Source organism: Cheilinus undulatus, linkage group 17, assembly GCF_018320785.1.
Source record: "Cheilinus undulatus linkage group 17, ASM1832078v1, whole genome shotgun sequence".
Lineage (NCBI taxonomy): Eukaryota > Metazoa > Chordata > Actinopteri > Labriformes > Labridae > Cheilinus > Cheilinus undulatus.
In genome coordinates, this window is record NC_054881.1 from 24224589 (window position 1) to 24368767 (window position 144179).

General features: G+C 39.3%; 1 protein-coding gene across 1 annotated transcript; it reads left to right on the plus strand.

Annotated features, from left to right (window-relative positions):
* Positions 1 to 6144: 6144 nt before the first annotated feature.
* On the plus strand, positions 6145 to 91548 carry si:dkey-112m2.1 (transmembrane protein 132C). Its single transcript, XM_041811168.1, has 9 exons — positions 6145 to 6205; positions 6290 to 7217; positions 34606 to 34749; positions 66156 to 66345; positions 75860 to 76003; positions 79302 to 79510; positions 84330 to 84639; positions 89770 to 89961; positions 90475 to 91548. Exons 1-9 carry the CDS (start codon positions 6145 to 6147, stop codon positions 91546 to 91548), a joined length of 3252 nt encoding a protein of 1083 aa, XP_041667102.1.
* Positions 91549 to 144179: the final 52631 nt, after the last annotated feature.

Consider the following 144179-nt stretch of genomic DNA (forward strand, 5'->3'; position numbering starts at 1 on the left):
AGAACACACATTTCAGTCAGGCATTTCAACAGACATCCCAGATAGTTGTGGTCAGCTATATACTAGGATTCAACCTAGTCCTGTTTTTTTATATATCTAGTAGTTTGTCACAGTGGCTCTGTCATGACAGCCACCTTAACAGACACAATTTACTTATTGTTGTATAAAGCAGTATAATTCTGAGAACTGTTTCTGAAAACTCCAGTTCCATTGCTGTATTTCATTTTTGCTGCACTTTTTGCTGCATACATGTGATGGACCAGGATTATTCTGTCATCAGTTGCACGTTCATTTTCCCAAGCTCAGCCCCATTTAACACGTAACCTTCCATCCCTCCCCCGCAGTGTTGCGGACCCGACAGGCCTTTGCAGGATGAGTACAGATATGCACACTTCTTGCTGTGCCAACTTCTCTGGCTCAGCCTACTTCTTGATTTGAATTGAGGACTCTGTTCATTAAAAACGTACTCAAAGAGGTGTTTTTACTGAAAAATAAACTATAATTTTGGTCTTATTGATGAATATCTCATAATAAGGGAGAAAAGCTGTCAAAAATGCCCTCATGCTGGTTTGGGGTTGCATACTGTGCATTTAAAGAGTTTAAAAAATTGGTAATTCACCGGTTTTTGTACAGAAAAAGGTTATTTTCTTTTACAGTCAAGCTTTAAAATTGCATGCTTGCAATGTTTGAATGAGTTGTGAACACACTTCTAAGTACGTAAACCAAGATAGTTTTGAGCTTTTAGCTTAACTTGCTGTTTTTATACCGTTCATTTGTAGACATTAAGCCTCCCTACGCTTTTCTCTGCCCACAACACTTTTTTTTTGTATCCATCTTTTATAAGGTTTTGAAACTTTCTGACTTAGCCAATGCCACCTGTTCCTACAAAGAGCAAATGTTGAACAAAAGAAAATACCACAGCCATATCAGGTCTTCATTTAGGATTTCAGAAGCCTTTTTTTAAAATCAGCATTAGACAAAGAACACAATGTTTTACTTCAAATCTGCTTTCTATGAGATTAAAATGTTCCAGTAATATTTAGAATGTTATTTAAGATATAGATTTTTGTATTTGAAACTATTTGAAACTGCATTTCAAATACTTTGTTTTATTTTTGTAGGTGTATCGCACAATCCAGTGCATAAACCACATTTTCAGACCTTTTTTTTTTTTTTTTTCCTCATCTAAGATGTTGGCCATGGCTTATACACCAGTATTAATCCCTGATTTTTATCACTGATTATTATAAACTTTGGTTTAACTGCACCGAATGAGCTGGAATATATACTGACACAAACTACACACTTGTTAGGTCATTTGAGCTAGTAGATACAATGACAACCGTGATAATAGTCGGTACAAACAGAGCAAAACAGCTGCAAAGAAACTGCATGTTGTGGACTTTGTCCAAGAAAATGGAAATTGTCATGCTGGAGGATGATTTTAAACTTTTTTGGGGGGGCGGGGTTCAAAAACAGTCTGTGGCTTTTAATCCAGGGCAACAGATTGTGGAAAGAAAAAGAGAGCGAGAGAGTCAATGGGAAAAGTGCGGCGTGCTGCACTCAGTCTTAGCTTAGATCAGTTTGATTTTTGCTTTATGATGTAAAGACAGTCAGATCAGACGGGAACATTCAGCTCTAACTCCTGCCGTTCCTTCTTTGTTTTGTCAGTTTTTGTCATGTCATAAAGAAACATTAATCCAGTAGTGAAATCACGCGTGACTCTCAGCAGGTGCAGTATAAGTTACTGTGGATGAGATCAATGAGGGCCCAAAACACCTCATTATCAGCTTTAGATGCACCTTTAAACAGGTAGCTCGGTGGTGGAGCGTATGTCCTGGGCTGCAGTGCCGAGTCAAACCAAGTCGAGCCAAGCTGCTCAAAGTAATGGAAAGCTCCATAAGTGACCAGTTGATTCTTCATCAGCTGATCTCAGAGGATGTTCATGGTTTTAGCGGGAAATAACTTAACAGTCTTGTAAGCCTGCAATTTAAAAAAAACAAAACAAACAAAAAAAAGTTAATTCCAAGACAAACAGAAAGCCTATTTATAAAGTTTCAGGGTAATAATGAAATGGTATTGTTTTCACTACTCCTGGTAATTCTTGCAGCAGTATTTAGGATCACATAAAAGCCAAAACCTGAAGTAAGTGGATAAGAGTAATAGGCCTTAGATTAAACCTTTTAAAACACAGTGGCTGAAAATGACAGATGATACAGGATTCTTAACATCTATAAATGAGTCATTTTTTGAAAGACAGGGGTACTGTAGTTTAAGATTGTACCATTTATTGGATATTTAAAATGCAGAAGAAGAATGAATCGATCCTTATGGTTATGAGCGTAATCAAATTTGGTAATTTTGGATGTGCCTGAATAAAGTATAGTAGCCAAATGTCTCCCAGTCCATAGGTGTCGTGCACCAGTTAATGTTTTAGGAGAAAAGTAAAAGTGGCGGATAGGAATGAGCTTTACCAGACTCTGCTCGTTAGCAGGATATATTCATATCTTATTTGTGTCACTTGAAAGGATTTTTGGAAAAATGTAGAACTTGTCAGAATTTTCCTGTGAGATTGTTGGAGACTAAAATAGAACTGTTTGGGGTAAATAATAAATAAACAGATGGATGAAACAGATTTTGATTTTACAGAAAAAGCCTACTCAGTGACCCCTTGCGGTTGTGTTGTTTCACAGCAATTTTCTGTGTGCTTTCATCTTTACAAGAACAAATTTAAACCAAATCATAGAATAATATGTTATAATCATGCACATTGACTCTTGTTAACTTTGCCATTTTTCCATTATAACCACCTCTTATTTCTCCTTCACATCCCCTCACTGTTTTCTACCTCTCACCACCATCACTTCTCTCTCTTTAGACTTCACTGAAGTTAATCTGTTTGATTAATTTCTGATGCCAAGCCAGCATAATATGTTTGATCAGGGAGCAGTAATGTGATGCACATATGGTAGAGGATTAAGATGAAGAGAAGGAGGAGGGATACAGATGAAGGGATTATATTTCCTGGGTGAAGTTTTACTTCAGTCACCTGGTATCAGATCAGCTGATTCCAGGAAACTGTTTGATTGGAAAGGAACACATGACTGTCTTGGGTACACAGATGCTTTAAAAACATATGGAGAGTTAATTTAAAGTTGCGTGTTATATGGATTCCATTGAAAATACTCAAAATGCTTTTTGATATAGAGTCTTGTGCTTCCATGGACCCACTTGCACAGTATTCATAAATATAACATCAAGACATTAAACTTGAATCAAACCTATGTCTAATAATTTATCTACATGCTTGATATGTGATCAGACTGCCAGAGCAGTGTCCTGATGGATTGGCATTGCCCAGAAACCCTCTATAAGAGTTTAAAGCCAAGATTTAGCACTGGGGAGAAGGTCTCTGCACAGATCAATCCCTTTTTCATTCACAGAAACATTCCTGTAAGTGTGATTTACACATCTAGTAGCTGCAGACGTGAAGTCCAAGAGCAGCTCAGGGCTATAAATCAAAACTGATCATTTTCTTTGGTTGTGATGACATGTGAGAAGGTATCTCTTCTGAACCTTAAATTAATACTTGCATGATTTTTCTGGGCAGTAATGAGGTATTTAGTTTAATCAGTGTCACATGAGGGAGAACTAGGACAGTGTGTCATGTCCCCAAGAGAAACAGAGACAGGAAAATCCTCTCGCTGTACTGTGAACATGATCCAACAGCTGCTGAGCATCTGTTCTCCACATGACATTGCTCTGTTTTGTCGTTTTTTTAAAGTAAACATCCTTTCCATGGTCAAAACCGCACACCAGCAGGCTCTCAGTGTGAACCGACTCAGTGGAGGTCTTTCGTATTCTTCCCCACCAGGAGGGCAGTGGGGGATAAAAATGCTGTTTAACTTTCGATTCTAAAGAACTTAATAAATGTGCACAACATAAGAAAAAGGTAGTTAATTTTTCAGACCATTTCATTGCTAGTTTTATTATTAGTTTCTGATATCAGGGCTCAACATTTGAGTTTTAATGCCCTTATAAGAGGTTAAAAAAACAACACATAAATGAATAGCATAATATATAATATGTAATATAATTTAAATGCACATGAACACATGGATTTTAGAAAAGGGTATAATATTTTTGATTAATGAAGAATGTCATTGAACTGTCACCAAAAAGTAAACCCTTTGAAATGATCCTGCTTAGTTGGTCATCAGATGTGATCAGATCTGCATCACAAGTATAGACAAACACAATGTGATTAACCTAATGCCACACAAACAACACAATTATTTTAAGTCTATATTGAACACAGCCATTAAACATTCACAGTGCTGCAGGAAAACACAAGTGTACCTTGTATTTAATAGCTGGTTGAACCTCCTTTGGCAGCAATAACCTCAACCAAGCATTTCTGGTAGTTGCTGATCAGACCTGCACAACATTTACGAAGAACTTTGGACCATTCTTCCTGACAGAACTGCTTCAGCTCACCCAGATTCTGAGGCTGTCTGATGTGAACGCCTCTCTTGAGGTGGATCTATTGGATTCAGGTCTGGGCGCTGACTGGGCCACTCCAAATGCAATAGTAGCTTTACTTCAAGTTTTAGGGTCATTGTGCTACCGCATCACCCAACTTTTTCTGAGCTTCAGCTAGCGGACAGCCATCCTGAAATTGTCCTGTAGGATATCTTTAAGCAGTCCTAAACCATGACGCTTCCTCCACCGTACTTCACTGTTTGGATGATGTTCTCATTTTGGTATGTGGCACTCTTTATACTCCATACATAGTGCTATGTGTTCTTCCCAGACACTTCAACCTTAGTTTCTTTAGTCCACATAACATTTCCCCTGCAGTGTTGTGGAGTAAACTTCAGGCACGCAGTGGTGTTTTTTTTTTTGGAAAGCGGATGATTCCTCAGTGGTGTCCTGCCATGGACACTGTGCTTGTTCAATGTTTCGTGTATGGTTTACTCATGAACAGTGATGCTGACTTGTTCCAATAATTCTTTTAAGCCTTTAGCTGTTACTCCTGGGTTCTTTTTTACCTCTCTGAGAATGTGTTGTGCCCTTAGAATAAACCTGGTTGGGCGCCCACTTCTAGGTAGAGTACCCACGGTACAGGATGGACTTTTGAGATGACTTTGTAACTTATCTATACTTTTAACTCACACACAGGTCAAATCACATAAACAATTAATGCAGAAAACTACATAATTTCAAAGGGTTCACATCCTTTTTGTCGCCACTGTGTACAAAGACAAGACAGGACGTTGTAACAGGGCCTGAGCAGAGCACTTGAATTTAAACCTGTAGTTGTTGTTCTCTACTTCTGCATATCTGCCCTTCTGCCTTCAAAAGGAGTTAGCATTGTTAATGTCTCTGACCCTCTCTGGTTTCACATCTAGAGGCTTTTTAAAAGGAAGAAGTTGAGGAGAGGGATAAGAAGCTGGCGGCTCTGCTGTTCATGCTACTGAAGCTAACTTTTCTTCTTTGTGTGTTTTGTTGTGCCTGCCTCTGCCTCTTCTTTGTTAACTGTTGTCAAACATTTAGGAGTGATCTGGATCTGTCATCTTTTGTTTCTCCATTCATATGTATTTGTCATGTGACTACATGCACCGAACTGTGACCCCCAAACCATGATGGTTTGGGACCAACACAAATAACATTAGACCCTTACTCACCAGTGAAATTTTACTGTAAAGATGACTCTTTCCAGTTAGAAACAGTAAGTGCAAATTTTATGAAAAATGTAAATGGATGCCTTAAGGTTGTTTAGTCCGCCATTTTTTTCAATCCAATAATCCTGGGTGATATGGACCAAAAATAATGTTGTTCCATTTTAGTTAAATTCCAATACTGTAATCTTAATAGTTTTTTTCTGCAAAGAAATCACCAAACAAAATCAGTCCTAAGTCCAATCCAAATGGGCCAGATGTCAAATGTCATACGGCCAGCTGCACACATCAACTTGAGCATGACATAAAAATAATCTACCAGTTGATAAAACACATAATAACTTAAGACAAAAAACATGACAATTCCCTGTTTACTCTTAACATTGCATCTGTTTTGCCTCAGCCCTAATTCTGCTCTTTTATTTAATATGTGAATCAGTATTTGTTAACAAGGGATCAGATGATGACTCTCTCAGAAAAGTACAAGTACCATGGGACATGGCAGTTATTGACCCAACATGACTGTACGTATTTAAACCTACTTGTTAAACTAAGGTTGACTGTTATGAACTCTTTTTTCTTCTTTTTTCTTTCTCCCTCTGTGTCAGTGGTGGATGGGAAGGTGATCCTGGAAGGCCTGCAGAGATATGGCCCCACACCAATCTATCTGCCTGTCAGCTACAGGATCCTCAATGCTGAGTCGGCATTCTTCCTACAGGAGGCCAATCAGGACATAATGAGAAACTCCAGCCTGCAGGCTCGCACAGAGTCCTTCTTCATCCACCAGGCCCGACAGATGCCCTTTATCAACGCCAGCTACGGGCCACTGTCTGTCCAGCAGCCCGTTCCTCTGGAGCTGCTGCAGACCCTGCCAGGGCCGTTCAACACGCCGTCCCTCCCTTCATCCTCAGAGCCGACATCTGCATCATTATCGTCACCTCTTTTTACTTTTAACTGGAAGGTGCACACCTACATCATCAGTGAGAGGATTTACCCCAGCTGGCCAAAGGTTCAGGTGTTGTTCTACATCGCAGGGAGGGACTGGGATGACTACAGCGCCATCCACAAGCTGCCCTGTGTCAGGATGTTTGCATTTCATGAGACTCAGGAAGTTCGAGGAACATGTAGGCTGAAAGGTGAGCTTGGGATTTGTGTAGCGGAGCTGGAGCCCCTGGCAAGCTGGTTCAGTCCACCCACCGTCAGGCCAGGCAGGCAGAGGGTCACGGAGCAGGCCCAGGGCACAAAGGTGGAGCTCTACTACATGGTTCAAACCACTGACAGCGGAGACTGCAGCTCAGAGGATTCCAGAAAGAGCACCACCGTCCGCACTGATGAGCAGAGGCCGATGGGATATTTTGCAGGTCACACGCCTATGCAGCGCATTGGGAGTGTCCGGCTGTTTCAGCCGCTGTCTGAGCTAAAGCTCGACAATAACTTTGTGGTGATGGCACCATCCAAACCAATCCGTCAGAGAGAAACCCTCTCTGCTTTTCTGGCTCTGTCCACACTTTCTTCAGTGCAAATTTTCACTCTCAGGTGAGTCAGCCTCCTCCTGACACAAAAGTTTACTCTCCTGTTTAACATTTTCTCTTATTTTAATAATTATTCAACCTAAACTTAGTGAGTATAGTCAAAGTTGTATGTCTGCACTTTCAGTGAAACAGCATTAATTCCAAGCAACCGTACAATGACGTATTGTCTTATCTTAATGATGAAATCTACAAATCTCACAGTGCATTAATGCACACTCCTGCGCCATGTATGACTCAAATGTTGAAAGACTGAAAGATTTCCTCAAGAAATTCTTTGTCATCTATTTCCTGAATCTTTTAAGATTATGCATGCAGAAACACTTTTGCTGAGTGGAGCAGGATGGTAGAAATGTGAGCATTACTATTAATGTCATGCATTTATACTCCTTCAACTCATTTAATGTCACAATCAATTACTGTGGCAACCTAGGTGACTGCCACAATGCTAGTGCACCTCAGCATCAATGCAGAATCATCATCTTTGGATCATGATACACTGTCATCTATGTGACCCAATCACAGGTGATCAAACCTCAGCCTGTACCTTAGGGTGCTTTCACACTAGGGGCCCCGTCCCGGATCCCAGTGCACTTGAGCCCAAAGTCCAGTTCGTTTTGTTAGTGTGAATGCAAACGAACCATGCCTGGGCACCGTGCCCAGGGCCAACGTGGGGAGGTGGTCTCAGGCACAATTCAAGTGGACTCTGGCTAGGTTCAGATGAGATGTGAATGCAACCATGCCCGGATACAGGACAGAGCACCATATCAGCTTTGTGATGTACTTGTTAAAGCTAAACTTTTTTCTAAAGTGCGGCACTTCACATTTTTCCTCAATAAAGGGCGGAAATCATCAGAATCCAGTCAATAAATGGTCTGTTGTGACTCACCTTACGGATGAACACAAGTTGGAGTCAGTGAGAGGAGGTGCAAAGGCAATAAAAGCCTCCTGTCAACTCAAAAACCGCTGTATTTGCGTAGCGCGAGCCAATTTAATCCTCTGAGCTGCACGTAGATGTGCAGATATAAAGAGCAAAGTTGCTGGCATCTTAAAAAGTGATTTTAAATCATTCACGGCTGCAGGATGGACTTTAAGCTGGGTCAAAACAAAAACAGTCTTTGCTTAGGTCATGACCCCAGTGGTTGCCATGATAGCTTCTTCTTCTTTCTCCTCCTTGGCGGTGTTGCAAACCAGCTAGGTGCATACCGCCACCTGCTGTTTCAGACTGACCGGGCCTAATGTGAAAGCGCCTCTAGTCACCCACAGATCAGTGCTCTTTAACCAGATCTGTCTAGACAATTTCTCAGCTGCATCTGTGATGTTGGTAATGGCTCTTTGTCTTCCCTTGTAATGCTGAGTGACATGAAAGCCCTCCATTAAATTAAATATCTTATCATCTTTTGTATCTTCATAATAAAAAACACAAGAATGAGCACACTATGGGGTAGATCCATTAAGGTTTTTTACACTGAGATGACAGCCCAAACTTTAGCGTGAGATGTTGCACCCGCTAGTAGCTCTGCTTTTGCAACTAATCTTCTCAGGGAAGTTCAGTCAAGATATGCAGGCGCTAAAACACCCTCCGCCCAGCAAACTTAGAGCGTGTTTTGCCATTTCAAACTCCCGTGACCCCGAACGGGATAAGCAGTATATAGCAAAAAAAATGCAGACACTGAGAAGATGTATTCAGTGAAGATGTATTTTGGGGCTAGGAGGAAATGTCTGATTTTGGGGCAAAGTGGAGGAGACAAAACAATTCTTTCACTGACGTTGTTCAGTGGGATCACTTTGGGATCCATGCAGTTGTTGATTGTAGGAAGAGCAGAATGTGAACAAAGGAAAATGTTTCAGGAATCACTGAGAAAAATCTAAATCAAATTTGGTCACTACTACAAAGTAGATGGAATAATCTGGCAGTGAGTGGAGGTTAAACCAGGGTTCTTGTGCTGAAGGATATGGGCTGATGAGCAGCTGGTGTTTGATCTAGCCAGGTGCTTGACTGCAGAAATCATGCCCTCATGAGAGACATAGGACATGGGCTCACAAACACTAGAGGGGACCAAATGGGAACAAGAATACAGGAAATACTAAAGGATTACAACCAGGTCCTTTTCACAGTTTCACAGTTTTTATAGTTGTTTTTTTTTTTTACATATTTTAATACAACATGTTTAATATAGTAAAACCATGGATTCAGATTTAGTCTAAGTGGGAAGAAAAGTGCATATTATGACCTTTATTTTATCACACATAACTAAAGTACTCAAACATTTTTTTCCATAGCCCTCCAAAGTGACAGGAACTGTAAAAGAACAAAAAATGTTCAAGAGGTTTAGAGTTTAACACCTTCAAGACTGCATATTTTACTGTCTGAAAGGATATTTTCAGCTCAATGCTGTTTATGAAGATTATTTTTATGTACTGAACTTGAGTTGCCCATCTCAGGAAAAATTTAATGTGATATGTTTCCACAAAACAACACAAACTTTTCACTAATCATTGAGCTTTGTCTCATTCAAGTTACCATCAGTTACTTTAATTGCTCCATGTAGTGTGATTTCAGTGACGGTGTGATGAATATACATTTTAGCAGTCTGCTTTGACGCCTGAGATCTAAATCCCATCAGATGAAACGGTTAGTATCCTTAAAGTGAGGCTGTGACAGAGCGCTTTGGCAATTTATCAACTCTGGCTGAGCAGGAAATCTGCCAAAAAGCCTAGTTGCTTTTTCTCCTACTCCAGTGATGATGAACTCCTGTGAAGTATTAGTGCTCACAGTGTGTGTTTATCACACGTCAGCAAGTGTGTAAACGGGGACTGTTTCTCCTTTAAGATCTTTTTGCACCAGTGATGTACCCCCCTGAGCCATTCTCAGGCTCCTAGGTTTTTCTTTCTGTTGTGACTGTATGAAGTTTAAAATCAGACCAGAATGCCTCACTAGCAGCTAAAAGATGAACATTTGAAAATACCTAAATCCATTGCAAGCATATTATGCAATTAAACATTCTTCATCAGCTTTGCTGGGTTTTGCTTTTTATCTTTCAGGAGTGCTTTTTATCCCCTTTGTCTAATTTGATGGATGTCTTTATGAAAATACACTTTGATTGTTTAAAGTCTTTAAGATGTTGCTGTAAAAGTCTGAACACTGGAGAAGGGGGGTAGAGTTTGTTTTTGAGATGCTTTATTGGATGCCAAGGCTTGACTTGGCTCTCCTGCTGAGTGTGTTTGCATTTTGTCTCACGCTGTTTGCCTTTGCTGTGGAGTGTGTGTGATTCAAGTGAGCATACTGTAGGAGTCAGTCTGATGTGTTTCTCACAGCAGCTGAGGCAGCATTAACTATTTATGTTCTCTAGTTTTACCTCCCTCTTCTCACCATTAGCCTCTCCAGCACTCCCACTTTTCCCTTCTCCTCCGTGACTATTAGCCAAATTATCATTAAAATCCAAGTTAGACTTACCACATGCTACCTGAAAGGGAAACCATAACATATGCTCCTGTAGAACAGTGGTTCCCAACCTTTTTTCCTTAGTGCCCCTCCTACTCATATCTAAGAAAGCTAAGCCCCCGCATGACCCACTTGGAAAAAAAAAAAAAAAAAAAACACTAATTTTAATTGTTTCCATTGACAAAATCCCACCACTGTAGGCCCACATCTGCTTGTTCTTGACAACAGAGCTATCTATAAACAATCCATTATTTGGACAGTGAGTTAGGGCCATTCTAAAAGAAAGTTTATTTTCAAGAACAAAATTAAAATTCTCAAGTTCAAAAGGTCAGTAATTATGAGAAAAAAATTAACTTTTTTAATTTTTACTTTAAAAGACCCAAAACTTAGAATTTTTGAGACTATAAAGTTGAAAATCCAAATACTGTGTCAGTTTGATTTTTTATTAATTTTTTACTTTACATGATTTTAAAAAGTTGACATTTTGAGTTTTAGGTGTCAACAGTTAAGGCTTTTTAAACTTGGAAATTTCTAGTTTTTTTCTAAAAATCTGAGTTTGATTTCATTGAAATATATGATTTTATAATCTAAACAATTTTGACTTTTTTGCACAAATATTGACAGATTCTCTTCATTTTTCATATTTGAGGTTGGCCAGATTACATTATCTTTGAATCATAGTTTAAGAAAATCATACCGTATTATACATCTTATTTTGTCGTCAGAGCAGACAGGGTCCCGCATCCCCCCTGAGATCCTTGGTGCCACATCAGGGGAGCCCCGACCCTAGGTTGGGAACCACTGCTGTAGAAGAAAAAGTTTGTAAGGTATCAATCTTGTTTTAAGAAAGAAACCTAGTTTATTTGTGTTCTCAGCCAAAAATACCCCAATACCCACAATCTTTGAGTGTAACAGCATCAACATCTTGGATTGGTTGGGTTACCGTGGAAATATGTACCGAGCCAGCGAATGAAAGATAACAGTACATGTCACAGCAGTTTGATGCAATAAATGCTCAAACTGTGACATATTACAATATTATTATTTCAACTCACTATGATAAATGTAAGTGTAGAAAACAGGTAATTATTTGGTTTGAAAGCTTGAAAGCTGTCATTAACAATGAATAAAATTAATTGCAATGGATTGTGGGATAAGTAGTTCCTTCCCTCTTGTAAATGAAATGTGTACACTGTCCTGTACCTTTGCCTTTTTTCTCAGTTTTTGAGTGCAGTTTTTTTTTTTCAGAATCAAATATTTCATAGTCATTAGTTCTCAGGTAACTGGTTAGCTTGGTTCATGCAATAACAATGTTGTAATAAGGATTTTACAAAATGTCTATTGAGGATTTAAATGGCAAATTTCACTTGCACAACCAGCTGCCAGTTGTGTGTGTTGTGTATGTGAGAGAGAGAGATGGTGAGCGGTTTTGTCACTGAGTTCAACCTTCAACCTCCCTGTGTGAGACTTTAAAGGAACATCCATTTTCACTAATTGCCCTCTGTCACAACTTTATTCGACAGAGTGAGCATTCTGGTTGACACAATGGTCAGACCCTACACTGTCAGCACATAAAACGCACAATTTGAGCTGACATTCCCCTACAGCTGTTATAGCATTGGCTTGTAACGCTGTATCCCAGGCCTGTCTTGGCTGGGACACTCTTGAAAATGTGATTCTTAATCTCAGTGAAGTTTTCCCAAATAAAGAGATTTTAAATAAATAATGACACAACAGAACTGTTGGTATAGCTCTGGACAAGGTACAGTAATGCCTGACGACACACTGATCACAGGCCCAGGATCACAGGACCTCACCTATTCAGAAAAATCTCTGTCCTCTTCTCGTTGATTTGGTACTTGAACTTGTTCTGGGGGAAATAAGTGCAGCATATACATATTTTTTCAGCCGACATTGTTCAGCTCTATAATCCAGCTTCCTTATCTCACTTCTTCAACAACACAAGCTCAGGAGCTGTTCTACTGTAATCAAGACTAACCTGATGTAACTAGATAGAATGAATTTGCAGGCAGCAGGATGAATACACTGTCATTCTTCACACAGTGTAATTCACATGAATAAATATGTTGATATTTGCAGTGCACACAGTATACTCTCTCTCACATTCACACATCCATGCATGGAGGTGCTGTTTGCTAACTGTAAAGTCACGCTGTGTTTGTCATGCTAAAGGCTCCCTGTGGAATCAGTAATCTCTGCTCGCTGCCTCATTAGCCATGAAGAGAGAGGTGTAACAGGTTGGAAAATGCTTTTCCAGCTTCTCCTTATTTAACATGCAGATGAAAAAGTTTCCTCCTGAACACATTAACCAGCTTTTTAAAAGATAAATTTCCCTTGCTGTATTGTAATTTTGACTAAATAGTCTAACATATTTCCACAGATCCCCATGGGGCATTATTACTGATGAATGCAAATTAATTTCTAATTTGAGAGAGTGTGAAGGTAGCAGTATGAGATTTATGCAGTCTCCAGGAGTTGTTTTTGTTATTCACAGATTTAAAAGGTGAAGGGGGCAGTGGATTTAGAGGAGACCTTCGTGTGAGCTGATTGTGATCCTCAACATAGTTCAAGTCAACAGGTCAGGTGTTGGGGCAGCTCTTGGGCAGTGCTTGCTGAAATATCAGCAGGGGAAAAGGTTGAAATTAAGATCTCTGTGTAAAGCCTTATCTTGACCACTCTCCACCATGAGCCACTTCTTTAAAGGTCACAGCAGATAGGTTTTTCTTTTCCATTTCTGTACTCATCTGTACTTTTTTCTTGTATTTTATCTCCTGCTCTGTCTTTGATTCCTTTCTGTGCTTGTATTTTTGACCTTTGAGTCTTTCTCTGTACCTTTCTCATACCTCTACTGTCAGACTGAACTTGGCACTTCCCTGCTCTTGAAGCTGAAAAAATTGCAGAGAGCACATTTGTTTTATTAGTCTCTTGCCTCCAATTAAAATAAATTCTTAATGTTTGGTTCAAATTCTCCTCACCCTCTTCTGCTCTTCTTTACCCATCTCTCTCTGTTTGCTCTCCAGTGTTTACTTTGAAAGCCCAGACTTTCCTCGTCCCCTCATTAATTAGTAATTAGTGATGTGCAGCCTGGGGAGACTGTTCACTTGTTAGATCTGCTCTCTATTGGGCCCAGGATCACAAAGCAATCACCAGCTGCTCGCAGTGAATTGATGAATACATTTGACACTGGAGACCCAGAATGCATTTCTCTGCCACATCCCTGCAGCCTTTTTTTTTTTTTTAATTTCTCGTCTCTCGGTCTGTCTATCTGCCTTTGGAAAGGCTGCATGTCCCCAAGGGATTTGTATGATCCTTCAGCTGGTTGAGGGTTGCATGAATGCAGCCCAGCATTCAGAGTGACACATGCCTCCAGGACTTTGAATATCGACAGGGTCAGAGAGGCTGCTTCTCTTTCCCTCTCCGGGTGCTTTGAATGTGTGAAAAACTTGTTTTTGTACAGGTAGCAGAGAGAAATGAAAGAGCCGGAGCTTGTTTTTAAAAGAATGATGCTTCTTATCTGCCCTTGTGTGAATATTGCTCAAGTGTTTGGGGCAGATAAAGAAGTGTTTCTATTCCTATGTACATTTTTTCAGCAAGTAGCACGGCTTTGGTTCTAGTAAAACTACAAACCTCTTAGACGGTGGTTCTCAACTGGTGGGTCTGGACCCAAAGTGGGTCACGGGGTTGTTTTAATAGGTCGCGAACTGACTCCTGGGAACAAAAAGCAAAATATCTAAAAGTCTTAGGCTGATGTGTCTCTGTACTTCTTTTTAGAGTCAAATTTTGTTTTTTTTCTTGAGATCTTGACTTTGGTATCATGTTATCTTGGATGGCAATATCCTCCAAAAATATGTTTTCTTATGATAATAAGCTTTAAAAAAAACACACCAAAATTTACATGATAAAAGCAAATCAGACTGAAATTAAATGTTTGTATGCACACCCTCCTTAAGTTTTGCCTTTTCCTTTGTTCAGTTGGATGTTTAATTCCATAAAGGGAGTGGTGGTGGGTCCTATGGCTGGACCAGTTGAGAACCACTACTCTAAGACCACCGTTGTCATATAAGACAAGATTAGGCACAGACTATAACAAAGTTAAATAACTTTCTGAACCATAAATCAGAGCCACTTACTGCTTTTTCCTCTGGAAGCCCTCCATTACACTGTTCTGTTGACTATCCATGCCTTCGTAACCCTTGTGAAAGCTTATCTAACGGGCCTGGAACTTGGCTGATTTCCTGGAGCATTTGAAGATGAAATCCACACCAGTAACTCTGATATTGAATAACTTTTTATCCATTTTTAACATCAATTTTTAGATCAATCAGGAATACAAATTGAGCAGTGACTGGGCCTTCTAGACACAGGTGTCTTTATACTACAATCACTTGAGACACATTCACTGCACTCAGGTGATCCCAATCATACTACTATAACTGGAGAGCTGTCTTTCTGTCTGAATGTCTTGATTTGCAAACCTCCCTGTTGCTCCAATTGTCATTCATTACTCTCAGAGGATTTCTTGGGTATACTAGTTTGAAAGTGGAACCATGACAAAATCATAATTATGTGTAAATTTTCTATAAAATCCCAAATTACATTGCCGTTTTTTTGCTCCAGTTTGCTCCCCCTCACATCCCTATCCACCAATACGGCTGACGTGCTGACGTATGGTGAGAGTAGTGCGTCACTCCCTGTTTCTACTACTAATCACTACTGTTTTACAGCTGTTGTGCGTTTAGGCATACATAGTTAACTACAAGCACCCTCGCTGTTTAGCTGCTTCTCTCTTAGCCTCCCTTCCCTCTTTTACCACAACTTAGCCTAGCTTAGCCTCCCCTTCTCTGTCTGCCTCTGCCTCTCCTGCTTGGTGTGCCAGAAGCTCAGCTTTTCCCCATCCTTCTTTACCAATAACGGTACATGCATAAGAAGTATTTTATTTGTTTCACCCCACTGAATCCTAACCTTTAGCTAGCCCCTGTAGCCTGTGACAACCAACCTAGCAAAAAGTGGCATTTATTTTTTCAGTTCAGGTCTTTAAAAAGTCTTAGAAAGTCTTAAATTTGATGTGTAGAAGTATGTATGAGCCCTGAGTGTTGAGGACCACAGCCTTAGCACATGGGCATCTGCTCTACCGTCTGAGCTCCCTACTTTTGCAATGTTGCAAGCATTGAGGCAGTCAGTCTGTGGCACTGCTGAGGTGTTGTGGAAGCCCATGACAGTCACCTTCAGCTTAGTTGTTTTACTGGTTCTGGTTTCTCTCATCTTCAGGCAAGTTTGCTGCTCAATCAAATCTAGTAACACCAAGTAGGCTAATGTAACCTAAAACCAACCACAGGTCTTTCATTACTTTTCACAGGAATTAAGCTGAGGGATAATGTTAAAAAAAAATGCCCTAGTTTCACCCACAATCCTTTTGTAGAACAAAATGAACTGATTTTGATTAATAACATCAATGTGCGAAGCTTCAGCTGATACTGGCTTTTACTGATGACTACACAAACACTCAATCTAACTCATCCAGTGATCAAATAAGAATTCAGCTCGTGCTGCTCTTTTTATTAAAGTCTTTTTTCAGACTGCATGTTGTATGTAAAACCAAGAGTTAAAAAAAAACAACCCTCTACAGCATCTTGATCCTGTAAGACTCCACTCAGACACTAACAGTGACAGTACTGTTCAGTGTTTCATACATTTCAAAGCACTTTGTCAACTTTGGGAGAGACAGCACTGTTAGTGAAAAAAATCCCCTTCTGCTCCTCTAGAAATGTTGCTCTTTCATGTGTATGGCTTTCTCTTTCCCAGAACGGTTCACCTTTCCTTTATAGAGGCAGAAATACAGAATATGAGGTGGTGACAAAAAAAAAGTCAAACAAAGAAGTGAGAAGTAAGATCAAGAAGAAAAAAAAAGAAAGGGACAAGCTGGCAGGGTCTGGACTTGTGTGGAGCATCATTAGACTGATCTGGTGTTCAGCTTGGAGCTTGGAGCAGAGATTTTGGCTGCGTTTTAAGCTGTGAAGTAGTTCTGGTCAGTCAGGCTTTAGCTGGTTGGGAGGTCAGCCAATGATCTGCAGATATAAGCTGCTACTTTGGATGTAAGCCTTATTTATCCTGCAGGCAACCACCACTGAGGATAAGCCGTGATCTGCACAGGGGAAAGTGTTGAGGAAGAGATGCTAGGGACAGTTTGTGCTGGTCCATATGTTCATAGTCAGATCATTTTACTACATTTTTATGGACTTGCAAAAAGTTGCATTGAATATCATCAAAGTGACAACTAAAGCAACACAGAAACAAATGTATTAAAAAAAAACAACAACCAAAAAACAGGAAGTATATTGTGACAGAGATGTGACTGATTGATAGGCTAAACTCAGTCTTGGTGTTGCAAGTGTCAGTGATGGGAAGTAAAACTGGAACACTTTAATTTCAATTTATGAGCTATTTAGATAGATAGAAATGTATGATGAATATGTAAAACAGAGTGCAAAGTGGACATACAAAAAGAAAGAAAATAATGCTCTCAAACAAAATGAAAAAAAAATAAATAAATAAATCAGTGCTGTACAAATGTCACGTGCAACAATTTGATTGACATATCCAAAATAGAGTGGGAGGAAGTACGCATTATTTAATCCCACCCCTTCTCCATAATTCACTAATTTGCTTCTATCAAAAATAGTAATTCAACACATTTACCACATTAAGTGTCAATGTGTGGTCTCTTTTTGAAAGAAGCCACTGTTTAATGTTCTTTTATTACATCAAGCTTCTCTCGCATTCATCATCTCCACTCGACTTCATGAGTTCTGGTATTTTTTCCCTCTGCAGGGACCCTGACATTTATAAAGACACCATTTCCACCATTGACTTTCAAATAGAGTTTTCAGTCCTGGTTGAAATACTCATAAATGATAGAAATAGTTTAGCTTTTCTGAAGATTACAAAAATGTATGAGGTAGGGTTTGGTGATCTGGAAAAAACATATCACGACTTTTTATGGCCAGATCACAATGTTGATTTTAACATAACTCTTTATTCATTCTGATTTTTTACCACCAGGTAAAAGGGAGATCTGGAGGGTTTCTTACAAATATTTTATGCATCTAATATTTTTTTATCACTCTGCATTTATCACAATAAAACAAAAATTTTAGTGCCAGCGCTAAAATCCATTTTAGTGTTTATCAGGCCCACATTTAAACAGCAATATTTCTTTTAAAACATGGGCTGTAGGCAGAATTCATACTGCTGTAGCGTCGATCAGTATGCAATATTATATGAAAGTTACATACGCTTTGTTTGTAGATCAGTGGGAACTACAAAAGAGTAAACTGAAACATTAAAAAAAATGATTTATTTGTGATACATGGTCCTGCAGAGATGGCTTTATTTTATATTAGCATAATCCTGATTTCTATTTATAAAAGGGTTGGGGAATCATTTATTAACAGTGACACTAGTGTGACATATATGCCTGCTGCACTCTGAAGGAGAGAAAGAGAGATACAGGATCATGGCGAACACGTCTTATCTGTAGATCATGCAATTATGCTACAACATTTTTTTTTAAACAACTGACATCACTGCATACATACTCTGGTTTACAAAGTTTCACTCATGATTCTGTTCATTCATCAGGTTCAGTCTTGTGTAAGAGGTAGAGAGAAGTTCAATAATGAAGACTGCGGTGTTAAATGCATTTTCTCTGTCTCTCACCTGTCTGACTCTCGGGATGCCATCTCATGAAATAATCCAAACGTTTACAAATTTTGTGTGGATGTTCCCTACCCCCAGACAGTTTAGAAAACCTCAACGTAGTTCCACATGAGCCAATTAGAGCTCTTTTTAAGGACATAACCTTAAGTTTCAGTTTGATTTTCTCAATCCCTGCTCTGCAAAGCAGAAGGGGAGGGGTGAGTGAACATAGATCTTTTCAAGTAGAATCTGATTCTCTTCATTTCTCAGCTTTAGCAGATCACCAATACTTTCTATCTCTTCATGATCTCAGATCGTCATATCACACACCCCTAATGTGAATTGCAATAAGACTCTTGGTGGGTTTAAAATAACATAAGTAGTTATGGCTGCATAGATATTGTTGTCTTAATCTTCTTTTCAAAACATTTTCTTTGCCATTTCTTTACATGCTAATGTAAATGAATGTCACAGATAGACAGAGAGCAGAGGAGAGAGACAGCAACTCCTGATCCTGATCTGAAGACTGATGTCAGCCTCACAGACCTGCACCAACGCTGACACCTATAAACTGACCTAAATATGAAAAGAAAAGAAAATACAGGGAGCAGAGCCACTGCAGACACTTCTTATAGTTTATTGATAATAATTCAGAGGAAATATTTAATTCCAGGCAGGCCCTAAATGTTTCTTATGTGGAGCTTTTAAATTAAAAAGATAATGTTAATAATTTTGCAGTTTTGAATGTCTAGTATCGATGTTGTTTGATTTTAGATAGTAACTTATTTAAATTCAAAATTCTGGTATTGTCAGAGCCTATGTTTTCCAGCAGTCTTTTCTGCTTTTACATTTGTTATTAAAAAAGCTCAACCTTTTCATGATTTTCCTTCACAGAGTAATACACTAGAATTAGTATCAGCTTGCAAAAGCCGTCATATTTTTATGAATAAAGCTGAACCAAACCAATCCCCATGAGGATTCTGCTGATGATGTTAAGATTTTCCAAGACAAAAAAAAAAATCTCTTTGACTGTGTGTGCCAGAGAATGAATGACAGTTTTGTGCCCCTTATTTTCAACTCTTAATAAAAAGAAAAGTGTCCTCACTCTGCAGTGACACTCCCTTTGTGTTTTGCACAGCGTTCTATCATTATTTGTGTCAAGAACTTTAGGTTCAGATAACGTTGCACAAACTCCCTTTAGTGCACAGAGCAAATAAACTTTTACTCTGCCCATTTGTGTTTTTTGCAAGTATAAAATGTCTTGTCAAGTACCAGTTTTCTCCCTGTGCACTTTAAAGTCTTGTGTTCTCTGGCCTACATTATTGGAGACGGGAGTAGACCTGGCACTGTCACTCTACTTTCCTCAGTACAGACGAGATGTTTTTGGCCTCCAAGGATTCACTCTGATTATTTGTGTCACTTTGCTGACATACAAAGTGTGAAACTGGAAGCAGAAAGCAGAACTAAATGCTGTTTTACTTTCTTTTTTGGGGGGGTTTCCAAAAAACTTAAACATATTTGGCAGTAGGGTTTTGAGTGATTTGCTAAGAGCCACAAAGTACTACTCAGCAAACCCAAGAGCTTGTTTTGTGAGATTATAAACAAAACCCATGGTCAAATGATGACTTGACTTGTACTGGACTGTTTCTGGTATATGAAAGTTCTTTACAGATGTTGTTCAACGTTTGGCCAGAAAAACAGGACCCTTAGAAGTGACTTTTAGTTGTGATCCATACGGTGGTCATAACTTTCACCATAACTTTGATGTCTTTAGCTCTATTTTGTTGGAAAAAAAAAAAAAAATCTCACAGTTTGTCACATAAAGATGTTTTTAAGCCTGAATGACCATCTGTACTTGGTCCCTCTTTCATGGCTTGTCTCCTGGTTACCAGTGTTGGTGACTGAGGAACAGACGCAGCATTGTCAGTCCTAGACACTCACTGCAGACAAGCTGTGTTGTTGCTCAAGGGAGTTGTGCAGATGCACTGACACAGTAGAATTGTCTATAAAGGGATCAGTTTAAACATCCAGTGTTAGTGGAGGAGTTGGTGGCTGTGTAAAGTGGAAGCAGCAGGAGAGATGATTGATGGTTACCTGTTAGAGCACCAGCAAACACCCATTCTCAGTATTAGCAGACCTTGCAATATTATAAACTTAGCACAAAAAGGAAGGAAAATTTGTGTTTGGTAGATCATTTCTTTCTTTAAACAATGCTTCTTTACAATAAAACTTATACTGTTAGAAAACCTGTTTATTTGCCTTTTAATTGGTGCCACATTTGTAAGGATCATGGGTTTGTGGGATGAGCAGCAGAGTTGAGTATGTGGGTTGCACCCATGAAAAGTGTACCAAGTCTTCTCTGCCAATGCCAAACAGCTTATTCTGCCATTGACTCTTGTTTGGTGGATTGGATGATTGAAGTTTGAAGAAACAAGAAATATTGTCAATTTAATATTTCATCCATTTAATAAGGAAGTAGTTACTGAAATAATACCAACTCATGTGAAATACTTTAAACAGTAACACAAGACATGATGAGGCGGGTTTTAAAATGTTCCATCCCAATTCTAAACATTTTCCTGTGAAGTGTATAGTGGTGTTGTTATCTGCCCAGCACCTGGCCTCGGGTTACATTTTGGGGTTTTCTAATCATGCTGCTGTGTTTGGGACATTTCTGTGTCAGTCATTATGAGGTGGTGTGGCGCTCACAGCTTTCTATTTGCAGACACAGCTGCTAGAAATAAACAGGATGAGCAGCTTGGCACAAAAAGTGAAAGGCCTGGATTACCACAAAAATACTGCCCTCCTTAAAAAACACATAAAAACTGCCAACAGGTGACAGTCACAGTATGAGCAGATGATTCTCCCCTGGCACAGAGATGATTTCCCAAAATAACACTGAATAAAGTTCGCACTGTTTTAATGAACAGAATAAAGGAACCACATATTGAGGCATGCATTTGTCTTTGCTGCCATGAAGTTCACACTCAGCTTTCTTATAAGCCCTGGATTTCACCCTGCTTTTCTTTATAGTGATGTAAGTTCTGCTTTTTCAAAGTGCAAAATAAGCCACAGCAGCCTCTCTTAGCACTTTAAACAGATGATGAAACACTGTTGTGGGGGTCAAATTGTCTTACAAGGTTGTTAAATAAGTAAACGAAATAATGTTTTTCAGACTGTCTTTTGTGTTATAACATTGCCCAATAATTTGCAGACTTTTTCAGACTTTGTATTTTTTATCCAAACACTTACTTAAGCATATAGCTAATGTGCAATCAATCAATCAATCAATCAATCAATAAATAAATAAATAAATAAAATATCAGTAGCTTCAAGAGCTGCCACACTGGTGAATTTTCATACCAGGACCTCCACAAATCAGGCATTTCTCTGACTTGATTCAAGTAACATGAAAAACCTGAGCTGACCCAAATATGTTGCTTGCAGTTCAACTGCTTCTACTAAGGGAAAGGACATGATGGTTGTTTATATAGGCACACAGTGAAGAAGGGGCTTTGATTATTCTGAATAAGTACTGAGGCTATCTTTGCAAAACCTCTAAAATGTCTTTCTGTCCAAATCTTCATGAAAGTCAATTATTCAGTCTCCAAATCATCCCTCCATCTGCTCTGTGATTACCTCTTTTTTTCCCCTCTGGGTCTCCATCTCATTCTTCAAGTTCCTCATTTTCTCTTTCAGATGCAGTCTTTTGCACGCACATACAGATATCAAACCCTGACATATGACTCTGGTCTTTTCTCTGTCTCCTGCATGTTGTGGAGCCTGATTTTAGTGACTTTTCAGCTGTGCTCACTGGTGCACATAATGAAGTTCACATGGGGCTAATGTACTGGTTGACATGGTGACTTTTCACTGATCAGGCCTGAATTGATTTACCTGCAATTTCAGCTCTGCATTTCCCAGTAATTTTCACCTGTCAGAGGCAGAGGAGGCTGTGAAGGATTTTCAGACCAGTTCTTTCTGACCCTGCAGGATTGCTTAGATTGTTTGTGTGCAAAATCTTCAGGCCAAGAATGAAAATTAAATGATTGACAACATTAAAATTATTAAGTGACTATTCTGTAACAGTTTTAAGGTCAAGTATGGTCTGTTCCTTAGTAAAACTCATCACAGTATGTTTAAGCTTCCTAAGTTTTAAAATCCCCCCTTTGTGAAGAGTTACGCGGATTAATTTTCCCCAACTTAAAAAAAAAAAAAAAAAAAAAAGAACTTCAGTTCCTGGACTATCTCTGAAGAGTTTTCTTAACATGCTCTCTGGCATCCTTTGTGTCACATCTCCACTCCAGCACTTACTGTTCTGTTTTCCCACATCTCAAAACAAATGTCACAACACCTCCAAACAAAATGCCACATGACACTGAGACTGGAGACTACCGGGATGAGAGCTATCTCAGCTCACTCACACCAGCAGGAAGCATTTAATCGATTAAATCAGCTTCTGTGGTCCCAGATGTCAAGACAGCTGAATGACAAACTGAAACACCTGCAGTCACATGACTACAAGTCTGCAGGCTCCCCCTGTCAGTCGATGAATCAATCATTTATAGATGAAGTCAAAGGAGAACAGGACAATCAGTCCCTACTCAAAAACCCTGGTTCCCCATTTCCATTAATGCAGCTCTCTTTATTGTTTTTATCCTCAGTGTGCCACAGCCCTGTGTGTTCATACAATTTATGGTCTAATTAGAGGCCATAATGAATAGTCAGCCATTTGTAACCACAGTGATTAAATTGTTTTAGTGATTGTCAAAGATTAATTGTTTCAGTAATGAATTTAGATTGATGTCTTTTGCATACAAATTCTAGTCATGTTGTTTTGTTCTTCCTTTCTTTGATGCACATGCTGAAATACTTTTTCCAAAAGTAAAGCTTATTTTCTGTCAAAATGAAACAATAATTAGGAAATTAAAAATAAGTGAAGTTCCAACAGTTGAAGAATCAGAGTATAATTATGTGTCATTGATTGAAGACGTCCCACCAGTGCTCCTTTGATATTTTCAACAAAAATCTTCATTGTCTTTTCTCATGTTTATGTTTGCAACAGCACAACATGAAAATGTGGTTAAAGAAAGACTCTACATTCATTTTAAGAGCTCTTAAACACTGCATGCTTAAGAGTTATTGCTAAAATAATATGCTTACATGTTGAAAAGGACAATTATTACATTGTAATAGTCATTATTATTACATTCTGTTTGAAAATGTAATTATTACTAGGGCCGGACCAATATGGATTTTTTGGGGGCCAATATTAAGGAATAAAAAAGTCTAATAACTGATATATTGGCTGATTAAATTTTTACGAAAATTTTGTGGCTTATTCATAAATAAAACAAAGAGCTGCTTCTGATCCCTTGAATATAGTTCAAACACATGTTACAAAAATATTAATTGAGGACAGAACATTTTACTATTTGCAAATATGTTTGTTGACAAAAATAACTATCATGAATAAAATGCAATGCAAAAGTACAGTAACCTCTGGGAAATAAAATTACAAAATAAAATGGCACGTCTATAAATGAATTTACACATGCATTATTCACAATGCCCCTTCCATCTCAGTAAAACTAAACTTTTAAAATGTTGACTTCAGAAAGCTGATAACCCATATGTATGCATCTTCTTGAAGCAGTAGTGGGTGTTATTATGAGGATCTTCATAGTGAGGAGTCTGTAATATTTTCCCAACCCCACTCACATGCACCAGAGGGTCAAAATATTAGGAACACCTCTTACAACAACAGCAACTTTCACTATAACGTCAGTCGTAAACAGCAAGAACAATGAATCATCTTTCTGGCAGTGTCAGCATTTACAAAGTCATGCATTTACTGAATTAGAATTCCTGGCTGTTATTGCTGTGCATATTTGCTCAGATGTGTCTAATGAAGTGGTCAGTGCATTTATTTACAAATGATGAATTTGTTATTTTCTGTATCATGAATCAAACTTCGACCAGAAGCTCCACTTTAACTCTGTTGCTGGTCATATCTCGTGTTATGAGCAGCAATGCGCTGCCTGAGTGAGCAAAATACTACGGTGAGGCTTTGCACCATCATATTCATTTTGTCATTACTGACTCCGCTGCATGTTATAGCTAGCTAATGTTCAGCTAGGTTATCTTAACTTTAGCTTGCTAACATAAACAGATAAACATGACTGACACAATGAGAATAAAAACAACGCATAGTTCCTGCTCTTTATTAGTGAAAGTACAGGTGTAAACATGTGTACATCAGCAAATTTTTGGCTGTTTAATGTTTATTTTTAATAGGCTTTAATCACCTGATTAAATCGGCTGGCCGATTAGTCGGTCAGACCCTAATTATTACCATGTTCAGAGTCTCTTTAGCCTTTTCGTGTCATTGTTATAAAACTTTTAGGGCCTTTATTATAATGTGAAGCATGCTTTCTAAAGGGCACTAAGAGGTCTGGGGTATGCGCATCGCAGTTTGCTTTCTACATGGTGCACAACCTGTGCACAAAGTCAGGCCCAGAATACAAAGAGGTGGATTCAGTTGCTTGATTATACAAAACGATTTTAAAAAAAGTAGGCTATTGTCTAAAATTTGAATACAAAACAGAATGCAGTGATGTGCAAATCCTTTTCTACCCATATTGAAGTAAACATAACCCAAATACAAGATATTTAACATTCAAAATAATAGTTTTTCTTGAATACAAATGGATTCTGAGTCCATTAATAATAGTATGACTTAGTGAAAGAGTGCATAAACTAGACTGACCAGCATGCAGTCCCTTTGAAAATGTATGGCACCCTATGAGGTGCAAAATACGATAAGGGAAACCCCACACTGTTCAGCAACTTCAGATTTACATCAAGCAAGAATGGGAAAGTCTTCTGTCCCCAAATGCTTGCACAGTGTTTTATCAAATTCAGAATGTGGGTACATTTCCAACAAAAAACACTAAAGTTTATCACTTTGAAAATCAGATATCTTTTCTTTGTGTAGTATTCAACTGAATATATGTAGGTTGAAAAGGATTTGAAAAACACTGTTTTACACAAGGTCCCAACCTTTATGAATATGTGGTTTATTCATAGGTGTTTTTTTAAAAGTAACATGAACAAACAAAACAGAGCATCCCCTCTCATTCCTCTTAAGAGCCAGGCACCCCTGCAGGTGGGCACGTTGGTATTTCACAGGGCCCATTTTAGGATTCATACTTAAATAGTCTGAACTCCAGAAAGCTCCTTGAACTTCTTTCATTGTGCCATTGAACAGAAAACCTACACATAAATACTGTATGAAGTAAACTGAGGGTCAGAATGAAGTTATTTTTCACTGAAGCATTCTTACAACATCAGAAATGATCAAAAACATGATATAAACATTTCTGTATTATGCACAAAAGCATAACCTGATGACTTATAACAATCTCTGTACGCTCAGACAGGCTGAAACAGGATCTGTTGTTATTATCTTCTGTTTATTTTTTAGGGGCTTTTGTTGGTCTTCCTGTAGATTTGTTCTTACATTAGGTATTTACTTTATCTTAAATCTGTTTCAGAATTTGGCCTCCATCTTTTTCAGGATGATGCTGTGCACTGACTCAAGGCATCTTTGTTAATCAGTGTAACCTTTCCTACATCAGGTTTACCAACTTGCCCTGTTCTATCACATTACATCCTGAGATTACACTACTTGGCTCTCTTCTGCATGCATCCAAATATTGGATAAGTCTTGGATCATCCATCCAGTCCAGCAAATCCAGCACTGATTCTCATTTTTATCCTCTGGAAACAACTCTATATGTCAAATAGATTTCAGTGGAAGCAGTGTCTGCATGTGTTTGCCCTAACCCCTGTTTAAATGGCTAGGCTTCCATTCAAATGGCTGCCAAGGGGATCAAGCTGCTGTCTGCCACAACATGACCTCATTTCCTCAGCTAATCTACAGAAGCAGCATAGTAAGTTCCTGAAATCCAGCATTAGAGCAAATGAAAAACTGGAAGTACAGTGTTTGGCAAACATTTATGCAATTATGAAAATAAAAAGGAAAGCCAACGTGACATATATTTCATATTTGTGTTAATCTGAAATCCCGTGCAAACTCCACAAATCCCGTGACACAAATGATGGTCCAAATATCCTACATCCAGAGCCAGATTTGTGATGTTCTTGAGTTTTACATGTTGAGTCTTTAATCGTGAGGAGAGTCGGGCTGTGATTTACTGGAGGTGACTCGCTTTTGGCCATAGTGGATGTTGCGCTGTCACACCCCTCAGTGTCATCATCCTGGCGCCCTGCTTTTAAATCAGTTTACACACAAGCACAGCTCCGTCAATACCCACCCACATGCAGCCTGATTCTTCATTCAGAGAAAGATGTTTTCTTTGTTCTCTTTGACTTTTGACTATTTCATGCTTTTTGAAATTTGCTGAAATTTAATGCAACACAGGGAGAAAATGAGACTGTGGGGCAGGTTTAAAGGAAGTCGCTGACTGCTTTGAGCAGTAGGCTTTAATAAATTAAACTATTATTTACTGTAATTTTTTTCCTGCTTCATTTTCACCCACTGATTACCATTTAAAAATAAATCATAATTTAATTATACCTCTTAACTCCTCTATGATTGCTTATATTTGAGTGCTTCCTGGCTCCAAAAGCTGCTATACATTATGCAGAAATGTTATTCACATTAGTATTATTTCATTCTGTTACTGTTATTTTCACACTCTGAGGCATTTGTAAAAAACGTAATGATGTAAGGATTCATTAGCCTGGCTGAAGTAAGATTGTTTTTCTTTTTCAAGCCTTCATATGAAATCAAAACTCTGTTACAGCCACTGCAGAGGTTGCCCTTTCTTTACAGCCTGTGCCGTTTTGACTGAATTCTGTTTCTTATGACTTTCTGCCACTAATAACCAAGGCTAGTGGCATTGTGTTTCCGGGTCATCCGTCTGGGCCGTTCTTGTGAATGTGAAGTCTCAAGGCATCTTTGAAGAGTTTTGTTTCAACTCTACAAAAGTATAAAGTATAAAATAATTACATTTTGGAAGTCAAAGGTCAAGGTCATTGGGCCATGTTCTAAATATTATGTAAGATATGAGGCCCAGTGTATTAGAATTTAAAGTGTAAGTGAACCCCCAGCTAAGAGCTAACTCAGCCCACTTCAAGATTAAAAAAACAGTCGGAACTGTTGTGTTATGGTGATAACCTAATCCTGGCTTCATCCACTGATCCCAAGCGAGGCTGTACAGCTACTTAGTCGCACTGTTCACCGTAGTGACGGAACAAAGAGGAGTCGGATAGGAGCAGGGGAGGTGGTTTATGCGTCTATGTGCGTGATGATTGGTGCAGGGATAGTTTAACAGTATACAAACACTGTTCACTGGACTTAGAGGCCATTTCTGTTAAATGCCATCAATTTTCTCTACCAAAAGAGCTAACAGCGGTGCTAATCACGGCTGTATACATACCACCTGATGCTAACATTACCTCAGCTCTCTCACTACTCTCAGACACTATACACAAACTACAGAAGGCTCACCCGGACAGTGCACACATCATTGCTGGCGACTTTAATCAGGCAAACTTAAAGTCTGCCCTGCCTAAATTTTACCAGCATGTAAAGTGTCCAACCAGGGAGGGAAACACATTAGACCATGTTTACACTAACATTAAACATGCATACAGAGCCAAACAGCTTCCACACTTACTCCAGTCAGACCACCTCTCTCTGCTCCTTACCCCTGCATACACTCCCCAGAAAAGAAGTATGGCCCCAGTGACAAAGACCATCACCACCTGGCCTGAGGATGCACTCTTCCAACTCCAGGACTGCTTCGAACACACTGACTGGAGTATATTTGAATATCAGGACCTGACTGTGTTCACAGAGGCTGTGCTAAAATACAGCACATTCTGCATGGAGAATGTCACTGTAGTGAAACATCTCTGGGTGTTTCCAAATCAGAAACCCTGGATGACCAGCGAGGTTAAGTCATTCCTCAGATGCCGCAACATCGCCTTCAGGTCTGGTGACAAAGAACTGTAAAGTGCTGCTAGAGCTGACCTGAAAAGGGGCATCAGGAAAGCCAAGTCGGACTACAAGAGGGTACTAGAAGACCACCTCTCTGACAACAATCCTTGACAGGTGTGGCAGGGGAACCAGCAGCTGGGGACGGACCAGCACAGCTGTGGACTTGAGCGCTGCACTGGTGGAAGAGCTGAACATGCTCTTTGCACACTTTGAGTCTACAGTCCAGCAGCCTCCGGCTGCACTGCCCTTGCCCCAGTCAGCCCCTAGCTACAATCCACAGACTGTGCAGGCACAGGACGTGGCACGAATGCTTGGCAGAGTGAACCCCAGGAAAGCAGCTGGACCGGACAGTGTTCCTGGGAAGGAACTCAGGGCCTGTGCAAACCAGCTCTACCAGGTTTTCTCCACAATCCTCAATCTCTCCCTGTCACAAGCCACCATCCCAACCTGTCTGAAGACCCCCGCCATCATCCCTGTGCCCAAAAAAATCACCCATAGTCTGCCTAAACGACTACCGTCCAGTGGCCCTTACACCTGTCATCACTAAGTGCCTGGAACAGCTGGTCCTAGGACACATCAGAGACTTCCTCCCTCCCTCCTTCGATCCCCACAAGTTTGCTTATAAAGCGAACAGATCGACTGAGGACTCCATGTTCATCATCCTCCACACCGTGCTGAGCTGTCTGGAACACAGAGACACCTATGCCAGGGTGCTCTTTTTGGACTTAAGCTCAGCCTTTAATACAATCATTTCAGACATACTTGTCAGCAAACTGTCTGATCTGGGACTCCATCCTCTCACCTGTTCCTGGATCAAGGACTTTCTTACAAACAGACCACAGACAGTAAAACCTTGACCCCACCTGTCTTCCGCCTGCACACTGAGCACGGGCTCCCACAGGGATGTGTGTTAAGTCCATTGCTCTTCACCCTCTACTCCGCCGACTGCAGACCTGTCCACACCAGCAGTGCAATAGCAAAGTTTGCAATAGCAAAGATTACTGTTTCACACATCCATCTGGAAAACCACTCATACACAGCGTTGGGAAAGGGCAGAGGCTTTGAAAAAAAACTTGAAGGGTGATTGGATAAACGTTCTGTCACACCTTTACAGCCAATCAGAGCAACAAAACACTTGACCTAGCCGCTACTAAGGAGTAAATCTATAGAGAACTTCATAACATGAACCATGGTGACTGTAGACATGTCAGTACACAACTTTTGTCATTTTTTAAAAGAAAACAACTCAATGCTGTTATTTTTTCTTCCTTTAACAAAGAAATGTTGTCATGTTCTGATAAAACTGGCGCTTTAGCAGCATCCATGCTAATATGTTCTGCCATATCTGCACCGGCCTCTTGTTGCTGATTGGTCCTGTCACTTTCTAACCGGGCCCAAACGGCTCAAACAGGATTTTTGAAAGATGGATTCGCCAGTGAGAAACAAGGAAACGGGTGTATTCATCTGCTTTGCAAGATTACTGTAACTGTAAAGGGCAAGTAAATTATCTTTAAATATATTACGCCCATATCACCCAAGCCTGCTATTTCTTACCTTTAAAAGCTAGAAAAACTGCCCTGGTTTTTGAATTTAACTCGTTTTCCTTCAGCAAGCTCAGGGGCTTCTCTGAATTTAACTGGGACTCATTTCTCAAAGCTCCTACCTGAATGATGCCTCTTGTCATGGATTTGTTCCTGTCATGAGGCTATGCTGGCTCATATTTTGAATCTTGGCTTATAAGAAGTCTCTCCCCAGTTATTTCTTCTTTTTTAAGGCACATGTTTGTTCCTAGACTTTGGGTCTAAGCTTCACATGTCGGCCACCTAGCTGTTTTTCTGTCTTCTTTAAAAAAAGACTGAAAAAGGCTTGGTGAGCTCTGGCTTTGTTGAATATGAATGACACAGAAATTCCACTTAAAGAAAAAAGACTCCTCTCCTCTCTGAGTGAAAAGCATTCATGCTGAGATTTCCTTGAATCGTACTTTAACGAGCTCTAATGTCTCCACTATTAAAAAGCCCTCAATACAATCCACTTACAAATAAAATGACTTAGTAGCACTTAGTCCTTTTTCCTGTGATCGTCTTTGTTCTCAGATAGATGACAGGCTTTTAACCTCTTATAGCACCAGCTACCTTCAAGCCCCACCATTCACCATCTGATTTGGATCCTACAGATATCAATCCATGAGATGAGGGGGTAGGAAATGTCGTCAAGAAATGATGCTGACTTTTAAGGGTAAAGTGACAGAGTAAGTGAAAAGCTTGTAGATTATTTTGAGTACTACAGTTCTTACAGCTTAGGGTCAGGTTAATATTTAGGAGAAGTCAATGTTGAGTTCATGCTTTAGGGTTTGTGGAAGGACTATGTAGTTAAAAAAGTGTAGAAAGAAAGAGGAATATTCAGTCTATAAAAATGTAAACAGCAAACTGTCTTTTCAAAACAAAAAATCCTAATTGCTCCATTAAAAGCAATAAATTTATGTACAGTGCTGTGAAAAAGAGCACACAGGGTCAGATAGGTTTGGATACCCCACTAAGGTTAGGTGGAGACAGTGCATGGAGGAAAAAATACTAGCAGTAGGTTTGCTGTGCTCAAACAGACTAAAAATGCTCGAAGAAAGGGAGAAGCCACCAGGGCAATCTTCAGGCACACTCGCTTGAGTCAAGGATTTGGGTAAAAAGCCTTTAGTGTTTCAGGGCATATCTAATAAAAGTTAAAAATCACAAGGAAAGCTGACCGGTTTGGACCGCACAGGGTCTTCATCAGGGCATGAACCAAGCCATTACCAAGACTAAAAATGCTTTTAGGATGAAATAAAATGTTCTGACATTTTTGGACATTTTGAATCAATTTAGAAGTTTAGAAATTCATATTTGCATTTCTGACCTCAATCAGTTTTTTCCAATACCTCTACTCCTTTTAATCTTCAGTTCTCTGGCAAGTTAAAGAAACTGCACCCCACTAGCTTATTAAACCAGTGATGGAGGCAGCATGTCTCATAGACAACCAATAGAGACAGACAGAAAGGTAATGAGACATGAGAGTGAGACAAAAGGCGGGGTAGTAAAAACACAGCATAGTACCTAGGTGGAGATTAACTTTGCCTAGTTAGCCTCTTTTATCTGATTGGGCTCATCTTGTTCTGCATTTGCTGCATTGCCATGCTCCAACAATTCTGACTATGAGTGATAACAAGAAGAACAGCGTCAGACTCATTAAAGAGATTAGCGCTTGCTTCATCTCAGTGTGCCTGTGTGCGCTCAGCCCTAAAAACACTCCACAGACAACTATTCCTCTGCTAATTGACTGAGAGCAGCTCCCTGTTTCACCTCCCTCATTTATTGAACCTGCTCCCAGCCTGCTTCACCTGTCAGCTACTATCTACTTTAATTTTGCCATGAAATGAGCCGGGCTATTTTGGTTCTGAGTAAAAGTATTACAGAAGGATGGAGTATAAATAAAGCAGCTTGAGTGTTTATTCAGTAACTGGATTCATCTGCAGTTGTTTTAGAGATAAAGGACACTAGCAGACTAAACAAGCTCAGTGTGGTATTTGCAGTTTCTCTGTCCATAATTTAATTCTGATATATTGTCTTCTCAAAATTAATTGGGGAACCATTTTCAACCATGAGTTATTTGTTTCCCATTCATCTGACAAACCACCTGAGAAATGTACCCTCTGGGGGGGGGGTTTAGTCTTTCATTGGCTGTAAATGTTACAGAGGGGTGAGTTAATGAAGCTGGTTGAAGGCTGTGCATGAACGTGCTGTGTTCCTTCTGTGTTACTGCTTCCCTCCATCTGGCGTTACCTTTGCAGGAGCCTTCCTCTGATGTCAGAACTGAAAGTGGTTTCATTTGTTCCTGAGCTGATATCAGAGCGATTGTTCTCACTTGCTTTTATCTTCAGCAGCCCACTCTCTGCCAGTGTGTAAACTTTTTTACCAGGTATAGACACAGAACAATGTGTGTGTTTGCTCATGAAGATATTAAGTGACGAATGATGTGCTATCAGTTTGGTGGCAATAAAGGGAAACATTTTTTCGCCTTTTGTTTCCCATGTTTCCTCATCTTCAAAAGGGTTACATTTCCTTAGAAATGGCCATTTAAGAGTCGAGAAAAATACTTCTATCTTGTACTGTGACTTCTCTTCAGCTTCTCTCCTCTCCCGAATGATTGTGCCAAACCTTAGCCTTTCCTTTTCTGCTCTTTGTAACATAGTCCCACTCATACACAGCCTCCCTTAATGCCAAGCCCATTTTTCCCTTTAAATAGGGATCAAGGTTTTTATTCTAATGTGTCTTTTCTATTGCATGTGATTTCAGAGACTGTCCCTCAGAGACAACTTTAAGACACCACGAATGGCATTGCTGAGTTGTTACACACTGTGGAGGAATATATGGATAAAAGCTTCTGTATGTTATTTCTTTGAGCTACCACAAAGCTCTGTTCCTCTTAACATTAGGCCGTGGGATATTTTACGTGATCCTGTATCTCCTGACTGTATAAACCCTTCCTTTTCTGACTGCATGTGCTGGTTTGTACTTATTGCTGTTGTGCAATGTGTGCCTGGATAAATGAGTATGGTGTGAGGAGTAAGAAATCAAAGTTTTTTAATGTTAACATTTTTTAAACTTGTTTAACTTGCCTTGCACTTATCGTGCCTCTTCCCCTCAACTTTATGCCTTTTTAACTTCTCAATTTTTTGCACGGTTTGATGGAACTCAAAAGTTAGACTGTGCCAAACAATCAGTATTTCTACTTACAATTAGGGTAGAAGGTAGGGCTGAGAAATAAATCGATTAAATGAATGAATCAGGTTTTTAGAAAATTGAGTCGTTTTAATTGAAAACCCTTGAAGTGAATGGTTCACAAGCAGCAGGGATGAGCCCAGCCTTCAGAGGATTGTCAATCAAAGCAGATTCAAGAACTTAGAACTTAGGAGAACTTCACAAGGGTGCAGTAAGGCTCAGTCTATCAAGAACCACCACACACAGATGGGCTAGAACAGTGGTTCCCAACCTTTTTTCCTATGAGCCCCCTTTAGTTGTGTCGCAGAACCATTCAGAAGTGTGTTACCATGACTTTAGTTAGTATGAGTGGAACTAATTTTGGCAACCTCAAAGCAGACGGCCTGTGTGATTCTGATTATTTCTGCAGAGAGCAACAAGAGGTCAGAAGGTCATATGTGCTCTCCTCCTTGTCTGTGTCTTCCATACAAGCTGTTTTTTTTTTTCATCTCTCTTGATAGGAAGCTGTCCAGTTATTACTACCTTAGCAGGAGGATCAGATCAAAGAAGACTGTGTGAACACTGAACATGTAATGACTGTGCTCTTCTAAGGACTGCTGCATGGCTTGTCTTATCTTTATCCTCCCTCTAAAGCTCTCTTTCTTTCCTTCATCTGTTTTCAGCCTTTTACAGTTCCAAGAGCAGTCATTATTTTGATGTAGGGGAAATTACCCAGAGTTCATCTTTCATTTAACACCCATGTGTCTTTCCCCTCACTTTTTTCTGTGCTGCTGGTGTTTTACTTTAGATCTGCCTGTTCCTGCCATCCTTGCTGTCTTTATTCTGAACAAGAGCAATTTGTCATGGCTCTGTGTCATGCACTTTAAAGGGATTTCATGTGACTGAGGAGGAGGAGAGCTGGAAGAGGAAGAGGAGCCCATGGTCCTGGAGGTTATATGGGACCAGAGGGGACATGGAGGCTTATACAAATTAGTTGGAGTGGAGTTTGCTTAAAAAAAGTCCTCATGTTAAGATACAAAGTTTTTAAACTGGTGGGAACAATGAAATTTTTTTGGGAAGAATTCTAAATCAGATGAGATTTTGTAAACGAAGTATGGTATTGTCAGCATCTAGTAACCACTAAAACCTTTCTTAGTGCTTTATTTTGAAAAGCATGTTTTTGATCTGCCTGTTTTCCCATGGTGCAATGCTATCTCCTGCTCAGCAGGTTTTTCCTTCATGTTTATGAGAGTTTGAGAGAGACCATGAGTGTTTGAAGAGTTTTGTGACCTCAGTTGAAGACCCTTGGCACATCTCTTCGTCTCATATCTTTCTTCTGTCATGTTATGTGCCGAAGAGTGAAAAACAGCAAAATTGGCCATGCCTGTTTTTTTTAAACTATAGTTTAATTTGTTAGCTGTTTTGGTTACAATTCAACTCATTCTGATTTAATTTTTCCTGTTTTTTTCCTGCTCAGAGTGAAACTGAAGGATGGTGTGGCTTTCCTAGGAGCCAGAGCCAGTAACCCTGTTGTGTGGACGGTGAGCCAGGATGTCAGAAGTGAAGGTCACAGGATTGTCACCCTTCACTGTCGGAGGAAGGAGAATAGCTTCAGTCAAAGGTACGTCTAACTTCCCTTTTCTATGATCAACGTATGAAAGAAATATGGAATGAACATTTTGCTGAATGATGCAAAGCAGCAGCGTACCTGCTCATTTCTTTACAGCTGTCTGTTGAAAGAGTTGTGTTGTGCCATGATTTAAATTTTGCGTTTTTAATGTTCAATTTTTTCCCACCTTGTCAACAAATTCTGTGAAAAAAACATCAACAAAACACTCCATCAATCAGTGTGTTCAAATCTTGACAAAGCCCACTCTTCTGTACACCAGACAGCCATCATGTAAGGATCATTTCACATTATTTTTATATTCAGGTTGAAAGGGTAACGTTTTTAAGCAAAAACAAATCAGCAGAAGGACGCTCTGGCTGGGCTGTTATTTCCTCCTGGGTGTCAAGGTGGCGACAGTGATGAATGACGAGCCGTCTGTCATTTACATCCATTTCTTTTACAGCCCTGCTGAGAAGAGGACACACTGAATTATACAGGACTAGCAAAATCAAGGTCGTACATGTTGGTTGGGTATAATGCTTTGCAACTAAAGACTTCCTTGAAGTACTGGAATGATAATGGAACACCTGCAAAGCCCTTTTGCTTTTAGGTCTAAAAACAGTCGATGATTTTAGCACAGTCTAAAGTGTCTTCAACAACAGTGGATTATCATAAACCAGACAATCCAGACAACCTTTAAGATGAGGTTGAATAGGACAAGAAAAGCAGCGTCCAATTGTATTCCAGTGTCAGTTCCACCAGCAGCAGTGTTGGCCTTGTGAAGCCTTGTATGATCGCTGCTCTGTTTTCTGTACACCTGATTGGATAACATTACAGCAAGATGGACTTGTTTTTGCCTTTGTTTCTCAAGATGAATGAAATTAGCTCTGAGCCCTTACTTTGTTCCCTGAAATCACCTCTTGAAATACTTTTTGAAAGAAATAGGCCTTGAAGTTTTAGTTTTTGTCTTAAAGTCAATTGAAGCTCACTTTCACAACCATACAGAATTAGAGTCAGATTAACTTTGGTGGCAGAAAGTTTCTCCTCTGACTTAGGGTATAACGTGCGACATACAGCTGATAGTTTGACTGGAAAGTGACTTGAACTCAGCCAGGCTTCATGACATATCAGAGAGGTAATAGAGTATGGGCCTGTGAATTTACATAGCTGATCTCAATATTATGTTTATGTAAGATGGAAATGTGGCACAAACATCAGCATAAGAAAAGTGATGTTCAAGATTTTTAAGAATGTTTTGTGTTTGTATTCTTTGGTAAAATACTCTTCAGCTGACTTGGCATGCCAGATAGACAGTTTAATTTATCTACTGATATATATTTCACAGTCATCTAGGAAACATCCCAGTCAGAGCTCAAGTGTCCAGTGTGGGCCCTTGGGCAAGCTCCAGGAACGCCTGTCCCAGGTATAAGTCGCTTTGGATAAAAGTGTCTGCTAGATTTGTGTCTGTAAAATTCTAAATTGTATATCCCTTAAAAAGTGTTTGGGAATGGAAGGACTTTTCAATAAATTACTGGAAAGTGATTGGACAAATTTTCTGTCCGTCACATTCATTATTGGCCAATTAGAACGAGAGGATGAGATTAGGTGGTAGGGAAGCATGGCAATCATTGTTGTGGATAAATTATTAACCCACATTGTAAATATTTTATAAAATTTTAGAATTATAATTAATACAATATTAACTGATAAAATTCAATTATAATGAAGGTGCTTTTTCACGCCTATGAGACTACACATTCTGAAACAGTAGGTAGTGTCACAGGTACAGTATGTGGTCTACCATTAAGAGAAGAAGATGGACAGAGACCATAGGGCAGACTAGTCATGCCTTTACCAGTCTTCAGTAGGCTTTACTTAATTATTGTGGGAGTTTTTCAATGTTTAGAGGAGTGTAACATGACTGAGTTTGTGAAACATGCTCCTCAAAGAGCCCGAAGAGAGGAAAAAGTCCTCCAGCTTCAACGCAACAGATCTTAGAAGTCACATGAGACATCATCGTTATGACAGACTATTAACAGAATATGAAGCAGCAGCATTAGCATGCCTAGCATTAGCACTGCTACCCTGCTGGAACAGCAGGCATATGAACACTGCAGAAAGTTTGTCAGAGACAGCAATGGGCAAATCTATTAAATGACAAAATCAGTATCAGTCTCCTGATCTGCTGCTGCTTCTTAGACCCATGCCTGCCTGCTCTGTTTGATAGTTTTGTTCAGTTTAGTTACTTGCACATTAAAAAGCATTAGGAGTGCTAATTCAGCAGGCAGAAAACGTCGTGCAGGGGAGAGCCAAAAAGGCTTATCAGGGTACCTCCCTGCTGATATAGCAAGAGTTTTTCTAGGCAGCAATGTAGGCAAGCTGAAAAAAAGAACAATAACATAGAAGTATACATCTACATGACATGAAATATTTCAATATGATCATAGATCTGTTACACATTCTTGTCAAATTAATGCCCTCCTCAACTTCCTTTTGAATGATGTTTATCGGGATGCTGTCAAGTGATTGGTAGCTTGTTCCAAAGAGATGGTCCTCTATATTTTAATTTGTATTGATCAAGGGAAGTCAGACAAAAACAATGATGTGGTTGCATTCACAGTCTGATCATTAACATCAGTAAAAAATAACACAGCTGTCCCCCAAACCTCTCCATTAATCAAGCATGATAGCCTGTTATCATGAACCCTTGATCGGTTTTATCTGCAGACAAATAAGTAACAGGCTCCTTCATTTTATTTGAGGAATGCACTCTACCTTTTTTAAAATGACTTTTTTAAAATAGGAAAACATGTTTGTTTTGGCATATATCAGCTAAGTTCTTGAAAAGTTTATTAAAATAACAGATTTGACAATTTGTCAAGACATTTATCATGACAAAAGTAAAAAAACACTATTTGAAATCAAAGCACGTATATAAAAAACAGCTGTAAAGTCAAAATTGTTCAGTGAATTTTTCTATTTTTTTCAATTGTAAACAAAAGCAGGGCTGCAGTAATCGATTCTTTTTGTCATCGAGTACTCTATCGATTCCCATGGCGATTAACTAAGTACTCTAATAATAAATACTGTGTTTTTTAATCAGTCACTTTGCTTTTTTCAAGAGAAGTAGTACTAGACAAATGAGAAAAGAAGATTGGTCCCTTCAATGAACTACTTCTATGTTAAAAACTGGTATTTACAGGTTCTCTAAAGACGGTATATTTTACAAAGTGCACTGAAGTGCTGATGGCAATTTACTCATAAAAGTTACACGAAAAGGAAGTTAAATGATTACATTAGATTTTGCCATGTTTGGGGTTATAGGGATCCTCTCCCAGGACTTTTTTTGTTACCAACACTTTATTTCTTCTATTGTAGTTTATTTTTATTTTCCAGTTTGTCATTAAAGTAAAGAGACACTTAATCATTTTAACATCCTCTAGTTTATGCATGAATGTAATATTTCACATTATAGCAAGAATAAAGTTCCATCATTCACACAGCGGTCTGATGATGTCTGAAAGGTGAACCTTTAGATTACAGGAATATGGTCTATTTGTCAAAGGGTGTTCACTTTTGATTTATGCACATTTTTGTTTGTAAGTTCATCCACCATAAAAATCTGACCTTTTAAGACCATCCACTGACCTGGAGAACACATTTTAAGGTATAAAGCTGCTTCTATGACCTGTTGAATCCCGACTGTATGATGATGAACTTTAACCTACTTAGTCTCTGACTCAGTCACTGTCTGTGGCATTAGTGTGTTTCTATTTTATTGGTGTCAATTTATTATCAATATAAGTCTTATCAAATTATTCGGGATGCTGAAACTTTTTGAAAAATACGCTGCAATCAAGACATCAGTGCGCTGAATTTTAAATAATTTTATAATTTATAATCAACTGTTTAACATGCACACGCGGAAGATAAAGATAGAGAGAGAGAGAGAGAGAGAGAGAGAGAGAGAGAGAGAGGGAAAGCACCAAAACAGGACTTGAATCATGACGCCTGGCAGTTTTCTGTGAAACTGTCGGGTCATTTAGAGAAGTTTATGAAATTTACTGAAGTCTGCAGACACAAACTGAGCGCTGTCTCACACCAGCGAGTCATGCAGGTGGTGCGTAAACCTGGAGATCTGCGTAGGTTCACCGGTGCAGGCGTAGAGCCATATTTGCCATGAAGCCGTAACACACGGCGCAATGTCCAGGCTTACAGCATGGGTGTATATGAATACAGGACTGATTTAAGCGAAGCCTCAAGGAATTTTTTTAATCGAATTACCCGAATAATTCGAGGAATCATTTCAGCTCTTAACACAAGTAATTTTAGTTAGTGATGGGTTATAAATATCTCTGCTCACTCTATATTAACCCCTCTTACCCTCAGATGTGCATTAATACATAAAATAAACCTTTTAAAACTCAGCAATTGAAAAAAAACATTTTTTTTCAGTTATCAGTTATATTATTATTGAGTAGGAATTTAGCAGTTATCGGTATCAGCTCAAAAAATTCTAATAGTGCATCACTAGGTAGTAGGCATGGGCAAATCTGGTAAGAAGTGTGAGCTTGGCAGGAAAACGTCTTGGTTGAAATTTTTTGGTGGATAAATCTCATTCCAAGGCCGGTTTGGAGGAAAGCGCAAACATCCTTTCAACCATGAGAAGCTCTCAGTGTAGTTCTTTACTCTTCTTTCAATAATGACATCTTTTCCAGGTATTTTTAAAAAATCTGCAGCTCTACTATAGCTTCATCTGAGCCACACTGGTGTTAGCTATCGCTACCAACTTCCAGTACAACCAAGCCCCGCCCATAGCTACCACCACATTGTTCTCAAACGATGCTGATTGGTCAGACCTGTTCTCAGTCATTTTAGACTGGAGCTTTACAAGATGGATGTGCCTGATGACAGACATGGAATCTGGGGAAATGGACAAATATTTCTCTTTGCATGATTTATAGCCACAGCCTGCCATATCCTTTTCTAAAATTTAGATTATTTGTGTTTGTAAAATACAGCCAGACAGAAGCTATCATTATTCATTTTGTGTCCATCACAACTCAGAGCAAGACATGCATACCATCTGAAGACAGATATATTTGCTTTATTCTATTCTATCTCAGACAAAGTGGTATATTAGGATTTTTTACATTTAAATTTAAAATTGTTCTTACACCCCAAAAGATTTGTAGAAATATGTATAACTGAAATGTTGTGTTTCATGTGGAGCAATTTCTAGATAGCCTGCTTTCTACTTTTATACAGCTGTAGCTCTAGCAGCAGTTTCTTACAAATCACAGAGACAGCATTCATTAGTGTGCCAAAGCTGAACAGCATGTACAGCATGTAGTTGTTTGAGTTTCAGTACCACGATGTAAGTGGTTTCCCGTGTAAAACAGTTTCTCTGAGCTTCTAGCTGTTTATTTCCTTTGTAGATAAAGGGAAGCCAGAATATAAGATGCAACTCATCACAAGGTCAAAACATGCTTTGGATTTTGTTAGTATTAGACGTCAGTGGAAAAAAGCTGTTTCTAAACCAACCAATTTTAAATTCATATCTGTGTCACAGAAGTCTGTGATCAGCATTTTGTATTTGAGGCTATCTGTATGCAGACAGTGAAGACTGCAGAGCGGGTAGAGCATGAGATAAGGAAATCCAACTGTGAGTCAGACATGTTTTGAACTGTACTGAGAATTTCTTATCAACATAGTTTTGCATGCAGTTACACATTTTTTGCTCACATCGGCAAAATACAAAATCACTCAAGTCAGACACTGCTGAACATAGTGGCCAGTAAGCTTAATGATGTGTCATTAACACAATCAAAGACTTATGCCCTTCTCAGTAAAAGTAAACTCACACACTAAAACATGTCAAGCAGTCCAGTGTCCCCACCCTTCTTAACTCAAGAGTTCATTTATGCAGCAACAAATTTGACACTTCAAATGCTTTGACACTTAAAGGAATCAGAAGCTTATACAGACAAGGCTCACCTTTCTGTTGCTCTGACTTTTATGTAATAAAGTGAAGGCTAAAACATGCAGAAGACTTCAAATTGTGTAAGACTGCATTTTTACTGTTAAAGGTCACATATTTTACCCCTTTAAGACAAGTTTATATTGGTCTCAGAGGTCCCCAAAACATGCATGTAAAGTTTGTTGCTGAAAAAACACTCCAGTTTTTGATTTTTGCATGTCTAAAAAACCCTCTGTTTCAGCTCTGCTCAGAATGAGCTGTTTCAATGTCTGCAACTTTCAATGCTAATGAGCTGTCTGACTCCGCCCCTCTCAGGAAATGGATGTGGCTTTATGGACGTGGCTCTTCTGATCCTCCTTTCAGCTGGCAGCTGAGTGGAGGATCAGGAGAGGAGGGCGGAATTTTCTTCCAAGCAGGGAGGGCGATGCTAACTCCCCACATGACATCATGAAGAGGAAATCTGAGAATGGTCTCTTGTATTAATATGCCTTTTTTACAGCTGCATTTGTTTGGTTGGTGAACAAATATTTGAATAAGATTGCTATAATAAAGGTCATTAGTAGCCACAAGTATCTAACTCTTAAGTCAACTTCAATTTTTTAATTACCTCACGTTATCACAAATCAGCTCAATACATTACAATATTATGCTAAAGAGCCAATTGGACGTCCCCAGAAGGTCACAGCCACGGCGGTATGGCGCGGTAGCAGGTTGAACTGTTAGCTCAGACAGCGCTGAGACACCGTGCTGAGGGCATCGAGGGGAGAACAGAGAAAAAAACAAAATTAACAAAAAGAACCCTTCAGCATCTTTTTCACATCTCAGAAACCGAGAGTGAGTGAGGACTCCTGCTGTGAGTGAGCAGAAGAAAGACTCACTCTAAAGACTGGCAGGACAGACTCACAACACCTCCACAATGATGAAAGGCTGTGAACATAAGTTCTTAATAGGAGTGACAACACAACATGATAAAATAATTATAGCTAAGCAAGCCGTGTGTTCTTTATGGTGTGTTTCATCATGTTTGCACTCATTGCAGCTGTAGTTTAATGTATTTTAGGGTCAGGATTTGTAAGAAGAATTAATGTAGAGGAAGTTTCTCCAGGGTTCTTGGCTGATTCTTGGATGAGGAAAGCGTGCTCAGTGTGCATGCTCCAGTGTGTGAAAATAGGTTAAAGATTCAAACAGTTTTCCCACAGTTGGTGAAATCATGTTTAAAGAATCTGTGAAATGGAGGCTTGTCATTGTGAGTTTGCCCCAGCCATCTGCTGAGGGAGCTGACATGAGCCTCTGAGAGTCGTTCTTTGACTCAGAGGAAACGAGCATCAGTGAGGGGAATGGAAACCCAGAGCTTGTTTTAGACCTGAATGATTAACATACTCGGCAATGTGCCAGAGAAGAGACACAATTTACATAGAAATAGTCCATAACAATTCTGGTTAGAAATGATTTACTCTTCAGGACATTGCTATACTTCCATGCAACATTTGTTTCCACTTTACCCTTTTTCATTGCTGTGTGGGTTGGGGAGATATACAGCCATCTCTGCCAGTTAATGTAGCAAAATCATTTTCAATACAAGAGCGAGCAGTTCTAAATATCTGGATTGCTACAGTATGATAAGAGATAAGAGATATTACAATGGCAAGAAGTGCAAAGAAAGTGTTTTGAATGGATATTCAATAGCTCAGTAAACCAATAAATTAATCTAATAGCTCCCAAAGGCCCTTCAGCTTTTATGTTTATCTTATTTATTTTCATGAGTAGTCTTTGTGAAGCATACAACCAATGCTACTTTTTCCATGGCTGTATCTCCATACCAACACAATGTTAAAAAAACAAAAATACAACTCGTTGGATTGATCATATACAACTCCAATTCCAAAAAAGTTGGGGCACTGTGTAAGATGTAAATGAAAATGAAATGCTGTGATTTGCAATCTCATAACCTCATATTTTATTCACAGTTGAACATAAACAACATTTCATATTTTGAAACTGAGACATTTAACAATTTCATGAAAATATTTGCTCATTTTGAATTTGATTGCAGTACTATATCTCAAAAAAGTAGGGACATGGCCTGGTTTGCCATTGTATAGCATCCCCTCTTGTATTAAAAACAGTCTATTAACATTTAGGAAGTGAAGAGACCAGTTGCAGGAGTTTTGGTGGAGGAATGTTGTCCCATTATTTTCTAGTGAAGGATTCTACAGTGCTGGGTCTTCTTTCCCGGATTTTATGATGCCAAATGTTTTTTTTTTTAATTGATGAAAGGTCTGGACTGCAGGCGACCTGGAACCTGGACTCTTCTACTGTGAAGCTGTTGTGATGAATGCGGTGTTGTGGCTGAGCACTGTCCTGGTGAAATATGCAAGGCCTTCCCTAAAGAAGATGTTGTCTGGGAGCATATGTTGCTCTAAAACCTCTGTCTACTTTTCAGCATTGTTGGTGCCTTTCCAGATGTGTAAGCAGCCCACACCAGGTACTAATGCAGCCTGGTACCATCAGAGATGCAGGCTTTTGAACTGTGCACTGATAACAAGCTGGATGTTCCCTCTCTTCTTTAGTCCATAGGACACAGCGTCTGTGATTGCCATAATGAATTTTACATTTTGATTAATCTGACCACAGAACAGTTTCCATTGTGCCTCAGTCCATTTAAAATTTGCGTTGGCTCAGAGAAGACAGCAGCATTTCTGGATCGCACTCACATGTGGCTTCTTCTTAACATTATACAACTTTAACTTGAATTTGTGGATGCATGGCAAACTGTGTTGACAGACAGTGATTTCTGGAAGTGTTCCTGAGCCCATGCAGTGATTTCCAGGACAGAACTACGCCTGGTTTTGATGCAATGCTGCCTGAGGGCCCAAAGATCACAAGCATCCACACTGACCTGCAGCTTTGTCTTTTGAGTAGAGAGATTGCTCCAGATTTTTGAATCTTTTGATGATATGATGCACTCTAGATGGTGGGATATTCAATACATTTTTCTGAAAATGTTCCACAATTCGTGAACAGTTTTTGCAGATTGGTGAACCTCTGCACATCTTTACTTCTAAGAGACTCTGCCTCTCTAAAATGCTCCTTTTATACTCGGTCATGTAACTGACCTGTTGCCGATTTTTCACATTTTTATTTCATGCATTGCGTGTGTAAGTTTGAGTAATGCATTCGATGCAGGTGTTGTGAATCACTTGGTAATCATGTTTAATAATTATGATCTCAGTATTTATAAAAATGATTCTGATTCTGATTTAGGCTGTAAGCAAGCAGCCCTAAGGATAGATAAGAACAGGCAATAAAAATCCTATTTTATTTAAAAAGCTGAGGTTTTCAGCCAACCAAAAGCTAACCATGGAGTAACACAGGCATGGAAGGCTCTCTGCCATATGTTATGTTCATTAGCCATAAGTTACCAAGGTCATAAGGTCCCAGGTGTCAGTACATCCCACTCTTAAGCCCTTTTCACACCGCCGCATGGTAACTACCCTGAAAACCGCCTCCCTGCTGGAGGAGTCCCCCGAAATGCAGAGCGTTTTTTAAAGCGGCTGCTGCTGCCGCAGTACAAGGCAGAAATTACGTAGATGTGCTTCGGTGAACGTCACAGCAGAGCCCACCCACAAGTCCATCACACAACCCTCCCCAAAAACACGTAGAGTACCTCACAATCTCTGTATATTAACATGTGTAATGTACTATAAAACGAAGGGGAAAATACGGTTTCATCATCAAAATAATTCCCCCTAGAAAATATGTTTCAATGGTTGGTTCCACAATTTTTCTTCTAGTTGTCTTCGTATGACGGTAGCCTTGTTGTAGGGCTCAGGATATTCATGATACATCAGCACAATGAGCTCCTCCACTGTTTGCTTAGACCCACGAAGTCTGCTATTTCCGGGTTCTCTCCCTCCTTTAAGTGATTGGCTGCTGCCAGGCGGCTACTGCCAGAAAGTTGAACACGCTGAACTCCGAGCGGCGGGGCAAAATCTGTGCGTGTTCACATGGGCGGCAACCGCTTCTGGGTCCTACCGCTGCTGTTAAAACCGCTCTCGTCGGCATCCCGTGACTCATTAAAATGACTGGAGGCGACGAGTTGCTGTGTGGCGGTGTGAAAAGGGCTTTAGTCCTGTATGTAACTTGTGCCTTATTCATGATTTCTCTGGATGTCAAAGTGGCCCTGAAACAGCATGTACACTTTGACCGAGTATTACTGATTGATCTCATGGTATGGTAATTACAGCCCAAGGTCTTATATGAGGTTCAATCTTCTACTGCTTTCATCATTTCTTCAGCCCGTCTCCATGACAGCTTCTGTCGTTGTCTTCACCCATCACTGGAAATATATGACGGTTGTTATGTGCCATCTCTCATGGAGATCTTATGAATGGAAATGCCTCATTCACGCGTTTTTATTATTATAGGTAATGATAGTTATAATCAATGTCTTCATATTGAGAACTTCGGCATGCTTATTTAGCATGAGAACTGAAATAAAGAAGGGTTTATTCAATCAGCATTAACATTCGACCACAACCAGTTAGCTGAGAGCAGATGTACATTGTTTAGATCATGAATATCTGTTTGTAAGTCTGCTTTATTTCATGCTGGGGAGTCATTAGGAGTCCAAGTCATTGACAGAACAATGGTGAGTGGAGATTGAATGAGAAAGGAGTTCGATATTCAGTCCTCTTCAGTTCAAGGGGAGAGGTCAGAGGGCCTTGTGCTGTTCTCTCTGATTGCACTGAGCTGAACTCAAATCAATGGTCAGACCAAGCAGGAGCAGTGGGACTGCATTTACAACCGGGGTTAAATCAGCCGTCCTTTCAGTCCGATCTGATTCCAGCAGAGGAACTCTCCATGTGTCAGCGAGATGCAGGGATGTTAATCACCAACCTGCTGAGGGGGTGTGTATGTTTATATATGTGCACATTTGCAGCTTTTTATGTGGATTTGATTAAGTGGGAAATTAAAGAACAGACTAGCATTTGTTTGGGGCCTGCAGAACGTGGCTGTTTTGATTGGTTCAGTGTTGTAATCTCTTTAATTAAACCATGCACTCAGCACAAAAAATGGAAAGATTTATACTCTGTGTTTGTGAGAGTGTGTGACAGAGAGACAGAGGAGGAGGGGGATTAATACAGAGTTATTCTGACATAAGATGTGTGTGTGTCTGTGTAGGTATTTTAGTGTCTGTGTATTTTACATTCATTTGTGAATGGTCTTTTTGAAATTTAGATGTCACTGATATTGGAGAGGAAAGCTGAAACATTTACCCTCTGAGGGTACGACATCTCTGAATACATCCAGACAGTGATCCAGAAGAGCGTCATTCTGGGTAGGGATGAATATTGAAGTCTGGTACCAGCATAGCACTGGTGTAAACACGTCTGATATACCAACCAAACCGAATCAAAAGAAAGATTTTGGGTCGCCGTATTATGATACTGCTTCACTCCAATGCAACCCCCCACAAGTCTAACTGGAAGCACAAAAATACATTAAAGTCAGGCTTAACTAATGTAGACTTGTTTTATTTCATCAGAGATTGAACATCTTTCATTTATTTCATTGCTGAGTAATGTCTCATCTTTGCTCATGTGTGTCTTTATTTTATTTATTACCCAGTGCCTGACCCAACTGGCATCTTTTAACAATATTTCTCTAAATTTTTTTATGCCTATGCTACCAAGATGGCCATTGTTCACACACCTTCTTCTTCTGTTATAACTGATTATTTTTTTTAATGATTTGGATTGATTAGCCTATTTTTGTTTTAATAGCAGAGGGAGAGATCACCAATGAGCAATGGCCTTACATCAAGGAGAGTGCGTTGTGCTGTGTTCAAAAGCTCATCTTAGCAGAAAAGACCATTTATAAACAATGAGACAAGGCAGAGACTGTCAGCACTACTTCTTGTTATTTCTAAGTTTGTTTCTGGTAAGCTATTTGTTGCTCTTAGTGGCTATGAAATGTTTTAGACGGTATGAAAGCAGATGGAGACGTATGCAGTGTCTCTGGATCAAATCAATGAAAGAGAAGCAAAAAGCTTTCTGACATTTACCTGCATCAAAGTTTAGCCACTCTCCTTTTCTATTATTGCTAATTCCCATCAACAGACCTTATGAATGGGACATGTTTTCATTATTTGCAGAGCAGGGGTGAATCTAGATTTTTTGGTTGGGGGCCCTGGGCTCTGATTTGTGTGCACACAAACAACAGATCATCATGTATTGTTTAAATGTTTCATTTTATGCTATTTCCCACATATACTGACAAGAAATACTAAAATAAAATATAACAAAGTAGTATTAACATATACGTAGATAAAATAGTAATTGACAGTTGCTAGTTGTAGTTATTAATTGATTGTTTGAATTTATCCATAGTGTTTTTTACTTGATGTTTTAATTTGATGTTTAAAGTTGCCATTGTAATTATTAAAGTATTTTTAGTGCCATTGCTATCATTGTTTAACTCCTAAGATTTTTGATTCAGGCACTGTTTTACACTGGTATTGTTTAAAAGTTTGGTTTAGCACCGGTATTGGAAAAAAAACAAAATAATACCCAACCCTAATTTTGGAAGCCTTGAGCAGTGCGAGGCCAGACGATGTCTGTACTTTTAAACATGTTTTCTATCTGATATGTGTGAAAAGAAGTCTGACATGTAAAAGTTATCCACAAAAATGAAATGCTGGAACTGTTAAGAACTTACGAGACAGCTTAATTCAAAAAAAGATACTTGGCAATGCATGTGAAGGGAGCATGATGCTCATAAAATGCTCGCCTCCTGCTGACTGCACTGGACTGAAATCTATTCCGACAGCAGTTCAGGGTTATGATGTGATCGTTAGATTGATCTAAAATATTGATTGCATGCAATTTAATTTGCATGAGTGGCGCATGAGTCCTATTTGCTGTTGAGAGTTAAAATGCTTTGAGCAATCTTACAGGCTCCATGGAGGACACAGCCTCCTGAGGCTAAAAGAGTTGAATAGTCTTATTCATTACCCGGATCCTATCATCATTAATGGAAATCAAAATGTGCATGATACCACTAATGAGCTTTGATTAATTTAATCTCAGGGGATTGATTCAAAGCACTACCTCCTTCTCAGAGATGCAGTCTTTCTTCTCACCCATCTCTCCTTCTTCCTTAACAAATTGATTTATGAATTAATTTTTGTGGGTGGATTGTAATATATACTTGACTTGTATTTTATCTATGTGAGAGTAAATCTGCATCTGAAGAGAAAGATCTTTGAATTATCCCCCTGGATATGTGCATCCATTCTTAGTGTTGAATCCAGGTTAACACAGCTGAAGATACTGAGACATGAAGTCAGATAGGAGCTAACTGGAGGTTAACTCTTTCCTTTTGTTACATGTCAGCTTCAGTTCAAGTTTAGGGATTGACTTTATATAATAGTCTTTAGTTGTGAGTGTAAGTGAAACACGACCAGACTGGAAATCCTCACGATAAATTCTGTGTCTCAACAGTGCAATCTCACCCTGGTGTAATGTGCAAAATAATCTCAAGACTAACAGCTCAGGAAATTGTCAAACTGTTATGTTAAACAGCAAATGGAGTGAAATGTTAGAGATGACAGAATCAGAGTCTGTTCCTCTCTATCTCATCACATCCCTCTCACATCTACTGGCTGAAGAGCGAGAGAGCGTTCTTTTAACTTGACAGATTGATGAGACGACGGAGCAGAAGTACAGGTTCAGGCCAGGGAAAGGTCATGGTGGGGTCAGCTTTCTTATTAACCCTGTCCACAAACATCGATCCAATAAATTGAACTAGGGAGCAGTGTGGTGGTGTGTTTGGGTTTGTTTGAGGATGCACACATTCATGACGGTTTCTTGCTTGCTTTTGTGTATCAAAGAGAGACAGAGAGGGAGTTTGTGGTCTTAAACCATGGAGTTGTCACTTAGAAAGTTTGATAATGTTAATGTGACAATGCAGCTGTAAAGCCTGTACAGAAACATGTACTTTGATGGATTCATATAATCCTCTGTTGCGCCATTTTAATAAACTTTAATGTTGCAGCAATGCAAACTTAATTGACAAATATTCAGCTAGTTAAAAAACTTTTAAAAAATGCATAAATTCAATCTGTATTACTTGTTAAGTATCAATCAAGCATTCAAGCTCTGATACAGATGGGCTTTTTTATCTATCAAAACTGATACCAAACTAATCTGATCAAACACCAGTGTGAGGTTAAGACTGGGGATCATTTATGTGGCAGCAGTATCAGGTTTGTAAAGCAGCTTTAGATGAATGGATACTTTACATATAAACTGAAAATGTCATCAAATGTGTCCAGTAGTCGTTGTACAACTTACTTAGCTTTACCTTTTGCTACACGAAATCTCTTTTAGATGCACTTTTTATACTAAGCAGCAGAAGTTGTGACTTTTGTTGTCCATGACCTATTCATGTCGCAAGCATTGTCTATTAAAATGTCGTGCGCATTAATAAACATAATGGCTACCAGCTGGCTTCTGAGAAGCATCCCCACACCATGATGCTGCCACTACCCTGCTTCACAGTTGGGATGGTGTTTTTGTGGTGATGTGCAATGTTTGATGTCCACCAAACATAGCATCTCATCTGATGGCACCATTTTGGCCTCATCAGACTAGAGAACTTTCCTCCACGTGCCTTTTGGCGAACTCTGGTCCAGATTTAATGAGAGTTTTTTTTCAACAGTTGGTTTTCTGTATTTGGCTGTTAAAGAACCAGTAAGCAGCAGTTGTTGTATGCAGTCTCTTCCATTTCAGCTGATGAAGCTTGTAACTCCTTCAGAGTAGTCATGGGTGTCTTTGTGGCCTCTCTCAAGGATGGTCTGATCTAGGCAGATTTACACGTGTCGTCTCAATGAAGGATTTAGCTGAACTCTGTGGATGTTCAGTGACTTAAAATTGTTTTTGTATCCATCCCCTGAATTATACATAGTAAGCTAATGGACTGGATGAGTGATTTTGATGTGAATAGGTAAAATATTATTTTTTTGTGTGTTTGCACAAACAGCAAAGGAAGGAGAGAGCAAGCGTGAAATGACTTAATCTGAGATTGGCCAAAAATCTGCAGATCATTGCAACCTGAAAATAGGCCAAATACGGCTACTGTGCAACTTTTGTGCAATGATTCTAAAGACAAATTTGCAAAGCACATACAGTATGGAGAATTGAATACCCTCCTTATAATGCTTCAGAGTATACAGCCTCATCACACAGACGGGCTTAGCCATTATGCACTGATTTGAGAAAAATTGTCCCTTTTTTTGGCAAATCAGCATCATTGCAAAAAGTATCTAATTCACAAACACTGGCACTAACAGCCAAGCTCAGTTAGAGTGATAAAATGACAATTTGCTCAGTCAGTAGTGGCTGCACTGCATTGTGATGCATGCAGTGAAACAACCAAGATCAAACAGATGAAACCAAAACTTCTTTTCCAGTTTAGCAGAAAAATCATTTCAACTATAAATTACTAACTAAATGATAATGAACAACAAAAAACCTGATAAAGTGTCTACATTAATGTTGAAGATGAAAGAATCAGTGTAGGTCATTTTGTCTTATTTGCAGAGTCGTTGAGAAAAGGTCCATATCATAGCCCTTCTCACACCTACTTATGCACATCCATAAAAGAATTTATAATCCCATGTACTAGTAAAATACTTGCAGTTTTGTCAGAACTCAAAGCATCTGAAAAATAGATGTATAGATTTTTCTGCCTTAAATCTAAAGTCCAAGTTAAAAAAATTTGTTAAGCCTGTTGAAATAAAGTTAACCCTTTTAAATGATTCTAAAAATTAAAAGCAGACAATCTTCATCAATGACTTTTCAAGAAACAAAAATACACCTGCATGACTGCTGCATTATTCCGTTTCTTACAGAGCACATCGTGAAGGAAGCAAAAGGTTTATACCCCAAAGACTAAGAGCAGAAAAGGGTGGCAAAGAGTACAAAACACAGTTTGACAGACTTACTCTATGTTTTCATCAAATAAATCCCAGAGCCTCTCCACAGTTGTGATATCAGTGAATATTTCCAGGACTAGAAATAACAGGAGAGGATGGCACAAGGGGATGTTGTGAAAGGAAAAGATGATTGGAAAATAGTTCACCTGAAAATACATTGATTGTAGCCAAAAGTAGACAAAAATAAGGAGCGCTTTAGAATTACTAAACACTATTAGGCATTAGTACAGCATTTTTTATTTTAAATCCACCCCAGATTTAAATACTTTATTGATGCACTAGTAAAGCATTTGTAAATACTTAACTCAACTAAGCATTATTATTCAATTTAAATGTCATGTATACATTGAGCTATAAATGCTTTACTGATTAGTAAAAGGATGACGTTAGGGCGAGGGAAGAGGTAAAGCTTACTAATGCTTTACTGATACAGTTTAATTCAATTCAAAAAACTTTATTCTTCCCCGGGAGGGCAATTCAAGGCACTTTGAGCAGCAGCATAACAAAAAGCAAAGAGCAGAAGTCTACCAAATAAAAACACAATTGCAAAATATGAAAAATATATAAAGGAAAGAGAAGTTTTTCAAACAGCATATACAGTATCTGTACTGTCTCTGTGGCATTTAGGCATTCATAGTGATGTTTAGAAATGACAAATGAATTGATGATCCTTTTTAGATGATGACTTAAGTTTTTCTAATGCTTTGCTAATGAATCAATAAAGCATTTAGAGTTCAGTTCATAAGTGATTCTCTATAGATGACCTTATTAATGCCAAATTTGTGTAGTTATTTTTAAAAAGTAATTAAAATAAAAATTAGGAAGACAATGTTGATGAAAAATCAGCAGGGATGTGCATTTCAGTGAAGATAAATGAAATACATCAGTAATGTGTGATTGAATTCATTTCTGTTTTACTGGGCTAATAAAGTCACTGTGAATCAGCCAGTAAAATTAAATCTTGCTTCAAGGTTTTGCCAAACCACAACAACCCTGCAGATAAAATTCAGTGAGAAGTTGACATTTAAATAGTGACAGGAATCTTGGCAGACACCCCCACCTGATACAGATGAAAATCAGAGTCCCGCAGAGCTCTGCTCCCCACAGTAACTTAATTTACATTAAAGCCAGAGGGCTTATTACATTAGCATTTAACCAGCAATGATTTATTAACATTGATCATTGTGTTGTCATATTCCCAATCATATTTGATTATACCCAACATAGGGCACTCTGGTGTGGTGGAGCTTTGATTCTGATTGTATATTCACATCATGAAGCATTCATTTTCCAGGAGAGAGGAGTCTATGTGACTACGCTTTATCAAGTACCTTTCACAGCATCTTCAAATCACAAAATGGTTTTGCACCCTTGTAGACAATCAAACATCCACTTGAGAGGGGGTGAGAGCTCTCTGAGTAAATCCAAACTGATTCCCAAACATGAAATTTTAAGAAATTATTCTTCATACATCCAAGATTTCACTGTCAATCTGGGGGGACTTTGAAATATTAAAGCTATAGAGTTTAGCTTGTATTCGTGCTGTATTGGCCAGAACCATTCCAGTTTTTATCCAGTAAGTTGAAATTTTAATGGTTTTGAGTGTCTGTGCTATATTAAAAGAAATAATTAGAGATTAAGTAATTTCTGAAAATAAGCACTACACTACACTCATTATTTTGGCTGTAAGTCAAGATCATCAAGGGGCATTCTGAGAATGGGTTAAAATACTTACTTCCCTCTTGAATGTTGGGTTTGGTCTTTTCTGTGTACATGTTATTTTTTTCAATTGCGTCTCTGTGAGCAGAAGAGACAGAAATGGGGAGGGGGAGTCCTTCTGTTCCTACTGACACTGAGGCACATTGAGAGAAAGATCAACCAGAACCAAGATCAAAAGAAAGAAACATGAATGATGGGGGAGGAGTAAGCTTAGAGCAAAAAAAGATTAGAAAATAAAAAAATATAAAAGACTAAATCCAGCGCACAGCAGCAGCGGGGACTGGTTTGGCTACAGCCCCACTCAGAAATTTGAGAGCTCCACCTTAACCCCAATGCTTAACATACAGCAAAATTAACTAGATGTTTCTGTTTAATCCAAAGTGCACCAATGTGCTTGTATCTGTTTGACATCTGAAGCCAAGTGTTTCCTCACTACTCTACTATGAACACAAATGAGTACTTCTGTCTGGACATTCAGTGTACGGTTTTTTGGCCAATAAAGTGGGAAATTTTCTGAAATCAGTGTAAGCTGCTAACAGTGTAAGTAAAAATAATTCTGTCTGTTGAAATTTATTCAGCACCATATATGATGCCATGATATAAAATAACTTTTATCAGCACCCTTGTAGTTAAATTGCTCAGCAAGTGAAGAGCCTCACCTGAAAAGAAAAGATTTAGTTGAAACTGTACATCTTTCGTAGCTGGCTGCATGCTTTCCTCTCATCTCCCTGCCATTTCTTTTAGATAACTAATCTCCATGTCTAGTCCAGTAATGACTCTTTAAATTACACCCTTTACAAAAGCCATTTTTATCTTGTGTAATAAGCAGGTAGTATTTTCTCCACAAAAACACTGCATTGTCCATCTTTCTGTAAACTGTATTTTTCTACTTTCCTTTTAAGTTTGGAGACCGATGTCTAAGTAGTGAGCAGCTAAACAATAAAACAACAACCAGACACCAACAAATGCAAGAAGTGTCCAAGCATGTCGTGTTCATTTTAGGCAAATTTAAATACTTTATTTTAATGAAATTATGTTTGTATTTTGAAATTAAATAAAGAGAAAGTGGAAATGGGTTATTCAAAAAAGTTTCAGGTAGAATAAAGTTGCTTGACAGATTATACTAGAGCTGCCTGACTACAGCAAAAATCATATTCACAATTACTTTGGTTGATATTGAGATTGATTTAACAACTGCATGAATGTCAAATGATTAGGCTGAAAATAATTGTTGTAACATAATAGTATTAAGCTTTCTTGGAGTTATACATTTCAAAAGAACTGATTCTATGGAAAACAAAATAATGACACTGGAAACAACTTCAGAGTTAAACGTGGTTTAGAAACACCAAATTTTATCATCCAAAAAACACATTGCACTTTTACTTTGAAATATGTGCCTGAAATCCTTACCAGGGAAGTGTTGACCATGAGGATGTAGACAGTGAATCTGCTATGCTCATGTTTTCATTCATAATGTGTAAACTAAAACGTTTAATTCCTTTTTCACCAAAAATATGAACATTTAGCATGTTAAGGTAGAACTCTGGGAGCACTCCCTGTGCCTTAAAGCAGGGTGCTTTCGCTTCATTTACCACACACAACAATAGTAATCATTTAGCCTTGATTTTCTTGTTTTTATAATCGCATGAAGCTAAAATTGTAATAGAAACTCAATGAACCGCCCAGCACTATTATACTACTATTATATCTTTTACATCATGGTGTGGGCCAGGGGGAGGGGGCAGGTGGGAAGGAAGTGGCAGTTTGAGACCGCTTAAATATGTAATGGGTGTCTTTGTGTTGAAATTCTGTCGTTGTTTTAAGCCTCACATCTGTATGGATTAGCCGGTGATACTGAACCGAATAAAAAAACCCTGCTGCTACCCCTGCCAGCAAGTGTGATCTCAGAAGAAGCTCTCAAGCCCCAAAACACAAAGCCTGAATCATGACATTCACCAGTAGCAGGCAGCAACATAGAGGCTTATAATGAAATGGACATCTTAATCTAATCCCATGTCATCTGTGTGCTCGTGTGAGAGAAACAAGGAAAGGAAGACGAGTGATTTGTGGTGGAGAGTTTTCACTCTGAGAGGAGATTAGTCATACTGAGTTGATCTTATTGTCCAGGATAAGAGGATGAGCAGCAGAGCCCTCTGGAGATTTTTACTAACACTCTGACAGCTCACACAAATCAATAAGGGGATGGAAAATTGACTTTTTACAAAGACTGATTGTGTTGATTTGAATTCAATCAAGCATGGCTCATAACCAACCGCTGGTCATTTAGAGCAGTTTAGTGGCCAGCACTAAATGATTATGATGATGATGATGTTCATGAGTCTCACACACACATATTATATGGCCTCCCAAAGCTTTGACTTAAAACAAAAAGATTATTGATTTATCCAGAAAAACACACCTTTTGATATTCATATGGAATGACTTTGCTTAACTGCATACTTTCTTTAATGTTCCACTTGAGTGAAACTGAGCCACAAATAAGAAGTAAATCTCATGTTATAGTTTTTAAAGGCAACTTTAGTTACATTTTAGGGATTAATGCTCTGAAAATTGAATCATCAGAGTTAACGTGGTTGATCAAACAGGTGTCCCTCTCTAGTTTTGATGGAAAACAATAAAGGAAAATTAAGATATTTAACTTTAAAATAAACTTAGGCAACAACAAAAGCAAAAGAACGCCAGTGGGATTGGCACTATTTGCGTTCACAGTTTAACTGTAATCTCTGATTATTAATTGTGGAGGACTTCAGTGTGGATTTCAGGGATGTGCTGTCTTGATCAGACAACCCCAGTAAACAACAACTCTTTCTATAGAGCTACCATGCCAAGTGGTATGACTTAAGATTTGATATAAACGCTATAGAAAATTAAATTTAGTTGCTTTATGTATCCAGTTTGATAATGACATAGACTTGCATGTTGATCCATCACTATTCAAGGTTTTCTTTTCTTTGACCTTGTTTGAAGTTTATATTTTAACAAAACTTCAGAATTTTGCAAAATCAGCTAATAATTGGACATCCTGTTGCTTTGTCAGAAACATGGCCTCTTTGTAATACAGATTTTACAGGACTGATTTTTTTTTCCATTCTTCATTTCTGAACCCACTGTGGACACAGATTGATTTATATTATGCGGTACAATTACAGCATGTCTTTGAATGCTATTTTGCAAAGACAAAATCAAACAGAAGAAAAATAATTTAGTCAAATATTTCATATAGAGGCTAAAGCTGAAAGTTACTTCTTTGTTACCTGTTGTCAGAAATTTGTTTGAGATGTGTGTAAGTGGAGACAATGCCTTGAAAATCTTGGACATGGAGCCACATCAGTTTCATGCAGGATGCCCAGATCTTCTCATGGCACAGAGATAATGAAACAAACAGACCTGCAGGAAGTTAACATGGAACACTGATGGAAAAAAAGTAAAGATGAGGATTAGAAAGAGTGATAATTATCTTTTTTTTTCACCCTCCTCGTGCTCCCTGCAGGCCTACTTTCAACACAAAGTAATGTATAGTGACAGGGACAGGGCTGACATGGTGGGCTTGACAGATCCCGGGGGAAATCTCCCACTAACATAAATTGGTTATTTTATGTTTCATCAGCCTCTTGACATGGTTTCATTTTATGATCTCTTTCATTATCTGTCTGTCATGTGTCAATGTTTATGGCTCCATAAACACATCCATACCACACAGATGAAACAGGAATCACTTGGAGGAACGGCATCAGCCCTCCCTCCCAGCAGACATTACAAGGTTAGTGGGAAGGGTCGCATGAGCCCTGTACATAAACCACTAACAACTGTGATATGACTCTATGAAAGGTCTTTGGGGACTTATTTGATTACCATTTTGATGGTGGTGATCATTGTGATTTTTCTTTAACTTGAAGCTACCTTTGCAATTAAAATAAAATAAAATAAAAAATAAATAAATAAAAATAAAATAAAATAATAATAAAAAAAATATATATAGGCCTTTATACCATTTCTGTCAGAGTTCCCATGCTTCCTACAACATAAATTAGTTGACCATTTTTCCAGTTTTTGAAATAACAGATAAGACAAAAGCTAAATGACCTTGAAAATCTTGTGCTGCCTTGTAAAATGATTTAAACATTCCTCCATTTTCTTATCAGACTTTCCAAAACAAATGATTTTCATCTGAAATAGAATTATGATATTTCTAAGTAGTGGCACTAGTTAATGGACGGCACTGTACTCAAAATGTTGATATGGTAGTATGTCGTCACAGGCTGATTGCAGATGTATCACTACAGAGGTTACAGAATTCTTATGGCTGCAAATGCTGAAATGTTGATAACAACTCCACCATGGTGCAGCTACCAAAAAACTAATGGCAGCGAATGGTAAACAATATGATGCAACAGAAAGTCAATTGGCTGTCAGCAAGACTGAAAGCAAGGATTCTGTATTTGTTCAGGTGTTGTCAAACACCAGAAAGTCAGGAGTTGGACACAAGTAATGCTTGTACGCAAGCTGTGCAACGAGAATGTAAAACACTGCAGCAACACCAGTTTTCATCTAAAGGCCAGCTCAGACTACACAGTTTTTTTGGTCGTTTACGATGGCACCATGTCAGACTATGCAACCAAAATCTTGTCCTGTCTTGGCCGACAGCCTGGCCACACTACAAGAATGATCCTGACTGCTCAGCATATGCTGACGTCACCACTGTCTCCCTGACTAAGTGCGAGTTCACAGGTTGTCAGGGGGTGGGTCAAAGAGTGTCAATCACTCTACTACAGAAGTGCTCTGTGTAATTGTAGCAGTCAATTATGGATTGGATTATGGATAGTAACAATGTATCAAGAGGAGGACAATATGGACTAGCTGTCCTTCAGATAGAACTTAAGGTATGCATGTGATAATGTGAATGAAATAAAATTCACATAGTTTTAAGAAGTTAAAGGGGATAAAAAGTTGTAAATCTTGTAAATGATGATGCAAATATAAGGAGCAAACACTCCTATTGGTAGCTGTCAGGATTCACGTCTTTGACGTCAGGTCAGGGTGTCAAACTAAACAACGATGTAGGAAAACTCTGACATCCTGGTCTTCTTGAATTGTGGTCATTGGATGCGCAGTTAATTATGTCATACTACAAGACCGTTTGTTGTCCCTGACGCTCAAAATTGGGCCAAAGTTTTGACGATGAGCTGTGACGTTGCAGTCGGGCTTAAATCTGGCTAAATTTGTGTAGTCTGAGCCGGCCTTAAGACAGCATGCTAATTAGTGGTTAGCAACAACAGCTGTGCTCACTACATCAGGCCAGGCAGAGCCGTTACATGAATGACACTGTAAAGTCTAAATTTGTGGAGTTTGTGAAAGTTTGTGATTTGGCTCTGGCTCGGAGTGTTGATTTCAGATGTATTTTGGGCATTGCTGGGAGAGCTAGATAACACATGGGATGCCCTAGTTAAAACTATTAATGGCAGTCAAACTGTGAGTGAGTCAAACCTTGGCTTAAACAGAGAAAGTTTGAGGAAACAATCAGTCACAGGTGTCCAAACATTTATTGTAGCATAAACAGACCATTCATTATGGTTTATTAGCATGTAAAGAGCTCATGGTTATTGCCATTAACTGCAGCTCTTCTTAATCAGACTTCCACAGGGAGGAACAAATTGGTGTATGTGAACATGTGTTCATACACATGTGTATGTGTTCCTGTCAAACTTAAATTGTCCCTAAAAATGTCACTGAAAAAGCCCAGGGAATAGTCTCTAGAAAAGATTGGTCACCCTGCTCTGTGTCTCTATGCCACTCTTTTCTACCTCTCCACTATCCCAGAATCCTCAGGATTTTAAACTGCCATGCTGGCCTGTAACAACCATCTCCAATCAGATGTCATTGGCATCACTGTGGAGAAGTTACAGATGCTAGACCAGAGCAAGTAAAACTTACAGTAGAAGAGCTCTGAAATACTAAACACACATTGAGTATGTTTATTTATCATAATATCCTAATGGCCTTAACTACACCAAGCTAGATGAGCTCATTAGTTTCTCCTTACTGCAGCACTGAGAGATCTTTACCATTGATGCCACCTCTATAAATACAAAATGGGAATCAGCAGTTTGAGCTCCTGTTCACACCAAGTTTAGCAGAGATACTATCCAGTCTTTGCAAATGCCCCTCCAACAGATTAGTAGAAAAGTCTTTTATGAGAGACATTAGTCACACAGCTGGGGAGATAGTGGACTGCCAAAAAATCACAACAGCTGCAAAAGAAAATCATCCACATCACCACATACAGAGGACTCAGACAGCAGGAAATGGTAATTCATCTTAGCCTGAGGCCTTCTCTGCTCAGTGACAGACTCAAGAAAAATGTTTATTGTTGATGCAGAGAGGAAAATTCATACAGTAACACTCAAATGTCTGTAAGTTTAGCAATCAAAAGTGAAAGACCTTTTTACACAGCCAAAACAGAAAAGTTTCCCTTAATACCATCGGTTTATGTGGAAAAAAGTTTCATGTACGAACCATCCTTCTTCACGCTCAGTGATTTCCTAGAGTATTGTTAGCCTGACTTTCTGGGGTAAACAGGAGAGATGTTCTTCTGATTTTACATTTCTGTTTCTATATTCTCAAAGTATTACCCAAATTTGATCCTGTTGAACAGAGTGATATATCAGTTTTAGCTCTCATGCTAAATTCCAGTCTTGAACCCCTCCTGTGCTTTGCAGAGTTGGGTACAGCATGGTCCATCTGGAAATTCAACATCTGAATGTGCCACATTTAGATTACTCACACATTTCTCCTTCTCTTCAAGCCTTTAAATACACCAATGTATTTGAGCAGATGTGCAGTGTAGAGTGGAGGTGACTCTCTATTATAACAGAAGCCTTCCCAGATGTTTTTGCCAACCATTTTAGCATTTTCATTATTTTTTAATCACATAAGATTGCTTTGTGCAATCAATAAGTTGGTAAAAAACCTCTCTACTTCTTTCTACTTCTCCTGCACATGCTGCAGTAGCATCTAACCCACGTGCTTTGCTATTTTTTGATTTGTTTCAATATGCTTCAAGACATCAGTGAGGCTCACCTATAAGCTGATCTCAACAGATCTATAAGAAACATAACACCACTGTTACTGTGTTATTAAAGCAAATAAAATACACTACTGCTAAGAACCTTTAAAAGATCACAGACAATCTGGAGAAGACCAGTTTAGTGTCAACAGTCAACTCAGTTTGCTTTTCTTCAATTTTAATGATGGGATTAAAGCAAAACCTGTTTTTAAAAAAGAAGTCCCTAGAGCTTATAAAATATTCTTTCCTGAAACAAATACTTTAGAGCATTGAACCCCCTGAGCTTGGTGTTGTTGTATACCACAAGAGACACGTATTCAAAGTTAAATAACTGAAAATGAAAAATTGTTTTTTCCTCTGAAGGCCCTCTGTTTTGCTAATGTGATGACGCTATCCACGCCTTTGTAGCACCTTCAAGATGTTTTCTAGCGAGCCTGGAACTTGGGTGACTTTCCAGGGTCTTCAAAGATTAAATCCACACCAGTAACCCCGATGTCGTACATCTTTTTTTCCACTTTATAATCCATTTATCTATCATCCATGCTGCTAGCGGCTAATGGGTCCCCCATTGTCTGTCTCCCACAATGCATTGTGACTGGGGTGTGGAAACCAATTTCAGGCTGTTCCATCATCATGTTATGCTTTGCTTAAACAGAACATGTGCACAGACTTCGAAACTAGAGGAGAGAGCCTGAATGACTCATAATAGAGAGAAAGAGACATAAAAAAACACAGTCACTATTGATTACTGTGTGTTATACATGAAAATCTTTGAAATTTTTAATTACCGATGAGTTTTTCTTTTTTTTATAGTCCCATAACTTGTTTAAAATTCAAGTGATGTTACTGCATTACACGTATTCTTTCAGCTCCGTCGGTCCTGCATAAAGGGATGTTTAGAGTTTGATTGTGCACCACATGGTTGATGTTTTACAAGCTTTTAAGACAAAAAGTCCAGGTGAGACACAATGGTTAAAAAAGTAGCTGAGGGCTCAGAAGGGTTAAAAAACACAAGATTGAATGGTGGTTTTGTGGGTCCAAACATTACTCAACATAACCTGAACATCTGTGAAATCTCATCAGATGAAGGTTTACTAGCTAAAGCCCTGCCACTGAATAAAACCTGAGACTGTCAACGTTAAGGACTTCAGTTTCCTTCTCCACTTAGACACACAAATGTTTTCCAGTTAGAAGTTGAATAGCTTTTTCTTTTACTTTTGGAAACAAACTTTGTCACATGAGCGAGTTGAAACCAGGAGATAGATCTTTATGTGAAGCCAGAAAGCCAGCAGGAGTTTCTTATTCCACCTGCTGTCACAGCTTCCCTCTTCCATTTCTTCTGCACCTCACATCACGATTCAAACATGACTGAAGCATCTGTGCATAATGTGTCTGTAAGTTATCCATCTGTTTATGTTTTCCACTTTCTAAAGACTGCACAGGAAAAGCAAGTAAAGCAAACACTATTGATGAAGCCTGATAATAAATGAAGTCATTTCAAACATTTACTGATTCCAGTCTTCAAAATGTGAGATTGATGCTCATCCAAGATCCACAGATACATTTTTTCTTTTAGAATAAGTAACAAATCCCAGGGTGTCAACTTGAGTGTTTTAAGCATTGTTTGGCATCTTCTGATGTTTCGTCACCAAAACATCAGAGAAAGAAATAAGATTGTCAAATGTGTTTTTGAAAACTGAAAAAGATGAAGGTGTGCCATTTTAAGGAAAAATGGGTCAACTTTAAAAACAATATTTTGACTCCACAATGCAATCAAAAGGCAACTATTTAACACAAAATGCAAAGTTAAAAAGATTGTTTTTTTGTGTTAAGAGAAGTGAGGGTGCTGGTTTAGTTCAGTTGGTCGCATTGGCGCATTGGTCGCACGGCCCGTAATTACTTCCTTTCTTCTGCTGTCCCACCTGTTAAAGGCAAAAGCTGAAAAAATAATCTGTATTCAAAAAAGTTAAAAGAAAGGAAGCTAGTTTTTACTCAGCTGTTTCACCAGCATTCTTCTTTCTTGCCCTTTTGTTATTTAATGGTAGCTAAAATCATCTTTAAGATGCACTGCAGCCACCATCTGTAGTAGTACTGCAATACAACCAGGCACAGCTGAAAGTAGTTCGAACTGTGTTTTTTTAAGAGTGAAAAAAATGTCATGAAATGTTCTGTTTGTTATTAATTTTTTTACTCATCAGATATTCAAAACATCATATCCATGGCACACTGAAACAAAACAAGTTCTCACCTGTGGAAAATCAAAAGAACACATAAAAAGTTCAGTCGTCACCAACCATGAAATAAATCCTGTCATCTTTTTCTTCATAACAGAAAAATATTTCCACTGTCACCTGAACAGAGCTGTTTAGGGTGTTAAATCTTGAGCACACAAACCGTACAGAGACAAAGTGTCTCCTCCCTCTCCCTCTGTTGTTGGACTGTCTGTCACTTCATGTAGAAAAAGATTCATTTCTTTGATGCATCATTGTTGTCAGTGCTAACCAAATCACTGCTGTGCATGAAAAGAAGCCCCTCAGCTCTCCAAAAGCAGACAGCAGACTTTTCTTCCTCTACCTTTTCAGAGCCAGATATCCACCGAGGTGTTCAGAGTGGAAGAAGAAAACATGGCTGCATGTTTAACAGAGCTTTATATCTCTATTTTCAACTAAAATAATTTTATCCTAGTCATTTTTTTGTTATGCTGCTTCTTGGTGGTCTGAGTTGCTTTTGTTGCAGCAATGTTTGTTGCATCTTACAGAAAGCCTTCATGCGCTTTTCTCTGAATGGATTCTTTCAGACACAACATTTTGTTTCCCACACATCAACTGGACTGACATTAATAGTGAAACGTCAGAAGAAGCCTCAAAATGAGGTGGCTGATTTCCCATCTTGTTTCAACATGTGATACTGGAGCATCAGAACTTTTGGCTTTTATAGAGTTAAGTGATCCCACAGGAGGCTCCCACTCCCTCCATAAGTCAGGACAGGAGAGCTGGTTGTCTTCTTTGAGTGTATTGAATTGTATGCAAATCACACTGAGAAAAGGGCACAGAATGCAGTTATGATACTAATGAGATATACAGGAAGTAGGCTGACCTCTCTGACCATAGGGCTGCAGACATTCATCATCCTAAACACATGCTGGGTGACAGGGTGAGAGAGAAAGAGAGGTGCCCTCTATTGGAGCAACAAAAACACTGCGGATGAGTCAGAGGATGAAGATAGGTGAGGAGAAAAAACACATAACAAAGGAGAAAGAGACAGGCTCATTAAGGAAGTGAAGCAGAATTTTATTTACAGTGCTCAGCACTAAAGTTCTCCTTGTTTGCAGCTTCAGTGTAAAACAACTGAACTGTCTGCAGATCATTGATTTGTCTGTCATTGACTATCAAATGAATGCACATTATCACTACAGTCACTACCTGAGCTCAGCATGTAGTAAGAGGAAGTGATATCACACTGTTCCTCTGTAGAGAACTGTGTGGAACTGAATAAGAAACTAATTGATGGGCCTAAATGTATTCCAAGCCCATCTATGGTGTACTTCTATGTATAACAGTACTACAGCATTCCCCACAGAATGAAACTGGACTTGGGTTGTAGTAATGCTCATCCTGGCCTGCCTAATTCTGTATGTTCAATCTTTGGTGTGTTCCTGCTCTTTTTAAAATACTCTTTAAGAGTCAGTGTATAAAGACACTAAAAAAACATCACTTGTCTTTTGCAGGCTTGCCCACAGAATTGTCTGGGCCCCTGAAAAACCTAGTTTTGCTTTATTTACAATGCAATGCTTGTGTGTTGGATTGGTGCTAGTGTCCTGGCTAAAAGTTACCTTATTATGGAGGTGAAAAGTGTGTCAAGGCTATGAGTCTGTTGTTGAAATCGTTTAATCATGCAATTTTTTATCCAAATGTCACCATTTTTTCCACCCATTTTGCCACTTTTTAACCTATTTCACCATGTTTTGCCACTTTTACATGGTTTAGCCACTTTTGACCAATTTTTGTGAAACTTTGCCACTTTTTTTGACCTATTTTTCTAACACTTACAACCTGTTTTTATCCACTTTTTCAACCCATTCTCCCATTTTTGCCACTTGTCTTTTGTTTGTTTGTTTGGGTCCCAATTTGGCAGGGCCCCAGAAAGATTTCCCCTTTATCCCCCCTTATGGGCAGCCTTGGTCTCATGTAATATTAAGGTAAATAATCCACTTTAATAGCCGGTGAGCTGTGTGTGTGGAGGCTTATTATTGAAGTAGCATATCACAACTATCATCCTTGAGTGCGGGAGTACAGGAAAATGGCAGCAAGCAGCTGCAGAAGACAATCTTCAAACAGTTACAACATTTTCATTAACAGGAGAGTTTTACAGTCAGATATCATTCTCATGCATGCAGATGGAGATTATTAACATGTAATATTAGAAGTAAGAAGAGAACAAATGTCAGGCAAATACACCTGGGCGGCCCAGCTTTGTTGTTGGCAGTTAGCAGTGTCACCCCTAGATTGGCGGTGACTGCCATGTTTGACTGCCTTTGTTCACAGTGCGGGCATTTTTATTGTGTGACTAAGTGCACCAAAAAATGACCCCTGAACTGTAAGGATTTAGAACAAATAAAAATGTTGTTACACCCTTAGTCACTAAACACATTCATCTATAATGCAAATTGGAATACCGTCCAATAATAATAATGATCTCAGGATGAGATGAGTGGTGGACTACTGAAGAGCTCTACAACTCTGAACTTCCTGTTTCTTGTATTTTCTGTCACTGATGGTGTTGCACATGTTGCGAGCCACTTCTACAGCCCTTAGTGGAAATTCCTTTTTTTCATTCATGTTAGTGTATGCTGTATGCGTCTGTGTTATTGGGACTGGAAAAGGTGTTTCATCAACTTCTGACAGTGAAAAAGAACAAATGAGCAAGAGGCAGTGCCTTGATCAAACCAAAATGCCTCAGCAAATCAAGTAAGTTTGGAGGATTTTATTTTGCATTGATTGTTTTTTTTCTGCTTTGTTTGCATCTCCGTCAGCTGAGAGAAAATCATTTGCTCAGCCCCAATACTCTCCACAAGAGGAGCTCCATGTTGCAAGAGGAAAAGTAAATTGCTTTTCTTAGCCAGGATGCTGGTTCAGTGTGGATATGCGAATTAGTTTCAAATCATGCTGTGATTTGTTTCATGCCAGATGGTGAGATGAAGGCTAGGTCCTTGAATAACTGCATGTAAAACAGCAAAAGCATTCCATAAAATAATAGTTTTTCTTTTTTCTACAGCTCCCTGAAATATCAAATTCATCCTCATATTCTTCTTTTTTATCTTTTTAAATTTATATTTGATATTCTTTTTGTCACAGATATTAAAAAGGCCTGTTAATTATCCTATTTCCCTTTTGTTTTTTGTTTTTTTTTCTTGTATCATCAAGCTACCTAAGCTACCTACCAAATAATGCTCTTTGAAATCAGTGAAAAGGTGTTTGAATTTATACCTTTCACATTCTTTAACATCGATCAAGATTGAAACCCTAAATTGATCCTCAGCCTTCCGGCTTTATTCAGGCTCTTCTTCATATTACTCATTCTTGCAACACAAAAACCTTTCAGAGTTTTGCCCCTCAAGCCATTTGACATTATTAGTATGTATTGCATGGCATCTTCAGACTCATAGTGTGAGATTAGGTCCTCTGAATTTGCATTTGGTTCAATCTAGAACCATCAGAGTACTGGTGTAGGTATACCAGATGTTGAAAAATCTTTTCTGAAAAGGCGTGGTGTATGTGATGTACAACGTCACAAACTTTATATAAAAGGTAGAATGTTACCGACTCTAACCAACTTTACCATTCAGAGACCACCCCCATCCTCTCCTACACTGCCTCAGCTCCAAGAACTCTGGCTTTAGTAAGTGCTGGTGCTGGAGCCAACAGCCCACACAGGTAGTGCTCAGGACCACCAAGGTCCACCACCACACTACAGCCTGCTTCAGGGGCCTCTGGAGGGGGAAAATCCTCCACCTCAAGAGATCGCTCTAAGGCAGCAGTGCTGTGGGACTCTGTGCCACTTTCTAGCTAGGGGACGTCACTGTCATACCCACCTCATCTGGGAAACCCGTCCTTTTCCCCTTCTCTCAGTACCAAACTGCCCATTTTTGTGCATTTTTCAAATTTCTGAAGAGGTCGGAGTTAGCTCTGAGCTGGGGGTTCACTTACACTTTTAATTACAGCAGGAGCAAGCAGGGACTCATGGCCAGTTGACACACTGCAAATGTCATAGAATTAAAATACTTAGTTCAAAATATGTGTCTCACACCCACAACTTCACCTCAAAAAATATGGAGGTCTGAAAAAGGGTGATTCAGAGGAAAAGACAACGTTATGTGACACGTCATCACAGTCAGTCATTATGTGCTATGTCATCAGCAGGCAGACCCCAGACAGATCTTTCAGCCCAGACACATCTGGTTGCATCACTGGTTTGCTTTTCCATCAGCTTGAGCTGGCTCGAAAGCCCCAAATATACATCACTGTTAACGTCAGTGTGCAACTTGGTTTCCCAGAGAAACCCTAGGACTTAAAAGCACTTATAGCCCCCTCTTACTTCTCTCCTGACACATATCTCCCTCTCTCTCCTTTCAGGGTGCAGGCAGCAGGATACCAGCGGGTGCTGCAGGTGGACCTGGAGGTCAACGGGCTAATGATGAATCATGGAGGACGGGAGGTGACGTGGCAGGTGGAGTACCCCCTTACCCGGTCCTTGACCAGCGAGGTGCCAACAATCATCCGCCTGGCACCGCAGGACCTGGGTGGCATCGTTCCATTAGCCATGGTGAGGAGAGGAAGGGGATCTGGGCTTCTTTAAAGCATCTAGAAATATCAAATCAGACATCATGGTCTCTATTAATGAAGATTAAAGTAAGATTACATGATAACAGGAAAAAATCCAGCTGCATAACTGAAAGACACAACGGCACAAAGTGGCTCTGCATACAGAGAATGTAAACAATTTTATGGGCAATTGGCAATTTTCTCATCTTGCTCTAAATGCGATGCTTGCAGTTGACAGGAGCCTCTCTGTCTGACTCTTTGCTCATCTGTCTCCAAGTTTTGTGGCAAGGGCTATTTGGGATCACATGGTCTGAAATGTAGATAGATAGGTAGATAACTGATCCTGGAGTTTACCATGCTACTAATGTATTCAGCGACGCTCTCAGCAGAAGTGAGGGAATTCTGTATGTCATCATCATTTGTGCTCCATTCTGTGGAAACAAACAGACTCAAAGGGAAGTTGAGACACCACATCAGAGTCTCTTCATTTCACAAGTGTTCCTGTCAGGATACTTCTGACACAATAATGTAAGAATGTGAAATGATAGAACCTCAAACTCTGACAGAATGAACTAAACACAGAAAGAAACACCAACACTGTCTGCAGTAGTTTCAAAGATCATAGTTTTCAATGTATCTACACTGTCTCTTCTTTAACTTGTGTTAACACAAAAACTTTGACAGAGCAGGAAAAAATCATTGTTTCAGTGAGTTCTGATTTTTTTTTTCTTAGAAAACTGAGTTTTGTGTAAAAGTAGAATTCTGCTCCTTGACAAGTGTTTCTCATTATAGTTTATATTTTGGGTTATATGGTTAAAAAAACAGTAGCATATTAACAATTTTCTTAAATCTGTGTATCCATTAAAGCCAGACCCATGTATTTTTTAACACTACCTTTTTAAGTGCCCATAATTGGATGATAAGCTCTCAGAGCTCACTGACTGCAAAGCTTAATAGGTCTGGATTTGCATTAGACAGTCCTGATTTGGATAAATTGAGTGTCCTTGTATTATGATAATGGTGTTATGCATTGTTACTCAAAAACAAAAGGTAACCAACTCAGCATGCTGCAAGATATAGCTTGAATATTCCTCACTGATAATGGCCATAAAAAGAAAAATCCGATGTTAGCTAGCAATTCATAAATTTGATTAGCCAGTTTGGGTAAGAGGAATTTCATTTTGGGGTCAGGCTTTTAGAGAATCAATAACACTTTGACTGTATTTGAAGCTTTGTCATATTTTTAAAAGAATTTTTGTGCAAATGCAATTTTGCCTTTAAGCTTTAACTGTCAGACAGAAAGGCTCCTGTCAAAGCAAGAGGAGAAAATTGCACTTTTCCTGTTGCAACTACTCTTGTTTCTCTCAATAATTTTGTAGAAGTTTTATTGTAACTAAAGTGGATTTATATCAGAAAAATTGGTGAAATGTCAAATAAATCAAATAGAGTTCAGTTTCAGGATTAAGTAAAAGAATCCAAGCTATGTGCTAAACTTAGATGTCTTCTTTTAAAGTATTATAAAATCCAGACTGTAATTTGCCCCTGTATGTCCACCTTCTGTTTATTGGAGTCTCCAAAAACAGGTTTATGCTGTCCTTCCTCATGACAATTCCGCTTTTTGTTCAGGAACATCCTCATCAAGCTGTTTCTGTGCAGCTGTGTGGCTCTTTCAGTATGATCTGTTTTCACCGTATGGAGTTTTTACATGTTCTAGTTAAAGGATGGTAGTTGACTACTGTGAGATTGTAGTCTTTAAATATACAGTGCCTATAAAAAGTATCCATTCACTCCCTAGAATGTTTTTACCCTTTAACTGAATTTCTAAATCAATCATGGTCAATATAATTTGGCTTTTTGTCAAAAACATTAAAAAAATAAAATTAAAAGTAACTCGGTCTTGTCAAAGTTAAAACAGATTTGTACAAAGAAGTCTATAAAAGTATGTAAAATAAGTGATAGCATAAATATTCACACCCTTCAGGTTAAGTCTTTGTGGATAGGTCTCAGTCAGGCTTGCACACCTGGACACTTCACTTTTACTCCATTCTTCAAAGTCCGTCAGGTTGCACAGGGGTCAACGTAAAAAGCCCTTTTCAAATCTAGCCACAAATTCTCTCTTGGATTGAGTTCTGGGCTTCACCTTGTTGTCTTTAAATAATTTCTGTGTAGCTGTTCGCTGTATGATTCAGGTCTTTGTCTTGCTGGAAAATAAATCTCCCAAGCTGTAGTTTTTTTGCGGACTGAATAAGATTGTCCTGTAGGACTTTCCTGTTTTTTGCCACATTTATTTTACCCTCTATCTTTACAAGCCTTCTAGGGCTGGTTGCAGAGATTCATCCTCATGGCATGATGCTGCCACCGTTGTGCTCCACGGCGGGGATGGTGTGTTTCTGACAATGTGCAGCGTTTCCACCAAACATTCTGTAGCTTCTTGTCTGATGGCCAAAATGCACAATTTTGGTTTCATTACGTGAAAGAACTTTCTTCCACTTGACCATGGAGTCTCCCACATGCCTTTTAAGGAACTCTATATGAGTACTTCAACAGTGGCAGAAGTCATTGGTGTCTTGGTGGCCTCTCTCACTCTAATCTCCTTCTTGCATGCTCACTCAGTTTGCAAGGATGGCCTGGTCTAGGCAGATTTACTCGCGTCATATTCCTTCTGTTTCTTGATGATGGATTTAACAGAACTCCAGGCAACGTTCAATGCCTTGAATTTTTTTTTTTTTTTTGTAGCAATCCCCTGACTTATACTTACAATAACCTTTTCTCTGTTTTGCTTGGAGTGTTATCTTGTCTTCATGGTGTAATAGTAGCCAAGAATACTGATTAACCAGTGACTGAGCCTACAGGCTTTTATACTACAGTCACTTTAGACACATTCGTGGCACTCAGGTGATCCCTGTTTCATTAATTGTGAGACTACTAGCACCAAATGACTGGTCCTCTGTTAAAGGTCAGCTACTACACAGGGGGTGACTATTTATGCAATCATTTATTTTACTGTTCATATTTTTGTTTAATTGGCATTACTTTGTAGAAATCTGTTTTCACTTTGACATTAAAGAGGGTTTTTTTGGGTGGGAGGTCCAAAAAAGCCAATTTATATTGACCATGATTGGTTTATAAAACCAATTAAAGGGTATAGCACCCAAGGGGATGAATGTTTTTTATAGGCACTGTACCATTTTGATCTAACGAGGGAGAAAAGCGGTTAAAAAGTGGTGCCAAACCCTGCTGGCCTGTGTAGTTAGATCCTAGCAGGTTGAGAGCAGTGAAGCAGCTATTTGCAATGGAAAAAGAATGAATGACTTCTGCAGTGTCGGACAGTAGCTGCACAAACTATGCTGCAATACATGTCAAGTGTCACAGCACTTTGTACTGGTATGTTTAGTCGCCCCAGTATAGTATAAGCCATGGCCACCTTTTTTTCCAGGTTTTCTCTGAAATGTTTGAAATCAGTAAATTAAATAAGCTAAAATAAAATCCAAGCAAGGAGCTAAGAGAGAGATCTCTGTGCTTACTGAGACCCTGCTGCTCTGTTTTCCTCCAACTGAGTGGGTGGCCTTGTACATTAGTGTATATTAAATGTCTGTGTATTGCTTGAACTAGCCTAATAGGATAATGCTAATTTGGACTTTAATGTAAAAATCAGAGGGAGAAAAAGAGCTAACCAGCAAGGTAGAAAAATGAAAGACAGTGAAAGTGTTTCATTAGTGAGTTTTAAAGTCACAACATGCTGAGAACATGTCATCTGAGAGTGTTCTGCTTTCATTTCATCCTCCCTTGAATTTCTCATCGCTCTCTTGCCGTGCAGTTCCTCTCTGTTTGCTCATTAGGAGCGACAGCCAATGTGGCCCCTGTAGCTCTTTACAGTACATCCCAAATGCTATCATTAGGATTTTATTCATAGCCTCTGAGACTCTGTTCCTTTCAAACTCAATAACATTAGTTCTTCTCACAGTCCCAGATTATAATGATCAGGGCCATTAGCAGGAGGCTCAGTGTTAGCTTGTTTGGTTGTTCTTTTTCTTTTGTGGGTGCCTTTGTTTGGATTATTTATTATTTGTTCAAATGGAGCTTTTCACATCCTGACTCCTGATCAGTGTGGGATTGTTATGGACTGAGGAAGCAAGGACGGCAGGACTATAGAGGTATTTGTCCTCTGCAGGCATGAGAAAAACACTGATAAATTCAAAGAGAGCACTCCTCGTGTTCTTAATTTACATACAGAGCTATCGGAGCATTATGACTGGCTGGCTTTATCCAAGCAGGCTGCCATCAGTCACACTGTCACACTGTCAGGAGCTGTATTCGGAAAATGAGCTGGCAGAGCACTAATAGGCTGTGCAGTGAGGCATTTCTCCAGCATGTTAAGTGTCCTTAAGGCAACATTAGACATCTGCATTGTGTGGCTATACTGGCCCTTATGGCTAAATGAATTTCTCTTGTCTATACACTGGCTCATACACTGTTATATCTCTGCAATTGATTGTATCATATTTATCGCCCCTTCTGCTCCTTTCCTGCTTCAGCTTTATGCAAAGGCGTGTTTCTCTTGTCTTGGATATATTTTTGCAAAAAAGCAATTATAGTCAGACTAATACAAAGTTTTGGTTAATATCCACTGGACCAAAAAAAATCCTGTTGCTTTTAGGATTATTTAATATAGAAGCGCATAATATGAATCTGTGATATAGACAAAAGCCTGCAACTAAAAAAGCATGGTGACCTTTGCATTTCCTCTGAGACAAAGGAACAACCATGAGAGACTGATCAGGAGACTGGAGTGATTGTGCTGGTGTGTATGGAATTAAAGGTCAGATAAATTAACAGGAGCCAAACCAAGGGATGATTTAAACAATAAAGTAGTAATATTTTTAATCAATTTCTAAAATGAAGGGTGCCAGTGGAGGGAGGAGAGTATGGGGGAGCATCTGCTCATGCTCTCTAGTGCCTGTTAAAAATCTGGCAGCAGCACATATTGCAGTTGGAGAGAGATGAGTGACTGACCCCAGCATGCAGTGAGTTGCAGTAGTCTGGGTGCAATGTTGCAAAGCATGAATGATTTTTGCAGCCTCATACAAGTTTTTGTTTGTCAAACTTGCATAAGCTGTCAGAATCAGTTTTGCATGAGTTTTTACACAGAAAGACAGTGCAGAGTCCACAAAAGTACATTGCATGATAAATTTAAGCATTTTAGATCCAATCATGCCTAATAAACAAATGCCGAGCAGGACCTGCAACTAAAGTTCAGAGTTTGTGTCAAGATAGAAAAAGGAAAATATCTGAGGTACACTGAATGAGGGTTCAATTTTGGGGCAGCAGCCTCAGTCTGGAAGACTGCTTCACAGGTTCATGTTTTAAAGAAAGTGACTGAAATCAAATCTGTATCTAAATCCTTTTTAAGACTTCAAAGTAGGGTGGGAAGTTTTTGTCGACTTAGCACATTTGATAATGATGATGCTGCATTTATACTAGTGCCACATGTAAGAAAACAGAGGAGCAAGTCTTTTGCAAGAGATAATGCTTAGTCAGATTTCATTACCAAGAATCCCCACCTAAAATTACACAAAGTAGGGCTGCACAGTATATCCCAGTTTGTAGCATCTTTGAAGAATGAGCATTAAATGCATCATTAAGGTCTGAGATTGTCACTGAAACCGTAAAACCTATGTAGCATTAGCATAAACCCACTGCTCTATCTATCTAAGATGTGAAAGATTGCCTTAACAAGACCGATGGGGAGGTTGGGTTCGTTTTAGATTAAATGTTGCTGCCCAAACTTTTACATGTTGCAGCTTAAAGCACTCATCTACAAACCACATGAAATAAACTTTAACCCATTCTGTGTTCTTATTCACTATATTAAAATAAACTGACCCCAGACAACGTTTTTATAGCAGAAAAATATAAAAGTTTACTGGATGATTTTGCAAAGTACAAAATATAACACTCTTTAGATTTCTAAACAGAAGAAAATACTGTCTTAGAGTTTGTGCAACCCGAATCTCTTTTTAAAGTTTCTCTGAAGTTTTAAACACTTTTTTAAAGCCACTTCTAAATCAGAATGAACACTATTAAAGGCAAAAAAAAATTCCTAATTGGCCTTCACAATATAGCTTACACTTTAAATCTCACAGTTTGTATCCTACAAGTCCTTACTCTTATTAACTCTACATGGGCCCACACACAGTCATCCACACGCACACACTTAAAGAAATTAAACGTTGCAGGCCTGTGATGCTGGGATGCATTGTGGCCGTTTTGACTCCTCCATTTTACGTAACAGAAGCATAATAGTCACATACTCTCAGCTCCAGGATTCTCCTCCTTGCGCAGTCTGTGGAAACAACTCACAGATAGCCTCGCGGCAGAAGAGTGGCAGGTAACACGCAGCAGAGCCAGGGCAGTCTCCTTCTCTCAGGCAGAAGCGCACCGCTGCAGCTGAAGTGGTCCTCTCATCTCATCCCAGCTCGCAGGAAACTCACCGCTCAACACACGGAAGCAGCGTGCAACTCTATCAGAAGGTCCTCTCCGTCCTTCCTGGTCGGCGGCTCTGGCGTCGGACCTCAAGCTCACTTTAGCTTCTGGTCTCTGAAGCACTCACAAACTACTGCCTCACTAACTTAACATTAAATGAGGGACATGCTGTAGCATCCTTTTCCAAAAGTTCTTCAAGTCACTTAAGCTCCAAATAAACACACAAAACATGCTAGCATGGCTAACAACGAACATGTGCCTGCTTCGCTGCTGTCCAGCATGATTTTTTTCTTTTGTCTCTCCCTCCCTCTCACTTGTCACAGTTAGACTTGAACTGACCATCTGACCAATCATAAAACAAAACAAAAATTATGTGTCCACTCTCGTGACACTTTTCGTTACTTTACAACTTTTCACAAAAATGCTTAAAATCCATTTGTTTTATTATCATTTCTATTTTAACATTCTACTAATGACTTATATTCTCTTTTTATTTCTTTAATCTCTTTTTTCCCCATGTTATTTCTGTTATTTAGTCATTACATTGACTTAAACATTACATTCACGTAAACATTAAATCTTTTAACCCATTATTTATCATCGGGCTACACCATTTTCTGCAAACAAGCAATAGTTTCTCACTTTACACTTCTACTTTTTAAAAATTCTTGAACCATTTTCACTAGGTGAAAGAAAAGGTTGCTTTCAGCTGCTTCCACAGCAGTTGTAGCTATAACTACAACTATTACAGACTCTTGTCATTTCAAAACTTTATGGCATTACAGGCCTTAAACTTTTCAAATTTTGGATCCAGTGGTTGACTGCCAAACTCCTGTCATTTGGCACTAACCTCGGCATTAAAGTGAATTCTGATTTGAAACTGGACATACAGACTAGGCTCAGGCTCCTATCCAAGCATGGATAACTCTCTCTTACCAGTCCAGGTGTTCCTCAGCTAGATAGATGTTTTCCTTCCAGACCATCTTTGGCTTTTCCTGCTATTAGTTGAATGACTATGCTACCCTGTCCTGTAGAAATGTATTTAACCTATTGTAATGTCATAACAGTGTCTCTAGATGCTACAGTAATTCACCATGTAGTGAACAAATTAAATATGTGTCCAAAAGAACATGAACAGAAGGGACTTACGAGAGCAGCTTTAAAAGTATGAACTCAGGGCAAATAAACCAGAAATGTAAGCAGCATCATCACTGAATCTACACTCTTTCTGTTTCTGCAATTTGTCTTGTGTAAGAGTCGGTTTGCTGACTCTGTTTCACTTTTAACCTGCTCACATGCTTTAATTCTGTGTCATTTTACAAGAAAAGAGGAGGCAGACATGAGCATTCTTTTTATTTTAGGAGTTTTACAGACATTGACATCATCCTGTTGAATAATTACTGTAACTTCACCATCCAGGATTTAAAAATAACTTGTTTCTTTTTCCCCACTCTTCAAAGACTATCTCAGTGTATTAACAGTCTTGATAAAATAACCTCCAAGCAGATGTCTGAGACAGCTTTCAGAAAACAGAAAATATGATGTGTAAGAGGGAAAGCGAGAAAGCAAAACAGACCTTTAGTTACCAGTCTTTGAATTCTTAATGTCCTGAGGTTTATAATGCATTTCTTTCTCAAAAGGAGCATGAGGGTGAAGAAACCGAGTGATGAACAAAGAGCTGTCTGGAGACAAGTTTTCCTTTGTCTTTCAAAGGTTGTCTTTTATTGAACCCAGCTGTGATGGGGATCCACTGGTAAAACATTTCCTCGGTTCAATACTGAGAGCTCAAGGATTACCAGACGTAGTCTTAATTGATCTCATTCTATTCTTCCTTCTCCTCTGGTCTTCTGTTCTTAAGTTTAGCCTCTGATATCTCTTTGATGCATAGCTTGTCATTTAATATTGTTAAAGCTTTGCTATTTTTACTTGAGGAAGCCTATTTTAAGCAGTCATTAAAGGGGAGTTCCACTGTTTTCACATTAGAGTCTGTTTTCCAGGCTTTTGAGACTTTTAAGTTCTTATATCCATTGCATGGGATATATTTCACATTCATCTGGATACCTCCAATTCAAAGAGTTTGGGAAGGGCAGGACTTTTCCAAAAAGTCTTGGATGGTGATTGGAGGAACCATCCACCTGTCACATTCATTACAGGCCAGAGCAACAAGACAAAATGAGGTAGTCGGCATGTGCAGCTCCTGTAAATAGTGCTAGCTTAACAGGCAGGTGCTGTTGTAGTTTACCAACGGTGTAGGTTGTCGGTTGGTCATATTAATGCCAAGGCAGGTCAGGAGGGGAAAACACTCTTCTCTGCTAAGAAAAGCTTTTAGTGTTTTTTCGCCCCTCTTTCAAAAAAACTTCTGTCCTGATAACTGCTGCTAAAGCTAAAAATGTAGCTAATCACTTTACTGCCGGCTGTCATTCCAGCTTGAAATAAAACTAAACCATCCCTGTAATTATCACAGAGTCATGCCGAAGCAGGTTTGGAAATGAGCATAAGGAGCTTTCAGTGCACTTCTTTGCTCTTCGTTTATTAAAGACATATGGCCCCATTCTGATAAAACTGCTGCTGTATTACAGCTACATTCGATCTAATCCTTACACCAGAGGCAGAAATTGCTACCGGTTTCCAGTACAACTAAAACCTGCCCACAGATACCGCCTCGTTCTCCTCAGATGGCACTGATTGGTCCATTCTCAGACCAAGCACAATCCTTTCAGACTGGAGCTTTGCAAGCTAGATTTGCCTGATGACAGACGTGGAATCTGGCTAATCCATCTGCTTTGAAAGAGTGATCTCCTCCATTCTTTATTCTGCATGAGGCTAGTGGCTCTATATGCTTCAGATAACCCCAGGAGATGAAGTCAAATCACCCAAAATTAAGAGATAAATCTTTTAGATTTACAGTTTAGTCAAACAAAGCCAAGACTCTTAGGAGCCCAGTGTTTAACCGTGAATGCTGACTTATTTTCAGGTTGGTTCCTCATACTGATTGGGGATGACTAATTGTTTTTTTTTTTTTTCTTTTGCAGGACACGGAGATCCTTAACACAGCAGTCCTGACTGGGCGTACTGTCGCTGTCCCAGTAAAAGTGGTCACTGTGGGCACTGATGGCGCAGTCTCTGATGTAACAGAGTCAGTGGAGTGCAAGTCAACAGATGAACAGGTTATCAAGGTTAGTGGGAGGTGTTTTAAATGGAAGTTTTTTACCTTGAGATTTTTTCCTGATTAGCCTTTATCGTAGGCAGTTTCATGGTCAGCTTTGTAGTTGTGAGTGGGTGGTTGGACAGAGGGAACAAAAGCTGTTTTGTGTGTGAAAATTTATATTTAAAACAGGCGCTACATTTAATCCAGAAACACGGTACGTGGCTTATTTCTTCTGTTGAATGGATTGCCAGGAGTTGAGAAGTTTGCTTCAGGTGACAGATTGAAAATCAGTAACCTGCAAACTTAGCCAAACTTAGCCAAATTTAGCCAAATTTAGGTAAAATGCTTTCTTCAGTCTTTGTGCTGCAGAGGAGAAACATTTTTCCCATCAACCGCCCATCCTGTGCTGATTGATTTAACATACTGTGCACCCAGGTGTGCAGACTTTCTATGAAAGATCTGGGTTCTAAAAAGAAAACTGTCTTTTTTAAGGTATTTTAAAAGTAAACAGGAAGTTAAACATTTTCAAATGGGTATAGTCTCAATCTTACCTCAACATTTTAAAGGCACTGTGAAAATTATGTCCTGTCATGGGTCATTATGACTTCACTATTTTTCCCAAATATGAAACTGTAAGAACATTTTATTCCAAAATTGCTGACACTTAACGAGAGATAGTCGGTTTTAGATGTGAATGAGTTTCTTTTCAAGACTGCCAAAAAGCAGGTGGTTCAACAATGTGCCTCAATTTGATGTATCAAACTGCTTATATAAACAAAAGTAAGAATTTTAATCATATTCTGCAGTTACCTTCCTTTTTGAATCATCTACACCTGTTCTCATATAATGGAGACTAAATGTGAAGGAGTCACAGTAATTTAGTACTCTAGTGCTGAGAGAGTGAGGGGTGTGAGAGAAAGAGAAAATGAAAAGAAAGAGGAGAGAACAGACAGAGAACCAGCTGTCAGTTTAGTTTCTCAGAGATCGGGGCTGATCTCACATCATTTGGGAGTAAAACTGCCAAGTTGTATGCAAAGATGTGGAGACAGATGACAGTCTACTCCAGGTTTGTTCCAAAGGAGCAGCTGACAGCACCGAGGAGGTTTGCTGAAATGGCTCCTAGTCTCAGTGAAGCTTGTTATTGTGTTTGAGACTGAAATGAATTTAAGTAACTACAAACAAAACTTTATGACGGACTGTTGACAATGTTTGGTCCTCAAAGGGAATGCTATGTTTGATGAGAAGGTTGCAAAGTTTGAATATAAGGATGCACACATTTTATGTTTCTGGTATTTATTTATTTTTTTCATATGGAGATACCACTGATAGTGATGCCCAAATTGATCAGCAACTGATCATTGACTGATTTTTATCCAAAAACTGACGAAATAATGAAGATAATGCTTGGAGTTACCACTCAAATGGCGTGGTTAATATTCTGATGGCTGCTTGTGAGAAAAAAAATTGTATTTACCATCACTGTTAAAGCTTATTAAACTGTAAACCAGTAAGTGTTTAGCAGGTCAACATTTTGAATGTCCTTCTGTTTGAAAACAACTGCATGAGCGTGTTTGCTGTGACTCCTATTGGTGCTGATCAGATCCTCTCATAAGGCAGCTGTGTTAAATTTTGTTTTGAGTCCCTTTAGCTCAACGGTTCTCAACTGGCCTTCAAAAGGACCCGGCTTGATCTCGATGATGTACCAAATTTCTGGAAAATGTAACCAGTCTGATTTATTCACTAAGAAATGAGGCAGTGTGGACTTTTGACTGAACAAAATGTCAGCAGTACAGAATCCCTGAAAGTCCACAGTTTATTTTTTATAAAATGATGGTTTCATTTCTAAAAGCTAAAAAATAAAGAAAAGTGTATTATTTCATCCTATTATGTCAAGCAAAGGAGCATATTTTATGGTTGTCTGCCTAAAATGTCAAAAGAAGTAGAGTAGCACCTTTTACACTTCTTCCTCTTTTTTTTTTCCTCATTGTTTAATTGCTGTGGTAACCAGCGTTGTGATACAGCTACATAAACCGCTATACTACTGCATGTACAAGACATCCAAGAAAACATATGGCCTTCAAATTAAAAGCCCAGAATAGTCTTTTTAGCACAGTTTTTTTTATTTTTTTCCAGGCGCATATTCCTAACTACTGAAACAGCTCTGACCCACTATTGGGCCCAAGCCACCAGTTAAGAACTCTGCTTTAGTCCATATAGACCAGATGTAACATTGGCATGTATATACCATTAAGACTGGATGAAACTTGGGTGTGTTTTGGGCAAACTTGTCGTTTTTACTCCACTTGACCCTGACCTTCAACATGATTCACTGAATTGCACATTTGGAAGGTGGATGAGGTTAAAAACAAAACCAAAAAAAAAGTTTTCAGTTCCATTTCCTTTAGCCTCCACATGGAAAAGTTAATGGATGAAGAAAGAAGAAGTTGAGCAAGGAAAGTGACAAAGATAAAAACTAAAGCAGTATTTTAGAGTACACGGTTTCCAATTAATTAGACATAAACATCACACTACCACTCTAGAGTTTTGGTAGCATAACAGAATTTTAATGTTAAATAGAAATAATAGATGGAATCATGACTTTAACTTCTTAATGACATTTGGTGCAAATACAGTCATTTTCAATTAGACCCAAGCTTTAAGAGTCCTAGTGGTATTTCTTTAATGCCTCTGTCCAGTAGAGGTGGAGAAATGAAGACTTCTATGTGGTTTTCCTGGGAGGTTTGGGATGTTGTTTGAAACAAAACTTAGGTTTTAGAGGACTGTTTTTAAGATTGTTGAACAAATTAAGTAGAGCATATTGGCTGATTGAGGATTCCTTTTATGCTCTTTACTCATCCTCTTGTTGGAGGTCTCAATATATTACTGGACTAACTGTTAAACCAGCTTTTATGTCACAACATTCATAATGCTGGAAACATTAAAAATACACCAAGCTGTATTGGTTTGCACTATCTTCAGGGTATTAATGTTTCCAGCTCTGTGAATTAAAGGCCTTTTATTTTTTTGAAACCATATTGATTGTCTAGACCAGGATCACTTATGCCGATGTTGCTTGATCTTAAGTTTTCCAAACTTTTTGGAATAATTCTTTGGTTTCAGCATTCTACTTTTATTTAGACCCTCAATTATATAGGAGAAGACTGCTGACCTGAAAGTGATAAGAGTTAAGTATTATTTTTGAAAGTATCTGCAATTTATCCCTAAAAAAAATCCTGCAAGTTTACACTCTGGTATAGACTCAGGTTCTCTCTTCTGTTTAACTTTGGTCCATCTTTCTCCTCTCTCATTTTGCTTTCTTTCTCCAGGTGTCAGAGCGATGTGACTATGTGTATGTCAATGGGAAGGAGACAAAAGGAAAGAGCCAAGTGATGCTCAACTTTACCTACAGTTTTCTGAGCGCCCAGCTGGAGATGAGCGTGTGGATGCCCCGGCTGCCCTTGCTCATTGACATTGCTGACCCTGAACTCAGTCAGATAAAGGGCTGGAGGGTCCCTGTCAATGTGGGCAACAGAAGGTAAGAGGTTGTGTGTTGAATTATCTCTGACGTGTTGTGCAATTTATCTGTATTTTTCTGCCTATTTTGAATTGATCAACACTTCAATAGAGACTTCAAGGCAGCTTTAATCTAAGCACAGTAAACTAAGTTCATTATTGCTCCAGGTAGATTACCGACTTTAATCTGTGAGTACTCATATATTGCAGCACCAGTAATCCATGAAATCGATTTTAGTCATTAATCTGAGGGATTTAAAATGATATCTGACAGTGTTCATATCACATTCCTCACTTTTAAAACAAATTAAATGCAGGTGCAGCTTCAGTGGAAGTTTAATGAGAGTCATCATTTAATTGATTGTTCTCTAAAAATCTAAAATTGTTGAGAGGGAGATGGGCAATAACTCTGATCAGACCACAGTGACAACAAATGACCTGCAGGTGAGACATGACAAAGTGCAAATGATTTTATGAGATTTGTGAGAGTTTGCATTGGTTTGAATACAAAAAAATGGGTCCCAGGGTTGCCTCTTGTCACGAATTTCATTTATGATTTTCATGGAGAGCATCTAAAGGCACAACTTTGGTCTTTTTAGTCTCAAAACTGCATGTTTTCCTTTGGCATCATCAAGCTTGGACTTCCTGCAGGCCCTGAGGTAGTTTTCAGCTCGTTTCAGCTTGTTTTCTGCTCTTTGCCTGAAATGAGGGTCAGCACCTCAAAGTCCAAGGCTGGGTGTGGGGGGAATGGGGAATTGCTCCCTGCAGGGGGGGATTTGTCTGTTTGTCAAGTGAAGAGATATGTTGAGGTCTTGTTTGCCGATGATGATAAATGGATTTAGAAATAAACAGGAGGGTCAGCGCAGTGTCATCAGTGATGCAGGCATTGTGCCAGACTGTTGTGTTTGAGAGAGAGCTGAGCCAAAGCATAATGCTTTGAAGTACCAAAGATCTGTGTTCCCACCCTCACCTACAGTCATGAGCTTCAGGTAGAGACTGAAACAATGAATCTTGGACACAAGCAGCTGAAATGAGTATCTTTGAGGGTGGCTTTGCTCAGCCTCCGGGAGAGCGGCTACTCCTTTGTGTTGACATGAGGTGGTTAAGGTGTTTCAGACAACTTATTAAGACGTCTCGCTGGCAGCTTCTTTTGATGGTTTTATGGAACACTCAACTGGGAGGAAACTCCAGTTTAAATATCCCATCTGGCCTGGGATGCCCCAAGGAGCAGCAAGAAAACACCGCTTGGAGTGGGTCGCCTGGGTCAGGTTCTAAGCCTTGGATTGGCAGAGGAGGGTGGATGGATGAATGCAGTGTTTCCCAACCATTTTTTCTTGGAGCCCCCCCTACGTGTACCCAAGAAAAGCAGGCCCCCCCAGGACCCAAGAGAGAAGAAAAAGTGACACACTGCCATCAAAGATCAACATAGATTTTAATTGTTTAAATGATAAAACCCTAAAAAAGGCATATGCATGCTTTTCTCATTGAAAGACCTTTGTATAAATTACTTAATAGCTGCTTTATCATGGCTTTAGTCAATATTTGCAAATCTAATTTTGGCAGCCTCAGAACAGACAAAGCCTTGCTTTGCCCCCAAAGATCTTTGCGCCCCCAGGTGCTGCCCTGGACCCCAGGTTGGGAACCAATGGATGGATGGAAATTTTATGGAACAAATAGGCTCATACACACATAAAAGCAAGCGTAGTGTAATAATTTTATGAAAGGATAACAAACACTGCTAAGAAAGAAGTAAAAATTAGGGTGTCACTATTGATTGTCTGAATCAATTTGATTCTGTTCCCAAGGTTCAGATTGGATTTGATATGATTTGATTCATTGAGATGTTTTAGGAACAAAATGTGTTTTGCTTCAATATGGAAGAGATTATCAAGCCCAGACCACACCGGCACCTCAATTACTTTAAACCCACACTTAGGGAGGCCAGACGCCTCTATCCCCTGCACAGCCAGCAGCAGCTGGCGAGCGTTTTCCTGAAGAAAACTGCTGTTTAGTCCATCTCAGCTGTTCTAATCACAGCTCTGTTTGAGGGCAAAGACAACAAGTTTGCACCAACCTTTTTTGAGGTGTAGAATAGACAGGAGGCCTCAGCTGCTGGTGAAATACCACTGCTCCTATCCTCTTTTTACCTGGAGAGGAGGGGAGGCAATCCTCAAGTGGGCTTTTGGCTCTGGTATCAAGCACCTGACCCAGCAGTTGCCCTGCATATAAGCGATGTTAGTCCAAGAATGAGAGGAGTCATCCCCAGGAATGGATCATATATAGATTTTAGAAATTTACCTCTTAATCAGAAAATGACAATCTATTGTGTTCAGAGTATGGATTATTTGTAATCCAGGTCAAATTCTTTCCAGGCCTAAAAAGTCCCTGTCCCAGCCCACAATGTGGCACTGTAAAAGAAATTCCTCCTGTTGTTAATGTATGACCTCATCACATCAGTTGCTATGGCATGTGCAAGAATACATGATATGTGAGCTTTGTAAGACAGAATGCAATTACAAAAGGAACAGGATTTTTTGCAGCTTTTGCTTGTTCATAAACATGCTCTCAGTCTTTGAAGGGGTACATTCACTTCTAATTAGGCTTACAGGCCACCTCATTACACTCCAGTAGCATGGCTGACCCATCACTCACTGCTACAAACATGATCCGACCTCATGTTTCTGCCGCCAGCCACAAATGTCACCTTGGTTCAGACTGCCAAACTGATTTGAAGAGAAGAAGAGGGGAGGCTGACGTGAGGCAAGGGACTAAGCCAAGCCACCAGACCACAGCATGTTAACCTGTCAGTCTGTTTTTCCTTCCTGAAAGGCCCTGCCTCGTGGCTTCATGTCACTGTCATGCCCCTCAAATGAGGCAAACAGTGAGAGTCTAAAGGTGTGAGTAAATGATGTGAGAAGTATAGAGTGAGAACCTGACCGAGTGATGACAATGACAATGCACAGGACAACAATAGAGGCGGTTTAGGAAGACATAGATCTGATGGATGATGGTGGTGTAAGTGTCTAATAGCCCTATCAATATTTCTTTTCATGTCAAACCATTGACTGCGGGGAGAGACTGTGTCCCAAGCCTACATTTTAGCCATCACTGCAGATCCAACCGCTCAGCCTGAAGGCCGTTGTGAATACATGGTTTATAGTGGCTGAGGAAACAGTCTGTGTCCACAAGCAACCGAAATGTAATAGAAATTAAACAAAATTTGATTTTTTGAGTGGTACAGACAGCACCATTTAATCAGGAAATTAGACAAATGGTCAAGTTCAAGTATTTATACCATAGTCTTGGCGAATACTCAATTCTGATTGGCTCTGGAAATTCCATTGGTGTCCATTAACTTCTGACATATGGACACTGTTCAAACTTCACAAGTAGTTCCGGTCAAAAAATCATTACACTATTCCAAATTGATGCGCAGCAGCCATTAGCCGTTACTCCGTTAGGGGTAACAATAGCAACCTGAGACAGTCATATTTTCTCAGCAGGGAGTACAGTGCTGCCAGCCTAAGAAGCCTATGGACAATCATCAGCCGTCACTTCAATGACATAAATAAAATGACAGACTCCAGGTTTAAGACCAGTAACGTAAAGCGGTCTTATCTCACTCCCCTCCTGTTCTGCTATATACTATTGTCAGAAGATTCAAATAACACAAAAAAAAGAAAAGAAGCCATTATTTCTTAAAGAAATTGTTTTTAGTAAAACTTTCTATTTTGATCACAAAACGTATGATATTATAATTTAGTAGTTTTATTAATTATTTTCGTTGGCAAGTGACCATGGTATAAGCGGGTTAATGCACTTCGAGGTGTCCAATTATCAGGGATTAATGAACTTCGGTTCAGGCCTTCACGTCGTCCATTAATCCCTGATAACTGGACACCTCGTCGGGCATTAACCCTTACATATAATGGCTCTGAGACTGTGCTGTGAATTCTGACCAGTATCTGGAGATCTTAGTAGGATTTTTATTACCTCTGCCAAGGAGGTTATGTGATCGACAGGGTTTGTTCGTTTGTTAGTTTGTTTGTTAGTTTGTTTGTTAGTTTGTTTCTTAGCAACATAACTCAAAAAGTTATGGACGGATTTTGATGAAAATTTCAGAAAATGTCACAAATGGCATAAGGAAGACCTGATAAGATTTTGGGAGTGATCCGGATCACCTTCTGGATCCAGGAATTTTTTAAGGGATTCTGAACTGCTGGGAGATGGGTCTAATGGCTGAGGTCTGCGCTATCTGAGTGCTTTTCTAGTCTTCTTTTTTTTTTTTTCTTCCTTTACCTGAGTCAAAAGTGCTTCTTTTACTCTGATAAAGGGTCTTATTATCTACAATAGGAGAGAACTAGTTGAACAAAACTGTCACAAAACGACCGGCTTAGCAAACATTTAATTTTCACAAATATATCTCCTGAGATGACTGTGTCAGCAAAGTGTTTGCCTCAGGCTAGATAAATGGCAGACATACGGAAAATGTCACCTGCCCTTTTAAAGAAAATAAGAAAGCAAGCAAGCAAGGCAGGATTTTTTTCTCTGCAAGCTGTTTTTAATGGGTTTTTGAAAATACTGGGAGCCTGAGACTTTCAGGAAGTCAAGGAAACCTGCAGCATAACAGACAGTGGAGAGTTTGTCTGAAGGAAGTACATCACAGGGTTTGGACTAAAAATGCTGATAAAGAAAGAAATAACATTCAGTTATGGGTGGATAACCTTCAAAGAAGTAACCTGAAGTATACTCATAATAACTACCTGTTAACTTGTCACCTTTCTTCATAATTGAACTGTGCTTAACTCCCATTCTTCTTTGTGTTTTTTCTGTTCCTGCAGGTATGAGCGGGTGACTGATGATAAAGATGAAGACGATGCAGCAGATGGGAGGACAGACAGCAGCTGTGTGGCTCAGTATCAAAGCACCACCCTACGCGTCCTCACACACTTTGTGGTGGATACCGGAGAAGTTAAAGGGGCCGTGGAGGAGGATGGGCTGGGCCAGCAGAACTTCCTGCTGGGTAGTGACTGGCAGGTGGAGGTGACACAACTGGTCAGGGATTCTCTGAGAGTGGCAGACCCTAAAGTTGCACAGCTGCTGGATGGTCAAGTCGTGATTGGAGTGAGCGCTGGAAGCACAAAAATACAGGTTGTCTGGCTGTTTAAGAAATTCTCTAGTTATGTTTGCAGTTTTCTGCCATGTGTCATCTTCCTGTAAAATTACATCCTTTTGAAAATCACTGCCTAACGCTTCAGTGTGGCCAATTACCTGACAAACATGAAAAATGGGATTAGATACTTTTTATAATCAGAGGCAGTTCTAGTGTTTTGAGTAAGGTAGAAAAGAAAAGCCTTTATAATCAGAATATCAATCTCAATATATTGACTTTCATGACAGATGTGTCTTTTTTCAAAGCACAATTCCAACAGATAAGAGATTCAATCAATACTTTCTATATGAACAGTTACACCATTTGAAATTGTTTCCTTGTATTCGCTATTGAAGCTACGGGCAAATTATCCATCTGTGCTCTCTTCCTGCTCTAATTTATCCTATTTCCTGCAGCAACCTTCATCACTTTGCCACAAAAACACGCCAATAAACCTCTATGTGCACTATCTTTCCAGCACCAGACAGCAGACAGACAATAAGCAGGCTGATAGCATAGAAGAGCATCCAAGAGATAAAACCCAAAGGCTTTTGGAGACAAAACATGCCTTAAAGAAACTCGAATATTACATTTATTCATGTTATTAGGTAACCAGAAACTTAACACTGAATAAATATTTATTTCTCCTGGGTCTGCTGAGTGAGAGAACAGAAAACTCTAAGTTGATGATCAGAATTCATCTTGCAGCTATGCCCTCTCACTAAAACTCACTGCAGAGCAAGACCAAACAAGGTTTCAAAGATTTTCTGGACAATTTGGTGTTGATAAATCTTGGGAATCCATATTTATTTTTTGTGTTTTTGCTGGATGGCACATCAGCATGCACAAAGGTGTGAGAACCCATTTAATCTTGCTTGTAGCTTTAATTGTATTTTAGGGTGAGTAATGCTTTTTTGGCACAGGATATGTATTTCCTAGGGACCTCTGGTAATTTGTAATAATAGCCTTTAGACTCTCTCTCTCCTCCTCTGTCTGATCAGCTGCAGATACATACAGGTGACTTACATGACCTTGATACATAATGGGAGAGCTAGGGGAGATTGTTCACTAGTTTATTTGTCATGGACAGCTACAGATCTAAATAATGTTATTATAGTAAAATTAGGGATGTAAGAGTATTGCCTTGATCTTTCAGATAGTTTAGGTTTTACTCAGCTGTCAGTGATCTAGTCTCCTCTTACCCAAGGGATATTAAGTGAGTGTTTTTTTTTTTTTTTTGCTTAGTTTGTTTGGTATTCCTTTTTCTGTGTATGTGATTGAGATTTTTGTTTAGTTATCTATGTATGATAACTTTTAGAAGCACCAGCTGTGCGTAAGTTCAAATGTTGCCTAGTTATACTTGTGTTCTTAGTTCTCATACCTTCCAAGTGTAAAGTCCTCCATAAAATGTGGTAGTCTTGATTTTGGTTTTGACTGGAGGGATATTTTGGAGGGTAATAGCTTTTCTCTGTGATCATTAATACTGTTGTTGTCCTTGAGCAGAGAAAATCTGCCATCAAATTGTCTCGCGTTATTCACCATTTCACCACCTGAAGTGATTTATTCTGTCATGTTGAAGGAATACTTATCACCCATTCACAAAGCTTTTTCATATTTTGCATACACATTTGGCATTCTTTGAGAATGAACCACAGTTAAAACAAAACAGACTTAATACAAGTTTAACAATAATTTATTTAGAAAATTTTAATAAAAGAGAAATTTGCAATCTCTTTTGCAATCAAACTCCACTGTGATGACTTCATGTACTTGAAGGGGTAGTGAGGCAGGAATAGGATATCCCCAGAGAGTCTAGACACTGGTGGTGGTGATGATGAGGCATGCAGGAACCAATGAGGTGTGAATGGAGGTGGCTGGGGTGGAGGAAGGTTGCAGCATCAAAGAGAGGACCATAGGTTTAAAATATGTCAGGTGCATGATGCTTGGTCAAACCACAGTAATTAAGAGAGTGAACACCTATAATCATCTGATCACCAGAGCAGGAAGAGAGAAAGCATGGAAGAATATGAACAAGTGTTTACCAATGAATGAGTAGAAACACACTTCCTTCTTGAACTTCTGCTGAGCTCTGTTAGTTACTTTTGACTTTAATCTACTAGTCATGATGAACCTTGTCTCTGTGTTGCAACCAAATTGTAACACAACTGAAATGACATAACACTTGGCTAGTTTTAATGTAGGATTTAGCGTGGACTTTATGCCGTAACTTAAGACATAACTTACACATAATTGATGCAACAGGCTGCTGGTTTGCAATTGTGTCCCACTTCTCATAGTGTTAATAAATACAGTGCATGGCCTCATTTCTCAAGGCTTTGAATACTGAAATGTGAGTTTATTTTGATTAAACTGTTCAGAGTTTCCGTGAGAAACCCAGATTTGACTCTTTAGTGGCAGTCAAGAATCTCTAAAACTACTGAGGAAAAAGAAAATTACATTTTTGCCTAAGCAACTGAAATGGGATCAACAGGGCTTCAGCAGGAACCTGCTTCGTCTTAGCACCATCTTTTTTACATTTTGTGGATAGAATACGTGAATGAAAATACCACATTTCTATTAACCTTTGCAAATTTTCAGTGTGATGACTCACTAGATGAGACATGATCTCTGCATCACCGTATTTAATTCAAGACTGTTGGTTGTAATAGACTATATTCAGGTGCAAATGGGATTTCATGGCGTCTGGTAGTGAAGCCCCTCTGAGATCTTGACACAGATCATACAAGACAAAACTCTGACAGCTCTGTGAAGAAAGAGGAGAACTTGGTAGAGGCCTTTAATTGTTCTCAGGGGTCACTATTAAACAACCTGTTACCTTTGGGATTGGTTTGAGGACAGAAGTGACATGTGGTGAGAGAATCTCATGACTGCAGATGTAGGCCAAAGGTGAGAGCTGTAGTTCTGTAATGGAGTTGAGGAAAGACATGATATAATGGAAAATTGAAAAAAGGATTCTGATGAAGTGTAGGAGCTTTGACCTCTTTGAGGGGAGTATAGTAGGTTTTCTTTTCGAGTGTGTGATCAGAGTAAGGCTGAGAGCATTGTAAATCAAGTTAAAGGTAAGTATCCCTTTTAAGGAGTGCAATCAAAATGCTCCTACAGTCTGTAATGATTGATTAGAGGTTTTCCTTTTTAGAGTTAAAATTAGGAGTCTTTCTTTTCAGCGTAGATCTCATGTTGTAGCTCCGTAAAACAATTAGCTTAACTTTGCAAGAAGCAAAGGGAAAACAAGAAATAAAGTAAACCAAAGGGAGATAATCAAGGAGTGTCTGCATGAATGAGGAGGTGATAGATGCTGACAGTTCATTATGGCTGGTAAATAAAACCATGAGAGGGTGACTCAAGGAGAGACTGGAGCTCTAATTGGAGCAGATGGGAGGGATTCCTATCTCATCAGAGCATTCAAACTATTTACATGCTTGCAAATCTGGCAGCCCTGGATGGAGGAGAATGCAATAGTGAGGAGAAGATTTGGTTTTTTGCAGCAGTTATTTGGCATGTATTTGTCACAGTGTTATTTGATCTTTGCAGTCTTTGTGAATGAGATCTTAATACCTATCTACCCATCAGTGTAGTAAAGAATAAAAATTAAAATGGCAACAAAAAAATTGGGTGTTTTACCCTTTTACTAGGGGTGTATCGTTACAGCAAAATGTCGGTTTGGTACGTACCTCAGTTTTGAAGTCATGGTTTGGTACATTTTCGGTACAGTAATAGAAGCAAATAAATAAAGTGTAATTTTAATTTTTTTAAATTAAATTGTATTAAAATAAATAGGCTGAATAAATTACATTTATATTATTAATAATGCTGCAACTTCCTTCCTTCCAAAAGTTCTTCAATGATTAAAAATATTTCTAAACAAATACATTTTTGAGTTACTAGGTTATTTTCATTGATATATTGACATATTTATACCCATTCTTTAAACACTAAAATTTCCCAGCCAACTTGAACGCATTATCATACTACTGTGTGTTAGTGTGTTAGATATGTTAATTAGCATCTTTGCTGCCGATTTCAACACTGACTTCAGCACTGGATTACTTTTTTAATCAATGGGACCTACTACAAAGTTTGGGAGAACTTTTCACAGCCTATCTTGACGGATAAAGAGGTTAGAGCCGAGTGAAATTGGAGGATATCTCTACCTAGGACGCAGCTGCAGAGTCCGTCTCTCCCTCCTTCAAGGCAGACATATGAAGGTGAAATTAATTTGATTCACAGAGCCAGAGCACCAGTGTTATAATAAAAAGGATCTTTAAGAATAAGAAATTTATAACCGGCCGGTAAGACTTTGCTGTTCCTCCTCTTTACAGTGACACGTGTGTACCGTACCCAGAGGCCCGTACCGAATCGGTTCGGTACAAATACACGTACCTTTACACCTCTACCTTTTACTGATTTTGTAAATCTATCAATCAAAGAAAGGGAAGGAACACACACATTTAAATCTGCCTAGATCAGGCCGTGCTTACAAACTGAGTGGCTGTGCAAGTAGACAAGTGAGAGACACCACCAAGACCATGATGACTACTCTGAAAGAGTCACAAGCTTCAGCAGCTGAGATGAGAGCAAATCTACATAAAGCAACTGTTGCCCAAGTTCTTACACATGTTGTTTGGCAGATCTTTGCATCACCACACCATTCCCACAGTGAAGCACGTTGGTGGCAGCATTGTTCTGTGGGTGTGCTTCTTGGCAGCCGACCTGGAAGGCTTTTAAAGGTAGAGGGTAAAAGGAATGTGCCAAAATGTAGGATAATCCTGGAGGAAAATCTCGTTCAGCCTTCAAGAGAACCTGGAAGAAGACTATTTTCTAGCAAGACAATGATCCAAAGCATACCAAAAAAAAACAAAAAAAAAAAAACAAAAACAAAAACACGGCACAGAAATGGTTTAAAGACAACAAGGTGAATGTTCTGAAGTGGTTCATACCTGATCCCCATGCAACCTGACAGAGCTTGAGTAGTTTTGCAAACAAGAATTGAGTAAAATTGCCGTGTCCAGTTGTAGAAATCAGTTTTCACTTTGACATTTAAAGGGTTGAACAATGCCATCCTGAATTTTGTTGGAGTACCACAGCCTTAAAGTGTTTCTGTGTTTCAGGTGGTGTCCCCCTTTACATCTACAGTCCTGGCTGAGAGGAGCATCAGAGTGCTGGAGGATAAAGTGAGTGTGACAGAGCTGGGGGTGCAGTTGGTGTCCGGGCTCTCCCTGACCCTGCAGCTCAGCCCAGGGAGCAACAAGGCCATTGTCGCTACTGCAACCACACAAGAAGTCATTCAATCAGTCACACAGGTACAGACTTATGAATTTGAAAAATAATGTTGACATTTTGTATAAATCTATCGCCCAAAGGCAAGAGCTAAGCCTCATCCCTACTGTACTAGCTTTGTTGTTCATTTTTTTTTTGATTAGTAGTGATCAGGGTTATTATGGAGTCTGTTATACACTATGATAATTATTTTTTTACACAGAATTTTCTCTTAAAGTAATGAAGCTGTCTTTGATTTACATATCTAGCTTCTGAGTAGTTCTCTTATTCCTCTAATTATAATTTTGAATGAAAGGCACTTGTGTGTCTCTCTCCAAGGAGAGAAGGAATATTTGGCTTGCACAAGAATAGGCTCATATCCAATCTATCTAATTGTTTCCATGAGCTTTTCTGCTTTAATTAAGGCCTTTGCTTCCACCATGTCCCTTTGTTTTACATTCCAGTCATCCTCATGCATTAGCTAGAAATATGCAGATTACAGTCTTTGAATTATTTTTAGCGTATTTGTGGCACTCAGCTTGCATCTTTGTTTGTAGGAGTCCCTCATCAGTGCTTGGCTCCAGTTCAGCGATGGATCCATGACTCCACTCGACAACTACAACCCTGCCCATTTCAACCTGAAAGCCACCTCTTTGAATGAAAAGGTGGTGTCAGTGCAGCGTAGTGCAAGGTGGAAGTGGCCAATTGTTGTTGCAAAGGGTGAAGGTCAAGGCTTGCTTATGCGTGTTGAAATGAGCCAATCAGTGGCGTGCCAGAAGGGAAGACAACAGACTCTTTTAGCCACTGGAATGGCAAACATACAAGTAAGGTTCAGTCAGACAGAGGACCAGTACAGACAGCCAGGAGACCGACGAACACGTCCTGATCCTCCATATTATGGTGGATCTATCTCCGACATGGAGACAGGAATATTAAACCGCGGAGCTACCACCATCAAGGGTCATGTCCCTGTGAGATCTAACGGAGGCCGTCAAACGGTGGAAGGTGGGGCAAGTGTCCCAAGTGAATTCTCTGAGTATCCAGACCAGGCAGAGCTGCCTCGGAGTCGCAGCACTGATGATGACTTCTTACCGTCCAGACGAGGCCTAACAGACCTGGAGATTGGAATGTACGCCCTGCTGGGAGTCTTCTGCTTGGCCATCCTGGTTTTTCTCATTAACTGCATCTCTTATGCATACAAGTACCGCAGCAAGCACATATCCTTAGAGACCCCAGAGGCAATGCCCCATGCCCATGACTGGGTGTGGCTGGGTCAAGAGGAGGGGCTTTGTCTGCAGCAGCAGCAGGATGAGCTGGGCGGTACTTTGGAAGAAGGAAGTCAATTATTGAATGGAGGCATACAGCGTGGTAATACTGGTATGGGTGGCTGTAGTGGGAGGGATCACAGAAATGAATCCCTAAATTCCCCAACCACCAAGAGAAAGAGGGTGAAGTTCACCACCTTTTCTAATGCCAAGTCCAGTAATGGATGTCCAGTGCTCAGCCCGTTAGCGCTAGTGCAGACCAGTGAGATCAAATGGGTTTGTCCGGACATCGAGCTGGGGGACTCGAAGGATCTTAGGAACTACATGGAAAAGCTGAATGAGAATGCAATTAAGAACATCGCATAGGGGGTACTGAGGGTTTTTGATGGACTAAAGAGACACTCACCTGAATGCCTTCAGAATAAGGAGGGAATGAGGCTTGGATGGACAGAAAAGAAAGGGATGCAGGGCTGTTATACTGTACCTTACAGCAGAAGAGTGAGTTCAGTCCCTGCTGTTTCCATCACAGTGCTCAGAATGGACAGAGCAACAGACCACATGACATGATTTTACATGACTCCACAGCAGAGTTATAAAGAGAAACTTGATATTGTTTATTAACTTAAATATATGTTGTTTGTCTTTATTACTTTCCTTTTCTATGCCCCATCTAGTATCTTTTAAGTTCTCTTCATTTTTAATTCATCATGTTTTAACATTGTATTTGTTGTATTTTTTGTGTTTTGTTGTTTTTTAAGAGATGCTGTGTGCTCTGTTGCATTATGTCAGCAACTATAGATTCTATGAGAGAAGAGTTTAAAGAAATTTTGTATTGTATATAAATGCAGAGCTTGATTTGGAGGTTTTGTATGTATAGTAAGATTTTGTAAAGTGATGTTTGGTTTAGTTTTGGTTACGTTTGTTGTTTTGTTTCGTCTCCAGAAACCAGACCCATGCATGATGATATGAAAGAGGAGGCACAAGAGTTTGTTACTTGAAATGAAAATGTGTAGATAACCAAGCCAATACCTCTGGAGACATGTCAGTTTAATACTTTTCAAATGGAACTCATGTTTTGTTTGTTTTGGTATTTGAGTATTGGTTTATTGTTTCTTTAGTCCATGCTCTTTTACCCTTTTGTTTATGTTATTATTTATGCAACTCATTTGATTCAATCGCAGACTTCACATAATGGTAGACTTTTTACAACACTTAAAATCCTAGTGTTGGCCTGGAATAGTCATTATTGAAGAAATCATGTTAACAGAAATACTGATTTCCATCAAGGAAATCTAGACAATCAATAATGTTTGGGTTAATCCCTTCATTTAAAATGTACTATTAATATAAGTCAAGCTTATGATGTCCTGAATTAGATGGAGTTAATTACATTTTACTAATTTCTCAGACTACTTCATATGACATTTTACATCTCTGGTAGGAGTCATGAAAGTAAATTAACTAAAGATTATGAACAGTGAAATGAAAGGCCAAAGTCTGAACTCATCCCACCTTAAGTCACATGTCAGTATTGTTTAATCCACCCTCTTATATTTCTGTTTTAAAGCTGGCTGCTGGACTAATTAAAACTGAAAGTGACTCTTCTCTATCATGTTTCCGTGTGATTCATTGCACTGACTGTTGTATTCCTCTCTGACTGGTTTATGTGAGCACACAGACAGAGGCTTCATCAAACATCAAAATGAAGTGCCTGCTATCGTCGACAGTTTGTGCAGCTGTCAGCTGAACCAGACAGATAAGTTGCTGTGCACCTATCATCACTCTACTCTTTGTCACAATGCATTCAGACATTTCTGTGTTTTCTCTTTTTTATGTACAAGTGTATCCAGGAAAGACATGAGTAGAGACATACTCACCTTCTCATTATCCGAGCACCATTTAATATTACTGTTGTCATTTGTGTATCATTATGAGCTGTTAAAAATGTTCTGGGTCAAGTGCAGTAAAAGCTATTAACCCTCTCAATTAGTTTTTTTCCACGGACCCACAGACATGTTCTTTATAAAAAGGCACGCTTATTAGAAAATACTTTGTTCAGTCTTATTACATGTTAATGTGGCATTGCTGTTATTTGTCTTGCCCCTCACAGCACCTCTGACTCAAATATCATTAGCAGTCTTGTTAAAACAAACAGAAATTGCTCTGCATTAGAGATGCCCTCTGTGTAGCAGCAAGGTTAAAGGGTTTTAATTGTTATTAAGAAGGGTGTGTTTTTCACTACATCTCAGCTGAAGTTTCTGACCATGTCTGTGCCTACCACTGAGGTCACAGAGGCCAGGACTTTGGTATTTTTTCTGAGTTGCATTTCAATTACAGATATTACAGCGCCAAGAGAATTGTTTGCTTCTCTGGGAAAAGACATTGATTGTTTGTGTGGGTGATGAAGTGAAGCCTCTTGTCTTCAATATGCAATCTGTGGTAGACGTGGTTTTTTCTGGATACTCTGTGGTATTGGCAGGATTCACTGTATTCTGTCAGATGGTATGTCAGGACATCCATCAGACAGAATCAATGTGAAATACTCCAGATGAGGATATGAACCAAATCTTTTTAACTAGTTGTAGTTCGGTGATATTTATCCCCAGTCTGGCCGAGTCATCTTATGTGTGTGTTCAGAAGATTGTAAGGTTAAAAGCCATTGAAAACTCCCCTTATGTTTGCAGTCTCCCACCTTAGTAGAATTGGTTATGGTTTAAAAATCGTCTTGTGTTTAGCCAGCCTAAGCTGGGTGGCTTAGTCAAATATGAGTTTACTTAGTTCACTTACACTGAGATGAAAATGAAAAGAGGGAAAACCCTCCAGCAAACAAAGCTATGCTTTGAAAGGGAAACGGAGAAGGACAAGGAAAGGAGAGTGAAAGGGAAAAAAAGATGATGGAAGGTGAGAGGAGAGTGTATGCCTTTCCAGTTATGTAAGGTGCCCGTGCCATAATGCAACCCCATACCATCAAAGATGCAGGCTTTTGAACTGTGCACAGATAAGCTGGATGATCCCTCTCCTCTTTAGTCCACAGGACATGACATCTATGGTTTCCAAAAATGATTTCAAATTTTGATCGATTTGACCACAGAACAGTTTTCCATTTTGCTTCAGTCCATTTAAATGTTTTTAACGGCTTCTTCTTTGCTTGATACAGCTTTAACTTGCATTTGTGGATGGCATGGTGATCTGTGTTGAGAGAAAATGTGTTCCTGAGCCCATGTAGTGATTTGCAGTACAGAATAATGACTGTTTTTAATGCAGTGCTGCCTGAGGGCCTGAAGATTATAAGCATCCAGCACACAGGAATTCATCCAGATTCTCTGAATCTTTTGATTATATTTTTTGTGCTATAGATGGTGGGGCATAGCCATTTTACATTAACAAATACTTTTTTGAAAATTGTCCCATGATTTTTAGATGCAGTTTTTTGCAGATTAGTGAGTCTCTGCCCATCTATACTTCTGACAGACTCTGCTGCTCTAAAATTCTTTTGTATCAAGTCTTGTTACTGACCTGCTGCCGATCAACCTAATCAGTTACAAAAGGCTCCTATTGTTTATTTTTTTTATTTGTACCATTTTTCCAGCCTTGTTGTCCTGCTCCTACTTTTTGTGTCACTGCCATAAATTCAATATGAGCTCATATTTTTCATATAGTGGTAAAATGTCCTAGTTTTAACATCTGATATGTTATGTTGTACTATGAATAAAATATAGGTTTATGAAATGCTCACATGCACACTCTTCCTCTTTTTGTCTCCAACATATTCATCCTCAGTCTTCCCTCTCACTGTCACAATCATTTTCTGTGGCAAGTCAATGCAAATTGAGAGGACAGTAATGAATGGCAAGACAAATGGCTGCCATATTGTCAGCAGCTGAAACAAGTCTGCAGCTCTGATTGATGGAAAGCTGAATTTCACCATATTGCACATAAGCAGCTATAATGGTGAGGTAGCAGGATTACACATCTAATATAATCCCATTGTGTGTTTCTGCCTGTGTGAAGAATTGTAGAGTTTGCCCCCCTTAATCAAACTTTGCTGTTTCCTCTCTGCCACAGGTTATTAACTAGAAAAGCAGAGGACAGACCTCTGCCATTAACTCTGTCTCCCAATAGTGAAGAATCATTTAAAAAATTCCTGGATCCGTCCCCATGTGCCCCCTCACCACGACATTTGCCGATTACCCCCTGTCAATCTGTCCACAACTTTTTGAGTTATGTTGCTAACAAACGAACAAACCCTGTTGATCACATAGCCTCCTTGGAGGAGGTAATAACGCAAAGACCCACTCACTGACAGGTCCTTCCACTCAGACAAGTTAACTTTGCAGAAGTATATATGACAGCAAATGATCATGTGACCTATGAACTATCGTTCTCTGGCTTTTATCCCAGGCAGCTCCCATCTGTTTACATCCTCTCTCACTAATTTCATGACTCATGGGTTTAACTAAAAGCTCATCCACAGGCTACTTCTCTCCTTAATTATGTTTTCACCTGCTCTGCTTTTATTTGATTAGGCTCAGTCACAGTGCATGCAACCTAAGCAGAGATAGGGATACTATCTTTAAGAGCAGATTTAATAGCATTATTTTTTTTATATGTTTGGCTGATAATTGTAAGAGACTTTACGACATGCTTTAATGACATTTCAAGGATCATTCTGAGAATTTAAGTGAGTTTTTGAGTAAAGAGTTTTGTGTGGAGGTAGTAGTTGGCACACTTGAATTTGTTTTTTCCCTCACTACTCAAGTAAACTGTTAATTTACAGAACAAGAGGTCAAAGAAGAGCCAGGAAGTTTATAAATGGTGATGGGGGTCAACTAGGAAAGAATCTGTTTAGTTTCACTGTCTGTCTCTGCTTCTCTTGTAACAAAAATTTGTTTCAGACAATGGTTTTGAATCTTCTTGATTGTTTCACACATGTTGGATTTGCCAGGTTCTATGTTTATACAAATCCATGTTGCAAAGCTTCAAGCTTAAACACTTATTTGTGGACAGGACCAATCAGTGTCGTTTAAAGACAATGAGGTGGCAGCTAGTGTTGTTTAGTTTAAGCAACAAGCCTGTAAACAATGGCTGTAGGAGAAAACATAAGCTTAAATGCAGCTATAGTGGCAGATTTATAACTTTACAACATTACTTTTAAAACAAGAACAAATATTGGCTTTAAGGCTTTTCTTGTTGGAAAAGACATTTTTTGCTCTTCTTATGTCCATCGTCTGCAGAAGTTAATTTACTCACTGGCTCCACTGATAGTTAACAACAATAGCAGTTGCCTGTAGAGCTCTGGCTATGTAGTTGTGGTGCATTTGCATTGATCTCAGAAGTCTGAAATTCCAAGAAGCTGGTCAGATATGTCATCTTTGCCACCTGAAGTTGAAATTTCAACTAGCAGAAACTGGAATGTGACCAATTTAAGTGTTATGAATCCCCAACTCCAATATTCAATTTCTGAGGTATATGGAGCACAGCATTTACTAACCCTAACCCTACATCATTTTTTTTTTCAAAAGATTCTCCCCTCCCCAACTCCATGTACGGTGTTTGGCACAGAAAGAAATAATCCCTTGCAATGAGTATGGGAAATGTTCAGTCTTGCACATCAGGTTGGGTGCAATGATGCCATGTCTCTGTTTCTCTGGTTGTCTGATTTTAAGTATTGAGTTGTGTCATTTCATCCTTCTTTAAAGTCTCTGAGTTGCCCTCCTCCTGTGCTAGTTTGTCTCAGTCTCTTGTGTCATAACAGCTTTTCTCTGTTTGACCTCCCTGTCAGGTACTTGCACTGACACTTGCACTGCTCAAACTCCAGCAGCCTACAATTGATACATCAAAGAGGTCTATGGTAGACCGCATCGGGGCACTCTGGTTTCCCACTGAGCGCTTTCAGGAATTCAATAGAGAGTTGCTTGCAGACTATATTGACTTCCAGAAGGGTTTCGACTTGGTGGAGGATACTAGCTGGAGACATCCTGCAGATGTCGGCCCTGTATTCTGGTGCAGAGAGTGCTGTGAAGTGTGATGGCTCCACTTCTGACTTCTTCCCAGTTGACTGTAGGGTGATGCAATGGTGCGTCTTAGCTCCTACACTCTTCAGTACCTGTGTGGACTGGATAATGGGGCAGGTAACAGAAGCGGCAAACTGTGGAGTGTCAGATTTGGTGATGTTTCGCTCCTCGATTTGGACTTTGCTGATGTGTTGTTATCCTTGCAGAGACTGAAGATGTCCTTGTAGGGACTCTTAACTTGCAGAGTGAGGAGGCTGAGGTGTTGGGAATGCGCCTCTCATGGGCGAAAACAAAGATCCAGGCATTCAAGGATGCCTTCAATGATGCCATCAAATCTGTGTCTCTGAATGATGAGAGTGTGAATGTTGTGGAGCACTTCACCCACCTTGGCAGTGTTATCCACTGGTCCTTTAACTGTGAGGCTGAGATCAACTGCAGACTTGGCCTTGCACATGGGCGATGAGTTCACTTAGCAAGGCAGTATGATGCTCACAGTATCAGAGCATGCGAAAAAAAGTGAGGTGTGCATTGCTGACCGACGACCAGAGGTGCTGGCTAGACATCATGGTGACTTTTCTTGGGTATCGTTGGCAAGATCGTGTGCTGACAAATTCAGGAGAGCTGGGATGGGAAGAGTCAGCTGCTGGATACAGGGGTGTCAGCTGTGCTTCCACAGGCAGCTGTCTGGCCTCCCAGGCCTGATCCAGCTCACCGCATACAGGGTGCCAAGGATCCTGTGGGTTGGACCAGATGCCTGGAAGGATGGGTGATGGGCCTGGACCATAGCTATAAGGAGGCCAGAGCAGTACAGAGCCACGGTTGAAATGCAGAACCGGCATGTGCTCCTTTAGTTAACCGGACTTCCCTGTAAGTTCATTGATCAGACGTGTTTTTGAACTTTGATACTGGTTTTGGATACATCTGTTATGCTGACTTATTTCTTCCTCTTCTTCCTCAGTGAACTGAACCCTGCTTGAAAATCAACTAATTCAAACTGCTCCTTGGGTCTGAGTCTGCCTCTGAGTCCTAGCTGAAACTTAAAAACTGACAGATGCCTTGGGTTTCTTGACCCACTGGACCTCTTTAAAGCAATGATATAGCCTAAAGACACCAGTATTTAACTATGAAAAAGAAATGTTTTATTGAAAACAGAATAATGACTTGAAATTCAAGCACAGTTCTAGTAAACTGGACTTTTCAGTCATGCAGACTGGAAGTGCTGAATAGTCAAGGATGAATACCACCATGTTACTGACTTCCCACCAGTTTAAAATAACGCAGAGTATTTTTGCTGACTATATTTTTATGCACATATGAAATAGGCTGTGATTCCACTGCTTCCCTCGGTGCAGGCTGAGAAACTGGAGCACGATAAAATGCTAATCAAATGCAGGGAAATGATACCCAAAATCTTATTCCACTGTATCCCCTTGACTCTGTATGTGTGAGATGCTATCAGTCCTTCCATGGAAGCCAGGGAACCTCAGCCTGCGTGGTGTTAGGGGGAAATAAAAGATCAGTCTTCAGGGGGAAAAACACCCACACACAATTGACGCCTTCAGGAAACAGGTCAGGACTCCAGTGGTCTGATAAGGCAGAGGACTTTTGAACTAAAGAATGAAAGAGAAAATTTGACATTTTTCCTTTTCCATTATGTTTATAGGGACAAAATGGTCTTCGGTGAAATTACCTGGAGAGAAGCTAACAGACTTCCAGAGAAAAGATCAACTAAATTTAGTTATTTTTCACTATTCATAAAAACTGCAAGGCACCAAATTTTCAAAACAATCGAGCAGAAAGTTATGCTGTCACTATGGATAATTTGTATTGGTTTAAATAGCTCTTTTTTTTCTATCATATAAAAGAATCAGTTACTGCTTACATCATTCCTGATTTGATGAATATTGGATTTACAAGGCTCATTGCTTTTAATTAAAGCTGCTAGTGGGAGCATCAACCTTCCCAGAAGATATGCACAATGTGTTACTGGTATTAGGCCACACAGTAAAATTTTATATCTCCAGTACATCAGAGCAGTTGTTCTCCAACTCCATTTCTCGAGCAAAAACCTCTTCTGTTGTTTTGAGGGTAAATGAGGATTTTTCTCTTCTGCTGCCTCTGCAGAGAATCAGGTGATTGATATGGAAGTGTTAATGGCAGAGGAGGACAGAATAATGGTTCTTTCTCTGATTGTTTTCCGTTAGATTTTTAATGGGGTTAGCTGTCAGCGATAGTGATTTACAGAACCTGCTCCAATCATCATGCCTTCAATATAGGCTGAAGGGGTGAAATAGAGACTTTAGCCAATCATTTCTGAACAAAAAAACACATATTCACTCTATTCCAACATACCTCTTACCCCTTCCACTTCTTTCTTTCACCAAAAGAGCACTTTTTCCATATCGACAGAATGGATATTGGACTGGGTAGCAGGGGCAGCGAACTGTGGAGTGTAGTTTGATGATGTTTAATTCATCGGTTTGGACTTCGCTGATGATGCTTTGATCCTTGCAGAGACTGAAGATGTCCTTGTGGGGGCCCTTAACTAGCTGAGTGAGGAGGCTGAGACATTGGGATTGCGTGCCTCCTTGGCCTTAACAAAGATCCAGGCATTTGGGGACTCTTTGGATGCTGCAATCGAATCTTTGCTTTTGAAGTCTGTGGGTGGAAGTTGTGGAGCAGTTCAACTACCTTGGCTGCATAATCCATTGATCCAATAACCTGCAGGCTTCGACTGGCAAGGCAGTGTGGTGCTCATGGTAACTGAGCAAGCAGACGAAAGTCAGTCTTTTGGCCCTTCGTCCTCCTTGTTGTACTATACTCTTGTGAGGCAGGGATGCTGACTGGTGGCCAGAAGTGTCAGCTGGACTGTGACAACTTCTCATTTGGTCCTCAGGGCAAAAGTGTGGGTTTTTGTAGTGGAGCAGAGTGAAGGGAACTGGGGAAGTGCTACCCTTCATCCTTTGTGCTGTACTCGCTGGCTTGATGTACCAGCACGAAATCGTGGATGCTACAAGTGACAATGGAGAACTAAGTGAGATTGTGGATTGCTCCAGCGATTTTTAAATCTGATGTGTGGAAGCATTTTGGCTCCTGGTGCCAAGAAATGAGAGAGGAGAAAACTAGACAAGCTAGACTGTGGTGGCATACTTTATGGGGAATATGGGGTCAAAAGACTCTTAAGGAAGTGTTCACAATCCCACTACTCCACAACAGTGTGAGGGCTCAACAGATCACAAGGTGTATCAGTGGATATACCAAAGACATGCAGCTATTATTAGTGGTGGTCAAAGATGGTTTTAGAAGGTTCTTAAATACGCTGGAGCCAGCAAATAGTTATCTATTTTAAGCCTATTGCACACCTGCTGCACTTTTTTGTACATATTGTAGTATTCAAAGTGCAGTTTTTAATAAATGCCAATGCAATTTTTTCAAGAGTACATTTGTCGTTTCTGTAATGCTTGTGTGCTCAGGAGAGCAGGGATGGGAAGGGTCAGTTTCTGGATCCTGCAGCTGCACTTTCCTGGGCCTGATCCAACTCACTGCATACTGGGTGCCCAGGACCTGGTAGGTCGGACCAGACCTTGGCGACAGGCGTGTGCGTCATGGAGGGGTCAGATAGCAGGATTCCTGGAGAGATGGTGCAGGCCTGGCCATCAGGGGGGCAGGGCAGTACAGGACTAGGTCTGTCATGGCAAAGTGCTGAACCGGCATATGTTCCCAAACCTGACCTGACCTACCAACACCTAAGTTTTGCATGATCACATCTAGGGTAGGATGTCCCAAATGTTTTGGAGTGGAGGGGTTACAGTGAAGCTCTGGGGCTATATGACCCTTCAACCTGAGATTTTTCAGAGGTATACTCTAAACCAAGTGTAACAGTATAACTCCCAGAATGCTTTGCAAATCATCTGTCAGATTGTGGCTCAAGAAGTGTAAAATTAGTAGTTTCCTCATTAAAAGATGAAAATCACCAAAACAGTCGAATTACTATTTTTGTTGCTTCGATGCATTCCTTTATATTTCAAACAAGCTTAAAAACAAACAAACAAACAAACAAAAAAACATAGTTATAATGTGTGAATAACAATTGCCTCTGTGTTAAACAGGAACTACCGATGATGTATCGGGAGCTTAGAAGATCACCCCCTTGTAACTGTTTCAGGGTATAAGGGGGATAGTGGGGTAAAAGTTAGAAATAGGAGTGCTGAAGTAGATACTTGCTATTGAGAGATTATTCATCTCTTTTCCTGCAAAGCCAGATCTGGTTCTGCATAATTGTTTGCACAGAAAAAAGGAGAAGAATTGCTTCATTCCAAGCAAACACTGTGTGGGTGATGCCATGAAGGTTTGTGCTGGCAAAATGATAAATTACCCTCTCAAAGAGAAGAGCTGCAAAGTTAAAACTTAGAATTATATCCTGCTGCCGATGGGCTTTGAAACAGAATAACCTTTTCTTTTTTCTTTTTTTTTTTTTTTTGCCATGTTTTTTTTTTGCCATGTTTCTAATATCTTTTGTTGGGCAAACAAAGAGAAACAGAGCCTTAGGGGAGGGTGGAAAGGTTAAAGCTACTCTGATGGAGTCCTAATCTGTGGAGGCAATCAACAGAGAGCTGCTCCTGGCTGTGCTAGTTGAGCTGATGAGACTAAGGCCGGCCACACACTAGACGATTTTTTTAATCTGGAACAATATTTAAACTGCAGAAGACCACAGACTTCAGGGCAATTTCCAAAGATTTTTCATCTTTAATCCTCTGAAGGCACACACTAGATGACTTAGTCAGACTGTCAGATCACTGGAGACCACAAACCTGCCGACCTGCCTACCACCTCGCATGATCACGTGACTTCAAGAAAAAAACAAAAAAAAAACCACAGATGTCTGTCAATACCATCTTGCTGTCTCTCCACAACAGGCTGCCCTGGCATGCAAATGATGAAGCAAAAATCATAATACAAGGGAAAGACTCGGGGTGAAGTCATGGCTGAAATTAAGTTAAAGTTGTGTTCATTGTTGTGAGTGGTAAAAGTACGTATGATCTGGCTGTGACGCTACCCGGTCTGCTCGCTCTCATTGGTTGTTGTGGGTACTCCGTCAGCGGCATTACGACCTAGAATCGTAAATATCAAAGGTGTTTGATATTTACGATTTGGATTTTGGAGGCTACGATGCGATTTGGAGCAGTAAAACAATCATGTTGACACCACACATATGCAGACTACTCAGAAAAACAATTTTTCGCGATGAGGCTCCTCTCGGGATACGCCCCCAAGATCATCGGGGGAGGCAAATCTTGCCCCAAATCGGGCTTAAAATCCTGTAGTGTGTGGCAGGCCTAATGTGACAGTATGGCGGTCATTTTTAGTGTGATCACTGATCAGACAGATGATGGATTCTGTGGCTCCAACTTAGCTGTGAAGCTGAGAGAGCCAGGGAGGAGTTCAATTTTGCGAGAAATTGAATTTGGTGTTGTTCCGTACCTTATTGGGGTAAACAGGAGGGATCCTGGTCATCATTCAAAGATGGGTTGGCTGTATTTGTCAGGCATCATCCATCTCTGAACCTAAATTAAATAGTTTGTTGTTCTTTTATTCACAACTTTGATTTTGTTGCTCATGAACTGGGTTAAGAAGCTTTCTCAATTCATATCGTCCCTCAAGTTCAAATCTTCCTCAGACCTTGAAAAGGATGTTATCTGGTTACTTATCTGTGGTTTTCTCTTTTTAGAAGGTTGGCATTCATCCCTGTGTGCATTCTACCAGACTAACTTATTTAACTGTCACAAAAACATGATGAAATCATAAAGAAGTTGAAAGTGCTGAATAATATAGTGTTCCAAATTATCTTGGAAATATGATTCCAGTGCAACAAACATTTGATTTTTGTTTTTTCGATCAGTTTTCTAGTGTGCTGCTTCTCCTGTCAGTTTCCATCACTGACATCAATCTCAGTGAGGTTTGGTCATTAGTTTACCAGGTGAGCCTGATTAAAGGGGAACTACTTAAGGAGGTTGATCACAGGTTTTATGCAATATGGGGAAAAGAAAGATCATTCTGCAGATGAAAAGCCTGAAATAGTGCAGTATCTTGTAAATGGTATGAAAACGCTAGATATTTCAGGAAAATTAAGAGATCATCGTACTGTGAAAAGATTTGTGTCTGATTGAGAATGTGGATGGGTCAGTTCAGATAAAGGCATATTAGGAAAGTTTCTGCAAGTCAAATTCATCATATTAAGAGAGCTGCTGTGAAAAATCCACTGATGAGTAGCAAACAGGTATTTGAAGCTGCTGGTGCCTCTGGAGTCCCAAGAACCTCTCGATGCAGGATCCTCCAGAGGCTTGCTGATGTGCGTAAAGCTGTATTTCAGCCACCCTTAACCAATGCCCAAGGGGAGAGACAATTGCAGAGGGCTAAGAAATGTATGAAAAATGATTTTCAAACAGTTTTATTCACTGATTAATGCCGTGCCACACTGGATGGTCCAGATGATGGAGTTTTGCATGGTTGGTGGATGGCCACCATGTCCCTTCAAGGCTGTAACGTCAGCAAAGAGGTAGTGGAGTATTGTTTGGGCTGGAATCATGAAATAATAATGGAACATTACAAGACGGAGATGTTTTAAAGTTAAATGCAAAGCCGGAACTACACTCCAGACATGGCTCCTGCACTGTGTCACTTCGCCCAGTGGTTTACTCAAGAAATAGTTCCAAGTATTTGCTTCATGTGTCGTAATGTTACATAATTATACGTTATTATTTCATAGCGTGGTGACTGTGCAGGTCACAACTTGTCCACGAGAGCATTTTGGAGTTGTTGGATTGTGTATTTGATGAGTTTGATGAGGGAAAGCTGGAATACTGTCTGCTTACATTGAGTTGACACAGCAGGTCTGAACTCAGCAGCGGCGATCTAAAAACAGCTTGCATCGACAACTGAAGGTAACGAACCTATTACTAAGACTATAGGAATTATGGCAATGGACGAATTTGCCAAAATGTTGAAGTATCCCTTTAAAGGCATAGCTATGACAAAACGTGGGAGAAAAGCCATTAAAGATGTGCAACTACCTTCTTAGCTTATGGCTCGTTTGCACCCGTTCATTCTTATTGCCAGTGGCTTCATGACATGCAGCAGGCAGGGATAGACACAGTCTGAACAATCCTTTAGACCAGGGTTTTTAACTGGTCTGAGACATGCCATCTAACCCTTAATGACCAATCCTGTCCAAAAATTCTTGAAATGTGTATTCAAAACCACATTTTAATGGAAAAAAATGGGCACATACTTTTTAATCAAAGCACACATCCTAAAACCACACAAAATGACATTGCAACTTACAAGGTCCTGACCCACCAAATGAGAGTCAGGTCTTAGACCAAAGACTTTGAGATGAAGCTGAAAGGACAAAATGAATTGAAATACAAGATATTTTCCTTAAATTGCTGCCTTTCATGCTTATTTTCAGTGGTGAATATGTTTTTCTGAAGGAAAATGATCTCTAAGAGGAGTATTTATGAGTGGAATATAATTCACTGACAGCTGGGTCAACCTGAAAGAGATTTTCCTTTGAATACACTCAATGAAATCTTTATAGTGAAGGGCTTCATTACTCTTTATAACAGAGCAGAGTCATATCTCTGTGTCTCAGTATGAATAACAATTTTCTGGTGATTCAGTTCTGCCACTAAAATAAAACCTAAGTTGCAAATGTGTCATAACAATGAACCGAAAAAAGTGCCACAGAAGCAGACCACTCTGTTACTGTCTCAAACTGAACCACTTTGCTTTTTTCCCTCTTTCATTTAAGCACTACACATCCTTGTCCTGATAATGAAGAATGACCCAGGTTTGTCAAAAATTATTTTAAAAAACCTTCCAGTTGATTCTGACTCCTTCATTCCCCCAACTATCCTTCTCGAGCTCTGACTCTCTACTACCTGATCAATTTGCTGACTTCATTCTCTATGTATAGAGCTTTTTATTCACAGACTTCTGTTCACAAAAGCTTAAAAAAAGAATATTCTCTTCTACGTTGTAAGTTTACAACTTGGATAAAGTTAAGGCCATGGTCCAATCTCTGTTTCTCATTGTCTTTGTCCAGTTGGTTTTGTAACCCTATAGGTTCTGCATAAATAATTAAGTCATATATACCCTTCTCAGTGGGGGTCACAACCCTTGCTGAAGCCTCTTTCCAGCCTCAAACCCACTATGATGCTTTCATCATTGCTGGAGGGGAAGTTTTTCCCGACTGTAATGGTGATTTTCTGCAGTTGCTGCCCTTTTGTGCTGAACTCTGCTATTGTGATGCACAACTGCAAAGTTTTTGAAGTATCTTCTGGCTTTACTCACCATATTGGAAAGCCAAATCTCCCATAAGTTTCTAGCACAGACTGGGCATACATAACTTAAGAACCTCTCTCCCAACTTTGACTAGCTTAATTTACTGCCAAACCCTGTCAGCAACAAGCTATAATACTACCAGACTATCCAGAACTACTAGTCTGGGATGAATGCAGGCCAGTCTAGTTCTTACACCATTACTGTGAAATCATGTTGCTGTTACTCAAGCAGAATTTGACGTGGCATCTTTTGATATTATTATAGAGTTGGTGCAATCTCTAAATTCCTTGCAACTGCACCTTGAGGGACAATGTTCATACACTGTTACACCGTAAGCACTTGCAGTCTTTCACAAAGTCACACAAAGTTTTATTGTAATGACTTTCAGCCCCCCAGGAGTGTGTGTTCTTATACCCAATAATGGTACTATCACAGGTTCCCAGTACTTATCTGTGAAATGCTCAAGTGTTTTTTTTTAGCATTTCCCAGTCTTTCCTTCCCCTGTCACAACTTTTTTAGTGCATGTTGCAGTCATCAAAGTTTTTAGAGGACAAGCAGTCTCCTTTTGAACTTCATGGTAATCAAGGTTAGTAAAATTGCCTTTAAATAACTTCCCAGAGTTCCCTTTTGTCTGCCATTTGGCTTTTGTGCCTGATGTTGGCGCATTATGACACATTTTCATCTTTTCTTCATATGAACAGGCATTATAAGTTAAGTGACCTTTCACTGGGGATATTTGGAAGATAAAAAACCTTTCACACAGAATACATTTGGTTACAGTGATTTAAAGTTAATGCTTCTCATTTCACCTTCAAAATAGTGAACATTTCATAATGTAGGTTAGAAAGGTCAGCCTTTCAGTGAACAGTTTTGGCAAAGTCTGACTATGTGGTTGTTTATACTCTTCTTTTCAGCTATGGTCTGCTTAGCTGTACTCATATTTTTGAATAATGCAGGAGCAGAATTTATTTAATAATTTTTCAATCTCATTGTTGACTAGACTTTACCTTGGAACAAATAAAAATACTGATCAAAAGTCTGCATGAGAAAAGTTTTGATCTTAAGAGACTGCACCATGGTACAGTGCATTTGTCAAATGCCATGATTTGCGATAAAATAGGATAGGGTAGGATAGGATAGGATAGGGAAGCCTCTACAATGTGGAAATTATATGATCTGTTTGGTCTGTTTCATCAGCAGAGATCATAAGCATTAAAAGTATAACACAAAGTCAGTCCTTTTGTCTATACTCTTTTTTGTTTTGATCATTTAGAATCATAAGTGTTTGTTTCACAGCACTGAGTCTGTGTAAATGGGTATCAATCAGACTTGCACATCTGGGAACAGCAATTTTACTCCAATTTTTTTTTTTTAAAAACCGTTCAATTTCTGACTGGATGCACAAGGATAAGGTGTGAACAGCCCTTTTCAAGTCCAGCCACAAATTCTCTGTTGACCTGAGGTCTGGGCTTTGACTCAGCCACTCCAGAACATTTGTTGTATACTTTGGGACATTGTTTTCCTGGAAAATAAATCTTCTCCCAAGCTGTACATTAAGGCAATCACTACTACCTAGCATGTTTTGGTTTAATTGGTATTACTCTGTAGTAATCTGTTGTGACTGTTTTGACTGGCAATAAAGTGATTAAAAAATAAATAAAAGGTCAAAAATTCAAATTATTTTAACTTTTTCAGAGGCACTGAAAAAGTTAGCCTTCTGTTAGCCTTCTAAAGAGCTCTGAGTGGATCACAGAGGGCTTTAGCTCTGCAGGTAAATGTGCTGCGAGGCAATCTGTTGCTGTGTGCCCCACTTAGCCAGGGACTGCGACGGAGAGCTGATGTTTGGTGTGCAGAGGGAGGGATTACAGAGACACTCAAGGGGCTTTCAAACCCAGGAGAATCCACTCTTGTGAGGTTGAAAAAGAAAATCTCTTGGCTTTGCGTGGAGTCTCATTTTCGTATGCTTCATGACTAGAAAAAATCTATCTTCCTTCCTGTGCAGGGATGAGCTCTCCCATGTTTCTGTCAGACTACAGAAACATCATTATCACATCGGAGACTGATAAATGTTAATTACTCCACCCAGACATCAGCCTGCAAATGCAGCTTCTGCTGTTACGAAATAATTTGGAAGCAATATTATCATGGAATGGAGAGCAAAACTGTGGATGTGTGGCACTATGGAGTGTGGTGCTACTGTTTTATGTGGAAATTGCGGCTGAGACACTTTACTGTCCTGGATGGTGAGAGGGGTAAATCCACTAATCCCCACATTCTTGAGTGGATTCATCACCAGGTGGTTCTGACCACATCAGAGAACCAGCTGTTCCACCTCCCATCTGCATGTAGACTCATCACCGTCATGGATGAGACCAGTATCAGTGGTGTTTGAAAACTTCAGGAGTTTCACAGAGGGGTCCCCTGAGGTGAAGCCATTTGTGCCGAGGGAGAAGAGCAGTAGGGAGAGGACACACCCCTGGGGAGCCAATGCTGGATGTGATGCTCCCCAGCCTGACCTGCTGCCTCCTGTCAGTCAGGAAGCAGTTGATCCACTGACGGGTGGGGGCTGGCGGCAATGTGAGCTGGGTGAGCTCCTGGTGGATGATTTCATGGATGATGGTGTTGTAGTCCACAAACAGGATCCTAGCATAGTTCCCTGGTGTGTCAAGATGATGTGGGATAAGTGCAGTACCATGTTGACTGCATCATCCACCAACCTGTTTGCCAAAAGCAAACTGCAGAGGATCCAGCAGGGGGCCTGAGATGTTTTTCAGGTGATAGTATAACTATAGCCCCAGGATTGTCCTTATTAGGTCCATCACTGCAAACCAACAAAAACTGAATGTGGAAAATGAGAATGAGAGAGTAAGTTTTATTCTGCTGCCAGCAGATTCTCTACACATTTGTCTTCATTAATCAATAAAGACGAGCGAGGAGTCTCATTCTGAGTCTGCCCTGTAGCAGCAGAGAGGATGTAAAACAGCTGATCAATACTTCAGTGATTTTGCCTGGAAGAGAATATATGTTGTTTGCAAACCAGCTGATGTTTCCTCGAGAAAAAATCCTGTTTTTTAATGTTGTCACAACCTGATGCAGTCAGACTGTGGGCTCATTTGTGTTCAATAAAGAAAGAGGCAAAGGATAATTTATAGCCTGATTAAATTTGTTTGAAAAGTAAACATGATTAATGTAAATTGTTTTATTAAAACTTTTTAAAATTACAATTACTTTATGATTTATTCTTCCCTCTTTTTTAATGCAGATCTTCCAGGGTAAAACAGGCTAAGACACTGATCATCAACTGGTTGCCTGAGGGCCATATCAGGCCCCTCACAGCTTCCTGTCTGGCCCCCAGAAGATTGTTAAATTCAGAAAAGGGGGAAAAGAAGATGTTGTGGTTTTAAGGACATAGAATGACATATTTGTTCTGTTTTAACAGAAATTCACTTGTCAGCCATTACTAGTGAATCATTTTATTTAAAAGAAAGGAGTTAAAAATGGCAGAGATGTTGCAAAAATGGCCAGATGAAGTGGTGAAAAGGGGTTAGAGAGTGTCAAAAATGGGTGATAAGTATCAAAATGGGTTGTGGAAACACAAAAAGGGGCACACTTTGGCAGGAAAAGTGGTGAAAATAGGTTAAAATGTGGAAATAATGGTTAAAAGAAAGAAAAGAGGTAAAAAGTATCGAAAAAGGGTTAAAAGTATCAAAAATGGTACAAAGCATAATGGAAAGGGGTTAAAAAATTGATAAAAGTAAATGAAAAGTGGCAAAAATGATAAAAGAGTATAACACAAAGGGGATAAAACATGCAGGAAAAGTGATTGAAAAGCAGTTAAAGAATGTCAAAAATTGGGTAAAAGAGGCAAAAAAAATTGGAAAAAGTATCAAAGTTTGGTTACAACTGGCAAAAACAGCAGAAATAGCCTGGCAAGGTGGTGAAAAGATGTTAAAGAGTGGAACACAAGGGAAATAATTGGCAGGAAAGTTGCAAATAGGGGTCAAAGAGTGGCAAAATGGGCAACAAGTGGCAAAAATTGGTGGCAAAAATAAAATGGATTAAGAGCGGCATACAAATGTTGTAGAAATACAAATAGTAATACAATAATATTTATTATTATTTATTTCATTTTTGTTTATTTGAAAGTCCAGGCACCAGAGTCTCTGTCAAGACTAAATCTGGCCCTTGTGCAAATGTACTCGATGAACCCTGGAGGATGTTGTCAGGAGTAACTGTCATCTATTTATATTACACTAATGTAAAACTGTATGCTGAGATAAATCAGTGTGTCTGCCAGCATGTTTACTTTACTAATGGCTCTCTCCAACTGTGCATGTTTCTTAATAAATTTTGTGTCCACTCTTGTCTGTGACCTTTGGTCCTTCCTGTTTGTGGAGGAATATGTAAAAAGCTCCTTTACATTGTGAGGTAAGTCTTGTTTCACAGCAGCATCTGATCTTTTATTCATATCAGATTGCTCGCTGTCATTAAGCATCTGCTTTCTCCTCTCATTCATCAGCACATTATGATGTTATTTTGTTTGTATTCTGCTGTGAGAAGGACATCGGACTAGTTTCTCATAAATCTCTAATCTAGGAGAGGCTTTTACTTCACATATATGTACAGTATTTTTGAGACTTTGTGCCTGTTAACATGTGAGGCTGAAATAGAAGGGGGAAATTAAATCAATGGTGTATTTACGGACGCCTCTCTCTGTGTTCACCATTTGTGCTGCTGAGTTATGATGTGGTGCGTCACTGGTGGAGGTGATATTTCCCTTCTTCATAAGTGGAGATATGAGCTTTATTAAAAATAGAGCAAATATATCACCTGTTTCCCCTTACGTATGTATGAACAGGCTCTTGTAATTCTAGCAGTATACAAACAGATCAAAGATGGTGCTTCATCTATGGATGCAATCCTGTCATCTAAACAGCCACAAGCTGACTGACTTTCTGTCTGTGACTCAATATTTGTTGGTTCAACAGTTTTCTGGACAGATGGACGAGCTCATAGAGTGATTCTTTTGCTGTTTTCAAAATTTTTGATATGAATACATTGCAAGGATGCAAATCAGGTACATGGTGCTGTGAGAGAGGCTGTGTAAGTACTTCACCAGTCAGCTGAAACTTAATTTGGTCTTTATTCCATTCTTTCTCTCTCCCTGCTCCAGTGATCAGCGGATTATGGTCGTTCCCACTCTCAAGTACTCGGCTAATCAGATTCTGCCACAACCTTGTTTGACCAATCATAACGCACCTGTCATATTTCAAATCTGCCACCCTCTCTTTCACAGTCAGCATGTTGTTTCAGTGCTGATTCTGCAATCCTCCTCCACCCCAGCTACCTCCATTCAGTTTATCAGCATCTGGGCCAGATCCTCACAGGTCTTCTGCCCATCTCATCCTGCATACCTCATTCTCCTCCTCCAAGCCACCTCATTGGTTCCTGGTCCAGCTTTTCAGAAGTCTCCTCATCTGATTCTGCAACGCTCATTAACACAACCACCGGCGTCTAGACTCCATAGGGGGAATAAATTATTGTCAAATTTGTATTACGTCTCTTCTAATTGAAATAAACATGCACAGTTTAATTTTGTTATTGTTAAAGTATGACTTTTCTGGTTTACTCTAAAGTGGAACAAATCTCTTTCTCTAACATGCACATTTGAGTGCAGCTCCTCCTCTTTTTCTTCAGCTTTTTCTTCTGCTTAATCTGTGATGTTTAATAGCAGTTGGCATACTTACAGTATGTGTTACATAACAACCACCTTCTGAGTTTGAAAAATATCAACAGTTTGTTATAATTGCAAAGTAGGGCTGAATAACATATAATTTTCTCTCTCACAGTTGAAATGTGCACATAAGCAATGACATCCCAGAACATGCAAAGTTAGTCATGTGGGCTAAAGCATGACATACTGCCACTTTATGTTGTTTATTGCAAACTGCAACCACAAGTGTTTTTGTTTTGACAGAAACTGCACCACACATGTAGACTGCACAAACATGTAGCCTACAAGCTGCAGGTGATGCTTCTGCAATCACAGATCAGAGTCTGACGTTAAGGTTTTTGCCTACAAGTGCTTCCCAAATCTACTTGCCCCATCTAAATTCCTACTTGCCCTGTCCAGGAGGTACTTTTTCTGGCTGTCAAGTGCATACATTTTGTTCACAACATACTTAGAACTAAAATCCATTGCCTGTCGACTGTGGAAAGCAATAAACAACAATTCTTTGTTAAGAAACCTGTATTTATTAGCTGTGTGTTAGCCCACTGAAAATGCTGTTTAACTTTGTACAGATCAGACACTAAAGAGGTGGTGGGGTCTGCTACATATGCACCAAGTATAAAATGATGCTTTTCTTCTGTTTTTATTTGGTTTATTCATCATGAAACTTAAGAAATTTTGCCGACATGTGAAAATCAACCAATTGAGATTTTTCTTGTAAGATGAAAAACTTCTCCCCCAAAACTACATAGTGCCCCTTTAAAGCGGCATTTCACAGTTCCACCCTGTAACTGTAACAGTTAGACCAATGGTACTCAACCTTATTCTACCAAAGAGCCACACTGTCTAAAAAATACTTTAACGAGAGCCACAATTCAAACTTGGAATGTAAGGTAGATAATAGATCAGTTAATCTGTAGCTGCCCTCAAGGTCCTAAATGATTTTATCTAGGCTCTGGACAATAAGAAATACTGTGTAGCTCTTTTTATAGATTTATCCAAGGCATTTGACACTTTAGACCATGGTTTGCTGTTAAGTGTACTTAAGAATATTGGCTTGTCAAACCAAGCAGCTTCCTGGTTTGCAAACTATCTGGATGGTAGATCCCAATGTGTCCAGATGGCTGGTGTTACCTCTTCCTTTCTGGAGGTCTTCAAAGGGGTGCCTCAAGGTTCGGTCTTCGGACCTATTTTATTCTCTGTTTATATTAATAACCTGTGTAATAACTTGTCGAATGCCTCATATCATTTTTATGCAGACGATACTGTAATTTATTGTTGTTCAACATCGATAATTCAGGCTTTTGAGTTCATGCAGTCTGCTTTTAATGTTGTTCAATCTCGTCTGCAGAAACTCAAATTAGTTCTAAATGCAGACAAAACCAAACTTATGCTATTTTTAACTAAAAGTGAGTCGTCAGGGAGCATCCCTTCTATCTTAACTCTGCAAGGTGTTCCCATTGAACTAGTGTCTACCTATAAGTATCTGGGTTTTCTTATCGATCAGGAGCTTTCATTCAAAGCACACATCGCCAAGTTGGTCACTAAACTCAGAGTGAAAGTAGGTTTCTACTACAGAAATAAATCCTGCTTTTCCCTCAGAGCTTGAAAATATCTTGTATCCGCAACCTTTCTACCATTGCTGGATTATGGTGATGTTCTGTATATGACAGCTTCAGCCAAATGTCTTCAGTCCTTGAATACTGTTTACCACTGTGCTCTGAGGTTTGTCACTGGGTGTAGTCGTCTCACTCATCACTGCGAGCTCTATGCCAAATCTGGATGGCCTTCTCTGAGTGCTCGCAGGTACACTCACTGGATGACTCTGATTTCTAAGACTCTTCTCGGCTTGATTCCTTTCTATTTATCTACTCTCCTTCAGAGAACTGAAAGCCATTATGCCTTGCGCTCTCGCAATATTGTTCACCTGCTTGTTCCTCATGTGAGGACTGAACTAGGGAAAAGAACGTTCTGTTTTGCTGCTCCCTCTGCATGGAATACTCTCCAGTCTGAGTTGAAATCGTCTGAACTCATTTCACTTGGGGCTTTTCATTCTGTCCTAAATGACAGACAACACGAGACCACGGAACAGAGCCTGTGTTTATAAATTTGTTGCTGTGGGTTATTCTCCCAGCACTTTATCTGCAATTTACCTAGGCACTTTCCAATTTATTGTCTAATTTAACTTATTTTTGTAATCTGTCATTGAAATGTATTCATTATGACGTGTGCTGCTGACCTCTTGGCCAGGTCACTCTTGTAAAAGAGATCTCGATCTCAATGGGTTTTTTCATCTGGTTAAATAAAGGTTAAATAAAATAAAAAAAAATAGTAGTTGAAATGAAATAAAACAGTGGATTGGTGGATAATTATGAGGTCAAATGGGATACAAATGTCTGTATAGAGTCAGAAGAACCACTATGTCACTGATGATGAGCATATATTTATTTTATTTATCACTGACATCAGGCTAAAACCTTGTGTCTCAATTTTTCATGATTTTAATTTGTTTTTATAGATCATATTTATATCATTATTATAAATTAAAAACTTTTCATTCCCTGAAAAGTGGTCATTTTGGAGATACCAATCTTTGGCCCAACACCAGTGTTATGAAAGTTCCACCTGGCCTAAAGTTTTTTTAAGACATTAGAATGTGCTGAGTTTGAGCTCTGAGACGCTTTTTAAAGAAAATGATAAATTATGGTTGGCTATTTGGGTATTTATATCTCACATTAGGGCATTTACTGGAGTTCTGTGAATTTATTAACATAAAAGATAAACTTTCTAATTTTTTTCCACTCATTATTAATTCTTTAGTTAAAGGGGGAGGGGCCTCATATTGGTCTTTGCCCTGGGCCTCCAAATGACTAAAACCACCCCTGCCTCACACCTGCAGCTCTCTAGACACATCATTTCACCCTGACTCATTTTGGAGCTTTGGTTTTATATTTCTGCTCTTTTGACAATATTTATGATCATCAGTGCATTAAAGACAAATAAAATACCCCGCGTTTGGACAGCTGTCACTAGATATGATGTTATCTCCACGTGTGATCTGTGTGTGTTATGCTCATTGATGACGCGCATTGGCATAATTGTCAAAAGATCTGGGTGTGAGCGAGCATCGGCAGGATGTGGCTAGAGAAAAAGTTAAAACGAGGAAATGGGAAGCTTCAGATTAAACACGACAGCACACCCCAATGGATAAGCAAACTGAAGAGATGCAGCAACTGCGAACTTCCTCTGCTCTCTTCTCTTACACACACTCTTGTACGTCAGCAGACACGCTCAGCCAATGGAGGCAGCGACACACTGCATCTGGCTACTCAGGGGCTCCGTACAAACAGAAACGAGAGAGGAAAATAATACAATTAATGAATAGAAAAGCTCAGAGTCGTGCTTGCCCGATCGGGCAAGTCCTTACAAGTTTTGCTTGCCCATTGGCTTTTTGAAGTTGCCCTGGGCATTCGGGCAACTGTTAATGTCAGACCCTGTAGATACACTGGCATGACGCCTGAGACAGACAAGACTGCAAGACTGAAATAAACTGTCACAGCCTAAAGCTATTTCTGAACCATTTGCAGTGATGTTATTTGATTTTTAAAAAAGTAATGGGAAAAGAAAAGTAAAGGCAAAAGAAAAACTAAATGGAAATTGAAATGTTACGATTTTTGTGTGACACACGGGAAAAAATAATGACTTAGACATTTTGTTTTTTTACAACAAAAGTCCTTGTCCATCTTTATACTGGCTGATTGTAAGCAATTATTCAAAACATTTCCTGTCAGCAAACAAGATGAGTACATCACAGACTCCCCTCTTTTTCTCTTTGTCAGCTATTCAGGTCTGGTTCAGGTTGTCTCCTCTGGTTACTAAGTGTATTCACATGCGCTGTTTGGCAAAGCATGACTTAACAATGGGGCAGGCTGCCATTGGTTGGTTCCATCCATTTTGGGAAAACATTATGGTGGCTAAATACAGTTGAAAATTGATTGAAAATGGATAAAAAGATGTATAATGTTGGAGTTAATGGTGTAGATTTAATCTTTTAAGGACCCTGGAAAGTCACTTAAGCTCCAGGATTTCTAGAAAAGCTACTATAAGGACCACGAAGGCATGGATAGTGCCATTATAACGGCAAAACTGAGGCCTTCCAGAGTAAAAAAAAATCTAAGTGGCTTTGATTTATGGTTCAAAAGTTATTTAATTGTCTTGTATGACAATGTCAGTCTCAGAGGGTTAAGCAAATGTATTCCTGCTATCAGCTGCACCCTGTCCTGGTGCATATTAATATTGTGTACATACAGTACATATAAATACAGTTGGCAGCTTTTCCGTTAGCCATCTCATAAATTAGGGTAACCTGACATGCCAGATGGTAAACTTCTCATAGACAGCACTTGGGAAAGGGCAAAGCCTTTGAAAAAAAACTTGAAGGGTGATTGGATGAACGTTCTGTCACATCTTTACGGGCCAATCAGAGCAACAAAACACGTGGCATAGCCGCTACTGAGGTGCACCCCTACCGAAGAAGTAAACTTCATGGAGAACTGCATAACGCGAACCATGACGACTGTAGACATGTCAGTACGCAACTTTTGTTGTTTATGAAAAGAAAACAACCCAATGCTGTTCTTTGTTCTTCTTTTAACAAAGAAATGTTGTCAAGTTCTGATAAAACTGGTGCTTTAGCAGCACCCACGCTAAGCTCTTCCACCATAATTGCACCGGCCTCTTGTTGCTGCTTGTTTACGTCACGACTCCGCCGTGCCTGAAAGTACTGCTCCTCGTCGCTGATTGGTCCTGTCACTTTCTAACCAGGCCCGAACTGTTCAGATGGGAGCTTTGTAAGATGGATTCGCCAGTGAAAAACATGGAAATGGGCGCATACATCTGCTTTGCAAGGTTAAATTTAGGGTGGAATTATGAAAGGAATGTTAGAGGTAGAAGACAATCAAGTGCATATAAAGAAGGCTTAATTTAAATAGTTAAAAGAAACTGGTTTTGTGAGGAGATTGTTACTTAGCTCCTTGAAAGATAATACAGTTGGTGGCAGCATTTACCTTCAGCATTGGTTTGTAGTTCCGCAATTGCATTTTGTATTTTGGACACACAGCTGATTTCATCCATCTTCGACTGCATGCAATAAAGTTTAAATTCTTGTATCAGCATTACAAGGAGCCAGACTGTTGTAAAGGTCAGAACCACTTCATCCTCAGAATAATTCTGACTGTGAAATGTGGAGGTGAAATTAAACAGACTGAATAAAGGTTTCTTAACTAAACTGAAGTGGTCAGACAGGAGGCTGATGTAAGAAACTTAAAAGAAACCATGCATTTTAGGACTTTTTGACCAGATGGTTGTATCTTTTTAAAAACACACTGCACATCTACATTCTGGCAACATTGGAAATGATAAAGTCACCTTAATGGCAGCAGTCAGGCTGCCATTGTTGTTCACACCGCAGTCCACTTTAGGTAGAGAGTTGTACTTGCTGAGTCTTCTCCCCATACTCTTTCTGTAGGTGACTGTTGTCCATAAAGCCTTTTGATAAGAAATATAGGTGGTTTCTATGTGCATCAGAGTATCCCACCCTATTTTTTTTTGCACACAGGTCAGGATGGTCAATAATACAAGATGTTGATGCCTGTATTCAGATAGGCCTATTCACCCATTCTTGCAGCTCCCATTGACTGCTCACAAATAGATCTGAGGACTGCTGGAAAATGCTTGAGAGGTACAATCAATGCCTAGTGGAGCTAATCTGAGGTTGTCTTTATGCCAAATGAGAGAGAGATGGGGAGAGTAGCTGAATAGCCTAGGTATTAAAATATGCCCTTGCTGATCAGAACTGTGTTTCTAAGCACAGCTGTTCAAACCTGGCTAGCTCTTTATATTTGCCATTGTGTCTGTCTCCAGGGATCACCTGAAAACACTTCATATGCAAATAAACACAGAGTCCCATTCAAATTCAGCACCTTTAAAAAGGTGACATGTTGATGACAGGCAGTATACTTTTGTGTAGGGCTGGGCGATATGGCCTAAACTTGATATCCCGATATATTTTTACTATATCCCGATACAAGATATATATCATGATATTTTGAAATGGCCTCTCAGCAGCTTTATTTAATTCTGCCCCAGATGACACCAGTTTGGTGATTAAAATAGTCTGTTCTATTAGATTTTTAATAAAATTGTGTGCAGAAAGTAAAAATCAATATAAAGTCAAATTTAGCAGTTTTATTTTGAAAGGGACTTCACTCAATCTTTTACTAATAAATCAAAAATACACAAATCATGAAATACTCTGTCTTTTACAGTTCATGGAAAGTCCTGAAGTGTTTTCTGTGTTATGTTTACTATTTCTGATTATAAAATGATTATTTTCTTCATTAAGGGTGAAGCAAACCTTCACAAACTCACCAATCCTGCATGCAGCCAAAGGCCAAAACCCTGCAGTCTAGTCCACCATTCAGGCTCACAGCTGTGATTATATTAGTCCGTTATCTGTGCTGATGAACGCTGGACCACTTTCTGACAAGTTCATAACATGGGAACATTTTTAGACCTTATTCCAGAAACTGTTTCGAACTGTAAGGCTGAGATAAGTCTCCATTGTTGTGGAGATATGGATCACATTTGTCCCCTGGGCCGTCTTCTCTCTGGCAGGGAGTTTTCAGCAAAGTGCCAAAGCAAATTTCGTATTCTGGATTAAGTGTCTTTGAGATTTTTTAAACTCATGTAGCAACGTGTTGTGTTACTGCCGTCATCTTGTGACGTATTTTAACGAATACCATGTGAGTTAGACCTCCTCCCTTTCAAAGTTGAATAACTACTCAATGCTGCAGATCCAGTGCTGTTTCTTGTTGTCCATCTGAAAAGGCAGCTAACTAGCCCCTAACTCGCCACGCTGCTCTGTTTACCTTTCTCTCCCATGCTTCTCTCGCCGCTGATAGAAAAAAATGTGCATGTGCAGGAGTTTTCTGGATGGGCGGGGGAGAGGCAGAGGTCTCTGCTGTGAGAGATGCATTCAGGGACAATGGGAGAAAAAAAACTCCAGCACACTGACGGTTTAGAACTTCCACATAATTTATACTTGGATACTCGCGATATAGTCATTTTATACATCGTGCGTGGCAAAAGCCAGGATACATCGAGTATACTCAATATATTGCCCAGCCCTACTTTTGTGCATTAGATATGTGGACCTTCATCTTCTTTTTTTCTTCTTTTTCTATTCTTTTTGAAGCAGCGACATCATGAAACATTTGCATCCCACCAGCTGTCAAAGTGGAATGATGAATGTTCATTGCTAATATCTCCGGATGGTGTGAATGCAAATACAGTCAAATGTTTGCTAGTTTTTTCATGCTGTCTATGAACAACACAGTCTTTCAGAGTGCATTTTAATGCATGATGATCGGTCAAAAAATCAGTCAAAATGTTTATAGGAGTTGCTTTAAAAAGATATTTTTAGCTGGTAAAATGGTTTGCTACTCTTTTTTTACTTTAATAACCACAGTGGGTCTCATCTGTAACTGACTATTATCCTGAAATAAGCTATGAAGAGATGATGCTTTAATGATACACCTCAAGAAAACATAGAAATAACGGCAGGCTGAAAACTTGATAATTTTGTTTTGATAGAAAGCTAGATTTGCTGGAAAGCAGATTTTAGTTTTTTTAGTAAAAGTCAGCTGTGTGCTATGAGAGTGCATCCTTTGCAGCAAACATTTGAGGAAGGAACTTTTATTTATTATTTATAATAACCTTATTTTACTTGTGTGATTCTGGTTCAGCTGGTACAATGTGCCTCTAACTCCCCTGCCATTAGGGTGCCATAAGGTGTAGTAATAACTATATTATAACAACCCCAATTCCAAAAAAGTTAATGTGCTATATAAAATGTAAGAAAAAAAGTAAATGCAAATCCCATTTACCCATTATTTTATCCACAGCAGATAATAATGAACATATCAGATGTTGAAACTGAGACATTTACCGTTTCATGACAAACATGAGCTCATTTCAATTTCATGGCAGCAACACGTCTAAAAAAAGTAGAGACAAGGCAACGAAAGGCTGCAAAAGTAAGTTGAAAAACAGCTGGAGGAGGATTTTTGCAACTAATTAATTCACAAAAGGTCAGTAACATAACTGGTGACAAAGGTTATTCCTAGAGAGGCAGAACCCCTCAGCTCACCAAGCTGCAAAAAACTGTGTCTAAAAGTTGTGGAACAATTTCAGACAAACTTCCTCTACAAGAATATCCCTGTAAAACTGTACAGTTCAAATGGCTGCATCTCTGATGGTATGTGGTTGCATTAGTACCTGTGGTATGGGCAGCTTACACATTTGTAAAGGCACTATCAATGCTGACAAAGTAGACAGAATTTTTAGAGCAACATAAACCTCCATCCAGACAATGTATCTTTCAGGGGAGGCCTTGCATGTTAAGCAAAACAGTGCTAAACCCCATACTGCAGCCATCACAAGAGCATGGCTTTGCAATCAAAGTGTTGAGCCTGCCTGTCTGAAGTCCAGACCTTTCACCAATAAAACATATGAAGCATCATGTAACAGAAAATCCAGTAAAGAAGATCCAGGACTGTTGAGCAGCTAGAGTCATTGAGAATGGGACAACATTCCTCTCCCAAAATCCCATCGACTGGTCTCTTCACTTTCCAGACTATTGTTAAAAGAAGAAGGGATGATGCACAGTGGTAAACCTGTCCCTACTTTTTTTAATGTGTTGCAATTAAATTCAAAATGAGCTAATATTTTTCATGAAATTATAAAAAAATGTGTTCTTCATGTTCTCTTGTGAATAAAATATGGGCTTATGAGATTTGCAAATCATTACATTGTCTTTATCTAGATTTTACACAGCGCCCTAACTTTTTTGGATTTGGGGTTGTACAGAAGTTAACTTGGTGAAGAGTTAAACAATTTTGTCTCTCTTTCATTATTAGCAGGACTTTCATCCTTCCCTACCCCTCCAAATAAACAGACTATCTGAACAGGCCTGTGCAGCAATGCGCTGTCCATGGTCCTGAAAGACCAGGCGATAAAGGAGAGACCAAACATGCCACTTCAGTTTGGCTTTGCTTGCTTTAAGCGGATGTAGATAGCAATTTCATACCCAATCTGTTTTGTTTGGTGGTTGTTATTAACTGAATTTGCAGGAAAGGGAGAATCAAGTTACAATTTAGAGAGAGAAAGATAACCCGAGGATGTGAGATGTTTGTTTAACACCATTTTAAATAAAAGGATGATTCAGCCTCTCAAACAACTCTTTTGGTTCCCCTCTTTTATTCATTTTTTAACACATCCATCGGACCATTTCATTTAATTGGTAGCAAATTGGGAGGAAAGAGATGGTGAAAACTAACCTTGACAAGCCAATGGATTGTCCAGTTTTAATGCTGTCATCAGGTGACTTCATCTTGCAAAGCTTAATCTTAAATGTCTGTGCCTGGTCTGAGAATGAATGAACCAGTTTGAGGAGAACAAGGCAGTAGCTACAATGGCACCTGCTGAAGAACTTAGCCTGGATGTAGCTATAGTATCAGTTTTATCAGAACAGGACAACATTTTTTTACAAAAAAGAAGAGAACAGAACTGCACTGAAATCATGAATTCTTAGTGGTAAAAATGTTCTGGCCACCCTCTGGTCGCTTCAGAAAAAGTGGAGAGAAAAACAGAAATTCTGTCCTGTCAGTCAACCTCCTGGTGAGCAACGTGCTGGAGGATGTTATTACTCTTCAGCCATCTGATTGCTTTCACAGAGAGGCTTCAGGTTGTCGTTCTGAGACTCAAGCTGACAGGCACAAAATGTAGAGGACACGCGTACTCATGGAGCGACCATCAGGACAGTCACAGGCTGGCATGCTGCATATGAGAAGCAGGTTTGAAATTTTAACCAGACTGTCATCTCTTAGTCAGGGAAAGTTTAAAATGCTCCATCTTTCATTTTCTAGTTCTTCAAAGGCATTGCTGATAATAAAGAAGTGGTCAAACATTTATTTAATTTTTGGATAACTTGAACATATTGAACATTTTTGAAGCACCTACAGTTGGATAGATCTCACCCTATATTAGGGATGTTCCCAGCTAAGTACCTCGGTGTGGTCATCAACAATAAGCCGTCTTTTAATGAAAATACTGATGCAGTTTATAAAAAAATCACAGCAGTGGTGAAGAGTCTCCATGGAAGAAATGTCTTCCAGTCTAATCATTATGATCCCTGACTGGTTTTATTGACATTTTGAACTCTCTGTGACTTTCTAATAAGCTCTGAAATCATGAACTACATCATTGTCAGCGTAACCAATGGAGATGATCAAAAACCCACCCAAATGTTGTATGGTCCATCAGGAGGACTTCTTCAAGCCCCACGATCAGATTGAAGTTGGTGAAGATGGCTTTAAGCAGAACGATTTCATCACTGCTCTGGACACGGGCGCCATGATGAGCACGATCTAAACATTGTTGAAGAACCTGGTGAAGTTTGAGAAATCTCATGGTGTTAATAACACTCTGGATACCGAGATCCTCCTAAAGTCTGACACTAAGGAGGAGAAAACTTACATCCTTATTGTGGAGGGTTTTCTGCTTTACACCTACAAACCTTTGATCGACACGCTGAACCAAGGTTACTTTATTTCCATCCTGCACTAAGAATGCAGAAAGAGGAGTTGCTCTAAGATCTACACAGTGCCAGATACAACTGCCCTGTTTGATGGCCACCTGTAGCCCATGTACTTAAAACACAAGAACATGTTTGAATGTGACCAAGATTGGGAAGCTAGTTAGCAGTTGTTTGACATCTGTACTAATTAAGGCTTCAGTGAATTTCACAGGACTGAGAGTTTTTGTGTAAATGTGCCACTGTAACGGTTTTAACAGTCTACTGAAAATACTGTGTAGTCTGAAAACTGATTACCTCCTGCTAATGTTAGGAGAGAAAGAGCCCAGAGTGACCCTGAACAGACTTTACAGCTGGGAAAGCTAAACTGCTGTCTGCCTCCTGCAGAACAGAGCCTCATGGGATATTACTCGTTGGTTCTCAGCATCTCTGGGTTTCTAAAGCTGTGAGGAGTTGGCAGGGCTGTGTGCTTCTGGGTAATGACTCTGCTTTAAAGAAGGAGCTGACTTTGTAGAAAATGTGTGGAAAATTTTTCCCCTTCTTTTTTTTCAGTAGTGTTTTCTGCTAAAATGTTTAAAAAGTATTCCTGTGATCTGTAGAGTTTACCACGATAAAAAAGTAACAGGGTTGCTATTACTAAAAGCAAAAATTGTGTCGGTCTTTAAAATATCACAGATAAAAATGTTTGGCTTTCCAACATTTAGCACATCAGAAACATTTTGTGTTTGGGGCTATAGTCCTATAGACAAAGGCACATTCATAATACATTTCCATAAGTTGTAAAAAGAGCTATCATTAAATAAAATGCTGTGAAATTACATGAAAATGAAAACAATATTTCTTTGACTGTAAAATATCCCTGTAGGGACCCAAGGGCTCATGATGTCAGTGCTGCTGAAACAAAGCATTTCACCAAGGGAAACATGCTATTGGATCTTTTTTAATCTTTTTATCTGTCATTTTTAGCCATTTTAAATGTTTGTGAAAATACATGTGTGATAACACATGACTATCTATATGTACAGAAGGGCCTGGATCATTCTGCAGTTCCACTAAATAAATAGAAAATAATTATCTTCTTTTCTCTTCGCTTTGCTGCAAATTGTAGCAAATACATCAAATTTCTAGATGACTGAGTTTGAAAAAAAAAAAAGTTTATTTGTCCTGTAAAGAGCTTTAGCATGGATGCATTTTCTGAGTATTTTATTGCACCATTCTTAAAGTTTTATGTCAGGAAAGACTTGTAGGAAATATTGATTAGAATCTTTAATGAATTCTAACACACTATAGAGCAGTGATTCTCAACTGGTGGGTCGGGACACAAAAGTGGGTCGCAAAGCCCTTTTCAGTATGTCGCGGTGGGTTTCAGTGTGTCCTTGGGGAGGTTTATAGAGTCTATAAAACATGCATGATTTGTCCTGTTTCATTGTTTTGTTACACTTTTTGTACCGTCTTAGGCCCAAGCTCTAATATTCTTTTAATAAATACATCTGATTGACTAAAAAGATCTCCAAAATTTTGGTCACAGTTCTTCTTGAAGAGTTGATGGTGGGTCCTCTGACTCAACCAGTTGAGAACCACTGGAATAGAGCATTGGTTCTCAGCTGGTGGGTTTGGACCCAAAAGTGGGTTGTGGGGCTTTTTTTAGTGGGTTTTCGGTTTCAGGAAAAAAGGCAAAATATCTCTGATATTGAAGCCCTAGGCAGACCTCTATCCTTATAATTTATTTTGCAGGAAAACTAGCTAATTCTGATTATTTCCTTGAGATTTTCACTTATTTATCCTGTTATCGTGGAAATATTTTCAAGAAAGTTCGTTGTCGTTTAACTTTTTAATCTTTTGTCACCTTTCAGAAAAACAACCATCATGTGTTAAAATGGTAAAACTTGGTGAAATTAAATGTTTGCATGCATGTCCTCCCAAAGTGTTCACCAGTCTTTTTGTTCAGCCTTTTGTTGTGTTCCTTCCAAGGTCCAAATTTATTGTTGAATTATTTTCATGGAAATCAGAAATGCGGGTCCCTACTTCACATTACAGTAGGTGGTGGGTCCTATGGCTGGATCAGCTGAGAACCACTGGTATAGAGAACATGATTTTTGAATGACCCACATAAGCAGCCATCCTCAGGATGCTGCACTAAATTCTTTTTTGGCAGTGAACACTTTTTAACTGATTCAGTGGATTTCAGGCAGTTTTGCCCCCTGCTGATTCCCCTTTCTTCCTCACTGGAGCACCTTAGGTTAAAGGAGAAATACTTTGAGCTTCGAAATTCAAATAAGTAGGAACACTCCCCACGCCTTGAAGGCTTGCATAGCTAAATTAGAAAGTGAAGGTTTTCCGTCTGTCTCTGTTTTTACGATTTTCTCTGTTGAGGGGATCAGTTTCCATTCCACAGATGTGTTACTTAGGTACAGATGATTATTTGGAGAAGAAATGATGATATCATTAAATACAAACATTCTGTGGATCTTGGCCTCAACCATTTATTTTTGCTGCTTATCCAGGTTGCGGTCATGGTGGCAGCTGAAGGCTGGATGCTGCATTTTAAGCCTGACTTTAGGTGCAGTATCTCTGATGATCAGGAGGATGTGTCCACAGTCTGGTTTCAAATGATTATTTGTCTACATAATCAACAATTGTGCAGTACCCACATGATTAATTCACTGCTTCCTGTCGTATTGGAGCCTCCCCATCCTAGCAGCATAAATATCAGATATTTACAATTCAAGGTTGGACTCTCTGCTATGGAATACCTATCAACCAATGAGAGAGCAGACTGGGTAGCATCACCAGCTGGATGTCATATACTTTCATGGCTCACAAACATAGCACAGCTTAACTTTATCTCAGCCAGAGTTTAACCCTCATTCTTTTCCTCATTAACTGGTTTTCCCTCAACACGTACTCACGCCAGGACAGCCAGTTGAGGATTTTGTTGTCCTCCATGCTTATTTTTCCTATGACGTCACATTTGATCAGACATCTCATGTGTGGGGAATCCTCACTGTGACGTTGTTGGCAGGTTGGCAGGTGTGTGGTCTCATGGTCTGGCTGACTCTTCTCGTGTGTGTGATAAAACTATTTTAACATAAAAACTGATTGAAACCGTCCTTATGTCTGTGGTCTCCCACTTATTTAAAATCACTGAAGATTTGAATATAGTCTAGTGTGGCTAGCCTAACGCCCATTTCAGTTGGGCAGCGTGTTGTTGGCCCTGTCTCCCTGCTATCAAAGCCCTGTCAATCTTCAGAAGGTTTACCTGAGACCTTTAGAGAGTTTTTCACCTGTTTCCTGGCTTGGTTTTATGTGGGCGGGGCTAATATGTGGGCTCATGATGTCACGAGCTTACAGTAGGGAATGACCCCGCCCCCTAACATGTCAATATAAAATCACAGAGCAGTTCATCTCAGTACCGTCTGTTGTTAGCTGATGTCACTGCCTTTATTGAAAGTTAATGATCAGTTAAATGTTGTTTTTTTGTTCATTGTGAGTCAAATCTACCAAATCTATCAGCCACAGTGGTCTATGGATCATTTAAAGCATCATAACAGAGATTTAAGCCAGAAAACTAACTTTGTCTTTTCTTCTAAGATCAGCAACGGTCAAGAGACCAGCTAATGGTGTGAGTGCTTTCCTTAATTCAGATTATAGCTTTTTATAAATTTGAGAGGATCTTATTTCTTTGGAGTGGGCGTGGCTTCAGCTCATTCAACAGACATGCCCACACCATCCTGGATCAGATTTTACTGCCTCATTTTTCATGATTTTTAAGCTTAATTTTATAAACTAAGAGATGTTTAATTTGACTGAAATTTGACCTTGGGTTTCAGAACACAGTTACCTATCATACAAATATATATATATATATATATATATATATATATATATATGGATCTATTTTCACTTTAAAGGGTCTTTAAAGAGATACTCAGTATTTTTTGTCAAAAAAGACAAACTATATTGACCATGATTGATTTGTGAAATCAGTGAAAGGGTTAAACATCCAAGGAGGTGAATACAATGAACCCCTTGTTAAACAGTGCACCCCTTGAAGTACAGTGTTAAATGTCTAGTTGTTTGATGGAGCAGTGATGTGAAAGCAAGGGAAGCCAAGAGTTGGCTCATTTTATATGGACAATGTTTTAGTGTCTATCTAACTTGACATAAACAGAGTGCAGTTGATGTGTTCTGTCTGTAATGAAGAAAAAACTTTGAAAGATATTGCTACTTCATCTGCCAAGAATGTCATGAACGGCATCAGTCTCAGAGAGATGGAATTTAAATGATGCTGAAGGTTTCCTTTGGTTTACTAATGTCATTAGCTGACAAAGCAGTGATTGGCAGGTACTGACTTGTTTGGGCACAGTGAGTGTACTGTACAAGCACAGTCCAGTCCTGCTTATACGGGTATCAGATTTAAAAATAGGGGCCTACATAGAGATTGACCCAGGAATTTGGAAATGTTTACTAGAGCATGACAGGAGAAGGGCTCTTACCCTTCTGACAGGATAAAAAGCAGGTTGAAAAGTAGAATAATCCGTACTTGGTAGCATAAAGATGAAATGTTCTCTTGCTTTCTTTCTTCGCTCTAAATGTTTGGTCGATTGGGAATACAGCTCCTGTAACAGAAGCTGGTGCATGAAGATTCGTGCCGATGCACCCTAATGCACATAATCGCACACAAACACGTGTGCAGCGTTTCTAAAGCTTGTGTGACACACTGTAGCTGTGCACTGTAAACACTCACACTGAGCAGCACACAGACTCATCTGCTGGGCAAACAACCTCGCAGCTGTCCAACTGTGAACGGCTCAAACTCAGCGGGACGTCTAGAGACAATTAGCATAACCAACAGAAAAGCTCCGCACACAACCGGTGAATCAGAATGAATGAAATTATGAAAGGAAGTACACATCAGGGCAGAGGGAAAATATGAACAGAGCTTTATCACTTCCTACATGAAAGACTGACAGAGACCAGATATTTCTCTCACACAAGATAGTGGAGGTAAAGAATAAGGCTGAGTATTTCTCACAGCCTCATGATACCAGACACAGTGATTTTGGATAATAAACATGTCCTACAGAATTTGTTGCAGTAAGCTGTTTTTTATTGTAAAGGACATCAGCATAGTTTTAATGCAGCTACATCTTAAAATATGACAGACTCCTGTTTTTCTGGTGTTTGAAGAAACCTGAAATGATCCATTGTTGTTGCCTTCTCTCTTGCTAGCAGTCTGGCTTTCTCATCCAAGCCAGTGTCCACTGGTTGTTCTGATCTGAGGCTTGTGCTGCATCATGCACTTTAGCATCTAAAGCCACCTGTTGGCGTTTTTGTCAACTGCACCATAGGAGATGTGTATTTCAAAAAGGCTCCTGCACCATCTGTATCCATTCATGTATCAGCAAGGATCATGCAAAGGTACGTTGTCATATTGAGTTTTTTAATTACAGGACTAGTGCAGAAGATGTTCTCACTTGGGCTTCAACCCCCTCAGGAGGTGCATGGTCAGACATTGGATCATGGAAAAGCTGAGAAAAAGTTTCACAACTTTTCTGAGAATCCATTTGTCTTTTTTGTCCCAAAGGCAGTTGTATCACTTTGTGACAGTTTTTGTGTGAATGCTGCAAGAGATAGAGTTGGTCGCAGAGTTGATGGGAGGGTTTTCAGGAAGTGTTGTTATCTTCTGAGGTCAGAGCAGAAAGATATTGCCTCTGTGTTTCTTTCTCAGCATGACTGATTACAGTGGAAATGGTCCTGATGGGAAACAATGAAATCTGTTCTGTTTCTATATGTTTCAACAGACCAAGTTTGCAACCTTTTTCTGTGATATCTGAATGTGCACTGGTTGCTATTCGATATGGTGATTGCAATTTCAAAAAAATTCCTTCATGACAAAACACTGCCTGTAAGTTTACTTTATATAAAAAAAAATAAAACTGTACAGGATCACATGACCTCATGTTTTAACTCTTATAACTCCAGAAATATTCACCCTCTTTGAAATGACTGGCCTTATACATCAGAGGTCCAACCAGTTGGTTCTAGCAGTCTCACAATTAGTGAAATGGGGATCACCTTGACTTCAGTGAATGTGTTTAAAGTAATTGAAGTATGGAGACACCTGTTTCTGGAAAATCCAGACACAAGTTAATCAGTATTCCTGGCAATCATTAAATCTTGAAGAAAAAAGAACACTCAAAGCAGCTCAGAGAAAAGGTTCCTAAAAGTGAAGGGGTGGATATAAAAAATTTCCAAGGAACTGAACATCCCCTGGAGTTCAGGGGATGTGTAAATCTGCCTAGATCAGGTCATCCTCACTAACTGAGTGCAAGAAGGAGACCAGTGAGAGAGGCCACCAAGACTACTCTGAAGGAGTTAAAAGCTTCATCAGCTGAGATGGGAGAGACTCTGCATACAACAACTGTTGCTTGGGTTCTTCACTAGTCAAATCTTTATGGGAGAGTGGCAAAGAGAAAGAGAACACCGATATTAAATCTAGACTAGAGCTCACCAAATGCATGTGGGAGACTCCATGGTCAAGTGTGTAAAGTCCTTTGGTCTGATGAGACCTGAACCACTGGTCTATTGACCAGTTCACTTGAGTGCCTAATGAAGTCTAAGAGCTGTTCCTCACAGGTTGATTTAAGTTAGAGTTTCCTATGTTTTATGTTCTTTTACCTGCCTGCAAAGCAAATTTCCCTTAGGGGACAATAAAGTTGAAAGTTGAAAGTTGAAGTTGAAGTCATACTTTAAGACAAAAACTGCATCGGAAAGTTTAGTATGGCATAAACAGCAAAATAAGGGCTGCGAACTTGACAGACATTTAGTTTTTGAAACCAGAGGGGAAAATATTCCTCACTTTTAGGAAAGAAGTTTCCAAAATAAGACTCAATTCCCTTTCCAATTTTAAGCAACACTGCCTACAGAGAGGTAAACATTGCTGAGGGCACCAGCCAATAAAATGCACTGATGATAGGACTTCCATCTGCTCCCACCTATGTCTGTATGTGAGTTAATACTTTCATGCAGTAAGCTAAGTGAAGCTCAGAACAAATCAGCCAAAGAGATAAAAAGATCAGAACAACTTCCAAACTTTTAACTGCCATTACAATATAGATTGTATAATTCACAAGTGTGTTTTAGAATCTAACTTCTGATTTGTTACACCTACTAAAGCACTGACAGTTTGTATTTTGTTTAACTCTGCACAGTACTCATTTGCTTCAAGACATTATGAGGTCACATCACTGTGTAGGAGTAGGCTATAGGGTCGGGTATTGTGGATAACACTTGGTGCTTGTATATAAACATGTTTTGTTTCTTGGCTGGAGGATACATCATCTAGAAGAATGAGATAGTTATTGATAGATCTTCAGGCTTCAGGCCAGACCTGAGCTGAGAACTGTGAGGAGTCTCAGTACACTCTTATTAGTCTGTTTCTGGCACACATGATAACGGCTGGTCAGTTAGTCCTGTTGGACTGTTTCTGTGTGTGGGTATCGTTGGCAAGACCGAGTGTCTAAAGCTAACCTGCTCAGCACGGATGTAAAGGGTCAACTCTCTGTGAAATGGCATCTGCCCTTTCCGAGCACCTGGCACCCTTTTCCAGGCCTGATCCAGCTTACAGCATACTGGGTGCTCAGGACCCTGTGAGCTTGTCCAAACATGTGCGTCATGGAGGGGGCAGCTGGGAGGATACCTGGAGAGAAGGGGTATGGGTATGCACAGGCCTGGGTGTATGCAGAATCTAAAAAAATAATAAATTTAGTAAAAATGAAGACTTTTAAAAACATTTAAAACATCTTAAAGGCAAGGTCATAAAGGCTCCAAATTTGTAGCTGTTTTAAATTTTCATATTTTCAACATTTGTTTTTTTTTTTCCAACTGTTTTTTTTTTTTTTTCATGTCGTTTTGATCACAAGTGAAATTCTGACTGAACTCATGGGGTCCAGGAACACCTGAGCCCAAAGTCCAGTTTATATTGGTCACTGTGAATGTAAATGATCTGCGCCCAGAGCACCGGGCCAGGGCCCACTTGGGGAAAAGGTCTTGGGAACGATCCTACTGGACTCTGGTAGGGTTTGAATGAGATGTGAATGCAACCAAACCAAGACAGGCGGAGAATTATGACATTATCATAAAAGCAAAGTGTTTTTTATCCAGGGCAGCAATTTATAAATAGATGCTATAATAAAAGTGGCAAAATGGGTCAAAAAGTGGTGAAAATGGATGAAAAGTGGAAAGCCACTGGGTTTACAGAGGCAAATATAGTTGGAAAGTAGCAATAATTTGTTGAAAGTGTCTAAAACAGGCAGAGGAAATGTTGAAAAATGCTTAACAGAGGCAAAGAAAGAAGTAGAAAGTAGCAGGACTAGATTATAAGTGACACAACAGGCAGAAAAGGTGGTGAAATTTTCAAAATGGACAAAATTGGCTATAAGAGGCAAAAATGGACAAAGAGTGGCATAAAAGGGGTTAAAAAGTGGTTAAAGTGGTTATAAATGGCACAAATGGGTTTAAGGTGGCTAAAATGGATGACTGGAGTAGTGAAAAACCATTAGAAAAGGTAAAAATGAGCATAAAATGTGGTTAAAATGGGTTGAACGTGGCAAAAATGGTCTACCAGAGGCAAAGAGGTGTAGAGTGAAAAAATGGAATGGCAAAAAAGGGTTAGCAAAACTGCAAAATGGACAAAAATGGGTTAACAGAGGCAAAAATGGCAGAAAGTGGCAAAAATGGGCAGAAAAGGTGTTAGAAAGTGGCAAAAATTGGTTTAAACAGGCAAGACTGTACTACAAGAGGCAAAATGCATACAAAAGTTTGAAAATATGTAGAAAATGTGGATAAAAGTGGCACAATGAATAATCTTAAACCCCTTAATAGCCTGACCCATTTTCAGCTCTAAAATAAGGCATCTCTTAGCCAGGCATGCTTGCACCAAAGCTACTGACCCCACACACATGCACTGATACATCAAAAAATCACAATTGGAGAGGGCCCATTCTCTGGGCTTGTCAGAGTCCAAGACAAATCTATGGCCAGGTCTGCCTTTACAGGTTCATCATCTTTCTCCACCTCATTGTCTTCTCAAACCTCTCTGTCCTTCTTAATTGTCCTCATGTCTCATTCCCTCCACCATGGTTATGATTTGTCACAGCTGTGCTGATGTTTTCCACATTTCATCTCCCTACAGAGCTGCTCACTTGGCTTTTATCTGGCAGAATCTGTTGACCACTATGCCATGCTGTATTCATTTAATCCTAGATAAGATCTTTATCTATTTTCTATATCCATCTCTCTGTCTACATGCACTTATTAGACACACACTGGCTGCATCAGTGGCCTTTCTCTCTCTTAATTTAATTACCAGACCGTTGAGTGTATATTCACACCAGAATCAATCTAAACAGAAGAGGAATGGCTAACCCTATGCAGCCATGATGTCTCTTACTCAGTCATCCTGTCCACATTTCCCACATTGACAATATACAGCTCTGCTCTGAGCATGCCCAGAGCTAGTTCTGGGCCCAGTGCCTTGGTAATGGAGGATGAATCAGTTCTTAAAACGTCCATAAAGGAGAACGAAAATGTTTCAGATAGTGAGGGATTTAAACAGAGACATGAAATCCCCTTTGTTTCGCTGTGAGCATGAAACTGAGTGAGTGAGCTTGTGTGGGCTCTTGGCACTGCTCTGAGACCCTGTGGGTGCCAGTGTTTCACTGTGAGTGATTGGACCCTGGAGCCTCTAAGTCTGTGTTCTCCATGAATTCAAAGTTAAAGCAGTATGCCGTGTATTTAAGGGGATGAGGCACACTGCTGGACTGACAATGTTCCATTCCCCTTATTGCTCAGGCCAAAAGTTTCTTTAAAACAAACCAAGGATCCTGAATGCTGAGACTGTAGTGACATAAGATAAACCATTTCTGACTGTAAAGTGAGCTACATATTTGTCCTTGTATTATGAACAGAATTTGTTCTACATCTTGCATGCAAGCTGCAGGATCAGAAAGACTTTCTGCAGTACAATGTGTTTGTCTGCAATTGCAAATTTGCTTTTGATTAAACCTCAACAGCATGAGAGCAGAGACAAATGCTGCTAATTCAACATCAGATTCATAAACACAGAATCACTGTAGAGGCTGAGTAAAGTGGCAGAAATCTTTGAAGCAAATCGAGTAGGACTGCTGTCATCATTAGACCTCCAAAATGTCAATATTTATAATTCATAATGATTTCCTGTTGGTTTTCAGTCCAGCAGCTTGGCTATCCACCACCACAAATCCATGAAATAGACGAGTGTGAGACATTGATTGCTATTTATTGATGTATTGTAATAAGTTTTAATGATCCCACTAATGAAGACTTTTATTTTTTCACCAACACATTTTGATCAGTTAATTACCATTCAGCTCAAGCAGAAATCGCAGACTTGGCCTTGGGCACAGAGGTACAAGTCTGGCAATGGGCAAGGCTGTAGGGCACTCAAACTATCTAAGCATGCAAGACAAAGTCAGTCTTTTGGTCCTTAGTCCTCCTAGTACTATACTTTTGTGAGGCCTGGGTGCTGACTGAAGTCCAGAGACATATCAGCTCATCTATAGTAGGGTATTGTGGGAAAGATCGTGTGTCTAGAGCCATTTCAGACATCTTTGCAATGACACAGCTTGAGTTTAATTTCCTTTAATTGTTAACAAGTAGGGCTTCCAAAACGCCTGAGTGAGTGCTATGTCTCATGTGTGGATAATCTAGAGAATAGAGAGCTTGCCTATTCTTTCTGCATGCAGTTATTGACCAAAATAGATGGACAAAAGCAAAATAGACATATATATCTTGCTGTAGCAAATATTTCAGTCCACATTTGTTTTAACCCATTGTTGCTGCTTTTGTTTGCAATCCCTTTCTTGATGACCCTAATGAAGGACATGAGTCAAAATGTATCTTCTTCAGTTAGTGAAACTTTCTGTTTTCGCACAATATGGTCAGGAAACAATATGTCACAGAAAAGATAGACACAGTGTGAGGAGACCTCCAGTTTGTGCCTTTCAAAGTACAGTGTTACAATGTTATTTAGCAGATGCTTTAAGCCAAAGCGACGTACATTCAAGAGCAAGAACAACAACAGCAAAGATCTAGACAAGAAGAAACAACATCAGTTAGTGCCACAAAGTGCTTCAGGTCCAATTGGATGCAAGCGCTTCCATGCAGTGATGAAGGCAAAGCATATTACGTATACAAGTTCATATATATATATATATATATATATATATATATATATATATATATATATACATATATATATATATATATATATATATAACATCAACAGTGAAGGAACCAAAGTCTTTCATCATCACCATCTATCAAATTGTCTTCAAAACAACTAATGACCACAGTTTTAAGTGCTGGGTCACTCACAAAGACCTGGGCAAAAAAATCCCAGAAAGTAAGTAAAAGTAAAATCCCACTTCAGCACTTCTTTAGAGAAACTCCCTTTCTTTGTACCAAATGCTTGTATTTTTGATTTTTCTGGCACAGTCCTGCTACACTATGAATCAAGCCACTTGTAGAGTGGTTTATAAAGGTAAAGCCTATGAAGAACAACAGGCTCTGACAGCAGGGAGACAGGGCCAACACACAGCACATACGTGTCTTGTTTTAAAGCTGGAGTGGACATGCATGGCAGCTGCATGCAGCGAAATAGTGACAAAGTAGTCAGTGCACCCTAACTCTAGTCTAAATGAACTAAGAAATTGACATAAGGTTTTTTGCAGCATGATAAAAGGTTTTAACCACATGCTATTCTGAAATTACTACTGACTCCAAGCTGGCCAGTCTGCACTTGCCTTCATTTATATGATTTCTGTGATCACAGCACAATAACTACTGGAATAATATATAAAATAAATACAGCTAAACTGTATGTTTTAGTCCTAGTTTTAAAGAATGATCAGCAGGACCAGACCATGCTGTGGTCATGAGTCAGAATAATCATGTGGTTGATAAAGATAATTCCAGAGATCATTTAATAAAGTATTCCATGTTAAGCTAATTAGACTTGATTTACATTTAGAGACACTTTTATTTCTCTGTCTCACTGAACCCTCTCAGCAGGAGCTCTGCAGGAACAGGATTCTGATGATTTGACATTTCATATCTCGCTCACATTCATGTCCCTTGATCAGAGCTGGAAATGGCCCCATGCTGCTTGAAATTCATGCTTCAAATGGGGTATTAAAGAGGCTCATGGTTTGTAATGGGTTTAGTTTGTTAATGAAGTGGGGCAGAAGCAGATCAAAGATCTCCAGTAGGTGCTGTCAGGATTTGGACCAGATCATGCATTTTCATTGCAGTTTTCATGAAATAATTCAAGCTGTTCTGTCAAAGAAAGGATTCACAGGATGACTGACTTTTAGGTTAGTTTGTTTGAAGAAAAAAAGATTCATGGGGTAGCCATTAATCATAACTGCCTACTTCTCCTGCTATCAAATTAGCCCTGCACCATCACACCACCCCTGGCCGTACTCATCTCCCCAGCTGTCAGAGGAATGATCAGTTAGCTGATTATGATGTTAGCGTAGTGTCAGGTGATTAAGTTTTAGTGTTCAACATTCAGGGATGACTAAACCTCTGCACACCCTGCAGTGCATACAGCATGCAAAACATTCAGGAGGAGGGATGTGTGTAAATGCTAACATCATAAATTGTCACATTTTCTTGCTGCCTTTTTTTCATAATGATTGCCCACATTTTTATTAACATGGAATTACACAGTCAAATAATAGTAGCAGAATAAAAGCGAGGACTGAGGGTTTATCGGGCTCAGCAGGTGTAGTGTAACAAGCTTCTCAATGGGAGTCAGGGTTGTGGTGTCAAGTATAAGCTCCTGCACTGTGCACAGTGTTGTGTACATAATCCCAGTGCTTTTAACTGGGAGCTGGGACAAAGTGAAGGACACATAGCAGGGGGACTGCTGCTGAGAGGAGGGAGATGTTTCTGGTGGAGAGTCATCTTTTTCAATCCTACACAAGAGCCATTTCTTTCTTCCTTTCAGTGTTGAGTGAAATAATGAAAAGAAATGCCAAGCTGATAATGCTGTTAGAAAACAGACTGATGTATTACTGTACTGAGAAATGGGTTCAACATGGCCAAAACCATTATTATACTAAATATAACATTTTTCTTCAAACAAGGCCATCATACAGTGCACCCAGAAAGTATTCACAGTGCTTCACTTTTTCCCACATCTATTTATGTTACAGCCTTATTTTATAAGTTCCATTCATTTTTTTTTACCACAGAAATATTCAAACAATTCCCCATAATGACAAAGTGAAAAAAGTTTGTTTGAAACTTTGACTATATAAAAATAAAAAACAAAACTATAACATGCACACAGTACACAGCCTTTGATTAATACCTCATTGATTGGCAGCTATTACCGCTTTTTTGAGAATGATACTAAAAGCTTGGAACACACTTTCTTCCATTCTTCTTTGTAGAACCTCTCAAGTTCCATCAGGTTGGATGGGCAGTGTCAGTGCGTATTTTCAGATATCTCTTTAGAGATAATCAGGTTTAAGCTGGGGCTCTGGCTGGGCTTCTCAAGGCCATTTAAAGAAACCACTCCATTGTTATCTTTACTGTGTGTTCAGGATCATTGTCCTGTTTGAAGATAAACCTTCGCCCCAGTCTGAGGTCCAGAGCACTCTGGAGCAGGTTAACATCAAAGATGTTACATGAATACATTGCTGCATTCATCTTTTCCTTGACCGTGAGTAGCCTCCCGGTTCCTGAATATCCCCACAGCATGATGCTGCCACCACCATACTTCACTATAGGGATGGTTTTGGCCAGGTGATGAGCAGTGCCTGGTTTCCTCTAGACATGACGCCAGGCATTCAGGCCAAAGAGTTCAACCTTTGTTTTATTAGACCAGTGAATTTTGTTTCTCATGGTCTGAGACCCCTTCAGGTGCCCCTTGGCAAACTCCAGGCAGGCTGTCATGCGCCTTTTAATGAGGAGTGGCTTCCATCTGGCCACTCTACGATACAGGTAGAGTGCTACAGAAATGGATGTCCCTCTGGAAGGTTCTCCTCTCTCCACAGAACAATGCTGGATCTCTGTTAGAGAGACCATTGGGTTCTTGGTCTCCTCCGTGACTAAGGCCCTTCTACTAAGATTTCTCAGATTGGCTGGGCTGCCAGCTCTAGGAAGAGTCCTGGTGGTTCCAAATGTCTTCCATTTAGATGATGTAGGCCGCTGTGCTCACTGGGACCTTCAGTGCTGCAGACATTCTTCTGTACCCTGGATCCGTGCTTTAATACAATCCTGTCTTGGAGGTCCACAGACAGTTCCTTTGACTTCATGGCTTGGTTTGTGCTCTGGCTTGCACTGTCAATGATAGGACATTATATAGATAGGTGCTTTGAATTTTGAGGAGGAAAATTAATTTAATCTATTATGGAATGAGGCTGTAATATAAAAAAAAAATGCATGAAAAAGTGAAGCCCTGTGAATACATTCTGGTTGGACTGTGTAAGATTAGTGACATATATTTTGATTGAAGCAGGAAAGAGAAAGGAATTTGTTTTCATCTGTTTTTATTTTGTGCACTAATCTATTTTTGTACTCCACATTATGCAGCTCAGCTAATGAAACAAACATGCATTACGTACTCATCTATTTTATTCCACATTGTGTTAAAATGAGAGAGAGGATGTGGACCTCTGAATATTCAGCGAGTCTTTGTAGACTAATTATAAAGTGAGTTTTCATAAATGTGGGTTCTGCATGCAGCAGAGCAGAAATAAAGACTTACTTTGAAACAGTTATGGGGGATGTATGAGCCCTTTATCAATCTCTTTATTTCTTTTGTATGATAATTTAAAGTAGCAACAGTACATCACACTGGGCTGGATGTATTCTGGCCTGTGAGGAAATGATGGAACATTTTATTGGTACTGGTCATGTTTGTGGTGTTTCAGGGTTCTAATGAAGAAAAATGTTCTTGAATATTGAGGAGGGGGAACATCAAAACGCCCCCGGTGGGTTTTGCTGCAACTGAAGGAGAAATAAGTCCACTATGGGGAAAGCTATTGTTTCAAATGCATAATGATTAATGGTATGTGGATGTGTCTGTGTACTTATTGAGCGTGTTCAGCATTTATACAAACACACGCATACAGAAATGTGTTCACACTCACTGGTAAACATATGAAAATATGATTGTTCTTCGATTGTACAGACACTCTATCCAGGTTAATGCACTATCACTCACATAAAGAGAAAAAGACCAGCCACATTACAGGTTAGTGGGCACTGTGCTGTGTGAGGAATGAAGTGAGACTTGACACGGTATGTTCACTTGTAGGCATCTATTTTAAACATAGATTTAGGCTGATTCAGTGGTGAGAGCGCCTGCAGAACTGGCCTCGTGAATGGGGAGATGGGTTCACTGGGTAAGATGGTGTGCTGCTCAAGGTATCTGAGCATACTGACATAATTCAGAGTCTTTCGATCCTTAGTCCTCTCGGTCTAACTATACTGTGAGGCCTGGTCACTGACTGACTGCCAGAGGTGCAAGCTGGACTCCCATGACCACTTCTTGGTGCATTTTTGGGTATTTTGGCAAGACCGTTTGCCCAGGAGAGCAGGAATGGGAGGGGTCAGCTGCTGGATGTGCATCTATGGGCATCTATCTGTGCATCTATCTCTTGGCATGCTTTCCCAGGCATGATTGAGCTCCCCAGACACTGGATGCCTGGGACCTATTGGGTTGGACCAGACCTCAGAGGCATGAATTAGGTTGGCCAGGAGGATACCTGGAGAGATTGGGGATAAGCCTGGCATAGGCCGATGGCCATCAGGAGGTCAGAGCATTAGTGCCAAACTGGAATATGCTCCCATACCTGACCTGACAGATTCAGTAATAAAAAGTCCTTACATGTCAGTCTTTGCTTTTAGTCAAAACAACAACTCTTGTTTTTTTCTTTATACAGATGTAAATCAGCCAAACTGTGGAATTAATATTAGTGTACTGTATCTGTGAAGGTTCTTATTCACAGTTATCCAAATCTTTGTTAGGGGAACAACCGGATCAACCAAGTCCAGTTGACACACTTATCGATGCACTATCAATACTTAAATTCAGTGGTTCTTGTGTATTGAGTCACTTTTTTAACATGTCTTTCATCCTATCTGTTAGGTTATGTATTGGGGGGGTCCAAACTGCAACATTTTTTTTTAATAAATTCAATTAAATGTCCAGTACTTAGAAAACAAATCCCCTTGAAGTCTCCTTGACAAAAACTTGACTTATTTTTCATCAGAGTTTTTATCATCAAAGATCTATTTTTATGTGCAATTATTGACCATGAAATAAAGTGAAACTTAACATTGAACACAAAACTTTTAACTGCTGCATAAAGAAAGTTCACATCAGTAAAGCAGTGGCACACTCATTTTATTACATTAGTGCAATTAATGCTAATGAATGAGACCATTAGATCCCAGCCACAGTCAGCCTCTAATCTGCATTTTAAAATGTGAGTGAAATGCACAAAGGAGGCCCGCTATTTTCTGTGCAGCAGTAGATAATGAAACCAATGAACCCCCTAACAATACATTTTAGCACAATGAATTAATGTCTCAGATTCAAGTCCTTTCATTCTGATCTTTTTTTTTTACCCTCTAAGTAAAATTAGTGCTGTGAGTGTAGAATGTGCATGTCAATACAGTGAAAAGCATGGAGCACATGTTACCAAAGGTGCTTTGTTTCTGCTGTCAAGAGAAAAGACGACAGTTTTATTTTCAGACCTTGTCCATATCAGGATATCAGAGGCAACTTCTTATTGTTGAAGGTGTTTTTTAAATTCTTATTTACAGGTTTTCTCCTTGTGAACCCTATTTGAAAAAAGGCAAGTCCTGCTTTTGAGCAAATGAAACAAGGTTAGTCAACACCTCATGGCTTTGTATTTTAGACACCACAGTTCATAAAGTTATTTTTTCAAATGACCTTGGACCTCATTCACACATATCTTCCAAAGATTTTTCATGAATTCATTCTTCAGAAGATCCAAAGAAAAAACTCCAGCAGATTCATGAAGCCATTTTTACCTCCACTAAGGACGTTATGTGATCGGCAGGGTTTGTTAGTTAGTATGTTTGTTAGCAACATAACTCAAAAAGTTAAAGACGGATTTTGATGAAGTTTTCAGAAAATGTCAGAAATGGCATAAGCAAGAACTGATTAGATTTTGGGAGTGATCTGGATCACCGTCTGGATCCAGGAATTTTTTAAAGGATTCTTTACTATTGGGAGATAGGGCTAATGGCAGAGGTCTGTGCTCTCCGAGTGGTTTTCTAGTTATATCTGTTTTTCTGTATTATTTTTGAGACCTAACATTGGCGGATGCCATGTACTCTTATGCTGGAAGTTTATTCACTTTTTTACTACTCTAATTAGGAAAAGAAGCATCTTTTATGCCCATATAAGGGCATGAGACTGCAGGGCTGTGTGCAAACACAAAAAGATACACAGGACGCTGTTTGAAAAACAGGAACAGGTTAATTTATAGTATATTTAACACCAGTGGTGAAACTGTGCTACAAACAAATACACACAGATGGATAATCTCCCTGAAATTAATCATTAGAAATTATTTACATCATAAGTGAAAATGAAAAATTAGAAAAATAATGTCAAAATGATGGACCATGGGACAGATCTGTCATGAAACATCCATGTATAAAGGTAGGTCTTTATTGTTGTTAAAAATATTATATTATGTTTTCCACATTTAATCAAAAATTATTATTTTAGTTATTAGTTTATATTCTCAGTTTAAATGTTAATGTTTGTCTCATTGAATTAGTAAAATAAAAGTTTAACTATTTTAAATCACTTGTTTTTTTAAGTTATTTGAAAATGAAAATTTGCTGAATGATTCCAACATGATTTTGTGCTGCATATCAGCACTGAGGACTGCTCTACAGCAGCCTTTCCCAAACTTCAGTATGTTGTGGCCCTCGTTTGAGACCTCAAAATCTTCTGGGACTCACCAAAAAAAAACAAAACAAAAAAAAAAAAAAAAAAACAAAACAAACAAAAAAAAAACCTTTGTCTAACCATAATATGAGACATGATTATTCACCTTTTATTTTTCATGTTTTTGTTTCATAAAAAGAAGATTTCAATACAAAAGCTTTGCCTTCAGATACAATTACATTACAAAGTTTTTTGTGGGGTCCTAAAGTGCAACTGTTTTGATCAGGCATCTACTAAGTCTCTTACATTTTCTTTTGTTATATTCCTTTCTGTAAATGTACTTTGTGGCCCAGAAAACTCTTCACTAGTAGCATTAATATCTCTGAGACACTGATTAATTCTTTCAATCATAAGGAATAGTAGTATGACTAATGGAGTGTCACAAGTAAATCCAACAACAGTTCAATTGCAACACTGGTTGCACACATGAGACAAAACAGATAATAAACCTTTTTTCTGGGCTAACCTGTTGCTACAAACTATAACAGTGCTTCCCAAAGTGTGGACTTAGGGAAGGCAGGTGGGCTGTTACAGCTCATTGACAATAACTAAGAAAAACAGTTTAAAAAAACTGTAAATCGTATAAAATATTTAATTATGTTTTTCAAGTCTCTGAAGGCATCTCTTTTTTTATTCTATTGCCCTCTGCATCACAATCTAAGATGTCAGCTTTTCTGTAAAATGCCTGCAGACTGTCCTGATTTGTTTTCTATGTCTGATGAAGAAAGACTCCAACTTTTGTTTGCACACAAAGTGTTTCAACTTGCACAATTTGTGCTGAATGCCTTTCAACAGCGTAGAAGGACACTTTATATTTGACTTAAGTTGCTGTCTAAGGAGTGTAAGGTCGATTAGCCAATGAGCAACTGTTGCTGTCTGATAGGTACTGTGATGAGTTGCTCTCGTCATTGCTTGATTTGTTTTGTATGTCAGTGTCTTGTAAGTCTGTGAGGGCAGGGCACCTCTTTTGGTGTATGGCAAGATGAAATAATAATAAATAAAACTAAAAAACCTAAAGCTACTACGTTATTGAAGCAATTTCTCAAGACCTCTGTAAAATTGGCCAAAATGTCATTATCATGGGAAAAGAGGGGTGTAAAACATTTCAGTTTTGCCCTGCCTCTTCTTCCTGTCAAAAATTATGTTCCATCTAAGATCTTTAATGAAACATTTTTATTTACTAAACGTGCATTGTTGAATTTTTTTGGAAAATGGGTTGCGATTTTGCATTTGTGCTACAAGAAGGATCCTTTCTGTCTTGACTGCCATGACTCTGAGGTGTATTTTGGTATTTGAATTTTCCAGTTTTTTCATGAAGCGGTTGGTCCCAGCTGATGATACTTGAGATGATGTGTAAATAGCATCTGTGTGTCAGGTGAGAAACCTTTTAACGAAGTGTAGGAAGTGATCGTTGCAGCCCGCTTCTAACATACATCAGAATATTGCCCAGGAGCTGCTCACTGACCTGTGCAAACATGGGACAGAGCCATTATAGCCATCTGCTCTCTGGTTCTATTCATAAATCTGCTGACTGAGCAGAGGAGGAGACCAGCAGAATGAACAACAGTTTCATGTCAGGAGATTCTTTTTCTTACTCTGCCTTCATCTGTATCTCTGTCTCACCCACACATACTTTGTTTCCCACCAGCTGTCATATGTTCACACTGACGTGATGCAATTATTCACAGAAGCAGTGGAGATTTAGAGCCGCAAGCTGAGAGTAGGTCCTCCAAAATAAAACACCAGCCTGTTTGTCACATGTGTTTTCAAGAGGGGCTGAATACGGATTGCTAGGAGAACCAAAACAGAAGAGTGATTTTGGCACTGTAATTATATTTCAATCATGCAAATGAGCTTGGTTTTGGTAGTTAGAGCGCTGTTGGAGTGTGTAATTGAAAATGCAAAAGATTGTCTCGGATCAGAATGTCGAGGAATGCGCTGGCTGGCTGCTAATCACAATGATCTCCACGCGCTGCACAGACTGAGTCACTGCCTCAATCTCTCCACAAGTGAATTTTTTTAATCTTAATTAACTGTTCAGAATCCATCCAGGTTTGTCAGGGTGCCAATTTCTGCCACCAACCCACTCTCTTCTCAAGTGTGCACATAGAAGAAAATATTTCCCCAGCTTTGATAAATATTTCTGGGGCTGACGATAATAACAGCGTAGAGCAGGGTGGAAGGATGAGATGTTGCTCCATGGACTGTTTCTGAAACACATCATTCATTCAAGTCATCTTTTTCTCCCCCTTTAATTCTCCCTTCTCCAGACACTCCCTCCTCCCATCAGGCCTTTCGATAAGACCAAAAGAAAACTTTTTTAATTGACTTTTTGTTTCAACTTGATTCAAAACTCATAATTCAGGAAATAACATAAACTTCCTGCCTGTGGAAGCAAATACACACAAATCTGGAAAGACTGATTTACTCCTATCACTGGGAGAGCCTGAACATCAAAAGATGGAGTGAGCCAGTCTCATTGGTTCCATGGGAGGGCTCAATTTTGGTTAGAGACTTGTAAAAACATATCAGTTTTTATGGCCTGAGTTTTGGATAATTTGTACCGAACATTATCACATTATTATCCAAATAAAACTAATATATGACTTAAAAATAAGTAAGACATTTTTTTTTTAGCCATGCAACTTCTATAAAGTCAAGATAATCCCAGTAATTCTGAAATTTTTAAAGGATTTTATTCAAAGAAAACTGAGTTTTTCAAACTAGCAATGTCATTTAGAACTGAGCATTTAAACATGCGGTGTGTAAAATTCTGCCACCAGGGGGCTCTCAACCAGAACATTCACCTTGTTCATTTTGAACCATTTCTGTGTAGCTTTCGTTGTATGCTTCTGTTCATTGTCTTGCTGGAAAATAAATTTTCTCCCTGGCTGTAGTTCTCTTGCAGACTTAATATGATTTTCCAACAGGATTTTCCAGTATTATGCCTTATTCATTTTACCCTCTACCTTTACAAGCCTACAGGGCAGGCAGCCTTAGAAGCATCCCCACGGCATGATGCTGCCACCACCATTCTCCACTGCAGAGATTGTGTTTTCTGGTGATGTGCAGTGTTTGGCATCCACCAAACATAGCTTCTAGTCTGATGGCCAAAAAGCACCATTTTGGTCTCATCAGACCAAAGAACTTTCTTCCACTTGGCCATGGAGTCTCATGCCTTTTGGTGACCTCTACTCTAGATTTAAGTTTTCTTCATCACTGCTTTTCTCTTTGCTATTCTCCCATAAGCTTTGACTAGTGAAGAACCTGGGCAACAGTTGTTGTATGCAAGGTCTCTCCCATCTCAGCTGCTGAAGCTTGTAACCCTTTCAGAGTAGTCAGAGGTGTCTTGGTGGCCTCTCTCGCTGGTCTCCTTCTTGCACACTCAGTTTGCGAGGATAGCCTGAGCTAAGCATATTTACACACATGTGCCATATTCCTTCCATTTCTTTATAATAGATTTAATTGAGCACCAGTGGATGTTCAGGAGTGTTTTTTTTTTTTTTTTTTTGTCTTCATGGTGTATTGGTTACCAGAAATACCGATTCACCATTGGACGGGACCTTCCAACCACACAACAGTTGCAACTCTTTGCAGGCTTTGCTTCATATTCAACATTTCACAAGTTACTTGTAATAAAATCAGCATAAAACCAAAAATACTGTTTGTTTGGACTTTTTTTTTTCCATTCAAAGATGTTTGATCAACCAGAGTTTTGACTTAAAGGTCTGATTTAAGACTAGCTCAAGTGTTTCTTACTATCCAATCTAGACACTCAAATATTTGGATTTCAGGATAGATACTGGATAGTAGCCCTTTATTCTGATGTATTGACATTCTATACTTGTTAACTTTTCATTTTGTTTCTTCTTAATTTTTCTCATAACTTTTTATTTTACTGTTCTCCCCTGTCAATTTCATTGATAGAAGTTCCCAGTACCTAAATCACCTCCAAGATATTTTTGTTTTCCCTTTACAACCCTGCTCTCTGTATTTTCTTTCAAAAAATATTGCTATTCCGTCCAATCAGTGTGATGTTACAGCTACAGGAGTGTTTCAGATTAGTGGTTTCATTAGAGTGGTCAGAATTCTTTGCATTCACCGACGTCCTGCTGTGAACTTTGACAACTTTTCAAGCCAGACAGGCAATTAGAGGAAAATAATATCAGAGGAAAGACCAAAGCAAAGTCACATAAATTTTAAAAG

Coding starts and splice junctions, on each gene's coding strand:
- si:dkey-112m2.1 (XM_041811168.1), top strand. CDS start 6,145: ATGACTCTCTCAGAAAAGTACAAGTACCATGGGACATGGCAGTTATTG. Junction 79,511..84,329: donor GTCAATGTGGGCAACAGAAG/GTAAGAGGTTGT, acceptor CTGTTCCTGCAG/GTATGAGCGGGTGACTGATG. Junction 89,962..90,474: donor TCATTCAATCAGTCACACAG/GTACAGACTTAT, acceptor CTTTGTTTGTAG/GAGTCCCTCATCAGTGCTTG.